Source organism: Barbus barbus (genome assembly GCF_936440315.1).
Source record: "Barbus barbus genome assembly, chromosome: 8".
In the NCBI taxonomy this organism is placed as follows: Eukaryota; Metazoa; Chordata; class Actinopteri; order Cypriniformes; family Cyprinidae; genus Barbus; species Barbus barbus.
This window is the reverse complement of record NC_136736.1, coordinates 18,313,684-18,439,897: the sequence shown is the minus strand read 5'-3', so window position 1 is coordinate 18,439,897 and position 126,214 is coordinate 18,313,684. Positions and strand designations below refer to the sequence as shown.

The 126,214-nt window shown below is 41.2% G+C and overlaps 1 protein-coding gene across 2 annotated transcripts; it reads left to right on the top strand.

Annotated features, from left to right (window-relative positions):
• The first annotated feature begins 16,332 nt into the window (after positions 1–16,332).
• Positions 16,333–114,638, top strand: dnajb14 (DnaJ heat shock protein family (Hsp40) member B14). Of its 2 annotated transcripts, XM_079423488.1 has the most exons (8): positions 16,333–16,514; positions 25,850–26,030; positions 76,832–76,977; positions 77,073–77,261; positions 94,045–94,130; positions 98,422–98,531; positions 106,159–106,331; positions 114,073–114,638. In XM_079423488.1, the coding sequence occupies exons 1-8, from the start codon at positions 16,379–16,381 to the stop codon at positions 114,195–114,197; spliced, it is 1,146 nt and encodes a 381-aa protein (XP_079279614.1). In that variant the 5' UTR covers positions 16,333–16,378; the 3' UTR covers positions 114,198–114,638. The 2 variants fall into 2 exon arrangements, with proteins under 2 accessions (XP_079279614.1, XP_079279615.1); XM_079423489.1 differs by lacking the exons at positions 76,832–76,977; positions 77,073–77,261; positions 94,045–94,130; ... (1 more) ...; positions 106,159–106,331; positions 114,073–114,638 and adding exons at positions 27,329–30,431; positions 36,741–38,884 and having other exon boundaries at positions 16,343–16,514.
• The last annotated feature ends 11,576 nt before the right edge of the window (positions 114,639–126,214 follow it).

Here is a 126,214-nt window from a genome sequence, read left to right as displayed (position 1 = left end):
TGTTTCCTGTCCTTGTCTGATGTAATTAGTTAATTCTTGTCCAGCCATGTTCGTCTTGTTATCTATGATTTACCTGTGTATTTATAGTTCTGTCTGTTCAGTTGGATTTCGTCTGGTCTACTCGTTAACCCCGGTGTGTGATGTCATTGTCTGCCTTGCCTTGTCCTGCCATGTCCTGATGTTAAGTAAAGTATATTGTTTGAAGTTATATCCTCGTCTGCGTGTTCCTGGTTCCTCCCTTGTGTGTGCACCGTGACAGAAGACCAGACCGAAACAGTAAGCGGCGCCCCTTCGCCTCATTTTATTTTTCGTTTTCAAAAAGTCTTTTGTTTGTTCCTGTTTTGTCTGTTCCTCGCGGCATGGAAGTCACCGCTCGGCATCCCGCCTTAGCCCACTGCAAGTCCGCGTGGGAGTTCGGCGTGATCACCGCGAGTGCCGCGAGTCCGCAGGCCGCGAGCCCTCCAGCCTGCCGATCACGGGAGATATCCGCCGCCGTCCGCGGCTCCCAACCTCGCCGCTCACACCGAGCCCGCCGTTCGCGGGAGACCAAGTCCGCCGTCCGTGGGGAAAGCCAACCCACCTTCGGCGGCTCCCCCTATTCACGCCACTACCTGCGGCACACCGAGCCCGCCGTTCGCGGGAGATCACGCCGCTACCCGCGGCACACCGAGCCCGCCGTTTGCGGGAGATCACGCCGCCGTCCGTGGGGAAAGCCAACCCGTCGTCGGCGGCTCCCTCTATTCACGCCACCGTCCGCGGCTTCCCTGTGCACGCCGCCAATCCGCCTCTGACTCAATGCCCGCCGGCCAGCCTCTGACTCAAGCCCCACTGGATTGCCGCTGACTCAAGGCCCACTGGATTGCCGCTGACTCAAGCCCGCCGGATTGCCGCTGACTCATGCCCATCGGCCGCCGATACCCTCTCCAGTGGATCAAGTCCACACGTCACGGTATATTGTTTGAAGTTATATCCTCGTCTGCGTGTTCCTGGTTCCTCCCTCGTGTGTGCACCGTGACACTCTCTTGGGCCGGTCTCCCCCCATACAAGACAAAGAACCAGACTGAAATTCCTTTGTACACAGAGACTGTCGTTTCCATATGCACCTAAAATCATCTTAAAAGACTTTCATTTTCATTTTAATGAAACTAATCATTTTTATGCATCACTCCATATTATGTATGTAACCCACACATTAGACTATCATGCTTTAATCAAATATTATGTATGTCTTTTTAATCATTATTGAATAGCTGAAGGATTCGTATTCGTGTTTGGTATGTTTGAGTTTGACAATTCTAGCTTGAAACGTTTCTTCCAATTGATTCTTTGACAAATGTATCATATTCTGGTTATAGAAATCACATCCAAAAGTATACTTTGCAAGAGTGTGTAAAATTCGGACCATGTGACTGATAACATGCTGATTTATGATGGAAGGAACACCCCTAGCTAAGATAATAGCCTATCTAATTGGTCAAGACACCATCAAACTCTCTCTCGGTTTTCCTTTTTTGCTTCAACTTTTGCCACCGCGTTTTGACGCTGCCTTTTAGCTGCTCTTTGAGCGTGCTCTGGCCTACATGCCAGGGGCTACTTAACACCACGATGAGAAGAAAACCCACCTAGTCTCTTTACATCCCTTTATTCTTTTACTTTATTTTCATTTCCGTTGCGAGTTTCGTGTACTCGGTTAAGTTTTGTCGCCATGCCTCGTCTCCGAGTTCAACTCGAGTCTGTGACCGCCTCAAAACTTCTACTAGCCACAACTCTGCATCCTCAGTCAACGCACAACGATTGGCTTCCCATGAGAAACTCAATGCGAGAGTTAAATAAGTGATTGATGGTTGTTCAGGTCTATGCAATTGCACATATTGCTGTAAACTTGGGATATCACATTTTCATTCTCTTAAACTCATCCTTTCCTTACTTGCTCTCTTTCTGCAACGTGTGAATGCTTGTGTCCATGTGTTAGATTAGTTTATATGTCTTAGATTTATCAAATAAAGCCTTGTTTATATTGAAAAGAGAAGTATCTTGTGTTTTGTGCTTACCAGTTAATGCCGTAATCTGCTGATCTTGTTACTGTGCTATTAAATAGTGTTTTCACTATATTTTGGATTTTAATATCCAGTGCAGAGTTTATGTTATGGCTCGTACACTGAATCGCTGCTGACTCAGTGATCAGCCGTAAAACAGTGATTCTGTTCAAATTCCCTATAAAATCATAAATGATACCCTTTGAGCTTAATTAAAAAGTTTCCCTTTAAATTACATATTACGTTTTACGTTACACTTATAGCTATAGGAAACTAAAACAAAAGGTGTAAAAACACATTGATTCAATTAAATATCAAATTTAATTAAATTCCACTAGGCTGAATAGGGATATTCAGGCTAAATAAATATATACAAATGAAATGAGATAAAATAGAGACAGACTAAAATCGAATTCTAGCCAACACAGATAAAACCCGAGTATATGGGTTTTGACGGAGAGTGAAACTAAGAGTGAGAGGGTAGAGAGAGAGAGGAAGAGAGGGGAAGAAATTGTTTAAACTAGTGATGGGGGTCTTTGACACATGCTTTGTGGCGTTTCGGAAACTCTGTCAATTTTTACTCTTTTCGAATCCATGATTCGGAGCGTGCATCAAACTGCTAAAGTCATGTGATTTCAGTAAGCAAGGCTTCTTTACACATCATAGCGTCAGTCCTGTCTTCCTGTGTCTTGTGTTTTACCTCCTCTTGTGCCCTTATTTAGTTAGTTCCTGTTCCTGTCCCCGTTTAGGTTTATCAGTTTATTAGTCCCCAGCCGTGTGTCATTAATTATCTAGTTTTTCCTCGTTCAGTCTCCCCTACTTAAGCCCTGTGTTTCCTGTCTATGGTGTCCGGTCCAATCGTCATTCTGTGAATGTCTGAATGTCTGCATGTCTTTCCGTGTCTCTAGCATTCCCTGTGTTTAGATTAATAAAGTCAATGTTTTGAAGAGTTCCTCGCCTCCTCGTTCCCTGGTTCTGACATGTTGTGACAGAAGACCGGACCATAACCGTTACCTCTGCGCGGTGTTCCCCCGTTTATTTTGTCCCGTTTTTGGAAAGTTTTTTGTTCCCAGTTTTCTCCCGCGGCACGGAAGCCACCATTCATTTCGCCGCCCTAGCCCATCTGGATCTCCCCTTTTATGAGTACGCCAGGGAGTTCTGCAAGCTTGCCGCGGTGACGGCATGGGATGACACCACTCTTAATCATCTGTTCTGGGTAGGGGCCAATTACCATCGCCCTGTGGACCTCCCAGACACCACTGGACTGAGTTAGAGAGAAGAGATCTTCCGGTGTCTGGGAAGTGTCCGGGCCCGAGCCAGAACCAGCGTTGTCCTCACCCGCCGCTGTTCATGGCCCACGTAAGCCCGCCGCCGTCCACGGCCAGCGCAATTCAGCCGCCCGTGGCCAATGCAAGCCTGTCCGCCATCCGTGGCCAACGCAAGTCAGCCACCCATGGCCAACGCAAGCCCGCCGCCGTCCGTGACCAACGCAAGTCAGCCGCCAGTGGCCAACGCAAGCCTGCCGTCGTCCGCGGCCAACGCAAGTCAGCCGTCTGTGGCCTACGCAAGCCCATCGCCGGGAAATTAACGCTGCCGTCCACGGCTGTCCCAAGCCCGCCGTCTGCAGGGAAAGTAACGCCACCGTCCGTGGCTCTCCCAAGCCTGCTGTCCGCGGGGAAAGTAACGCCGTCGTCCGCGGCTCTCCCAAGCCCGACGGCAGTGAGTATGGCAAGTCCAAGCCCAGTGCCAGTCAGTCCCTCGAAAGCACTATGCCGTGCTTGTGCCTCAAGAGCGCCCTCCAGTGTCAGCCCCTTGAAAGCGCTATGCCGTGCCTGCACCCCCAGAGCGTCCTCCAGTGCCAGCCCCTCAAAAGCACTATGCCATGCCTGTGCCCCCAGAGCTCCCTCCTGTGCCAGCTCCTCGCAAGCGCTCTCCAGTGCTGCCTCTCCAGGGCCAGTCCCTCCTGTGCCCGCCTCTCCAGGGCCAGTTCCTCTAGAGTCCACGCTTCCAGAGTGCCCCCGAGCGCCCGCTCCTCCAGAGCGCCAGCCAGATCAAGCCCCTACTTCCCCTAAGGCATTTTTTTGGGGGGTACTAGGGCTCCTGCCATAGAGGCGGGGGCTGGGGCCGCGACCTCAGAGGCGGTCCCGTCATGGCCTCCCGAATCCTCTGCTCCGTCATGGCCTCCCAAGTCCCCTGACCTGCCATGGCCGCCCAAGCTCCTAGATCCGCCATGGCCTCCCGAGTCCCCTGATCCGCCATGGCTTCCAGAGTCCCCTGACCCACCATGGCCTCCCGAGTCCCCTGACCCGCCATGGGTCCCGGAGTGGCCGCTGCCCTGGAGGCCGTCTGTTATGTCTTCTGGTCCCTGGAGGCCTCCAGAGCGCCCACCCCCCCCTCGCTGTTGGATGTTGCATCCTGGTCCCTGGAGGCCTCCAGAGCGCCCACCCCCCCCCCGCTGTTGGATGTTGCAAGGCACGGGGCGCGCCTTCCGGGAGGGGGAGTAAGAGTTTGGCCGAAGTTGCAATCTCTTGAAACTCCGAGGTTGTTCTTGGCTCTATGTTGGGGCCTGCCAGGCGTGCCCGCACCGGCTCAGGTGCTCCGTGAGTCGAACCACACAGGCTGCAATATACCTGCGGGTTGGACAACCATATGGCGCTTTTCCACTGCATGGTACGGCACGGTACAGTTCAGTACAGCTCACTTTTGGGGGGTTTTCCACTGGGTACAGTACCTGGTACTTTTTTAGTACCACCTCGGTCAAGGTTACAAGAGAGCTGTACCATTACTAAAACGTGCCGTGTAAACCCTGCTGATCACTGATTGGCCGGAGAATACTGCCTGCATCACTTTAACTTTTTTTTTTTTTGCGTCATTTGAACTTGCGGCACGAGACACAACAGACCCGCTAGATTTAAATCAGCACAGCCAGCGAAGGACCGAACGCAACTGTTTTGAATGAGCGCACCTTTCTTTTAACAACCAAACAATGGCTGTTTCATTGTCTGTTGAGGAAGTTATTACTATTTAAGTCAACGTTTATTACTATTTAAGTCAACAACATACTGACCTGCACATTTATATTTATATTTTTTATCTTTTATTTTATTTTATTCTTTTATTTTTTCTACTTTTCTTTTTCTTAATATTTGTATTCTATATAATTGCACTGTCCTTGTAGCGGACCTGACCTACATTTCACTGCTGGTTATACTCTGTATAATTGTGTATGTGACAAATAAAAATCTTGAATCTTGAATCCTGAAGTACAGACTGTCCTCTCGTGATAGCTGAGGAGCGGATCCAGTGAGAGCGTGATGGGGGCGGATTATGGGTTGTGTGGGCCCCTGGGCAAAACGTTCGCGAGGGCCCCCCCCTTAAAAAAAAAAAAAAAAACGCCAGCATTGTCTGGGATGGCTATTTGTTACGTCATCATGCCACTTGTGGGTCCAAACTAGTGCGGCGTACGCGTACCGTGTTGTAAAAGCAGAATGATGTTGACAAAACTATCTTTTGCCGCTTTTTACCTCGGAAAAAGTGAAAAGAAGGTGGCTTAAGTTGATACAGTAAGTTGGATCTCAAATTATAATCAGTACAGCCTAATGCCATTACCTCACGTTAATGTTAGCACCAGGTTACCCATCTCTGTTTATAGAGACAGGTAGCAACGTAGCACAACCAGATCGTACCATAACAAACATTATTTGTTTGAATTATCCAGAATGTGCTAGTTCGAAATAGAAATGGAAATGTCTATAAAAGTGAACTAAAATGCTAACGGTACCTGTTATAATCTGCAATTGTTGCTTTGCAGCTTTCCCAAAGAAGACAATCACATCCTCGTAGCTAGGGGGCAGTCATATCATGCGCAGGGCCAGGAACAAATAAATTCAAGGACACCAACAGAATGAAATGGTAAAGTAAGCGAAATCACAAATACTACCCACCCGTGTCATATTTAATAAACCAATAACTTAGATAAACAGCAGGTTTACACGTGGGTTGTCAGAATGTTGTGGAGAAGTGCGCTCATGTAGTTGAGAGGTGGCCGGGCGTTAGCTTGCCAGATGCAAGTTGACATGTATAAATCTGACGATGGTATAAGGTGCAACAAATAGACCCAACAAGAAATATGATGCGCTCAAAATAATATATGTGCTGTGAATTTCTTGCCAACTAGAGCCACGGCTGGCAAATGATAAATGAAACCTGTTGTCCTACCTTAAAACTTCGTAGCTACAGTTAATGTTGTCGTTAGCTGTGTGATCCTTTTGTCTTCTTGCCGGCTCATGGAAGTCGTTATCAGTTTAAATTTGCGATTGTAGATCTACTTTTATTACATTACTTTTCGTTCTTTTACTTTATGCCATATAGATTTAGGAGGGCAAGCATACTATAATACAGATTGAAACCAAAAAAAAACACGTTGCGCCACGACAAGAAAAACATATCCATGATTTCAACTTGGGAATGCCCACTAGAAACGTCTACCGCACGCCCATATAATTATTTTCTTTTCTTCATTTAAATTCACTTAATTTTCTGTCAAATCCGTGTGCATTTGCTATTACTGACCAACTGGGCTGAAATTAACGATACCCTTGTTTAAAAGCATGGCTTTTCTTCCCTTAGCAACCGTTGGCATGGGTAAACAAAATCAACTAAGCAATATGATCTAGCTTATTTTGCTGATAAAATCGGCAATGTATTTGGTACAATAACGTGGATTAAAATAGCATTAAAACAATGTATTGTATGCAGAACTTCTTCCTAGAGTAGAATAACACCCTAGAATCTTTGATCCGAATATTAGCAACATTCCATAACCTGTGCGAAGCAGCCATAGACTGTGTATTGGCAGCAGCCGGTGGGCTGGGCTCTACACTGGCAGCCAGCATGTGTCACGTTCTTAAGGGGGAGGGAGGGAGATTTTGATACATTTGGAAACTAATTCACCATGAACCAGTTGTGAAACTTTGGGGACTTTTTATGCAGCTAAAGGGAGAAATAACATTTAATTTTACTGTTCCTACTCCAAGTCACCATTTTGTATAATATGGATAACGTTTAGGTCTAATTATAGATATTTTGTGAAAAAGTAAAAAAAAATGAAAATGTTAAACCACCTGTCAAATACTAACCCTAACCCATCTGTCAATAGCCTACCTTACATAACTTTCTTTCTACTCTTCCTTCTTGCAAAGTCATCCACTAATTCATCAAAGTTAAGCTGTCTAACCAACTCTGATTCGATGGCCAGAAGTGACAGTGAATTCAGGCGGTTTTGGCACATCCTAATCCTGAGTTCATTTTTAATGCGAGTGAGTTTGGAAAATGAGCGCTCCCCTTCACAGTTTGTAATAGGCAGGGTCAAAAAAAGTCGAAGTGCTATGTACACATTTGGAAAGGTTGATTGCAAATCTAAATCCATCATTGTTCTGAGCATTTTACTTGGGCATGTCTCTTTTTCTGACATGAATGACTTGTACTGCATCAGTTCATCTGCCAGGCTCATGTTCAGATCTGAAGGATATGTTGCAACGAGTGAGTTAGCCTTTAAAGTGAGCTCACTGTTGGACATATTGTAAAGAGCACCAAATAGCTCAGTTACGTGTGTGTATGCACTCAAACGATGGTTAAGACAAGACACAAGTTTGTCGATAACAACGTTGAATGTTTCAGTCCGAAAGTGGTCCCTACCATTAAGTGTAACACCTGGCTCTGCGCTTTCATCAAACATTCGTGGGCGCTTCTTTGTGCACTGGAGGTCATGCCTATAGTCCTGGGAGACAGTAGTAGTGATATTTAAAGCGGCTGCTTCAAATACCTCAAAATTGTCTCTTTGTGCTGCCACAAAGTCTCGTAAAGATGACAGTAGACATTTAGCTGTACATATGTTAATGTCTGGCTTCTGCAACTGCAGGCTGGTGGCTTGGAACCTCTGTAATATTGTATTCCAGAAGTGTGCCATGAAAGCCATCTCCAGTGTATCCAATTTCCCACAAAGTGCAGAGGCTTCACTGCGAGTTTCTCGCTTCTCCTCCTTATCTTTGGAAATAATATTCAATGCCTCTCTCAGTTGTGCATAATACCTCCACAGAGCCTGAGTTGAGTCAGCCCGTGCACTCCACCGAGTACCTGACAGCGATTTCAGTGTGAGTTTGACACCAGTGTTATGGAAGACCTTCCCCCACCTGTGCGTAGATGATGCACAAAAAGTGTACATTGTCTGTAGCAGGTCAAAGAAATGTCCAGCCTCTGAGCTGCTGTCTACAGCATTGACACCAACTAAATTCAATGAATGTGCTGCACAAGGGACATAACAAATCAGTGGGTTTCGTCGTTTAAGATGAGCTTGGACTCCATTGTACTTTCCCGACATGTTACTTGCATTATGAGCCATGTTGGGGCACGGTAGTGATCACACTACATGTGTACCGTGTCCAGCTGAACCATGCCAGAATCCACCTGTGTACCATATCCCCGTACAGAACGGAGTGATCAGGGGTGTAGTGGTAAAATAAGAGGTGGGTGAACTACGAATTCTGTGATCACATTTTGTGCATAAACTATACTATGATGTGCATTTAGATCAATTGAGAAGTGGGTAAACTCTAATTCTGAAATTTCAGAGGTGGGTAAACCGTGTTTACTTGCGTTTAGCCTCCACTACAGCCCTGGGAGTGATTACACTGGTCAAACTCTTACACTGCTACACTGGTCTGGGGGCCACTCAGCGGGCAGGTTAACCGCCTCCATCCCACCATGCTACCGCTCCCCCCTCCCCTCCCCCCAGAAGCCAGGGGCCCCATGGTAGGGGCCCTTGTAATCAGATGGCCCTCTAAAGGTACACTACACCCTCCTCCCTAGGACCCCCTGGTAGCCAGAAGCCAGGACTATAATAGGAGGGCCTAAGAGGGCCTTCTAAAAGTAGGCTCCCATGCACCCATTTCCCTTTAAAGTTCCTATAGCAGGGCCGGGGGCCCCCTGAAAGCACCGACCCCCCCACCAGCACCACCACCACAACCACCACAATTCGAGGGCCCTTGGCAGCCAAACGCCCTCCCTATAGGGTCAGGGGCCCTTGTAGGCAGAGGATCAAAGAATGTAGGCCCTCTAAAATAGACAAACGAAAATACATTGTTGATAAGCGTTGCAAATTGTTTTGGGCTAGGGGCCCCACGGGCCCCCTGCACCCCTAGGGCCCCTGGGCAGCGGCCCCGCTGGCCCAGTTCGTAATCCGTCCCGACGCGGAATTAAAAAGTTTTTCAGGAGTCACGGCAGTAGAGGCGGCGCAACTATAACGGCAAGTGAATAATCTAAACTGCAGTGGAAATGCAAACCGAACTGAACTGAGCCGTTCCGTGCCGTTCTGAACTGTGCCGAGTCGTACCACACAGTGGAAAAGCGCCAGTAGTGGCCGAGGGGAAGGCCACTATAGTTCCCTGGCCCAGCATGCCAGAAGAAATATGGCCACCGGAGTCCCCTGATCCGCCATGACCTCCAGAGTCTCCAGTCCTGCCATGGCTCCTGGAATCTCCTGATATGCCATGGCTCCTGGAATCCCTAGACCCGCCCTGGAGGCTTCCCCAGTGTCCCTGCCCTTCACCAGCCTCCAGGGCGCCCACCGGGAGGGGGAGGTAATGTTACGAGTCTGTCTGTCCCTCTCCCTCTCTAATCACAACGCACGCCCTCACCTGAAATCACCTGATTAGTAATTCAAGCCACCTGCACCTCATCAGCACCTAATCACCCCAGCACTACTTAAACGCACCCCATTGCAGTCAGTTGTCGGATCTCCTTTACACAATGTGGACTCTCATAGCTCTTCGCTGTGACTTACCAAAGACTTACCTGTTAGACTACTTACCTCTTGCTCCTCTCCATCGTTGGTTCCCCGTATCTCCATCGTCTGTCTTCCTCCATCCGTCATCGTCCTTCGTCTCCTCCATCATCCTGGGGTGTGTGCTCCTTCCACGAGTTCCTGGCAAGATATTACATCTCTCAGTATATCCTTTCTGCATCTGATTCAAGTATCAAGTCACCTTCATCTGCCTTATTACCTCTGTTTTATCAATAAACATTCTGCATTGTGCACTAATCCTCTGTGTCCAGTCTACTATCATAACACTTTGGCACTCCAGTCTATTATATTGGACTAGTCTCAGCCTCAGATGTGATGCCCACGGACCGCTGGCTGAACATCTGATGCATACGGCACACTTCAGGGGGCAGTTGCATAAACTTAGACACCATGTTACAGTTTTTTTTTTCAACTGCTTACACACAAAATCTTTACTTGTCACACAATTTCTGAAACCTGACACTCAAACACCAGAACCACACACCAAATCTGTAAAACCATACACTAATTCTCGGCCTTTGACTCAGGTTTCAATTTCATAAAACACTTTTTGCAAAACACAACACACAGTTCTCTATGTAACACAAAAATCTAACAGGAAGTAACGATTTTCTTTTTCAAACACAACCATTTAAAATGCCACACTAATTCATCAGTGCTTCATACTAACTCCTCACATGTGAAAACACTCATTGGTTTACTTAACACCAACCAATCATGGCTTTAGAATAGTCCTATAAATAGGCCACAGGTCAAGTTATACAGTTTTTCTCAGTCGCTAAGGTGCATTTCTCAGATCAAAATTGAAATTCTCAAAACTACTTGTTCATCCTCCACATCATCTAGTCACTTGTGCACATAAAAGCAGTTTCTCATTCTTTTGAACAAGTTGCGATTCATGCAAATGATTGTTCAATTGTCTGTGGTTACCTACATTATCAGTTGCTAATGTCATGTTGCTCAAAATGTATTATATATTGTATATATATACAATATATAGTTCTCTGTGCAATAGTCAGGCCACTAGTACAAGTGTAACTGTGAATCCTATCTAGTCTCTTTCAATCAATATCCCACATACAGTAGAGTGTAAATTTGTACTTTTGAAATGGATATATGGCATACATAAGAAGTGCCGTCTTCTGTATTCCAATATTGTCATCCAAACTGTTGCCATTCTTTACATCAGGTAATACAGAGAGCACTGTTATATTGACAACATGACTAAGCATTTTGACTATCTTGTTTGTGAACAATTACACAAGCACTTTTCATTCTGATGGCACTGATTAGTTCATTTACATAAATACTTACTTTTGAGAGATGAATAGATTTTGAGTAATTTACAGGCTTTTGCAGGAAATCCATTGTGGTGCTGTTTGTACAAATTGTTTTGAGAAATGCACATACTTCTTTGCCAGTATTACAGTAAGGATGATTCAAGAAATGGGTAGACTGAGTACATTTGAGACATGTGTACAGTTGAAACACCCTAAATAACTTGCGTACACAAGAACCCCAAGCCATGATTTTTGCTCCACAGATGTGTTTTAGTGTTCTCTTTGATTGTGGGAAATTTGAAATGTGTGGGTCTTCCCACTCGGAAGATATCGGCAAAAGTTTTTTTTCAAAAAAAGGTGAGATTTTCATTTCACCATGTCCCCTCCACAATGAATAGCTTATTATTAATTTATGATTGTTAAACTTAACATATATCATTGCAAATGTTACTCTGTTTTCTAAAAATAGACATTTTATCACATTGTGCCATGTAAGGTCTTTTCATAATCTAGAGAAACGTGCGAGCATGTCAGTGGGGTACGGTTGAGACACAGTGTATCAACGGTACCCGAATTGGTGTCCTATTGCTTCACATGCTGTTTAGTTGTACAGTGTTATGATAATAGAACAAAAGTCACATTTACATATATGCTACGCAAATTCTGTTAAAAAAATGATATTTGTGATATTTCAACGGTCTATTATTAATGGACATAATTTCTAACATGAATGTTAAAAGGATTACATAGCATTTTAAGCAATATTCAAGGTGGTAAAGTGGGTACAGTTGAGACACCCTTTATAGGTTGCTATGTACTGTATACAGTAACAGTTCAATCATAGAAAATAAAATGCATGTGTGTGTTTGTGTACTGGTATTACCAATGGGGACCAAATGTCCCCACAAGTATAGTAATCAGTATATTCTAACCTTATGGGAATATTTTTTAGGTCCCATGATAAAAACAAGCTTATAAATCATACAGAATGATTGAAAATGTAAAAATGCAGAAAGATTTGAGTGATGCGTAGGTTTAGGGGTAGGATTATAGAATATACAGGTATGTATATTGTTATTTTTACTGTTATGGTTACATTTGTACTGTTTGCCATATATTTTCTAGTGTTAAATATTTGTTCCTATTTTGTTTAACTGAATCTGAATTAAATAAAGCAAATAAATAAATTTATTTTTTAACTGTAATTATTTAAAACTGTAATTTTGTAATTTATTACATTTGCCATAAATGGTTAGCCAGCTTTAGGGCATTAAGAATGGGTGTCTCAACTGTACCATGCTACTGTTTCAACTGTACACCATATGGGTACAGTTGAGACAAAAATGCACCTCATGTTTATGAGCTAATTGTGGAAAATATAAACTACTGATGGCTATTATCAATTTATGATATTATAGTAAATAAATATCATGTGAAAAATCACTTAATTTCAGCATTTAGTTTTTGTGTAGTGATGAAAAAAGCAGAAAGTATCTCTAGGTTTTGAACAATGGATGCAAACAACATATTTCCTCTTTCTTACTGTGTAATATTCACAACCACAAATGCTTAAAGTAAAAAATAATTTGTTTTTAATCTTGCGTTCATATTTAGGCTACCATGAATTTTTCATAAAATTGCTTATCTCTCTGCTAATTGCTTTCAATCTTGTACAGAAATGTACATAGGAGCTCATGAAAGAAGAGCTTTAGGTTTTGAATAACTATGTGCATATGATAGGCTATATCCGAAAATATAATATAAAGGTGTTTGCAACATAAGGCAAATGTTTACTTTCGAGATATGTTTGTGATATTTTGAATGCAGTGCTTCATTTTACAAGAGGTGTGAGGCATTTTGCATTTTGTGTGTGCAATTCTTGGATTTTTTTTATTTTTATTTCTCTTTCAAAATCAAATATACAGAAATACTTAACGTCAAATAGAACACACACATACACACACACACACAAAAGTGGGGGATATATGTAACAAATATACATCATGTAAAGCATTAAATTTTACAAATAACATTTTTTAATATGAGAGATGTTTTTATACATTTCTTGTTTCTAGTAATTGAAATCAATGAGTCATAAAATATATTAAGTTCTTTACAAAAAAAAAAAAAACTTAAAAGAGGGAATAATAGACGCAATGCGTAATAAAATAGACGTAATAAAACGTTTTGCTTTATGTATACATGAAACTTCCCAAGAAAAATTATCACATTTAAAGTGTTATCATCTGATCCAGTATTACAGTAAAAAAAGGATAATTAGATTCATCTATTTTAATTATTTTATAAAATATATCACGTATAACCAACATAGATACCTGCTTTCAAAAGGCAATTCTTGGATTTGTGTGTAAAGTTAAAATAAAAAAGATTTCCGGGAGACGTTTTCAAAGAAGAAAGCCGTCGTGTTTACAACTGTGACGACGAGCGCTTATCAGGATCAACTAACGCTGGATTGTCAAAAGCTATGTGAAAAAATTTAAAGTTCGCAGCATAGAATCTTTCAAATACACCGGTCCGTTATTTTGACGACACTTCCTCGCCCCTAAACATGACACATCACAAAACGAAACGTGATTGGTTGCTTTACCTGTCAGTCGTATGGCCTCTTGGGCGGGCCTTGGCCATTCAAAGCGGCCAAAGTTCCTAGACCTTCTGCCATCGGTCTGAAGGTCTGGCTACGCGAGACTTATATTGAACAGGCACAACTTCACAACAGGCATACAAGATATTTAATGTATATTTAAAAAAAAAAAAAAAAACTTGAATAAAGTGAGAAGAAGCCAGTTTTCCTAGGTCGGACAACACTTCTGACCACTATTATAAAATCACATCACAGCCTTCTGAGGCAGCTGACATCATTTATGCATTCTGAGGTTATTTATGCATTCAGGCCTACATTCAACATTTTAAGTTGAATGCTGATTAATCTTGTGATTTTTGTACTTAGTAATGACAAATCGTTCAGTTAATGTGTTATTTATTTATTTGAAAATAGAATAGTAGCAGTGACGGAGCCAGAGGGGTGTCCAGGGTGGCACCCAAAAATTTATATGCTACGATTTAATTTTCTTTGTTTAATTGTACTGAAATAAGCGTTTATTTTAGCCTCGAACTCAAGGATGTGATGCGTTTGGTGTTCGGCATCGCGCTTCGTCTCGTCCATTTCCAGCCTCTCACGCGCACGCTCTAGCGCCAAAAAGTGAAAAACATCGCAGAGAGGACATAGACAACGAGCTAACGGACACGACAGAACAGGTCACTTCTAATAACATGAAACAAAGTCTCGGCGTTCAAATTCTGTTAGTTTTATTGAGAATTTCAAGCAATAAAAACAGTTTTGGGGCTGTTCAGTGGCTGGTGTGGCGGATCATGCGCGCTCCCGCTTTTTAAGTTCAAGTAAAGCATGAGTGCATTCTTATCAGCATGAAGTCAACATTTAATGAACATCCGATCCATGCTGAAAGATACACTACAACTTACTGAATGTATAGTGTCTCATGTAATCACTCAATGAGTGTTTCAACCGCGGAAAGACAGCAGCTAGAAAACATTGTCACATAAAAGAAAATCCACACAGTGTCCATAAACTTGAGAAAAATAGAGAGAATTTTGTAAAAATTACATTTAAATATTTACTCAATTGCTCTTTTTTTTACTATAATTAATAAAAATGAATAGAAATAACGTTATTATAAAAATAGTCTAATATGAACTTGTATACAAACCAATTGTTACTTTAACCTTAACAATAGTTTAGTTTAGAAAAAAATAAAGTGTACATTTAACAGTCAAAAGTTTTTGAACAATAAGATTTTTAATGTTTTTAAAGAGTTCTCTTCTGCTCACCAAGCCTACATTTATTTGATCCAAAATGCAGCAAAAGCAGTAATATTGTGAAATATGTTTACTGTTTAAAATAACTGCTTTATTTGAATATATTTTAAAATGTAATTTGTTCCTGTGAATCAAAGCTGTATTTCCAGCATCATTACTCCAGTCTTCAGTGTCACATGATCCTTCAGAAATCATTCTAATATACTGATTTGCTGCTCAAGAAACATTTTTTAATCATTATTATTATAAATATTTAAAACAGTTGAGTTGAGTCAATAAAGTTAATTATTTTATTTAATACAAAGATCAAAAGATTAGCATTTATCTGAAATAAGTTTTTTTTAGCTTGGAGTCAGTATAATTATTATATTTTTTTTATTTTTTGGGGGGGGGTATTATAGAAATTAATACTTTTATTTAGCAATGATGATAGAGACATTTATAATGTTACAAAAGATTTATATTTCAGATAAATGCTGTTCTTCTGAGCTTTCTATTCATCAAAGAAACCTGAAAAATTCTACTCGACTGTTTTCAATAATAATAATAATAATACATGTTTTTTGAGCTAAAAATTCAGCTTTGAAATCACAGGAATAAATTACATTTTAAAATATATTAAAATAGAAAGCAGTTATTTAAATAGTAAAAAATATTTCACAATATTACTGCTTTTGCTGTATTTTGGATCAAATAAATGCAGGCTTGGTGAGCAGAAGAGAATTAAAAAACATAAATCTTACTGTTGTAAAATTATTCATGAATAATTCTCACTCCAGGCTGCTCCAGCCACTGGTTAATGAGGTGATAGAATTAAGAGAAATAAGTTTCAATAGACTAACATTTGAAGTTACGGTAGGAATGTATAGCTAATGTGTGGTAATGTGAAGTAATTAGCAATTGTAGGATTTATTCATGCTATTTTTATGCCAGGTTGGAGTTATAAACTGGACCACCCCCTGGCCACCCCACGTATAAAACTCTAGCTCCGCCACTGAATAGTAGTTAGAATAATACTTGTTACAACTGGGATGAAATGATATCTCCATATGTTTTGCTTTAACAGAGCAATAAAAGAAAGGCATGTCTTACACATGAAAACGGGAAGTCCATATGAAATTAAATGGCGTTATACCCCCCCCCCCCCCCCCCCCCCCCTTCAAATATTTTATAGAATAATAATAATAACAATAACAACAACAATTTAATAATAAAGCAGCTGAGGCAAACCCGTATTTACCTTATACTTTGAAACAAGTCAAACAATGCTATTTGTATTTATTTATTGGAAAGCGAAAGTGTTGTTCTGAATCGGCAATTTGGTGTTAGTCAGCTCAGCTGATAAAATGATGGAAGGAAACCGGGACGAAGCTGAAAAGTGTTTGAAAATCGCTAACAAGGCCCTCGAGGATGGCAATAAAGACAGGGCTTTGAAATTCCTCAACAAAGCAGAAAAACTCTATCCAACCGAGGACGCAAAAGGTATTATACGTTTCTCTTTTACAAATGGTACACGGGCTAGTCCAGCACAAAAGCTAGCTGCAGAATTGTTTATCTGTTTTAAAGGTTATTTTAAAAAGCAGGAAAAACACCTAAACGCTATTATTACACAACACAGAGAGCATAAACACATACACATTATAAATAGACTAGCAATTAACGAACTTATATACTTCATTAAACCGACATAGGCTAGCAGAGGAATACATATATTTTGCTCCTATTGTGTTTAATGATCATCAAGAAAAAAAAGCAGGTATATTGTGTTGATCTAGTGTGCCTTTTCCAAAAACATCTTTAGCCGGTGCGGTAAAATTAGATGCTGTATATTTGTTAGACATTTGCCGAGCAAATTAAGGGACAGTCTCAAAAGTGCATAAAAATAATAAAAAAGATATGCATTTCAAGATTCGAAAACATGTAAAGCATCATACAAATAAAATTTAAAAATGTGAAAAAACATTAATACATAATTTTAAACTATGAATGGGAGGGATATTCACTATGAATTGTTACAGTAACTTTGTACTCCAACCATTTCTTTTAATTTATAGAAACAGGTATTTTTATGGTACCTGTAATATATTCAGTAACACATCATACACGACTTGGATTTTGGAAATGTAATTTAGTCTATTTTTAGTGTATTTTTAAAATATACAAATCTATATAACTTCCTATGAGCCGATGATGTCACACCAGTTGTGATGTATTCAAACACACCTGCTGTCAAACATCATACATGACTTTGATTAATGCATTTTGTCTATTTTGAATAGACATTTTTCAAATATACAAATCTATATAACTTCCTGGTCATGTGACCTGATGATGTCACGCCACTTGTGATATGTTCACACAAACCTGCTACACATCATACACAACTTTTGGAAATTTAATTCTGTGTATTTTTAATGAATTTCAAAAATTTTCAAATACGTATAACTTCCTGCTCATGTGACCCAGTTCAAGATTCAAGATTCAAGAGTTTTATTTGTCACATACACAATTATACAGAGTATAACCAGCAGTGAAATGTAGGGTGACCTACACCCTACATTTCACTGCTTTATTGCCATCCTCGAGACCCAGTGATGTCACACTGCCTGTAATATATTTACTAGCACTCGTAACATTGTTTTGACATTAACAACACTTTTAAACTTAATTGGTTAAGAAATTGTCTAAAAAATGATAATTCTATGTGGTTCTTTATCCCACAACGTATCTTTCAGAAACATGGAGGGTTATTTTTTCTTCTGAGATGTAATTTTCTTCCAGGAAAGTTACCTATTAAATTATCTAAATTTCACCAGCAAATATTATTGGCTTGGATTTGTTTCCATCACAATTTTCTCCACATAAAATGCTTTTATGGAACAATTGTCTCATTACGTCTAGGAATAAATCTTTATTTTTGCACAGGTTGTTTGAAAAAATTTTTTTTTAAATAAATATATATATATATATACTTTTTTTTGTTATGGATTTGTTCTATGATAGTGGAAACATTCTTTCTTATGAATTCTTTATGCGTTTTTACAACTTAAAATTCTTATGGACTGCACAAAATTCCCAATTCGGACAAATTTTGTATTTTTAACAAAGTTAAAGAGGTGCATTTCAAAATATTTATCACAGTTTACTCATGTAAAGTAGCTCTTTCTAAATTCATGGACATTGACAATACTTGCATTTTCTGTAATGCATACGAGGAAGACTTGTCTCATTTGTTTTATAATTGTGATTTGTTTCTTAGTTTTTGGCCTGATGTTAGTGCCTTTTTATTTGTGTAAAGAAATGTTAATTAGCCTACATGCTATCTTTAAAAATATTTGTACTTATTCACTCAAAAGTAAAATGGTTTTGTTGTTAACTTTTACATTTTGCAAGGTAAATATTATATTCATAAACAGAAATTTGCAAAATGCATCTATTATTTAAAAAGTTCACAAAAATCTAACCTTTCATTGGAGAATAAGAATTTATAATGGGGGGGGGGGGTATTATGAAATAAATGTTTTTCTCTAATACACATTGGACACAATTAACAGTACCCTTTTATTCAATACTTTTTGAAACCTCCATTTGCCAAAATAGTACAGGAGTTTTCTCCTATAATGCCTGATGAGGTTAGAGAACACCTGACAAGAGATCAGAGACCATTCCTTCATCCAGAATCACTCCAGATCCTTCAGATTCTCAGCTCCATGACGTTGCTTCTCCTCTTCAGTTCACCCCACTCATTTTCTATAGGGTGCAGGTCAGGGAACAGAAATAGCCATAGGCCATAGCAGAACCATTTTTGTGTTGTTTTTAAGGTTTGTTTTTGGATTATTGTCTGGTTGGAAGATCCAAACATGGCCCATTATAAGAGTCAGTCACTTTTTGATTTTTTATCTGTTGGTATTTGATAGAATCCATGATGCCATGTGTCTAAACAAGGTGTCCAGGGCCTTCAGCAGCATAGGCCCACAACTTCAAAAATACAGCACTATATTTCATTGTACACATGAAGTACTTTTTATCCCTGTGTTCACCAAACCCATCTTGAGTGTTTGCTGCTAAAAAACAATTTTTTAGTTACATCTGACCATAGAAGCCAGTCCCATTTGAAGTTCCAGTCATGTCTGACAACTGAATATGCTGGAGATTATTTTTTTTGGTGAAAGCATTTTTTTTTTCTTTCTTGAAGACCTTCCAAAAAACATGTGGTGATGTAGGTGCTGTTTGATAATTTTTTTTAAAGGTTTTCTGACGCCAAAACTCAACCTTTTTCTGCAATTCTCCAGCTGTGATCCTTGAAGAGTCTTTGGCCACTCAAACTCTCCTTCTCACCGTGCATTAGGACGATATAGACACACGTGCTCTTCCAGGCAGATTCATAACATTTTCTGTTGATTGGAACTTCTTAATTATTACCCTGATGGTGGAAATGGGAATGTTCACTGCTCTAGCTCTTTTCTTAAAGCCACTTTCTAATTTGTTAAGCTCAATTATCATTTGCTGCACATTAGAAATATATTCTTTGGTTTTTCTCATTGTGATGGGTGATTAATTTCCATATCACCCTGTAGCCCAAGACTGGTTGTCCACTGAAGCTAAGCAGGGTTGAGCCTGGTCAGTACCTGGATGGGAGACCTCCTGGGAAAACTAGGTTGCTGTTGGAAGAGTTGTTAGTGAGGCCAGCAGGGGGTACTCACCCTGTGGTCTGTGTGGGTCCTAACGCCCCAGTATAGTGACGGGGACACTATACTGTCAAAAAGCACCGTCTTTCGGATGAGACGTTAAACCGAGGTCCTGACTCTCTGTGGTCATTAAAAATCCCAGGATGTCTTTCGAAAAGATTAGAGGTGTGACTTCGGCATCCTGACCAAATTTCCCCATTGGTCTCTGACCATCATGGCCTCCTAATCATCCCCTTACACTGATTGGCTTCATCACTCTGTCGCCTCTCCACCAGTAAGCTGGTGTGGTGGGAATATATTTTGAATATATTGTACTCATAAGAATTTCTAGGGGTACCAATAATTGTGTACATGTATTTGAGAAAAATCATTTATTTCTTAATGATATTTCCCCCCATTTTAAATTCTTATTCTCCAATGAAAGCTTAGATTTTTGTGATTTAAAAAAATCACAAAATTTAGTTTTTTAGAGACAGAGAGAGAAAAGTCACGTATAAGTCGCATTTCATTATTTCATTCAGAAATAGGCCTAATGCCGACGCGAAATGTTTACAAACATTATAATAAACACTGTAAACATAGCTAGGCTATTTTAGTTCCCCTCACTCCACAACAAATTCTTTCAATTAACAGTATTTAGAAAAGAACAAGAATTAAAAATATAAGAAGCTAGCTATAAACGACAAGCCAAAACGAATGAATTTAGGCTAAAATGAAACTGAAACCAACGCTAGGTCTCTCATTCGACGCAAAATCAAATGTTTCCGTATTCGCGATGTATTTGAATGCCAAAATATTATTTATTATGCACAGGACAGGTGCATCTCAATAAATTAGAGTGTTGTGAAAAAGTTAATTTTTTTTCTTTTAAGTTATTTCAAAAAGTGAAACTTTCATATATTTTAGATTCATTGCCTGACCTGAACCCCATAGAGAATCACCAGACCCAACAATGCAGATGACCTGAAGGCCGCTATCAAAGCAACCTGGGCTTCCATTACAGTGCCACAAACTGATCAACTCCATGCCACGCTGCATTGAGGCAGTAATTAAAGCAAAAGGAGCCCCTACCAAGTATTGAGTACATATACAGTAAATTAACATACTTTCCAGAAGGCCAACAATTCACTAAAAATGTTTTTTTTTATTGGTCTTATGAAGTATTCTAATTTGTTGAGAGAGTGAATTCGTGGGTTTTTGTTAAATGTGAGCCTAAATCATCACAATTAAAAGAACCAAAGACTTAAACTACTTCAGTCTGTGTGCACTGAATTTATTTCATACACGAGTTTCACAAGTTGAGTTGAATTACTGAAATAAATGAACTTTTCCACGACATTCTAATTTATTGAGAAACACCTGTATTTCACAGAATTACTGAATTTCACAGAAAAGATTTGTTTATTTTTTTATAAATAAAGAACTGTATTTCTTTAGTCAATTATTAAAGTATTACATGTTACACGGGCTGATTTATTCATTTTTAAGTATTTGGGATTTTAAGAACAAGTGGAAAATGTGCTGAATGTTTCATTTCATCCAAGTGAAATTAGCAAACAGTTAAAGACTTAATTTACATTCGTTTCAAACGCGGAGCCAGGCGCGATCGAGTGGACACAGTGACGCGTGCTTCAGGCCTCGTCCATATTGCCAGATGCGCTCGTGAGAGACTTGCGGAGCAGAACCGTATGCGAGACCGCGAGTATAAAAGAGCATTCTGAGACAGGCTATGTGTAAACGGCTCGTCCGTGAGACGCGGGAGACGCGCAGCGTGGGGCAGAGCGGAGCAAGTATGAGAAGCATTCAGAGACACGGGCTGTGTGTGCGGTCTTCTGAATTAGCGAACATGCAGTATATAGATATATATGTTTTCTTTAGTTTTAATTTGAATTGTTTAAAATACTTTCAAATTGACCCTTTTTAAATGGTGGGTGTTTACTAAGTTGGCTAGAGCAGTGCTGATCGGGGAGAAGGTGCGCTCACTCTGTTGGTTAGTAAGACTGTCACTCAAGGCTGGCAATCGTGCATATGCTTTGGAACAGAGTAATATCGCGTCCACATTGCAGGCTTTGCAAAATAGCAAATCGCAACGTCTCAAATCGTGATTTCAATTCGATTTCGATTAATTGCACAGCCCTACCAGGTAGTTCTCTCTTCAAAAAGTTAGCAGGCAGAGGGGGACATCACAGTGGAATGGCAATCTGCTTGCCGCAGGAGGCAGCATCACGTTGCTTGCAGACGCGCCTGTATATTAATCGGCCTAATTTGCAGCACAAAAAAATGCCAAAAATCGGCCGATCAATCGGCCGGCCGATCAATCGGTCGACCTCTAATATTTACCAAGGGTACCAACAATTCTGACCACTTGTGTATCTTTTACAAAGGAGATTTAAAGGCTCAGTTATCTTCCAAAGAGAAAAATAAACAAACACAGCACAGAGGGATACAGAATGCAAAAAATGAAACTGTACAACTCTACACTTGATTTTTTTTTCTATGACAATGCAGAGGTTTATTTTTCTTTTTTTTTATCAAGTGTACAGTCATACAGTTTAAGTTGCATCTTGAAAAAAATATTTCTGTGTTCTGTATTCCTCTGTGTTGTGTTTGGAAGATAACTGAGCCTTTAAATCTCCATAGTAAATGCTTTCCAAGGTATAAATAGTCCTCACTTTAGATGATCTCACAAAAATAGATGAATGGCAACTACTAAATGTTTTATAACTACCTGACTTAATCATGAATCACAGCAGGTTTTACTATTATCGTGTGTCTAAATAATAAGATTTATAAATGTACATTTAAATAGTTTATTTATCATTTACTTACACTTTCTAAATGATCTTATGAACCACTGACAACTCCTAAATAACTGGTTTGTAAATAACATAATACTTAATTTAGAAATGATAAACTGGTCGTTAATAAAGTACTAAAATACAATTATTAAACATTATAGATATGCTCAAGAACAAGGCATTTATATCTGTATTTATAAAGTGCTTACTAATGCCTATTAATGTTGGGAAAATGCTTTATAAAGGATGAATTGACAATATACTAATGCTTAACTAATGATTCATAGCGTGCAGTTATTATTAAGTGTTACCAAAATGATGATAATAATGTTATGGACTAAATCTAACTAAATAGATCTTTTTTTTTTTTTTTTTCTCAGCATCATTGCAGGTCAGATAGGATGCATTCATGCTAATGCACAGATCTGTTTTAACATATCAGATGTTTTGTCCTGTCCTTGAGACATAACTGACTTTTTACAATTATTTTGCATCAAAAAAGCATTTGGACATACAAGTGCATTTAACTACTTACACTGAGTTACGCACAGCTGCATGCCTCGATTATTCTTTATTTCTACGGGAGGAAAACACTTAACGAGAAACTTTGCGCATTGCGTTCATATTCTGCTGTTCTGTAGCCACGGATTTGCGGGTCTTTTCTTTTTCTCCTACAGATAACTTGCAGGACCCTGTTCGTTATTGTACTAAATTAGTTTTAATTGTTTAAGCACCACAGCATCTCGTCTCCATTGGCAACGCAAGTGACGTCGCAGGTAGCGGAGAGTGCAAGTGACATTGTAATTTAGTTTCTTTTTTCTTGTTTTCACCACCTGGCTACTGTTGTAAAATGTTGAGAGATTCAAACAAAAAATAATCAATAAATGGAACAAAATAAAAAAGACTGCAAGTGACGTCACCTGTGGAAGCGCAAGTGTCTGAGAGTGCAAGTGGAAGTCTGCAGTTCATGGCCCCTTTAAAGAGAGTATTTGCAATGCATCAGAGATTGTTCCTTCAGGGAGTCCTCACATGTCTGTGAAAATTGTTCAGTTTCGGTCTCAGTTGAATCTTTTTATTTTCATACAAATATTTACACATGTTAAGAAATTTGCTAAAAGCAGTTGAAAATGAGAGGATGTTTCTTTAGTTTATAATTCTAGGCATATGTAAAGATCGATTTAAGACTGACCATTGCCAAGAACATTCTGATCTAGGGTTGTAACGGTATGAGATTTTCACGGAATGATAATAGTCTCAGAAAATATCACGGTTTCACGATATATATTAAACAATAATTCTTATCAGTAACAATGACTCTTAAAAGAATAAGAATAAGTTATTTGAGTGAACAAATCCTTTATTGCAACAAACTTGAAATCATTTTAATGAAAGTAAGCCTCCCTTCTGAGAAAAAAAAACTAAAACAAAAAAACAATTACAAAATAAAGCCATAAGCCTTATGTACATCTATATCACACTTTAACATTTTAATAAAATTTTTTAAATGTTATGAAATGAAAATTTAACAACAATGCTGCACAACAGAGGTATTCTAAAGCCCGGCTCACACTGTGCGATTTTGGCCACGATTTGGTCGTCTGAGACTAATTAAGGGGCAGGATGTTTAAACAAAATTACCTCAAGTTCGCTCTGTAGAACTGGAAGTCCATAAAGTCCTCTTTTGCCCAGCCATGATTTGCTCCACACACGTCGTCTTTTTAGTTTTTTTTTTTTTTTTTACATCAAGGCATGTAATTAATAAAACTAACGCTACACGTTGCTGTTGTTTGCTAGCTACCATTATAGCGAGAGAACGCGGGTCACGTATTGATGACGTAAAACTCCGGACAAGTCTTCTTCTTGCTTCCATCTGGTAAGCGCTTCCGTAGCCTGATGGCAAAAACTGAAAGACTTAGGAGGAGCTTCTTCCCCCAGGCCATCAGGCTCCTAAACTCTAACTCTGTGTCATAACATCACATGACTCCATGTATATACCACTATATCAATAGCTATTCATAATTTTTCTCTACCTCATATTGCTGCTATTTAAATACCCTGGACAACTTTTTGCACATTCTTTTAGCACATTCCTCTTATTACTATTTAAGTCAACAACATACTGACCTGTACTGACCTGCACATTTATATTTTTTTTATCTTTTATTTCATTTTATTCCTCTTATTTTTTCTACTTTTCTTTTTCTTAATATTTGTATTCTATATAATTGCACTGTCCTTGGAGCGGACCTGACCTACATTTCACTGCTGGTTATACCCTGTATAATTGTGTATGTGACAAATAAAAATCTTGAATCTTGAGTACGTCTGTTTTTGTTGCGTCTTGACTGTCGTACAGTCTGACATTAAGACAACTGAGATCCTACAGTCTGACATGGGGATCATGTTCGTACAGTGTGACAAGCAAAAATCGCAAAAGACTATTAAAAATCGCACAGTGTGAGCCCGGCTTAAGTTAAAACATGGACAAACATGATAATTTATTTCTGTCAGGACTTCAAGTTAAATTGAACTTTTATTATGACGGGTAGCAGTGTAGCAGTGTGCAAATGTGCATTGTAGCAGACCTTTGAGTTTAGTGTATTTGACAATGTTTTTTCTCAAATAAAACTGGTTTTCTCTCAGAGCAGCTCCGCTGATGTTCATGTTTATGTAGACGCTGAAAACACCATAAGTGTCATGCATGCATACTTCAGTATGTAGTACATAAAACGGCGCCACTCATATCTACTTTTCATTTATCCATCCATCAGATTGCACGTTTTAAGTGACAACCTCGTTAACATTTATACTGTAAATCCCATGTTCACGACTGCACCGGCATTCCCTCAGCATCATGGTAATTATACAGCCTTCTAACTTGTTATAAATGCGCCATACCTTTATCTGCACGGAGGGAAGATGTCTGCGAATATGAGCGAACATGTTGGAAGTATTGCCTGCTTTAGCAGCCACTTTGAGTCCACATTTTTAGCAAATTGGATTCGTCCAAAGTATTCCCATAGCTACTGCAAATTTAAACTTTTTTTCAGCGGGGGATGGAGATTAGATACAGTCTCTGTCATTTCAGGAGAGTGAAGCAGCCGAAATAAATTGCATATGCGCGGGTGAGATTATTATGCGTAGATATGCAAATGTTTACGGTATGATAACCATGTACGCTCAAACCGCGATAGACCGTCATACCGGTATATCGTTACAACCCTATTCTGATCTTTTGTGTTAAACATAACAAATTTATGTTCTAAGAACTGGAAAAAGCATGCATTCAAATCTGCTATTTGACAATAAGCTAGTTGTGTTTTGTTGACAGTATTGTTGGAAGCCTTGCTGACGAATGGTACTTCGACAGGGAACAGCAATGCATTTTGCAGGAAGGCATCAAATGGAACTGACCCCGGATCCCAAACCCGGCATGAGACACAGAAACAAGACTCAGCACCTGCAGACTTAACAAAAGGATTTACCAAGGAGGAAGCTGAAGGGGTACAAAGGCAAGTGATCTTGTGTATAAATGATTAGGGCCCAAGCACTGAAAGTTCGATGGCACCTAATATTTACTCAAGGATTGTTATTTATGTATTTTTTTTTTTAAGGTTTTGGAGCATTAGGGGCCTTTTAACATGCTTAAAAAAACTCAGAGTAGGGGGGTTCTACAGCACCCCCTTTTACGCAGTCCCTAAAATAGGAACATATATATATACATGCATGTACATGGGTCAAAGACGAGATGTCCCATTTTGGTGTCTGCATCAAATTAAGAATGAAACTGATGAAATGATATTTATTCTGACCTGTACTTATTAACCTGTTAAACTTCGCCCCCTCATTTGGGGCCTCACAGGTGAAAATAACCTACCTAAATTAAAATGGTAACAGTTCCTGACAAAGTGTGCTACACAAACAAATTAGGTATCTTTGGAAAGAAGACACTCTTGGCTTTACTATCCATCATCCAGAGTTGATAATGCTCAAAAAGATAAAAAGTTATAGATTAGATTAGATTAGATTAGATTCATCTTTATTGTCATTTATGCAGAGTACAAGTACAGAGCTAATGAAATGCAGTTAGCATCTAACCAGAAGTGCAAGAATATAGTGTTTTATATACATATAAGTGCAGAGTAAGTGAAGATATGATTTACAGAATGTACAGTGGAATTGCTATATACAGTATTGAGCAGAGTATATACAGAATATAAATAGGAATGCAATGTAGGGATTGTATGTACATTATGAACAGAGCAATGTAGATTATATAGATTACAGATTATATATACACATTATGAACAGCAGAAACGTGAGAACAGTGGTAATAAATAAATACAGCTGGATGAGTGTGCAAAGTATTGATAGAACAATGTATTCTATGCAAAATAGCAGTAGTGCAATATTTTATAGAAATAGTTTACTGTGCTTGTACAGTAACAACTTTAGACAGTTTATAGTGTAATAACTTTAACAATGTGCAGTCTGTGCAAAATATGAGTAGTGCAAATGCATGTGTGTAAAGTACTGTGACCAGTGCAGTGTCAGAGAACGGCCAGGCTCTCCTCCCAACCAATTGCCACGATCCACTTCACCAGAGTTCTAATCACCCGCACCTGCACCTCATCAGCTAACAATCACCACACTCTTAAAAGCACTCTCCTCAATCACAACAGTGTCCGATCTTGTTGTAAACCACAAGGACCGACGCTCTCAAGACTCACAGCTGAGTATACTACCTGACGATACTTACCTGTTGAAACTTACCTCTTGTTCTGCTCCTCTTCATCTTCCTTATCCTCAGATCCTGACGCCAGACGACGGACACTGTTGTGGTTGCAGATCACTGGACACGCATCACGGTACACTGAGCACTCCCTTGTACGCTGGAGGTTCCCGCTACCCACATACCTATCAAGAAAACATAGACTGAGTTAATCCCTGCTCCCGGGTCTCCTGTATCCCATTGACATTAACTCTCCTATCAAGAAGACGAACCCCGCAGTTCTTCGGATTCGAGTCTTCCCTAATAAACACTTTTGTTATTCTACTAACCTGCTGTGTCTGACCAGTTCATTACAGAAGATCGGACCAGGACAGCAACGTCATGAGTACAGCTGATCCCTTCCAGGAACTCGTCGACACACTCAAGAGGATCCTCACTCATTCCGCCTCTCCTCCCGCACCAGCTCCTGCACCCTCTCCAGCCACTTCCGCATCCAGCTCTTCTTCGCCGATCATGTTCGCCAGTCTCATGGCCCGACCAGCGCCGTTCTCAGGTGATCCCGAGGAGTGCAATGGCTTTCTGTTACAGTGCTCTCTAACTATTGATCTACATCCTCAGATGTTCACCTCCGATCAAGCTAAAATTGCATTTGTGATCACTTCACTCCAGGGACCAGCCCTCAGTTGGGCCGAATCGATCCTGAGCCAAGCCGGTCCCGCAACACATTCCTATGCCCAATTTCTCGCCTACTTCAGGGAAGTATTTAGCAGCTCACCGGGGGATTCCTCAGTAGGCGAAAAGTTATATAGGTTACGTCAAGGCTCATCGACTATCCATCAACACGCTCTGAAATTCCGCACCCTGGCAGCCGCGAGCGGTTGGAATGAGCCTGCACTAATTACCGCTTTCCGACAAGGTTTAAACCCCCGGTTGAACTTACACCTCGCTGCATATGATGATACTTATGGGCTCGAGAAATTTATTCAGCTCGCCATCCGCTGCTCAAACCGTATGAAGGCATGTATTTCTGATACTCCCTCAACATCTGCCATTGCTACTCCTCCAACTTCCCAGCCAGAGGCCAGAAACTCACCTGAACCCATGCAGACAGACATGTTTCGCTTATCCCCTTCTGAACGACAAAGAAGAATCGCTAACAGACTATGTCTGTACTGTGGTGACCCAGACCACCGAATCTCCTCATGCCCACAACGTCCTACTAGACTTGCGGTGAGTGGCATCCAACCTACCTTTCCTAAGATGAAGCCTTTAACTTCCAGTGCACATCTGATAATCGACTCCACTCTACTACCAGTTACCATCCTCCTCGACTCCGGCTCTGCAGGGAACTTCATCTCCGGAGATCTCTGTCGAAGGCTCAACCTCCCGACCTCCTCGACAAAGACCACTTACCAGATCCAGACCATAACCGGTATGCCACTCACTCCCAATCTAGTTGAGAATTGTGTTGGACCGTTGCAGCTTCGCGTAGGGCAACTCCATCAAGAATTCATCCACCTGTTGGTACACCGTTGATGTCATCTTGGGTCTGCCCTGGCTGGTGAGACACAATCCAATATTATCTTGGAAGTCTGGCGAGGTGTTAAAGTGGGGTTCTTCCTGTTTCCCTCAATGTTTCCCGTACCTACCTCGACCTACTCGTCGGGAACCCGTTTCACTAACCCCTACAAGCTACCACTATCGAGAGTCCCGTGGATCAACGATCCGTGGATATCCCTTCTGAGTATTCTTCATACAGTGACGCTTTCTGCCCCAAGAGAGCTGCCAGACTTCCACCTCATCGGCCATGGGACTGTGCTATTGACCTGGTTCCGGGTGAGTCTGTACCACGAGGAAAAATCTACCCCCTCTCACTACCTGAACAGAAGGCCATGGAGGAGTACATCGAGGAAGCCCTCCAGCAAGGCTATATAGTACCATCCACGTCCCTGCTGCTTCCAGCTTTTTCTTTGTGGCAAAGAAAGATGGAGGTCTACGTCCCTGTATCGATTACCGTAAGCTCAACCAGATAACTGTCAAATTTCGCTATCCCCTTCCTCTTGTCCCAGCAGCCTTGGAACAACTCCGCGGTGCCACCATCATCACCAAATTGGACCTCCGCAGCGCGTATAACCTCATTCGTATCAGGGAGGGGGATGAATGGAAAACCGCTTTTGTGACCCCTACTGGCCACTACGAATATCGGGTCATGCCCTATGGCCTTGTCAACGCCCCTTCAGTGTTCCAAGGGTTTATGCATGAGGTGCTCCGGGAGTTCCTTCACCGGTTTGTGTTGGTCTACATTGATGACATATTAATCTACTCCCGGAGCCTGGCCGAACATCGCCAACACGTTGCGGAGGTCCTCCAGCAACTACGTAAGTTCCAGTTGTATCTGAAAGCCGAAAAATGCCAATTTCATCAAACTACTGTTCATTTCCTGGGATACATCATCAGTCATGGTGGCATTCGCATGGACAAGGGGAAGGTGGAAGCCATCACCTCTTGGCCCCAACCAACTACAATCAAGGAACTACAGAGATTTTTAGGGTTTTCTAACTTTTATCGTCGCTTTATCAGTAACTACAGCACAATAACCAGTCCCCTCACTGACCTCCTGAAGGGAGGTAAAAAGTCTCTCCATTGGGACCATCATGCGACCAAAGCCTTCAACCGCCTTAAGGAGGCCTTTACGACCGCACCACTCCTAGTCCATCCCGAGCCAAATTTACCCTTCACAGTAGAGGTGGATGCCTCTACTACTGGAGTAGGTGCGGTCCTCTCACAGCAGCAGGGGACCCCTCCGAAACTCCATCCATGTGCCTTCTTTTCTAAAAAACTCAGCCCAGCGGAGAGGAATTACGACATCGGGAACCGTGAGTTGCTAGCTATCAAATTAGCTTTGGAAGAATGGAGACACTGGTTGGAGGGAGCCAACCACCCCTTCCTAGTTTTAACGGATCACAAAAATCTAGAGTATTTGCGAGATGCCAAGAGGCTCAATCCTCGCCAAGCGCGTTGGGCGCTGTTCTTCACTAGATTTGATTTCAAAATTTCCTACCGTCCAGGTCCTCGTAACATCAAGGCTGATGCCCTGTCCCGGGTTCACTCACAAGAAGAGGTCTCGGATGAGATTTCAAGATTTCAAGAGTTTTATTCGTCACATACACAATTATACAGAGTATAACCAGCAGTGAAATGTAGGTCAGGTCCGCTCCAAGGACAGTGCAATTATAAAGTATACAAATATTAAGAGAAGAAAAGTAGAAAAAAATAAAATAAAATAAAAAGAATAAAATAAAAAGATAGATAAAAAATATAAATATAAATGTGCAGGTCAGTATGTTGTTGACTTAAATAGTACTAAGAGGAATGTGCAAAATAATGTGCAAAAAAGTTGTACAGGGTATATAATAGCAGCAATATGAGGTAGAGAAAAATTATGAATAGCTTATTGATATGGTGATATTTACATGGAGTCAAGTGATGTTATGACACAGAGTTAGAGTTTAGGAGCCTGATGGCCTGGGGGAAGAAGCTCCTCCTAAGTCTCTCAGTTTTTGCCATCAGGCTACGGAAGCGCTTACCAGAAGGAAGCAAAGTGAATAGCTGGTTACCAGGGTGATTTGAGTCCTTGATTATTTTGACAGCTCTATTTTTGCAGCGTTTGAGGTAGATGTCCTGCAGAGAGGGGAGAGCAGACCCTGAGATGCGCTCAGCTAAGCGCACAACTCTCTGTAGTGCTTTGCAGTCCTGATTGGAGCTGTTTCCATACCACACTGAGATGCACTGAGTCAATACACTTTCTATGGTCCCTGAATAGAAAGTTTTCAGGATTGCTGGTGAGACCCTGAATTTCCTCAGCTGTCGCAGATGGTACAGTCTTTGCCTGGCTTTCTTTACCTGAGTTTGGATGTGTGTAGTCCAAGTCAGGTTCTCGGAGATGTTTACACCGAGGTACTTGAAGCTACTCACCCTCTCCACAGGGGTCCCACTGATCATAAGAGGTGTGTAGGGCTGCTGCTGTCTCTTCCTGAAGTCCATGATCAGCTCTTTAGTTTTGCTCACATTCAGAGAGAGACAGTTGTCCTGGCACCATGATGTGAGTCTCTCTACCTCGTCCAAGTATGCGGTCTCATCGTTGTTGGAGATGAGGCCCAGAACCACAGTATCATCAGCGAATTTGACAATAGATGTGGAGCTGTGAGAGGACACGCAGTCATGCGTGTAGAGAGAGTAGAGCAGGGGACTCAGGACACAGCCCTGTGGGGCTCCTATGTTCAGAGTGATGGAGTTTGAGGTGAACTGGCCAACTTTCACCACTTGAGGTCTGCCGGTGAGGAAGTCTTGAATCCAGTCACAGAGTGAGGAGTTTAGGCCGAGGTCTGTGAGTTTAGATGCCAGTTTGATGGGGACTATAGTGTTGAAAGCTGAGCTATAGTCAATGAATAGCAGCCTTACATAATTTCCATTGTTGCTATCCAAGTGTGTGAGGGAAGAGTGGAGAACGTGAGAAATGGCATCGTCCGTGGATCTGTTTGGGCGATAGGCAAACTGAAGAGGGTCCAGAGTATCAGGGATGGAGGAGCAAATGTGGCTCTTTACAAGTCTCTCAAAAACCTTCATGACTATAGATGTGAGGGCAACTGGGCGATAGTCATTCAGGCAAGAGGGTTTATTGTTCTTTGGCACAGGGATAATGATGGATTTTTTGAATGAGGTGGGAACCACGGCGGTAGTAAGGGACTCATTAAAGATAGAAGTGAACAAACCAGCGAGCTGATCGGCGCAGGACCTCAGAACACGGCCGGTTATCCCATCAGGTCCGGCTGTTTTCCTGACGTTCACTCTCTTTAGCGCCCTCCGAACCTCATCCTCCGACACGGTGATTACAGGATCATCGCTGCTCTGCCTGCTGCTTCCAGACGCGCTGGTCGGCAGAAACGCGCCACCGCCGTTGCCATCGAAGCGGCCGTAGAAGATGTTTAACTCGTCGGCCAGCAACGGATCTGCTCTCACCTCCGCGGAGGATTTGAACCTTCTCACATCCCGAGCCCGAGGGGATTCTCCCTACCAACATTATTTCCAGCCCCATTGTGTGGACCTCTCCTCCAGTTGTCTCCGATACTCCTCCTGCCAATCCGCCGGGCTGTCCCCCTAATCGCCAGTATGTACCCCGGACTCAACGCACTCCTCTCATACATCCCTTGGTACAGGCCACCCAGGGGCCAACGCAACTCTCTCGCTGCTAAGCGATCGCTTCTGGTGGCCAAACATGGCAAGGGATGTGAGAAGGTTCGTTCCGGGCTGCCCCGACTGCGCAATATCCAAGAGCTCACACCATCTCCCTGCTGGCAAACTGTTACCACTACCCATTCCAAATCGTCCATGGTCACACCTAGGAGTAGACTTCATTACTGACTTACCACTCTCTGATAAAAATACCTGCATTTTAGTCATCATTGATCGCTTCTCCAAATTCTGTAGACTCCTTCCTCTCCCAGGACTACCCACTGCCATACAAACTGCCGAGTTACTCTTCAACCACGTCTTCCGCTACTTTGGAATCCCGGAAGACATCGTCTCCGACAGAGGACCACAGTTCATATCACGGGTATGGAAAGCATTCTTCTCTCTCCTAGGTGTGACCGTCAGTTTAACCTCTGGATACCATCCTCAATCCAACGGGCAGACTGAACGCAAAATCCAGGAAATAGGGAGATTCCTGAGAACCTTCTGTCACGGTCGCCAGAACTCCTGGAGCCAGTTCCTAGGCTGGGCCGAGTACGCCCAAAACTCCCTTCGACAAGGATCCACTGGTCTCACTCCCTTCCAGTGCGTACTCGGTTACCAGCCTCCCCTGTTCCCATGGTCTGGGGAACCTTCTGACGTACCCTCTGTCGATCACTGGTTCCGGGAGAGCGAGGGAGTCTGGGCCTCTGCTCACCACCATCTTCAGCAGGCAGTGCGCAGGCAAAAGATCTCCGCCGATGCTCGTCGCTCGACTCCACCTGATTACCATCCAGGACAAAAGGTTTGGCTCTCCACACGGGACGTCAGGCTGCGCCTGCCTTGCCGCAAGCTTAGTCCCAGATTCGTTGGCCCCTTTACCATTCTGGAACAGGTCAATCCGGTAACCTTCAAACTGCAACTACCTGCACAATACAAGATCCACCCCACATTCCATGTCTCACTCCTCAAACCATATTTTCCTTCTGTCTACCCAGAGCCTGGTCCGGTCGAGGAACCCCCTCTCCCTCTCATCATTGACGACGGTGCCATCTATAAAGTCCAGGAGATTTTGGATTCCCGGCGTCGTGGTGGACAACTAGAATATCTAGTCGACTGGGAGGGGTACGGCCCCGAGGAACGCGCATGGGTTCCCAGGGATGATATACTTGACCCGGCTCTGTTAGGTGAATTTCACTCCAACCATCCTGATCGCCCTGCTCCTCGAGGACGAGGTAGACCACCACGACGCCGGGGTCGGCCCTCAAGAGCGGGCCGTGGAGAGGGGGGTACTGTCAGAGAACGGCCAGGCTCTCCTCCCAACCAATTGCCACGATCCACTTCACCAGAGTTCTAATCACCCGCACCTGCACCTCATCAGCTAACAATCACCACACTCTTAAAAGCACTCTCCTCAATCACAACAGTGTCCAATCTTGTTGTAAACCACAAGGACCGACGCTCTCAAGACTCACAGCTGAGTATACTACCTGACGATACTTACCTGTTGAAACTTACCTCTTGTTCTGCTCCTCTTCATCTTCCTCATCCTCAGATCCTGACGCCAGACGACGGACACTGTTGTGGTTGCAGATCACTGGACACGCATCACGGTACACTGAGCACTCCCTTGTACGCTGGAGGTTCCCGCTACCCACATACCTATCAAGAAAACATAGACTGAGTTAATCCCTGCTCCCGGGTCTCCTGTATCCCATTGACATTAACTCTCCTATCAAGAAGACGAACCCCGCAGTTCTTCGGATTCGAGTCTTCCCTAATAAACACTTTTGTTATTCTACTAACCTGCTGTGTCTGACCAGTTCATTACATGCAGTAATAAGCAGGTGCAGGTTAGATTGGTGGTGTGGCGTTCAGAAGTGTTACAGCCTCGGGGAAGAAGCTCTTCCTGAGCCTACTAGTGCGAGAGCGTAGGCACCTGTAACGCCTGCCGGATGGAAGGAGGGTGAAAAGTCCATGGTTGGGGTGAGAGGCATCCTTGATGATGTTTCTTGCCCTGCCCAGACAGCGCTTATGATAAATGTTCTCAATGGAAGTTAACTGGGTGCCGGTGATCCGTTGAGCAGTTTTCACCACCCGCTGGAGTGCTTTGCGGTCAGATGCGGAGCAATTGCTGTACCATACTGAGATGCAGTTCGTGAGTATGCTTTCAGTGGTACAGCGGTAGAATTCCACAAGGATCCTGGGATTCAGGTGAACTTTCTTAAGGCTCCTTAAGAAGTAAAGGCGCTGCTGTGCCTTTTTGACCAGAGTGGAGGTGTTATGGGACCAGGTGAGGTCATCAGAGATGTGGATGCCAAGGAACTTGAAACTCGACACACGCTCCACTACAGCTCCGTTGATGTAGATGGGTGTGTGTGCATGACTCCTAGTCCGCCTGAAGTCCACAATGATCTCCTTTGTCTTCTGGGTGTTTAGTTGTAGATTATTGGTGGCACACCACACAGCCAGGTGCTGCACCTCATCCCTGTAGGCTGACTCATCGTCATCCTTGATCAGGCCTACCACCGTGGTGTCATCTGCAAATTTGATGATGGTGTTGGAGCCATAAACAGGAACACAGTCATGGGTGAAGAGGGAGTACAAGAGAGGGCTCAGTACGCAGCCCTGTGGCACGCCGGTGTTCAGGGTGATGATGGAGGAGGAGAGGTTATCTAACTTAACGGACTGAGGTCTGTTAGTCAGAAAATCTAGAATCCAATTGCAGATGGGTGTGCTGATTCCAAGCTGGCTGAGCTTGGAGATCAGCTTGGAGGGGATTACAGTATTGAATGCAGAACTGAAATCTATGAACAGCATTCTCACATGTGTGTTTTGACTGTCCAGGTGGGTGAGGGCAGAGTGAAGCGCTGTTGAGATGGCGTCCTCTGTTGACCTATTGTGGCGATAGGCAAATTGGAATGGGTCCAGTGTAGCAGGGAGACAGGATTTTAGGTGGGATGCAACCAGTTTCTCAAAACACTTGGCAATGATGGAGGTGAGTGCAACAGGACGGAAGTCATTAGGGACCGAGGCAGTGGAGTGTTTCGGTACTGTTACGATGGTGGAGGTTTTGAAGATAGTGGGGACAGTTGTTTGGGCAGTTCTTATAGACACTGACGTGTCTTGAAAAATGTTTTTCCACACTGAATGTTTTTTTTATTTCATATACAAATACATGAAATAAGTCCTGGAGCAATCCAGAAAAGTAATGGGTTGAAAGCCACGTGTCTCATGAGTTTATATTTCAAATTTGAATTGATACCATGAAAAATGAGATTCCAGCAATATTTTTTCTGAAAATATTTATAGTCCCCCCAGCCCCTCTGTTTGAGGAAAAATAACCACCGGAATTGCAGTATTGCAGAATTATACCAACTATTTTAGTCATTATACATATTCATGGCATGGTCATACAGTCAGTAATCGCACGCTGATGTGCTTCCATACAGATGATAATCATACAGATGGGCTATAATATAACTTTAATCAACACGTATCCTGTCCAACTAGAGGACCAAACACACTGGATCATTGCTACACTCAGTTCAAGAATGCCTACAAAGCCCACTCACTACCGGCTTTTGGCAAATCGGACCATGCCGCCATTTTCCTAACACCGGAATACACACAAAGGCTCATTCAGGAACCTCCGGTGCAGAGAGTAGTGACGCGCTGGTCCTCCCACTCAGAGACTATGCTGCAGGTGGCTCTTGATGACGTCGACTGGGACATGTTCCGGGCGAGTTCATCTGACGTCAAAGAGTTGTGCGCTTAGCTGAGTGCATCTCAGGGTCTACTCTTCCCTCTCTGCAGGACATCTACCTCAAACGCTGCAAAAATAGAGCTGTCAAAATAATCAAGGACTCAAATCACCCTGGTAACCGTCTATTCACTTTGCTTCCATCTGGTAAGCGCTTCCGTAGCCTGATGGCAAAAACTGAGAGACTTAGGAGGAGCTTCTTCCCCCAGGCCATCAGGCTCCTAAACTCTTACTCTGTGTCATAACATCAAATGACTCCATGTAAATATCACCATATCAATATCTATTCATAATTTTTCTCTACCTCATATTGCTGCTATTTAAATACACTGGACAACTTTTTGCACATTCCTCTTATTACTATTTAAGTCAACAACATACTGACCTGCACATTTATATTTATATTTATATTTTTTATCTTATTATCTTATTCTCTTATTTTTTCTACTTTTCTTTTTCTTAATATCTGTATACTTTATAATTGCACTGTCCTTGGAGCGGACCTGACCTACATTTCACTGCTGGTTTTACCCTGTATAATTGTGTATGTGACAAATAAAAATCTTGAATCTATAATCAATAATAGCTGATCATTGAATCACAATGATAGCCGTCATAGAGTCGGTAATAAACACGCTGATGTCCGTCCATACATATGATAATCATGCAGATACGGCCACATTCCCCACACACACATATAAAAAATGTAGAAGAAAAAAAAAAAGTTTTTTATGTAAAAAGCAGATCGCTAAGTTACGCCCCGCTCAGATGACAGCTGCGTCACAGCGTGCGTCATGCTTTCAGGAGAGAGCGCCAAATTCAAATAAACTATATTCCGCTTTTCTAGGACTTTTTTTTCTGTGGACGGTCTCATTCTGTTTGTGAAACTGTATGCTACAACACCGTGTTGTTTTTTACCACCAAGACGCTGTTTTTGAGCGTAATTTATTCCATAACGGACGCGAACAATAACTCTCCCGATGAAATGAAATGTAAACAAAGGAATATTCATCCTTATTACAACGTCATTGTTTCGCTGGACTAAAAGTGCTCGCTGGGATGTTGTTCTGTGGACCCTTACCTCTCTAACTAAACCGGGATTTCAGCAGAGGACACGTTTGTGACTCGTTATTACAATGAATCTGGTACGTACTGCTTTTTTATTCTGCATGTTTTGATGTGTACTGCTTACACAAATGTAGCAAATACATTCCTTATAAGCTTTCCATCGGAAAACAGCGATCTGTCGTCAATGCTTGAGGCTTAGACCTTCAGAATGATATATAGTTTGTCAAGATTAATGATATTCTTTCACGTTAAATTCATTCATAAACATTAAACTAGTGGGGGAAAAAATGCTTCAGTGCGCCGTCGCTCTGGCAAACGTTAACAGGTTAAAATACATAAAAGAAAAGGTGGTCATACTAAATATTTTTACATTTTAAATGATTGCAAACAACTTGCTGACAAATGGGTAAAACCTGGGGCCCGTTCTTCGTACCTCGCTTAATACATCTGAGATGATTTGAAAGATGCCAGATCTTCTAATCGTGATAACTCAGTCCCTCCAGGATTTTGCAAGACTTTTTTTCTGATTTTTGCAGCCTAAAATGACTGATTTTGCTGCGGCTTTTCTCATAATTTGCGATATTTGCTGCATTTATTATTGTTTTGCAGTGAAAATATATGGACAACATTCTTCTAACATTGTTATAACTTTTCTGACTTCGAGAACCATCGTAGATCTTTAGCAGACGTCTTACAGATTTACTTGTGCTGTCTGGGTAGTTGAGATGCAGATAAAATTAACTTTTATTACTGTCATTCATAATGGCTAAATATAATTTGATAAATATTATAGGGAGTGGAAATGTCTAATAAGCCTAGGGCCCTGCATCTCGGCCCCCGACTTTTTTATGCCTCTAGCCGGGCTTCGGGCCAATTTTTACATCATAGTTCAGACCCGGGCCGGGCCTCGGGCCTGTTTTGGGTTTCTCCTTATTTTTATATTTTAGACATCCATCGATTAGTGATGAAAAAAATGGAAAACAAATGGAAAAAAATGCCGCGCTGGTGGAAACAACACGAGACCGTGCTGCCGTGACTGAGAGCAGCTCGATGGTGTTTAGTGTCCCACAGCAGCAGCGTGCGCAAGTGACTTCAGCGCAGCTGAATAGTTCTGCGTTGAAATGCACGCAAACATAACCATGAATGTGTCTGCGGGAAATAGTAAGGAGATATTTTAATTATTTACTAATAAACTAATGTTTTCTGAGTCTGTGTCGCAAGGATGAAGTTGCTGATCCTGACTCGCCGTCTCCTCATTAGACGCGCCTTTAGAGAGAAATGCATCTTTATTGATTATGATTAAGATTATAATAAGAGTTTTTGTTTTCGATTTTCTTATTTAGTTAAGTAATAATTTAAAGCTTTCTATAGATATATTTATCATGTCTGTGAGGCATGTATTCGCTCAGCTTCGGTTCATTTTTGTGAAGCGCTCCTGTTCAAGATGGCAGAAAGCACATCATGTTTGTTTTCTTTGTTTTATAAAAGAACTACCTTTTGTTGGTATTGTGAGTGCACACAAATACAAGTTGACCCTTTACATTTCCGAATGATGTATTACTCTTACCTTTATCAAAAAAAAAAAAAAAAAAACTACCGTGTTGTCACAGAATGGCCCGTCTTCCCCGTCACTCATCACTGTCACCTGTTTATCTCCAATCATCACCCGCACCTGCACCTCATCAATCTCCAATCACCACACTCATAAAAGCACTTCCCTCAGCTCACTACTTCGTCCGATCTTGAAGTGACGTTACAGCACTACACTGCCTGTCAGGATTGCTACATGGACCGTCTCTGCTTCCCTAAAAGCTGAGTATAGATACCTGTGAATACTTACCTGTCCTTACTTACCTTCTGCCTTGTCCTCTTCCAGTCATCCTCCTCGTCTGTCCCCGGTGGCTTGGTTGAATCCTCGTGTGTCTCTGCCGCTCTGACGCTGCCAATCTCTATGATCTGTCAAGACAGAGAGACTTATTGTGACTGACATTCCTCTTACTTTAACCTCACGGATTGATACTCACCAAGTCCGAAGAATCTTCACGATTGCTGATTGCTGTTCACCTTGTAAATAAACACCTTGTGATTTCACTTACCTTCTGTGTCCGACCCGATCCGTTACAGAAGATCGGACCTTAACCGAAAATGAGGAGGCGGCTGGTTTTGGTTCCCCGCAACGGAGGGTCGTTGCCGATCCACCTGTTTCCACCACCCACGGCGAAGTATGTTCCGTCAGCGGCGATGAGGAATCCGCCGCACCCGGCGATGAACGTTGCGCCGTTGGGGATGGGGATGATTCCGCCGCCCACAACGGAGAAAATTCCGCCATCCCCGGCGAAGTATGTTCCGTCAGCGGCGATGAGGAATCCGCCGCAACCGGCGATGAACGTTGCGCCGTTGGAGATGGCGATGATTCCACTGCCCACTCACACTCAGGCTCCTCCAACGCAGAACGAGGGGCTAATGGATGAGGCTCTTCCCCCGGAGTTCTCGGCTCCCGTTCTTTCTCCAATGTCTTCTTCTCATCAGTGCCTGCTCCTCGCAAGCGCCCTCCAGTGCCAGCTCCTCGCCAGTGCCTTCCATTGCCTGCTCCTCGTCTGCGCCCACCAATTCCTGCACCTCGCAAGTGCTCCCCTGAGTTCCCGCTGGTCCCGTCCAGCCCACCTGAGTTCCCGCTGGTCCCGTCCAGCCCACCTGAGTTCCCGCTGGAGACCCCTTATGGGGAACATTCCCAAAGAAATTTTGGGGGGGGCGCTATATACTTGTAATCCTAGTAGCCATAGTGGCCTTGCTAGGGACATTTGTCAGGGCCACTATGGCTCATTTCTCATGGCCTCATGAATCCCTTTGGGCTTCCCGAAAAATATGGCCATGGCTGCCCAAGCTCCCTGATCTGCCATGGCTGCCCAAGCCTCCTGTCCCGCCATGGCTCCCGAGTGTCCTGATCCGCCACGGCTGCCCAAGCCTCCTGGTCCGCCATGGCATCCCAAGCCTCCTGATCCGCCATGGCTCCCCGAGTCTCCTGATCCGCCATGGCCCCCCGAGTCTCCTGATCCGCCATGGCCCCCCGAGTCTCCTGATCCGCCATGGCCCCCCGAGTCTCCTGATCCGCCATGGCCCCCCGAGTCTCCTGATCCGCCATGGCCTCCCAAGGCTCCTGATCCACCACGGCCTCCCGAGTCTCCGGATCCGCCATGGTCTCCCGAGCCTCCAGTCCTGCCCTGGCCTCCTAAGGCTCCTGATCCGCCTTCCCTGTCCTGTCCAGGTTCTGCTCCAGCCTCCAGGGCGCCCACCCCCCCTCCCTGGTATTATTGTTGTTACGTCGCGGGAAAAATCCAAGTGTTTGCGCTGGTGTCCTGCAGAGCGCGCTTTAGCTTCCACTCTCCGCACAAACTTAGATATAGGCTAGTGCACATTATTATTATAGCGCAGGTTTAATGTTTAAACATTGTTATATATTTTAGCTGTTTTAGTATATCTATAGATTTTATTTTAGGCAAGTCGTGATGATATGAAAAGGCTAAATTTATCAAACATAGGCTATGATCAGCTCATGCCACTGGCCGCTTGGTCGTTACTTTAAAAAAACAAAAACTTATAGGCTATTTAACGAACAAAAATGCTCCAAACGTTTTTCTAAATTAGCTTGATAAAAAAACTAAACGAAATTGATTGATTGATTGATCTTTTATTTGACATGGACATACAATGACATAGGACAAACCATATGTATTAGTATGAGTGTTATAGCACACATGCTAATTGTCAACACCTGTCCACGGGAGGCTTTTAACAACAAAAAAATACAATATCAAATATACAATACAAGAAAAAGAAAGAAGAAGAGAAAAAAAAAAAAAAACATCAGAATCAAAGACTATTAATAGTAGGCAATTCATGTGAGCACTGTTGCTTTACTTTTAGCCATTGTTTAAGTCCTCTTTTAAAAACATTTCCGTTGGTCTCTAGTTTTAAATCAGTGGGTAAAGCATTCCAGAGATTTGGCCCCTTTACTGAGAAAGCAGACTGACCAAACGAGGTCTTACACTTCGGGACTAGACAGTCACCTCTAACAGTGGCTCGTGTGTTCGCCCGATAAGTGCTTTGACGCCTACTTACTAGTTTAGAAAATGATGGTGAGACATGATTATTTAAACATTTATAAACCATTGTAATGTAATTAAAATCAATAAAACTTTCAAAGCCCAAAAGCTTATGCTTTCTCAGAACATCACAATGATGCCATCTCATGGGTTTCTTGTCCATAATTTTTATTACCTGTTTGTAAATTGAGAAAATTGGTTTTAATTTAGATGGAGATGCTTGTGACCATGATGTAATACAGTATGATAGATGTGAGAATATCATTGAATGCATATATAGTTTAGCAGTGTGACAAGACTGTCACGTTCCCTCTCGGGAAACAAGGAGCGAGGAGACGTAGGAGTTCCAATAAGCACATTTATTATCAACCAGCCGACAAACAGGGATCATGGGGAGAGACGAACACATCTGACGTGATGACCGGACACAGGGGCTAGGAAACACAGGGCTATTAAACACTAGGAAAACAAGGAACAGGTGTGGACTAATCAAACACAGGGCTAGGGACTAATTAAACTAATGAGGAAAGGAACGAGGATGGCCAAATAGGGACACGAGAGGAGGGGAAACACAAGACAAGGACTGACATGTAACATATCGCCCCCCTCCCGGAAGGTGCGTCCCGCACCGTAACATACACCTCACGGGCGGGGGGGGGCGGGCGCTCTGGAGGCTGGAGCAGGGCCCGGACAGGGAGGAGACCAGGGAAGCCTCCAGGGCGGATCAGGGGCCTTGGGAGGCCATGGCAGGACTGGAGATTCGGGAGGCCATGGCGGATCTGGAGCCTTGGGAGGCCATGGCAGGACTGGAGATTCGGGAGGCCATGGCGGATCTGGAGCCTTGGGAGGCCATGGCGGATCTGGAGCCTTGGGAGGCCATGGCAGGACTGGAGCCTTGGGAGGCCATGGCAGGACTGGAGATTCGGGAGGCCATGACGGATCTGGAGCCTTGGGAGGCCATGGCAGGACTGGAGATTCGGGAGGCCATGGCGGATCTGGAGCCTTGGGAGGCCATGGCAGGACTGGAGATTCGGGAGGCCTTGGTGGATCGGGGTCCTTTGTGGCCTTGGCCTTTGGCCTGGCCACACAGACTGGGACTATATGGCCCCCCCCCAAAATTTCTTTGGGAAAGTTCCCCTCTGGGGCCCACATTGGAGGAGAGGGCTCTTGGGGGCGCTCGGGAGGAGCGGGCACTAGAGGGCGCTCTGGAGGAGCGGGCACTAGAGGGCGCTCTGGAGGAGCGGGCACTAGAGGGCGCTCTGGAGGAGCGGGCACTAGAGGGCGCTCTGGAGGAGCGGGCACTGGGGGGCGCTCTGGAGGAGCGGGCACTGGGGGGCGCTCTGGAGGAGCGGGCACTGGGGGGCGCACGGGAGGCGCGGAGCTGGACGGAACCAGCGGAGACGAAGGAGAGCTGGACGGGACCAGCGTAGATGCAGGAGGGCGCTCTTGCAGCGCGGACTCCTGAGGGCGCTCTTGCAGCGCAGACACTTGAGGGCGCACGGGAGGCGCGAAGCTGGATAGAACCAGCGGAGACGAAGGAGCGCTGGACGGGACCAGCGGAGACGCAGGAGGGCGCTCTTGCGGCGCGGACCCTTGAGGGCGCTCTTGCGGCGCGGACCCTTGAGGGCGCTCTTGCGGCGCGGACCCTTGAGGGCGCTCTTGCGGCGCGGACCCTTGAGGGCGCTCTTGCGGCGCGGACATTAGAGGGCGCACGGGAGGCGCTGGGCTGGACGGGACCAGCGGGAACTCAGGTGGGCTGGACGGGACCAGCGGGAACTCAGGTGGGCTGGACGGGACCAGCGGGAACTCAGGTGGGCTGGACGGGACCAGCGGGAACTCAGGTGGGCTGGACGGGACCAGCGGGAACTCCGGTGGGCTGGACGGGACCAGCGGGAACTCAGGTGGGCTGGACGGGACCAGCGGGAACTCAGGAGGGCTGGACGGGACCAGCGGGAACTCAGGAGGGCTGGACGGAACCAGCGGGAACTCAGGAGGGCTGGACGGAACCAGCGGGAACTCAGGAGGGCTGGACGGAACCAGCGGGAACTCAGGAGGGCTGGACGGAACCAGCGGGAACTCAGGAGGGCTGGACGGAACCAGCGGGAACTCAGGAGGGCACGTGCGTGGAGCCGGCACTGGAGGGCACGTGCGTGGAGCCGGCACTGGAGGGCACGTGCGTGGAGCCGGCACTGGAGGGCACGTGCGTGGGGCCGGCACTGGAGGGCACGTGCGTGGGGCCGGCACTGGAGGGCACGTGCGTGGAGCCGGCACTGGAGGGCACGTGCGTGGGGCCGGCACTGGAGGGCACGTGCGTGGGGCCGGCACTGGAGGGCACGTGCGTGGGGCCGGCACTGGAGGGCACGTGCGTGGAGCCGGCGCGGGGGGGGCGCTCGGGAAGCGCGTGTTCGCGGGGGCGCTCTGGAAGCGCGAGTTCGCGGGGGCGCTCTGGAAGCGCGAGTTCGCGGGGGCGCTCTGGAAGCGCGAGTTCGCGGGGGCGCTCTGGAAGCGCGAGTTCGCGGGGGCGCTCTGGAAGCGCGAGTTCGCGGGGGCGCTCTGGAAGCGCGAGCGGCGGCGGGCTCGGGGGAGCCGCTGACGACGGCGGGCTAGCTTCGACTCGGGCCCGGAAGTCTCCCAGACACCGGTATATCCCCAGCCTCCAGGTCAATCCCGTGGTGTCTGGGAGGTTCATGGGGCGGTGGTGACAGGCCCCGAGCCGGAAGAGCTGGAGGATGACCGCGTCGTGCAGCTCCGCCTTCCCGGCCAGCTCGCAGAACTCCTCCGTGTACTCCACGAAGGGGAGATCGCGGAGTATCAGGGCGCGGAGGCGGGCGGCGAACTCCATCGCCATGGAGGGAGCGGGAAAAAAGGAGCAAACAAAAAAACTTTCAAAAAACGGAAAACAAAATGGGGGAAAAGGAGCGCCGCTTACTTTGTAGGTCCGGTCATCTGTCACGTTCCCTCTCGGGAAACAAGGAGCGAGGAGACGTAGGAGTTCCAATAAGCACATTTATTATCAACCAGCCGACAAACAGGGATCATGGGGAGAGACGAACACATCTGACGTGATGACCGGACACAGGGGCTAGGAAACACAGGGCTATTAAACACTAGGAAAACAAGGAACAGGTGTGGACTAATCAAACACAGGGCTAGGGACTAATTAAACTAATGAGGAAAGGAACGAGGATGGCCAAATAGGGACACGAGAGGAGGGGAAACACAAGACAAGGACTGACATGTAACAAAGACAAATCCCTTCTAATAAAACGGAAGCAATTTATAGTTGGTTTGACCTTCTTACAGATATACTTAACGTAATTATCAAAATTAAAATTTTTGTCCAGAATAATTCCAAGATACTTGACTTCATTTACTACTTCTATTACCTCATTTTTTATCTGTACCTCAAATATATTACTTATAGGCCTATTTCGTATAGAGAAACACATGGAAACGTTTTTTTTAACATTAAGGGATAAATGAGATAACTCCAGCCATGTCGAGATATTCTGTAATGCCTTTGTCAGGTGCCCACCTGCCAGACTTGGTGTTTTAGCAGAGACATAAACCACTGTGTCGTCCGCATACATCTGACAATTTACCCCCGGACAGCATTTTGGTAGGTCATTTATATACATTGTAAACAGCAATGGGCCAAGTACAGACCCTTGCGGTACTCCCATGTTGTTAGCATGTAAATGTGACTTAACCCCATTAACCCTAACACATTGCTGTCTCCCACCCAAATAAGACCTAAACCACTGTAAGGCTTCAGAGGATATTTTAAATTGATTTAATTTATGTAGTAAGATACTATGATTTACAGTGTCAAATGCTTTTTTAGGTCCAGAAACACTGCCCCGACAACATTTCCTTTATCCAGTGTTTCTTTAATTTTGTCAAGCAGATAACAGTTAGCTGTTTCTGTTGAATATTTGTCTCTAAATCCAAACTGCAATGGATAAAGCAGCTGGTTAGACTCTAAATGTTCCGATAGTTGCTCTGCCACAATTTTCTCCAGAATTTTAGAAACTACCGGAAGGATAGCAATAGGCCTATAATTACCTGCTACTTCCTTATCGCCTGATTTATAGACTGGTACAATTATTGCTGTTTTCCAGCTCTCTGGGAAAATTTTTGTTTGTATAGATAAATTTACTAAATAAGTAATTGGCTCTAAGAGACAGCTTTCATATCTCTTAATTAATGCAGCATGCATGTTGTAAATGTCTTTAGACCTGGAGTTACTCATATTTACAATCACCTTTTTGACTTTATCACAAGATACCTCTTTAATACAGAATAAGCCTATATGGACATTGTCAGCTTTTTCAAGAGATGGCTCGATACACTTAAAATTACTTGCTAAGTCTTGTACAGATTAGATAAAAAAAAGTATTAAAAGTATTTGCAATAGCCTCGTCACCATGAATCAAATCATGACAAACTTTAAGACCACTTATTTGTGAGTGTTTTTTTCTACTTGAATTGGATAGTCTATTTATATGTTGCCACAATTTAGAACTATTTCCACTAGCTTCTTCTATTAGTTTAGAAAAATAATTAGTCTTGGCCTTTCGCAACTCTGCTACTACTTTATTCCTCAAGCCTGTTTAAATAAGGTGGTCAGTAATAGTTTTTGTTAACAGAGACTTTTTAAGAGCAATATCTCTCTTTTTAGTGATCTGAAGGATGTCACTATTAAACCATGGTAAAGAGTATTTCTTAGGTAATTTTTTCCAAGTTTTTGTATGATTACTTATTAGATCATGTAACACAGAATTAAAATTGCTTATACTATTATTCAAGTCTGTTTCTTGAAATACCTTTTCCCAATTAACTTCCTTTAAATCATGTTCAAAATTTATTTCTCTAGATTTGGGAATTCCTGTTGTTATAATTGGATTTTCTGATTTAATATGGTGAATTAAACGTTTTTTGGTTAACTTTCTCACTATCAGTGTCATGTTATGATCTGAAAGGCCAGTAATGAGATTATATATTTTTGTTACTCTCTCTGGCCTGTTGGTGAAAATCAGGTCTATAAGAGTTTCACTCTTTCTAGTAATTCGAGTGGGTCTATCAATCAGCTGTTTGAATTTAAATTTATCCATGGATGCCTTTAGTTGTAATTTACCACTTTTAACAATCCAGTTAATATTAAAATCCCCAAATATCATACATTCACAGCGATTGTCAACAAGAACAAGAAAATTTCTCAAATCGTTATAAAATTTCACATCATAACATGGAGGATTATAAAGCACAACTATATTAAATTTCATGTTTGAAGAAAGAATTACATTTAATCCCAAACACTCCATGTTTACTTTCAAATCAAGTTCCAAAATTTTAAAATGCTCCCTAATATAAATTAAAACACCCCCTCCCCTTCCTTTGACCCTATCTCACCTATAACAAGTATATTCTGGTATATTAATCAGATCAGTAGGAAAATTTCGATTTAACCAAGTCTCAGATATACACAAGAAATCCAAATTAGAATCAATAAGTAAATGATGTATCTGGTCTATTTACTTTACTTTACTTTACTTTATTTTCGGCAATATGTTTCTTATATTTATATGTCCTCCCAATTTTTTTCAATTTTGTTTTGTTTCAAAGTTCCAGATGATTTTAGCATGATTAACAGTTTGAAAAAGTCTTGACTTACTCTGTTTCAGCATTGCATGATTTGTTCCACATGTTTTGACCCTCACGGGACTCGGTCTTTGTTGACTTTTCTCCACCGTCATTGACGGGCCGTCACGAAATCGATCGTTTGTAGCTGGTGTACGTAGATCAGTGTGAGGTTCATAACTCACCCCAATGTCCGTGATAGTAGTCCCAGACTGATCAAACGCTGCCGCCGCTCCTGCCCCTCCCGTCAGACACTCCGAGCCCGGAGTTTGTAACTTTAGCCACTGCTTGAGTCCATCCTGCTCCTCCAGAGCACCTGTTGATTCACTACCACCCGGCTCCGCATCTCCATCAGAGACGGCCGGACCCGCCCGTCCACTCAACAATGCATCCCCCGGCGAACCACGTCCACGAGAACCCCTTCCGACCAACCGACACCCAGGGGCGGCGCATGCAGCCCCACCGGAAGAAACACTCTCCAGCATCGGAGCCAGGGTGAGTAACGAAGATGTTTTAGATGTTATAACGGACTGGAGTGTCACTGCAGGTGATGCTGACTGCGTCTGAATGATATCATGCACTGTTGAGGTAGGCTCTGAGTGAGAAAGTGGTCCAGGATTAGGGATGGGCGATATGGCCTATAAAATGTATCACGATAATTTCAGGTATTTATTGCGATAACGATACAAATGACGATTTTATATATATATATATATATATATATATATATATATATATATATATATATATATATATATATATATACATTTATACATATATATATATATATATATATATATATTTATACATAATCTATATATATATATATATATATATATATATATAAGTTTTAAAGATTAAGTTTATTTCATATAGTATTATTAATGCAATTAACTTGAAACTTTCTGTACACAGCCAACTTATGGCCATGCTAATTATGATCAACAGCTCATCTCCATTAATTGCTCTTATCAACCATAATAATGCGTTACGCACGCTTCATATTAAATCATATGCATAGGCTACTGGCACACGTTTACCACGTTGCTGATGACTGAAAGCCTGTGTATGGCTATACTGCTGTGATCTGTTTCAGGCTTTCCATATCATAACATTTTAGAAATTAATCGCCAAAACTATTTTAAATGTCATATAATGTTCATTGTTAATATTATTATCTTATCTAAACTTTTTATGTGTTTCAAACAAACTTATGTCGCCATCTGCGTTGCATTCATGCAGAGAGCAAGATTTTGCCTGTTCACGCGCATGCTGTGTGAGACGCTCAAGAGATGTGGGCTACATCATTCTTATTTGTCTACATTTTTTTTTCTTCATTACATTTGATTTTATTTTGTATCATTGCATGCTAAAAATAATTCACTATGTTATGCAGATGCAAACTTTTTTTCCTGATAATGAAACAACTTAAAATAATAATAATTAAAAAAAGAAAACTTAAAATTGGGGCTCGTCACATACATGAGAAATATTTCTCAGGGCTCTACGCTTACTTTCCTTTTTAGGAGCGCTTGTGCTTCTAATTTAAAATATTTAGGAGCACGGTCAAAAATTTAGCAGCACCTTCAAATCAATAATCAACAATTCTGATCAAAAATGAACCTTCCCATTACGAGGTGATATTTGACTCCTTAAAGTGATTTACAGGGAATTTTGTTTTTACCTTTGTAATGGCATTTTTCTAACTTTATTAAAAGTATGGCATCTTTTATGTCAAATTCAAATTGGACGTGTTTCCACTCTTTGTAACCACCATTTTTCTGTACACTTTGCATATTACGGTAGTTTGCTCCTCATCTGATTTTCTGTAACCAAACCAGTTGCAAATTGTGGAGTAACGTTAGCTCCTCGCGTAACAACAAGCTCCTCCTCATGGAGCGTTCCCACCAGACGCGAATGAAGCGTTAAGCGCGAGTGATTTACATGTTAAGTCAATGCAAAGACGCGAATAGACATCCTGCCGCGCAATTCGCGCGAATGACGCAGCGCGAATTGAGCATTTAGAGCGAAATTCTATACATATGCTCTCTGTGGCAGTCATACATGTGCGCCTGGCAGAAGCCCCGCCCATGACGCGAATTTGCGTCTGTTGTGCAGTGAATTTCACACGCGAATGAAGCGAGTAAACCCAAAATGTTCACGCGTCCAACTACGCGCGAATAGCGCGATTTATTCGCGCAAGTCGCGTCCGGTGTGAACGCACTGCCTCACGTCCGCCTTCCGCCATGCTTGTTTTCACTCCGCACGTGAACAGTGAATCGGGCGCGCACAAAACTACGTCATCAACTAGACTTATCGTTATTATCGTGAGGAGACAAATTTTTATCGTGAGGAGAATTTTCAACGGTATATCGCAAACGATAAGATATCGCCCATCCCTATCCAGGATTCAAATGAACATCTCCCGATAGTAGCATCAGTAGCAGCAATATTTTGGCTGAAGACAAGCTATTTGTACGCCGCCTTGTGATTTTGAACGCTGGCTTAAAAACCAGGGCTCTGCCATTATTCAAAATCCGTGTAAAGGCTGCGACATAACCAAATCCAAAGAAATATAGTTGTGGTTTTTCTGATAAAATGCCCAGTGGATCAATAATAAAAGGATGATTAAAATGAGTCTTTGGTGAATTGCCCGTGAATAAAACAGGCAGCAAAACTAAAATGCCACAGATGATCAAATACATGCCGGCATTGCTTTGCTCGTGTTTGCCTTTACTATTACAGCTCTGTTTCACACTACCTTGCTGCGAATTGTTTAAAGGCCAAACAATTACCTTAAAAAGTAGGCTGAAAAAATATCTGATGGCAATTTTAAAAGATTTATAAAATCCTAGCACATGAGTGGAGCCTTCCAAACCTTCCAAATATAATAATTTTGAGTGTGAGTGTGTCACAGATCGGCCAGGCTCCCCCATCAGACAATCACAACGATCTGTATCACCTGAATACTAATCACGAGCACCTGCACCTCATCACCACAGTCATCAAACCACCTATTTAAGCAGACTCCACATTCACTCCAGCGTCCGATCTCGTACCGACTACGTGGACCCTACTCTGGCAAGACTCTAGCTGAGTATACTCAAGAATTCTACTTACCTGTTATCCTTACCTCCTATCAGAGGTGGGTAGAGTACCCAAAAACTGTACTCAAGTAAAAGTAAAAGTACTTCTAGAAATATTTACTCAAGTAAAAGTAATCGTCTGAATAGTTACTTGAGTAAGAGTAAAAAAGTATCGGATAAAAAAACTACTCAAGTAGTTAGTTACTAGTTACTTTGGATCATATAGGTACTGAATATAGTCTATTTTTATTTAGATATATAGATTACATTTATGTAATGTGTATGTGTATACACACACACACACACTGCCGTTCAAAAAAAAAATATATATATATATATATATTTTAATGTAATTTATTTCAGTGATGCAAATCAGAATTTTCATCAGCCTCTACCCCAGTCTTCAGAGTCACATAATCCTTCAGAAATCATGTTGATTTATTATCAGTGCTGCTCTTTTTAGCTTTCTATTCATCAAAGAATACTGAACAAAATATCACAGGTTCCAAAAAATATTAAGCAGCAAAACTGTTTCCAACACTGGTAATAAATCGATATATTATAATGATTTCTGAAGGATCATATGACTCCGAAAACTGGAGTAACAGCTGATGAAAATTCAGATTTGCATCACTGAATTAAATGATATTTTAAAGTAAATTAATTATGTATTATCCTATAACCTCTGACACTGAAACCTCTGAAAACGCCTCACATTACTGCTCTGAACATAACGAAACAAATGCATATTGACGGATCTGTTCTGCAAAATGTAAACAAATGTAGCCTATATTTTTGCAAGCTAAATATTGTAAAAATATGAATATTAATTGTGTCTAGAACAGGCCGCGCGCCGCTGCGCAGAGCTAACGCGGGTTCCGCGAGTGTTCATTTCATACTCTGTGACAGCTTATTTAATGTATAAATTATACATTGTATTTAATGTAAGGTACATGTACAACAAACTGGTAATGTCAAAGTGGTATCGTGGCCTATACCTGTGGAACAGTAGACAGCACACGTGGTGTTCATCTAATAACAGATCTTCATATAGCTCTAGCAAACAAGCCTTTGCAGATTTGCTTTCAACTGACTGTAGATCCAAAGCCACGTCTTCAGCGCTCTTGATGTTCTTAAACTCTCTGTTATCTGAGTGAGAACCGCTTCAGAGACTCAGCGCGTGCGGCAGGGAACTGAACGAATCATTCAAACTGATTCGCGAACCGATTCACTGGTTTGCCAACTGGTTTGATTAAGCCTTTAAACAGAATCGACTCAAAAGAATGAGTCATTCGCGAATGGGCATCGTTCATTGCCCAGAGAAAAGTAGACGGCGCGTTTGGAATAAACTGAAGCATTTTTAAGTTGTATTGCATTAAGATACAGTAACGAGAGGAGAGTCTCCCACAGTAACGAAGTAAAAGTACCGTTTTTTCTCTAAAAATATACTTGAGTAAGAGTAAAAGTACCCATTTTAAAATATACTCTAAAAGTATTAGTTACCCAAAAAATGTACTCAAGTAAATGTAACGAAGTAAATGTAACTCGTTACTACCCACCTCTGCCTCCTATTTCTGCTCCTTGTGTTCTCCTCCTCCTTCAGATCGTCCTTCTCTGTGGTCAGTGTGCTCCAGAAGATCTCCTTGTCTGCGTCTATCCCCGTATCTGTGAATTGAGGAAATAATATCAGTGATCATCATTACCATCCTTTGAATCTTCCATATACCAAGAAACTCACCCGCTATCACTCCTGCACTGCACTCCCGATCCAACCTGTTCAATAAACCGTTATATGATTTTACTTACCTCAGTCTCCCGTCTGCATATATTACAGAGTGAGGGGTGAGTGAGAGAGAGAGAGAGAGAGAGAGAGAGAGAGGGTAACACTTCATCATAACTGCACGCTATGAATCATTAGGTAAGCAATAGTAATAAGCATTAGCATAATAGTTAGTTTATCCTTTATAAAGCATTGTCCCAACATTAATAGTCATTAGTAAGTTGTTTATAAATAGACCTATAAATGCCTTGTTCTTTATTTATAAGGCATATCTATTGCAAAGGAGATTTAAAGGCTCAGTTATCTCCCTAACAGAAAAAATAAACAACACAGAGGGATACAAAACAGAAATATGTTTTCAAGATGCAAAAAATGAAACTGTACACTTGAAATTTTTATTTTATTTTGTACAATGAAATTGCAGAGGTTTATTTTTAATTTATCAAGTGTACAGTTGTACAGTTTTATTTTTTGCATCTTGAAAAAATATTTATGTGATCTGTATCCCTCTGTGTTGTGTTTGTTTAACTTTTCTGTTTGGAAGATAAATGAGCCTTTATATCTGCTTTGTAAATGCTTTATAAGGTATAAATAATCCTCACTTTAGATGAGCTCACACAAATAGATGGCTGGCAACTGCTAAATATTTTATATTTAATCATGAATTACATCAGGAATGTGTTAATAAAGCATTTATTAACACACTGAGCAATTATTATCATTTGTCTGAATAATAAGACTGGTAACAATTTAGAATAGGGAACACTTATTCACTATTAACTATGACTTTTCCCTCAATAAATTCCTAATTTGCTGCTTATTAATAGTTAGTAAGGTAGTTGTTACTTTTAGGTATTGGGTAGGATTACGGATGTAGAATATGGTCATGTAGAAAAAGGCATTAATATGTGCTTAATTTCTACTAATAAATGGCTAATATTCTAGTAATATGCATGCTAATAAGCAACTAGTTAAGAGACCCTATAGTGTTACCATAAGATTTATAAACGTACATTTAAAACGTTTACTAATCATTTACTTAGACTTTCTAAATTATCTTATTAACCACTGATAACTCCTAAATAACTGGTTTGTAAATAACGTAATAATTTAGAAATGTTAAATTGATCATTAATAAAGTATGAAAATACAATTATTAAGCATTATATATATATATATATATATATCTATATATATGCATGCTCAAGAACAAAACATTTATAGCTGTATTTATAAAATGCTTACTAATGCCTATTAATGCTGGAACAATGCTTTATAAAGGATGGATTGGCTATTTACTAACACTTAAGTAATGATTCATAGTGTGCAGTTATTATAAAGTGTTACCATGTTAGTTAATCAAAATGTTCATGTTAATTCACAGTGCATTAATGTTAACAGATAAAACTTTGAATTTTAATAATGTCTAAGTTTTGAATATTAACTAACATTAATAAATTCTATATACAGTTGAATGCGAAAGTTTGGCAACCACTTGCAGAATCTGTGAAAATGTGAATAATTTTATCAAAATAAGAGAGATCATACAAAATGCATGTTATTTTTTATTTAGTACTGTCCTGAGTAAAATATTTTCCATAAATATGTTTACATATAGTCCACAAGACAAAAAAAATTGCTGAAATTATTCAAATAACCCCATTCAAAAGGGTGGGTGACTGTGTGAGTTGAGTGTGGGTTGAGGGGGTGGGTGATGGAAAGAGAGAGAGAGAGAGAGGCTCTGTTTAAACTTTTGATGCTTTAATAGTGGTTTAAAAGTAACAGTAAAACAGTTTAGCTGACAGATGCAGACTAAGCTGCAATGCAGGCAAAAATATTTCACGAATGCTTAGATCAATAAAATTGTTAAAAAATGCTTATAAATCATTAAAGGTTTTGATAACACTGTATAATAAGGTATCATTTGTTAACATTAGGGAATGCATTAACTAACATGAACTAACAAAGAAAAATATATATATGTTTTAAAGCATTTATTAATCTTTTTAATGTTAGAAAAATAGTCATGTTCAAAAGATACAACTTTAAATTTTAATAATACATTAATACATTTTGGACTTAATGTTATTTGTAAATTAACCAATGTTAAAAAACTATATTATTTAACTGTTGTTAGTTAACATCAACAATAATTATATACCATTTATTAATGTTAATTAATATTAAGTATGAACAATATATTTTTTAATTTATTTGTGTTAGTAAAAATTATTCATGTTAGTTTATGGAAAACGAAATAGTTAAAAATTGCTTAAATCATTAAAAGCTTTGGTAACTATAATAATGTCTCATTTGTTAACATTAGTAAATGCATCATCTGCCGAAACTCCAGGCTGAAGTGCGAGAACCCCTGCCACTCCAGCCAGACAGTTCACCTAGACAGACTGTCAGGTCACCGAGGTCACGGGGAAATCTCACAGCCAGCCATGAGGACATGTCCTGAAGCCTCACACGCTTCAAAGCATTCACCGAGCACACACCAGACCTGCCTTTGCAAGCAAGTGCACAAGTTTCCTCAACCACACACCTTCAAGGGAAGGGAGGGAACCTGGCCCCACTCTGAGCCACACCCCCTTTTTCTAAGAGACATCATCCACCTGCCGACAACTGCCAGTGCCAAAGCTGCTCTTCACAAGAGGCAATGATGCAGAGCTAATGTCAACCATGTGGACTCACTCAATACCACATTACATCATCAAACTCAAATGGCGTCTGCACTCTACACCATGCCTGATTTACTCTCATCCCGAGGAGTTTCACCTGACAGCTGGATTCACCAACTACCGCCTTAGTCCTGTTCTACACCAACAACATGTCCAGAACTAAAGGGGGGTTGCCCACTTCAGCAGAACACTGCTCCCACCGGAGCACTAACTAGTCAGATGACAAAAGAGTCCTGCTCTGCACTTCACGAACCATCCAGCGATTTTTCCAGTTGCAATGGAACATGGAAAGTGATCACAGAGATGTGCTGCAAACCTGTAAGGGCCCTCAACAGCCAAAGCATCAATACAGGGGACCAACACACCCAAAGCCACATGGTCAGTGGCCTTTTAACCCTTTGGGGTCGCTGTATCGCCGGCGATACGAACTCGGTTTTTTTACGATAAGTGCAAAAGACACTAAAAATGCTCTGTTGATTTTGGTCACACAAATAAGTGTTATACATCAATCGAAACTGTTAAGTGTCTACTTTTTTTTCAGTACACTCACGATTACAACAAAACTTTGTGGTTTTGGGGAAAAAAGAAAACAAACAGGATGCGCTCTGTCTTCTCCTTCTCCGCGATATGTTTATAGTAACGCGTCACTAAAATGAAGTGTAACTCAGCAAATACTCAACACAGAAACATGAGTTATATCTATAGAAAGCCTAAAGTGTCTGCTTTCAACTGAAGTAAGTGTTGCCGAAAACAAATGTTCTGTGATAAAGTAATCCGTATGAAACCGACACGATGTTCAGTCTGTCCAGTCTAACTCATTATTTCTAATGTGATCCCGCCCCCTCGTGTTCACATGTAAATAACCACGTGACGCGCGCGCGCTTGGAGACGCCCAACAACAAACAAACAGTCACGAGACTCCTTCATCTCTGCTGCTGATAGTTTCTGGAAGAAGACGCGCTGAGTAAAGGCTGGATTTACCTCAGAATGAGAGGAGAGTTACAGAGTCCAGAATACATCGATCGATCTGATAAGTAAGTAAATGCTTCTTTTTTGCATTAGTTAGCTGTTATTGTGACAAACCTGAACGCGTTTAGTTGGGTTTTCCCCAAACGACAACATGATGAATGCTACGCATCTAAGAATGTTTAATGTTCACAAATATATTTAATATCGTCCTAAACAATAACAATTAGTTTCTCAGATATAAAATATCCTTTTTTAATGGTACAAAGTACATCCTTTTGTAGTTCACAGCATACGTGAGTCTATGGCTGCAGAATCATAACAGCTTCTATAAAATCATGCATACTAGACTATATGACTGCAAAATCATAGTTGTTTTTCCCAAACTGTAATTCCAGACTACAGTGTTTGAATATGATGGACAATTCATTGTATTTAAATTTCTTACGGCACGATGATGTTTTCATGCCCTATATAAAACAATAATATGAGAGTATATTGAGTGTGCACTTGGATGGGTTAAACGCAGAGCACCAATTTCGAGTATGGGTCACCATACTTGACAATACGTCACGACGACGACGACGACGACGACGATATTGTAACATGATGAATGCTACAATTCTAAGTATGTTTACAACATGTTTATTATTAATAGTCTTCTCTGTTAAAAAAATTGATTTAAATAAAGTGCTAAACAATAATAAATAGTTTCTCAGATATAAAATATTTTTTATAGTACAAAGTACATCCTTTTGTAGTTCACAGCATACATGAGTCTATGGCTGCAGAATCATAACAGCTTCTATAAAATCATACATACTAGACTATATGACTACAAAATCAAAGTGTTTTTTTTTGGGGGGGGGGTTGTTTTCATGCTCTATATAAAACAATAAAAGTAATATGAGAGTACATTGTAATGTTGAATGCTACGAGTCTAAGTATGTTTACAACATGTTTATTATTTAGCCTACTCTGTTCAAAAATAGATTTTAATAACGTACTAAACAATAATAATTAGTTTCTCAGATATAAAATGTCTTTTTTTTGTGTACGATAGTACAAAGCATGCATGAGTCTATGCTCACAAATGTTTTTTTTTTTGGTTGTTTGTATTTTATTGAATCAGGTACCTGAACCACAGATGAATCCTGATGACTTTCTTCAAGATGTTTTCCTCTGAGATCGCTGTACCAACATCAGATGGTCAACTACACTGATATTCTATGGTAAAACAAGATCCTTGACTACTGATTATGTTTTTTTCTTTTTGAATCCATGGAAATAAGTAAATGTTGTTGAACAGAATCTGTTGCAGGAATGACTCAAAGTCTGTTCACATCTCTGTGGTTAGATCAGTGTGCACAATAATGTGTCTTTGACCTTCATTATGTATGCTTTGATTATACTGTGTTGTAAATAAAATACAAATAATTTAAAAAACCCATTTTTTCAGTCTCCTCACACTCTCTGTCTTACCTGCCTCAGTCACAGTCACACTGATGGCCCATTAGCAGCTTTAGGGGAGGGCCCTTTGTCTCTCAGGTGAGAATCACTTAATATTCAAGGCTATTACCACTCCCTCGCATATACGCTTTCTATCACAAAACATGTCTTTAAAAATTTAAATCAATATATTGTTTTCTGTGAATGAGTAAGCTGAATGATTTTCACATAATTGTGAAGTAAATATTCGAGCCTAGAAGACTGATTACACAAAAGTCTTATTAAGGACGATTTAGTGTGGCTTTTATGCCTTATTTCAGCTACATTTTTTTCCCCAAAACGTACTGACCACGCATAATATTTTTTTTATAACAAATGCAAACATGTACATCCACCTTGGTCACATATTATTGTAGCATAGTTTGTGCTGAATACAAAAAAAATACATGTTAGTCAATAGTATATTATAAGTAGCTGAAATAAGCACAAATATCAGGGCATGTCAACACATCTCAAGGGCCCCAAAATTACCTCAGACCCCAGAGGGTTAAGGATGCAATGTTGAGGTACGGTGTGCCCAGAGCGGGTGTGTTGTGGGGTTAATAGCAAACCCCTCCCACAGCAACACTTCAAGCTGGACTCCCAGTCATCACAGTACAAGTGACAGCCATCCTGATCACCCTTTAAATCACATCGGCTCACAAAACTACATCAGAGAACTCCTCAGTTACACCGACTCAAATTATGCCAAGCTCAGCTTCACACGCCATCTCCTTGGCTAGGAAAAAGATGAGTTTGCGACAATGAACAAGAAGCCAGTCAAGCACCAACACCTGTCCCAGGCATGCAACAACATCACAAGTGCATTGCATGGTGAGCTATGGTCTTAACCTAGACCAACCCACCCACCCATGACATGGCAGCAGTAACCAACAGGAGACCAACTTTTACTTCCATAGTACCCACCTCACAGCCCTGGCATTAAACTAATAACTATCCATAGATGGCATTTCCTAAATGCACACCTCTGACTGATCAATGACACTTATTTTTTGCCACCTCCCTGACCCCTCCTACCACCCTATCACATTGGCTAAACTGGCTGCTGCTCCAGCCCTCAAACTGCTGCATGACATCAAACCATGCTGCGTGTGCTAAACAACATTCTATAATATGTCCCCGATGACCACACTGCGCCAAAGCTTGTGGTGCCACAGTGACAAAGGGGGTCAGGTTAATGTATGCCCACAACACACCATGTGCTGGACACCACAGTACCACAGACACTTATGAGACACTAAAACAAGTGGCATACAGGGCTGGCATACTGCAAGATGTGGCAGAATATGTCAGGTTGCTGTCAATTCCGAACAGCAAATTGGAACCACAAAGCCCACTACAACACACTTCACTTTGGGTTTGCAATCACTGAAATGACACTTGGCTGTTTCACCACATAGGGGCCTATAACACCATACAGATCTGTGTCAGCCCTCACTTTCCAGTCTGCCAGCATGTCACAGACTGCAAACCCCATTGCCCAAGGAGGAGATGTGAACAACTGGCTAAGAGACATTACAGATAGTCTCACCCACAAGACCACTGAACTTGTAATATTCTGAGTAATAGTCACGATTCAGAAGAGACTCCTGACACATGACTCAAGCCAGAATCACCACCACAGGGAGCTAAACAAAGCCATCAGTTCCCTAAGCTACGCCTTCACAGCCCAGCTGACACTAAGCGATGAGCACAGCACCCATCGTCAGAAGGAGCTGACACATGCCTAAAGCTGTGGAAAGTCCAGGATGATTTCCGGCATCAGACCACTGAGGTCCTGAGAGAGCTATTGCACATCTCACACTGCACAGACAAGCTCTAAGTGAAAACCCAGGATAAACTCAAGGTACTAGACGGAGTGAAGCAGGAAACAAAGAAAAAATTGAACAGCTCCAAGAACATTTACATTTATGCATTTAGCAGACGCTTTTATCCAAAGTGACTTACATTTTGCATTCAAGTTACAGTTTTTAAAAAAAAATTTATCAGCTCTTGCTTTGCCTGGGAATCGAACCCATGACCTTTGGCGTTGCTAGCGCCATGCTCTACTATTTGAGCTACAGGAAAGCTGTAAGAAGCCCTTGCAGTTGCTAAACGTGACCGACAAGAACTAAAGGCTTCCCATAAAGACATGAGAAGACATCTACAGTCTGCACAATAGCTACTAGAGAAAGCCAAAACTGACTTTAAAACAAAGACTCTAAAATAAATGCTCTGGAAGACCACCTGAAAAGGAATTGGAGCCAAGAAAAATAGAGTCCCCCATCCAAGAATTGCTTCACAATGGAAGAAGTGACTGGCCGCAAACCAAAGCATCGCCAGCCTTCACCACAGAACACTTCCCTTCTAACAAAAGAAGAAAGCCGTCCATGCAGATCCCGCACATGAGACTACTCTTAAAGACCTTGACAAACTGACTAAAATATCACCCAGTTTGACCGAACGCGACAGAAGGCCAAGATGTCCAGAATTGGAAGCTCACGCGACTGACAGAAACAGGTTACACCTCCTCAGACCCACATCCAGTCCTGGAGTCAATGTGGCGCAAAGGTCCATGAACAGGTGTACGGCTGCACTTCCTCGGACCTTCAAACGGAACCACCGGAGAAGAGGCACCCAGGCAGCGACAATGCTGAACCTGACCAAGGTTAACACATGAAAATTAGAAACCACCTGCCATCCGTTCTGTCTGATCCACCTGCCATCTGACCTTCATGATCCACTGTTGTCTGAAGATGTCTCCAGGTGAACATCTTCAGCCAAAAGGGGGGGATTCTGTAACATCTGCTTATGATCCTTGATGGTCATTGGGATTTCATGTCCTAAGAGACCCTTTTAGCCTTTTGACATTTGCATATAATTCACAGCCTGGCCCCACATTCTACCTTTATATGGGTGCTAAATTGCCAGTGGTTGCCCCCCCCCCCCCCACTGTCAAAAAGATGCTAAAAAGAATTGACTATCTGTTCTCTCCATCGGACTTCAAACACATTCCAGAGAACTAAATGACCCTCGGTACTAGGGCTGGCTGACCAGTGGACTACCCCCCCACGATTACAAGATACGTAACACACACATAGAGACATTGTCTTTATTTAGACCATAATTAATCAGTTACAAATGTATCTGGTATATGCATGTGTTGTTTGTATGTTTCCTTATTATATTAGCCTAGGTACCACTCGTTATTTGTATTAGTAAGCTGTAAACACTCATTTTCAAGTGTATGAATGGATCTCCGGTTTAATATATGTTAGATGTCTCTTTCTTGATATCAAAATGATCTGCTCTTTATTTCTCAAACAATGTATACTATGTGAACATGAAATACATCATACGATTTTTACTGTGCTGCGGGAAGAATTACACCGATTGAGCAGAACAGTCATAAAACATGCAAATGAGGTGTCAAGTGAGACAAAGAAACACTTTCCAGCTGAAACTATGTATACCTTGTTATTGGTCAAACTAACGAAAAATGGGTGTTACAGGATCCAGATAAAACTTCTCCCACACCCAAAAGGCAAGTTCTTCTCTTTACCTTCGATGCCCTAGCACATCACCGTGGAAACCTTGCGACTCCCCTTTCGGGGGAGTCTGAGCTTCTGGCAGTTTTGAGCTCAGTAACTTTGGCGATTTAACTTCGGACCAATCAACCCGTGGCTGGAATGACAAAGCTTTCACTCCTAAAGGAATTCATCAGGAATCGACGCATTATACATGCAGCAGGACACTTTTGGCCATCGGATGTATTAGTAAGGAAATAATTTTCCTTGGAGTCAATAGACGATTAAAACTGTCCGTACTGCGGACGAACAAATCATTTTATTGTACTATTAATGCTACAGTTAATTCCTGAAGATGAATATATAATTGATAACAACCCGTTACGATTATGCTCATCTCACTTTGAGCTAATTTGCTGCATTTGTCTCGCCAGCTGCATTTTTCAGCGTCGTCTGCCCTCTCTGAGAGGGACAGTACGTTTTTGTTTTTTTGTGGTTTTGTAGTTGTAGTTTCTGTTTGTGAATGACAAATTTGTGAATGACAGTGCTCTAATCAAGTATCAATTGCAACACAGTTCAGAACCACCAATAAACTCTAGCAAAATGCAGTCCTTCACTGTAAAACCCGATAAGTTCAGAGTACTCAAAACTTTTGTGGAAACTGATTACCTAAGATTTTTTAAGTAAACATACTTAAAAATTACAATTACACTAAAACTATACATATTTGAGTTCAAAATACTAAAAAGAAGCACACACAGAACTGTTGACATTATAATTAAAGGGTTTTTATTTACTATTAAATTCTTTGTCTATTTTGTACAACTGTTTATATAAATCTCTGTAAAAAATTAGAAACTGTTAAAACATTGATTATAATTTTTTACACCCATGGCCATTATTTTGCAACATGGCAAATCAAAATAAATAAAATAAATAAAGCTCCTCCAAAAAGAAATGTTAAAAAATTATAAATTATAGGAAATAAAAACAATAAATTAAGTCAAAACACAAACAATAATACATACCTGATTGCATTAAATATGCAACAGAGATAGATTGTACAAAACGTAAATGTAAACATTTAAATGCTTTAAACTACATGTTCCATTGTGTAAAGTGCAACTGAGGTAGATCTAACAACTTACCAAATGTTTAAACTACATGTTAAACAATATACACTTGTAAACAACCTTAAAATAAACTAAATCTGATAACAAAAATCAAGTTTCTGTTGTAAGAGTGCAACTGGTACAGAAAACAACCTACCAAATGTAAAAATGCTGTAAACTACATGTTTAGCTTATAAAACAAATTGAGATAAACAAAGGAAGTGACAATATTAAAGTAACAACCTACCAAATGTTTAAACTACATGTTTAACAATATACACTTGTAAAACACCTTAGAATAAAAAAATACAATCTGATTGCAAAAAGTTTTTGTTGTAGAAGTGCAACTGAGGTGGATTTGGTGCAGAAGACAACATACCAAATGTAAAAATGCTTTAAACTACATTTTCTACAACATACGCTTACAAAACTACTTAGCAGGAACTAACAAACCCAGAGTGCAATCAAGATAGATTTGGTGGCCAGGACACAACCTACCCAATGAAAACATCCAAGCATTTAAAACAGCACTTGTAGACAAGATGGAATTTGCCTACAAAGTAAGTAATAGTTCATTTTTTAGATTGAGTAAGCAGGCTTTCAGAGGTTTACATCATCAAGCCCCATCAGCATTTTCTGGATGAATGTGAAGGTGTGAATCAATTTTCTTGGGTAATCCAAATGCAATGCATACATTAACCCAAAGAGTAACACAAAGGCCTCAGGAAACGTGGGGATGTCGCTCAGCACAAACTCATCTTCCACCACAACAGCGGTCCTTGCCGGATTGAAACAGACAGGACCAGTGTTCTCAGTGACTTCCATCACAAGGGCAAGAGGGGTACCAGTGATGTCTGGCTCATCCGACTCCTCCACCTGGAATTCACAAAGAGGGTCCAACTGTAAACATGTCTAGTAATGAATTACATCATCAGGTATATCATAAGAATTTTTTGGTTAACTATCACTTTAATATAGTATCATACTTAACCAGGCAGGCCTTTTCAGTTTACACAGAATTGGCCCAAATTTAAAAACTAGACAAGAACATACATAGAGAATTTGCAAAAGTAGAGTGAAATAAAGTTGAATATATATTAAGGCAATTTGTTAATGAAGACTAAAAAACCCTGGTAAGCACAAAAACTGATCCTGTTTGGTGAGTGCACTGAATGCTTACATTCCATGTCTTAAAAAACTGTGGGTCATCTTCACATAAGTATACTGCTAGGGCACGAAGAGCTACAGTGCGCTTTATGTTGATATCATGCACATCCTTGAAAGACAAGCAAAAATAACAATGAACAAGCAAGCAAAGTTATTCTGGGTTCGATACTAGAGTTGTACAGTCTTTGTCTTTAACTCACCTCACGATCATAAATCCTGAGGATGTCACGCAGCACCTCCGAGACCTTGCCAGTATGTGATGCTTTTTGCCTGTACAAGGCAAATAGTTGTGGCGTATGCCTGTCCAATTCGGCATAGAACTGGTTTCGAAGATTGGTGTTTGTGATGCGATGAAACTCTGCGCAAACCTACGAAATCATTAATACACAAAATGTATAAATGACATCAAAACAGCCTTAGAGAAACATACAATGCAATCATCTGGATAGAAGTTAAGCATTATTCTCCAAAAAAGTTTTTGCTATCTTTCAAAGATTAAGTAGTGGCCAATTCACACATATTCAACAAATGCTAATAAGCAGCAACAAACCCCAATAGTTCAAAAGTCTCATTGACAAACTAGTTTGTTAGTGTTTGCTGGAGCCATCTGCAACAGCAGAAGATTGAATCTCTTCTCGTGTAGCTTTGCAGAACCTACAAACATATCCAGCTCTGAAAGACTGCACAAAGCCTGCTAAGGAATGGGCTGCTAAATTATCAGCCACAACAACTGAAACAGTACCCCGAACTGACTGACCAAGGGACTCGATAAAAACCCCATCATGTTCAAGGCAGCCAAGGTCTTGCAACAAAGGAGAAAGTGCTCTTTGATAGCCACAGCTGTGAAGATCTGGTACCTTACATAGGACTGCGAGCTGAATCACATGCAGTGCAGATCGATATTTAGATGGCAGATCACCAAACATCCAATAGACTGAACAGAGTTTGTGGATCTTACGTGAAGTCCCAAGTGGATTAGCGATTTCTAGATGATCTATGTATAAAATCAATGGCAGTGACAGTTCTGAAGATGACAACAAAGTATTCTCCTGGAAATACTTGCCATCTTTATGGCTCATATAATGACCTTCTTGTGATGCCTTGGTTTCCTTTATTCGGTCAAGGATGTCAGTATGTTTGAATATTTCCTGGATCATCTGAAGTATTGGGACATAAACGACTGTGCGCCCAGACTCCAACACGTACTGCACTGGCTTTACCACAGGAAATGTTTTTTCGAAATATGTTTTTCTTCGTTTATTTGAAGACAAGTCCTCACCTTCAGCTGTGGCACTGACAAAAATGTTTGTGTCATTAACAGCATTTACCAAATCATTCAAGACAGCTTCAGCAGGAGATACATGATGCTGTTGTAGTATCTCTTTTATAGTATCTTTGATAAGAGGTTGCGATAAGGAAAATATCTCTAACAGATGATCAACTATTTCCTGACATGCCATGTCAGAAACATGGAGAACAGTTTGGATCTTCAGAAACAGGGAAGACAAATTATGGTGTAACTGGGCCCTTAACTCTCCGATGTTGACATTTTCAGCCTCAGGAACAGAATTTGAAGTGTCCGCAATCCAACAAGGAACTGGATCATCTGCATTAAGGTCTGCAGTGCTTGTGACTGGGGAACTGTCATTTTCCATTGATACAATATGATCACAAAAGTCTAAACTTCCCGAATGCTTCCTACTTTTGTGAGCATTAAATGATGAATATACATTGGTGTGGTAGGTACAGTTCTTAAACGGGCATGTCACATTTTCATGGTTCTTTAAGTGGCTCCTTAAATGGCAGAACATGTTCGATTCTGAGAAGGGCTCTTTGAGGCCACACAAGGGACAGGTAAAAAATGAACATCCTGTTTTTGATCCTTCACTATCAAGAGTTCTCTGTGTGTCTTTGTGAATCCGTGACAAATGAATTTTCAGTGCATTAAATGACTGAAATGTGCAAATGCAAGAGTCATAGAGGCATGGCAAAGGGCTAAATCGTGAGTAATGACTGTGCTTTAAACGGTAGTGCCGAAATAACTGTGCCCAGGTGTCTGAGGAGACAGCACACAACTTGCACTTCCACTCCATTGATTTTTTTATCCCTACAATTGGAGTGAATACTTTTTTAAAACCAAGAAATTTAGCCTTAACTTTACATTGTGTTATGTAACTTACCACTGGAATTGAATCAGATCTTCACAATAACAGGGACTATACATCTATACAGGAAAACAAAAAATAGCAGCATTTTAGTTTTCATGATTATAATAGATTAGATCTGGCAAATGCTACAAAGTCGACCAATGAGGCCAAAGCATGTTGCAGACTTTCAGTCATTGTTTTGTACAATTTGTACATTGCTTTGTAAACTCTGAACACGTTATTCTACTTCACTCACTTGCTAACTTGATCTGTACAAAATTAGATAAATATTCAATGCAGGTTTATGTGTGAAGCTGCTAAAAATATCTGAAGTAAACGAAAAAAGGATACTTACCAAGTTCACAGACTCTGCATCCACTTTAGCCTACAAGGCAAAAAATATGTAACTGTTAATACGAGCTTGCCGGTGTCTCTACCATACCTAGTTTTCACAACTCTTATTATTAACTATTTTTCCAATATATAACTTTGCGTCATTAGCTTTAACGTAATGGATAAAAGTTACAGCTAGCCGCAAGCACATTAACAGCTGAAGGCAAGCATAAATAAGCATTTTCCAGAACAGATCGCTTAACAAAAACAGAATAAAAAATTATGACTTCCCAGACAGCAAGCAGCGTTGGCCCAGATCCGGCTCACATTTGGCCCGCATGGATTTCACTCAGGCCAGATATAGACCGGATCTGGGCCAAAACTATGTTGCTGACTTGGTTCCGCTGACTAACTGGTTACAATATTAACGTACATAATAAATTAAATATGGCAATGGGGTTAATGGTTAAAAAATGTGCGCGAAGCAGAGCACTGCAGAAACGCTTGTCGAGCTTTCTACGTTAACGTTACCGGTAAAAAAGACAACAAAGCCAAACATGAAACATGTTTAAAAGATATACTTGTAGTTATTATGATAAAATAAAAAGCAGATTAAAAAACATTTACTTACAAATCTCCCCACGTGCGTCCACACTCACACGAGTGTCCGCCATCTTGGTTATGTTTTCTTGTAGCGTCAGTCAGAACGATGGGGTACGTCCTGACGTAGATGACGTCATTGAACGTCACTCCGTATACTTAAAAAATATCACTTCAGTAACAATGTATACTCAAAAATGATGAGCAACGCAAAATTAAAATTAAGTAATTTGTTCAAAAAATGCTATAGTTTTAAGTTCAATAAACTATGTAATTGATTATAATTATGGTGTTCTCATTTTTTATAAGTTAGTAGTACTGTTCGGGTTTACAGTGTTTCAGACAAAAGCATAGAACTTTGTTCAGATTATGCATAACAAGGGATTAAGTTTATTCCATCTTTTCCTTAAATTAATCTATCAGATGTCTTCAGAAAACCTAGAATATAGAGCACAAAATGCTAATGAGGCCTTTACAGCAGTTTCTTGGCCTTTTTGGAGTTTTTCAGTAACAGCTGTAATGCACAGTATCGGATTTGGATCTATATGACCAAATGTTAAATCTCTCTGAATGCTGAGCTTAAAAATGTTTGTTTGTTCGTTCTGAAGGATTTGAGGATCCTCTAATGCAACCTGTGTGTTTTGCTTCAAGAGAGCAACCATACATTTGTGTTTGATATTCATTCATCTATTCTTCATTCATTTATTCATTTATAATCATTATTTAATCATTTTTATTATTCCATTTAATCATATAATCACGTAGAATAATCATTATAGCTATTTATATACCCATTTCATTGATTCGTTTATTGATTAGTCATTTATATTATATTATTGTTTTTTATAAAAAAAATTCCATTGTTTAGTCTTATGACTATGTGTTTCAAGGGCTGATTGTCTTCATGAATAAGAGATATGACAAAATGTTTATGGGAACTCAAGGTTTATGGGATGTTGTTTTGAAGCAGGTTTGGTATAACAGTACATGTTGAATTTGTGCTGGTCATACGAAGTCTGAGCATTGAGACATATGCAATTAAGACTATTCAATAAACTCTGCTCCTTTTTATCACCACTTTGTCTCCTGCTTCTGCTCTTTACTGGCTTTTTCCTCCTCAGTCAATTTCTTGGCTGATAGAAGACTGTTGATAAAGTTTTAAGTATTTTGGGTAACAAACAAGACCTCCTGTTAACAGGTTTGGGTATTAGACTACTTTACTGACGAGTTGTTCTGGTACCAGTCAAAACAGATATTTTCTGACGGGATCTGGCGTCCGGGGCTGGATCTTAATTGTCTGGCATAGAGACAGTTAGTTAGTTAGTTAGTCAGTCCGTTCGTGTCCGTACGTCATCAAACAAACAACAGTAGGTTATAGTGTAGAGCATTACACTAGCAACACCAAGGTCATGTTCGATTACCAGGAATAGCAGAAACGGATAAAATGTTTACCTTGAATGCAATTTAAGTGGCTTTGAATAATACTGTATGCGATACTTTTTTAAGGATTATTTGATTAATAAAAAAGTTAAAAGAACAGCATTTATTTAAAATAGAAATCTTTTGTAACAATACTCTAATAAAAAGTAATATATTTAAAAAACACTTATTTCATACGAAGTATAGTTCAAATCTATTAACATATTTACTGATATATCGCTTAAGACTTATTCAAATCATCAATACTTAAAAACTTATTATTAAACTTCATTTGGAGTACTACTTGTGCACAGTGCACATTTCATAATATTAAGGCTAAAATTTGTTTTAATTGTTTTAAGATTGAATGATCTTTGAATAATACAGTTGGGCAAAAAAGTATTTAGTCAGCCACCAATTGTGCAAGTTCTCCCACTTAAAAAGATGAGAGAGGCCTGTAATTTTCATCATAGGTACACTTCAACTATGAGAGACAGAATGGGGGGAAAGAATCCAGGAAATCACATTGTAGGATTTTTTATGAATTAATTGTTATATTCCTCTGTAAAATAATATTTGGTCACCTACAAACAAGCAAGATTTCTGGCTCTCACAGACCTGTAACTTCTTCTTTAAGAGGCTCCTCTGTCCTCCACTCGTTACCTGTATTAATGGCACCTGTTTGAACTCGTTATCAGTATAAAAGACACCTGTCCACAACCTCAAACAGTCACACTCCAAACTCCACTATGGCCAAGACCAAAGAGCTGTCGAAGGACACCAGAAACAAAATTGTAGACCTGCACCAGGCTGGGAAGACTGAATCTGCAATAGGCAAGCAGCTTGGTGTGAAGAAATCAACTGTGGGAGCAATTAGAAAATGGAAGACATACAAGACCACTTTGTTACGAACGCAGCCAGACAACAAGGGTAAGTAAAAACACTGTGACTTTTATTTATAGGTGCCGGACTTTTATTTATAGGTGTTTTAAGTATAGGTGTACTATACTAGGTGTATAGTATTTATCGTGGAAAGAGGTGAGTGGCTTCCAAGTGGACTGTTTGGATGTGTCCGATAGTTGTTCTGACTTCGGCTTCCTGCTTTACAGGTTCGAGGTTCAGGGCAGAGGATGAGGACCGGAGTCCGAGGGCGCCGTTCTCAGAGGAGGCAGGTCTGGAGATAGAGGAGACAACGAGGCGGAGAACAGGAGGTAAGTCTAAGAGGTAAATGTATATAGGGTATACTCATCGATCCGTGGGATGCGGGAGTAGAGTCCACGTTGTACAAACGAGATCGGACACTGGCGTGAAGGTGGTGAGTGGTTTTATAGTGCTCTTGATGCGGGTGGTGACGAGGTGCAGGTGCGTGTGATTAGTAATCAGGTGAGGTTGATCGAGGGAGCTGACTGGCGGGAGAGCCTGGCCGTGCTGTTACAGTACCCCCCTCTCCACGGCCTGCTCCTGAGGGCCGACCCCGGCGTCGTGGTGGTCTGCCCCGACCCCGTGGGGCTGGAAGTTCCGGATGACTAGCGTGGAAGTCCTCTAAGAGCATCGGGTCAAGAACATCCTCTCTGGGGACCCAGGAGCGTTCCTCGGGGCCATACCCCTCCCAGTCGACGAGGTACTCCAATTTACCACCATGGCGTCGGGAATGTACGATCTCCCGGACCCTGTAGACGGCACCTTCGTCAATGATGAGCGGGAGAGGGGGTTCCTCGACCGGACCAGGCTCTGGGGAAACAGAAGGGAGATATGGTTTAAGTAGTGACACGTGAAAGGTGGGATGAATTCGGTATTGTGGGGGTAGTTGGAGTTTGTAGGTGACAGGATTGATCTGCTCGAGGATGGTAAAGGGGGCAACGAATCTGGGACTTAGCTTACGGCTGGGCAGGCACAGACGAATGTCCCGGGTGGACAGCCACACCTTCTGTCCGGGCAGGTAGGTGGGAGCGACAGAACGACGGACATCGGCAGAGATCTTTTGTCTGCGCACTGCCTGCTGTAATTGATGGTGGGCAGCGTCCCAGACTCTCTCGCTCTCCCGGAACCAGTAATCCACTGCGGGGACTTCGGAAGGTACTCCCGACCAAGGGAAGCGCGGGGGCTGGTAGCCGAGTACGCATTGAAAGGGCGTGAGTCCAGTAGCGGCTTGGCGCAGGGAATTCTGCGCGTACTCGGCCCAGCCCAGGAACTGGTTCCAGGAGTTCTGGCGGCTATGGCAGAAGGTTCGCAGGAAACGGCTGATGTCTTGAATCTTGCGTTCTGTTTGTCCGTTGGATTGAGGGTGGTAGCCGGAGGTTAGGCTTACGGTCACACCTAGGAGGGAGAGGAAAGCCTTCCAAACCCGTGAGATGAACTGGGGTCCTCTATCAGATACTATGTCCTCCGGGATGCCATAGTACCTGAAGATGTGGTTGAAGAGTAATTCGGCTGTTTGTAATGCTGTAGGTAGACCGGTGAGGGGGATTAGGCGGCAGAATTTGGAGAAACGGTCTACTATGACAAGGATGCAGGTGAATTTGTCGGAAGCAGGCAGGTCAGTGATGAAGTCCACCCCTAGATGTGACCAAGGACGATTGGGTATGGGTAATGGGAGGAGTTTACCAGCCGGGAGATGACGGGAGCTTTTTGAAACGGCACAATCTGGACAACCCTGAACGAACCTTCGCACGTCCCTGGCCATGTTGGGCCACCAGAAGCGTTCGTGTAGCAGCGAGAGAGTCGCGTTGGCCCCTGGGTGGCCAGTACCGAGGGATGTATGAGTGGAGAATATGAGCGGAGTCCGTTGGGTTCTGGGTACGTATTGCCGATCTGGGGGACAGCCCGGCGGATTGGCTGGGGGATTATCAGAGGCAATGGATGGAGAGGACCATTGGATGGGACTTGCGATAACCTTCGTGGATAAAATACCCTCTGGTTCTTCCAAACCTTCCTCTGGGGCATGGACCCGAGACAGGGCATCAGCCTTCAGGTTGCGCGGTCCAGGGCGATAGGAGATCTGGAAGTCAAAACGGGTGAAGAATAAAGCCCATCTGGCCTGGCGTGGGTTAAGACGTTTAGCGTCCCGTAGGTACTGGAGGTTCTTATGATCGGTAAGAACCACGAAGGGATGGGCTGCCCCCTCCAACCAATGCCTCCATTCCTCTACTGCGAGCTTGATGGCCAGAAGTTCTCGATTGCCGATGTCATAGTTCCTTTCCGCCGGGCTGAGTTTACGGGAATAGAAGGCGCATGGATGGAGTTTGGGAGGCGTCCCCTGCTGCTGAGATAGCACTGCTCCTACGCCAGTGGTAGAGGCGTCAACTTCCACGACAAAAGGCAAATCTGGGTCTGGGTGGACTAGAAGAGGTGCGGTGGTGAAAGCTTGTTTCAGTTGGTGGAAGGCAGTGGAGGCTTGGTCGTTCCACTTCAAGGTTTTAGAGCCGCCCTTTAATAGATCTGTGAGTGGACTGGAGATTGTGCTGTAGTGGGCGATGAATCGGCGATAAAAATTGGCGAACCCAAGGAAGCGTTGAAGCTCCTTGATGGTGCTGGGCTGTGGCCAAGAGGCGATCGCCTCCACCTTCCTCCTGTCCATGCGGACACCACCACTGTCGATGACATATCCGAGAAAGTGAACGCTGTGTTGATGGAATGTACATTTTTCTGCCTTGAGGAAGAGATGGTATTTCCGAAGTTGTTGGAGGACCTCCGCAACGTGCTGGCGATGTTCGGCCAGGCACCTCATTCATGAAACCTTGAAAGACTGAGGGGGCGTTGACTAGCCCATAGGGCATAACCCTATATTCATAATGGCCTGTGGGCGTGATGAAGGCAGTCTTCCATTCGTCTCCCTTTCAGATTCGAATGAGATTATAGGCGCTGCGGAGGTCCAGTTTAGTGAATATGGTGGCGCCGCGTAGTTGTTCTAAGGCTGCAGGGACAAGAGGAAGGGGATATCTATATTTGACAGTGATGTCATTGAGCTTACGATAATCGATGCAAGGACGGAGGCCACCGTCCTTCTTGGCCACGAAGAAAAAGCTGGAAGCAGCAGGGGAGGTGGATGGTGTGATATATCCTTGATTGAGTGCTTCCTCAATGTACTCCTCCATGGCCTTCTGTTCAGGGAGAGAGAGAGGATAAATCCTACCCCTTGGCACTGACTCACCCGGGAGCAGATCAATGGCACAGTCCCATGGTCGGTGTGGTGGTAATTGAGAGGCCCTCCTGGGGCAGAAAACGTCGCTGAGGTGGTGATACTCAGAGGGGATATCGATTGACTGTAGGGCGGCAGGGCTCTCGATAGTGGTGGCACACAGTGGAAGGGAGTATTGGGCTTTAGGCACGGGCTGTGGTAATTGTGGGAAGCAGCGCGGGAAGCAGCAGTTACCCCATTTTATAACCTCGCCGGTGCTCCAAGACAGGTTTGGGTTATGCTGCACGAGCCAGGGGAGACCCAGAATGATGTCAACACCAGATTCTTCCAATATCAAAAGGTGAATTTCCTCTTGGTGGAGCAAGCCTATGCGTAATTGCAGGGGACCCACACAGCGATTGATATGGCGGCGTGAGAGGGATTTACCTGTTATGGATTGGATTTGAAAAGTGGTTTCTGTGGCGGTGGTCTGGAGCCGGAGTTGTTTGCAAAGGTACCCCACGATGAAGTTCCCCGCTGAGCCGGAGTCGATGAGGATGGTAACTGGCAGAGAACGGATACCAATGATCAGTTGAGCTTTAGTGGTGAAGGGTTTCATTTTAGGAAAAGTGGGTCTCAGCCCGCTTACCGTCAGACGGGTAGGACGGATGGGACAGTCTTGGATCAGATGCGCTCTGTCTCCGCAATACAGGCATAAGCCCCGCTGCAAACGGACTGAACACCTCACGAAAGTGGGTAATAAATTGGGCGTATGAGTGAGTCGCGGGACCTGCTTGGGTCATAATGGTTTCTGCCCACTTCAATGCGGGACCCGTGAGGGAGGTGATTACAAATGTGATCTTTGCCTGCATCTTTGTGAACATCTGGGGGTGTAGATCAATGGTGAGCGAACACTGCATAATGAAACCGTTGCACTCCCCTGGTTCGCCAGAGTAGGGCGCTGGTCGGGCCATGGGACTGGCGAAAAGCACAGGTGAAGAAGAACTGACGGTAGTTGGGTTAGGCGGAGCCGGTGGTGGTGTGGAAGGCATCGAACGGGCTAGGAGCCTCTTCAAGGTGTCCACTAGTTCCTGGAAAGGATCCGGTGTGCTCATGGTGCTTACAGTCTTGTGGTCCGATCTTCTGTTACGAACGCAGCCAGACAACAAGGGTAAGTAAAAACACTGTGACTTTTATTTATAGGTGCGGGTGCTGGAGATCGTGGAAAGAGGTGAGTGGCTTCCAAGTGGACTGTTTGGATGTGTCCGATAGTTGTTCTGACTTCGGCTTCCTGCTTTACAGGTTCGAGGTTCAGGGCAGAGGATGAGGACCGGAGTCCGAGGGCGCCGTTCTCAGAGGAGGCAGGTCTGGAGATAGAGGAGACAACGAGGCGGAGAACAGGAGGTAAGTCTAAGAGGTAAATGTATATAGGGTATACTCATCGATCCGTGGGATGCGGGAGTAGAGTCCACGTTGTACAAACGAGATCGGACACTGGCGTGAAGGTGGTGAGTGGTTTTATAGTGCTCTTGATGCGGGTGGTGACGAGGTGCAGGTGCGTGTGATTAGTAATCAGGTGAGGTTGATCGAGGGAGCTGACTGGCGGGAGAGCCTGGCCGTGCTGTTACACACTTAAGCTATTCATAATTTTTCTCCATGTAAATATCATATATCAATAAGCTATTCATAATTTTTCTCTACCTCATATTGCTGCTATTCAAACACCCTGTACAACTTTTTGCACATAATTTTTGCACATTCCTCTTATTACTATTTAAGTCAACCACATACTGACCTGCACATTTATATTTTTTATCTTATCTTATTTTATTCTTTTATTTTATTTTATGTTTTGTACTTCTCCTTCTTAATATTTGTATTCTATATAATTGCACTGTCCTTGGAGCGGACCTGACCTACATTTCACTGCTGGTTATACCCTGTATAATTGTGTATGTGACAAATAAAAACTCTTGAATCTTGAATCTTGATAATCTCCTTCGATCTGGGGCTCCACGCAAGATCTCACCCCGTGGGTTCAAAATGATCACAAGAACAGTGAGCAAAAATCCCAGAACCACACGGGGGGACATAGTGAATGACCTGCAGAGAGCTGGGACCAAAGTAACAAAGGCTACCATCAGTAACACACTACACACAGTGCCAGACGTGTCACCCTGCTTAAGCCAGTACATGTCCGGGCCCGTCTGAAGCTTGCTAGAGAGCATTTGGATGATCCAGAAGAGGATTGGGAGAATGTCATATGGTCAGATGAAACCAAAATATAACTTTTTGGTAAAAACTCAACTCATCGTGTTTGGAGGAGAAAGAATGCTGAGTTGCATCCAAAGAACACCATACCTACTGTGAAGCATGGGGGTGGAAACATCATGCTTTGGGGCTGTTTTTCTGCAAAGGGACCAGGACGACTGATCCGTGTAAAGGAAAGAATGAATGGGGCCATGTATCGTGAGATTTTGAGTGAAAACCTCCTTCCATCAGCAAGGGCATTGAAGATGAAACGTGGCTGGGTCTTTCAGCATGACAATGGTCCCAAACACACCGCCCGGGCAATGAAGGAGTGGCTTCGTAAGAAGCATTTCAAGGTCCTGGAGTGGCCTAGCCAGTCTACAGATGTCAACCCCATAGAAAATCTTTGGAGGGAGTTGAAAGTCCGTGTTGCCCAGCGACAGCCCCAAAACATCACTGCTCTTGAGGAGATCTGCATGGAGGAATGGACCAAAATACCAGCAACAGTGTGTGAAAACCTTGTGAAGACTTACAGAAAACGTTTGACCTCTGTCATTGCCAACAAAGGGTATATAACAAAGTATTGAGATGAACTTTTGTTATTGACCAAATACTTATTTTCCACCATAATTTGCAAATAAATTCTTTAAAAATCAGACAGTGTGATTTCCTGGATTCTTTCCCCCCATTCTGTCTCTCATAGTTGAAGTGTACCTATGATGAAAATTACAGGCCTCTCTCATCTTTTTAAGTGGGAGAACTTGCACAATTGGTGGCTGACTAAATACTTTTTTGCCCAACTGTATCTGCAATATATTTAAAGTGTACCTAAAGTATACTTGCAAAAATTCCACTTTAACACAATCAAATATACTTCAGTATATGTTTAGTTGGACTTCAGCACTACTTTCACACAATTAAAGTGCATTAAGTGTGTGGCGACGCCCTGGTGAGGAGTACCAAGAAAATTGTGTCTTGCCTACAGTCAAACATGGTGGTGGTAGGATCATGGTCTGGGGCTGCATGAGTGCTGCTGGTACTGGGGAGCTGAGGTTCATTGAGGGAAACATGGATTCCAACATGTATTGAGACATTCTGAAGCAGAACATAATGCCCTCCCTTCAGAAACTGGGCCGAACGGTGAATTCCATGCCCAAGAGGATCAAGGCAGTACTAGATAACAATGGTGCCCCTACAAAATATTGACACTTTGGACACAGTTTTGGCATGTTCACTTAGGGTGTACTCATTTTTGTTGCCAGTTATTTGGACAATAATGCTATATGTTGAATTATTTTTAGAGAACAGTATATTTGTACTTCTATACAAGTTGAACATTGCCTACTCTAAAATGTATCCAAGTTTCATTTGTGTAGTATAGTCCCTTGAGAAGATATACTAAAATTGTTGCTGAAATGTGAGGGGTGTACTCGCTTTTGTGAGATACTGTATATTGCTGCACACAATACACATATAGAAACTGGACAACTGATAAAAATTTTGGATTATTACCTCTACCATGGTTACACATGTGATGTTGCAGCGATATGTTGTCATAAATATGTTGCATTTGGATGATCCAGAAGAGGATTGGGAGAATGTCATATGGTCAGATGAAACCAAAATATAACTTTTTGGTAAAAACTCAACTCATCGTGTTTGAAGGAGAAAGAATGCTGAGTTGCATCCAAAGAACACCATACCTACTGTGAAGCATGGGGGTGGAAACATCATGCTTTGGGGCTGTTTTTCTGCAAAGGGACCAGGACGACTGATCCGTGTAAAGGAAAGAATGAATGGGGCCATGTATCGTGAGATTTTGAGTGAAAACCTCCTTCCATCAGCAAGGGCATTGAAGATGAAACGTGGCTGGGTCTTTCAGCATGACAATGGTCCCAAACACACCGCCCGGGCAACGAAGGAGTGGCTTCGTAAGAAGCATTTCAAGGTCCTGGAGTGGCCTAGCCAGTCTACAGATGTCAACCCCATAGAAAATCTTTGGAGGGAGTTGAAAGTCCGTGTTGCCCAGCGACAGCCCCAAAACATCACTGCTCTTGAGGAGATCTGCATGGAGGAATGGACCAAAATACCAGCAACAGTGTGTGAAAACTTTGTGAAGACTTACAGAAAACGTTTGACCTCTGTCATTGCCAACAAAGGGTATATAACAAAGTATTGAGATGAACTTTTGTTATTGACCAAATACTTATTTTCCACCATAATTTGCAAATAAATTCTTTAAAAATCAGACAGTGTGATTTCCTGGATTCTTTCCCCCCATTCTGTCTCTCATAGTTGAAGTGTACCTATGATGAAAATTACAGGCCTCTCTCATCTTTTTAAGTGGGAGAACTTGCACAATTGGTGGCTGACTAAATACTTTTTTGCCCAACTGTATCTGCAATATATTTAAAGTGTACCTAAAGTATACTTGCAAAAATTCCACTTTAACACAATCAAATATACTTCAGTATATGTTTAGTTGGACTTCAGCACTACTTTCACACAATTAAAGTGCATTAAGTATAACAGTTGTTCCAATTTGACAGACTTTAAGTATACTAAAAGTACAATTGCAGGGTGTTTTTATTAAGCACATAAATATGTAAATATATATATATATATTAACATGAAATAAATGCATTTCAAATACTTTTTGGTATATTTATTTTTCACTAGGGTGGTATACACTACTGTTCAAAAGTTTGGGATCAGTACATTCTTTTTTTTAAATAAATTAGTACTTTTATTTAGCAAGGATGTGAAATTGATTAAAAAAAGTGTTAGTAAAGACTTGTATTATTAGATAAGATTGCTATTTTGAATAAATGCTATTCTTTAAACTTCTAGTATAAGATGATTGCACAGTACTGTATATCATGGCCATTGTATCATAAATGTGTAATAAATACTGTTATAATAATAAAATATTTATTTCTAAAGCTATGTTTTGTTGTGTTTGTGTGTGTGTATGGTTGTGTTACAACTAGGCAAAGCTGCACTTGATAGATTAGTACAGCCACAGCTGTAATAAAAATAAATTTATGATAAAATAGTTTGCCCATTAACCATCTAAACACTGTTGCTTTTTGTTGTCTGTAGGATAAAGAAGTGTAAGAATTACTATGAGGTACTGGGTATCAGAAAAGATGCCAACGATGAGGAACTGAAAAAGGCCTACAGAAAACTGGCTTTGAAATTCCACCCTGACAAAAATCGTGCACCAGGAGCAACTGAGGCTTTTAAAAGTAAATCTGTCTCTGAATCACCATATCCAATACATTTTAAAAAGTTGATGTACATAAAATATAAAACAATGAATGCTGTGTTTGTTCTTCTACAGAGATTGGAAATGCTTATGCAGTGCTCAGTAACCCAGACAAGAAGAGGAAGTATGATGTAAGTGGAGGAGAGGATCCCAACAGCCCAAGTAACAATGCTCATGGAGGATTTGATTTCCACAGAGACTTTGAGTCTGATATTACACCTGAAGATCTCTTTAACATGTTCTTTGGAGGAGGCTTCCCCTCATGTAAGCCATTTTGTATAGATCAAATATACACATATAAAGCGCTTTTTTCCACATAGACAAATCTTCACAAAATTCACTTTATAAATTCTGGTTGGTACGCTGTAAAAAGTGGTAAGTTGACTTAACTTAAAAAAATTGAGGAAACCTTTGCCTTAAATTTTTTAAAGTAAATAATAATAATAAAAAAAAAATTAAGTGAACTTGACAATTCACTTAACGTATTTTTTTAATTATCATTTACCTAATAGTTTTAAGGCAACGGGTTTCCTCAATTTTTTTAAGTCAACTTATCACTTTTTGGATTAAGTTAAGTCAACTTATCACTTTTTACAGTGTAGGGGGGATTGTATAGGGTTTTAAGAGGGCTGGGTGTTATACAGTATCTCACAAAAGTGAGTACACCCCTCACATTTTGGCAACCATTTTAGTATATCTTCTCAAGGGACAATACTATAGAAATGAAACTTGGGTATATTTTAGAGTAGTCAATGTGCAACTTGCCTAGCAATGAAGATTTACTGTCCTCTGAAAGTAGCTCAACATAGAGCCAGTATTGTCAAAAAAGCTGGCAACAAATGTGAGTACACCCTAAGTGTTAACAGCTATACGTCGTTTAACTATGCAAAGCCACATGTCCTATTCATCATGTTCATGTTTTTGTCTGCTTTACAGGACCATGCAAATTTGTGTATCGTGTATTAGAGCAGTTAAAATTTGGTGCTTTGAGAACAATTCTCTCATACTGACCACTGGATGTTCAACATGGCACCTCATGGCAAAGAACTCTCTGAGGATTTGAGAATTAGAATTGTTGCTCTCCAGAAAGATGGCCTAGGCTATAAGAAGTTCGGTAACAGCCTGGAACTGAGTTACAGTACAATGGCCAGGGTCATACAGAGGTTTTCCAAGACGGGTTTCACTCGGAACAGGCCTCGCAAGGGTGGATCAAAGAAGTTAGGTCCTCGTGCTGTGCTTCAGGTGCAGAAGCTGGCTTCAAAAAACAGATGCATGAGTGCTGCCAGCATTGCTTTAGAGGTTGCAGAAGCAGAAGGTCAGCTTGTCAGTGCTCAGACCATACGCCACACACTGCAACAAGTCGGCTTGCATGGCCATCATTCCAGAAGGAAGCCTGTTCTGAAGCTGGCTCACAAGAAAGCCTGCAAACTATTTGCTGAAGGCAACCTCTCTAAGAGCATGAATTACTGGAATCATGTCCTGTGGTCTGATGAAACTAAGATAAACTTGGCTCAGATGGTGTCCAGCATGTGTGGCGACGCCCTGGTGAGGAGTACCAAGAAAATTGTGTCTTGCCTACAGTCAAACATGGTGGTGGTAGGATCATGGTCTGGGGCTGCATGAGTGCTGCTGGTACTGGGGAGCTGAGGTTCATTGAGGGAAACATGGATTCCAACATGTATTGAGACATTCTGAAGCAGAACATAATGCCCTCCCTTCAGAAACTGGGCCGAACGGTGAATTCCATGCCCAAGAGGATCAAGGCAGTACTAGATAACAATGGTGCCCCTACAAAATATTGACACTTTGGACACAGTTTTGGCATGTTCACTTAGGGTGTACTCATTTTTGTTGCCAGTTATTTGGACAATAATGCTATATGTTGAATTATTTTTAGAGAACAGTATATTTGTACTTCTATACAAGTTGAACATTGCCTACTCTAAAATGTATCCAAGTTTCATTTGTGTAGTATAGTCCCTTGAGAAGATATACTAAAATTGTTGCTGAAATGTGAGGGGTGTACTCGCTTTTGTGAGATACTGTATATTGCTGCACACAATACACATATAGAAACTGGACAACTGATAAAAATTTTGGATTATTACCTCTACCATGGTTACACATGTGATGTTGCAGCGATATGTTGTCATAAAGGCTTATTTAAAAAAATTTTAAGCCTTGCCAGTTTAACAATATTAAACTGGAAGAGGTAGACTGAACTGGGCCATCAGACCATCAGAGCAGAGCAGGCTCTCAGAAAGGAGGGGTTTAGAGACACCGGATCCTTAAACCATTACAGACAATGTGAGAAAATTGGTGATGCTGCAATGTACACTGCCTCTCAAAAGTTTGGGATCAATAAGATTTTTTATGTTTTTAAGGGAGTCTCTTCTGCTCATCAAGGCTGTATTTATCAAAAATACAGAAAAAAACTGTAATATTGTGAAATCTTATTGCAATTTCTAATATTGGTTTCCTATTTTAATATACTTTAAAATAGAATTTATTTCTGTGACGCAGCGCAGAATTTTCAGCATCATTACTCCAGTCTTCAGTGTCACATGATCCTTCAGAAGTCATTGTAATATTCTGATTTATTATGAGTGTTGAAACTGTTGTGCTGCTTCATATTGTTTTTTGGAACATGTGATACTTTTTTTCTTTGATTCTTTGATGAATACAAAGTTAAAAAGAGCAGAATTTGTTAAAAATAGAAATCTTTTCTAACAATATAAGTCTTTACTATGACTTTTATTAATTTAAAGGGGTCCTATTTAGGGATGTGCGAAAACAAAACAAAGCTCGTTTTACTTACTCGGACCATGCGCATTTGTTCAGTGAATTTAACATGTTAATGTGGTCTGGCGAAAGATGGGACTAGAGGCGATTTTGCACTTGAAAAAAAAAAAAAAACGCGCTCAGCAGGAACTGAAGTCACAGGCACGCAAAGAGATAACTACAAGCAAGCAGACCGTTTCGAAAAGAGCCTGAAAATCCCGCACCACTACCGAAGTGGGTCTTCGTTTAGAGCAGTGCTTCCCAAACCAGGGGGGTCGTCAGGTGATACACAGCAGCCAACTGTGTATCACCTGACGAATAAATATGTTTTATTTATTTTTTCCTTTTTATTCAAAACATTCCCAAACGCATTAACTATATCATGAAATATCTTGATTCTCACCTTTATAGATTGTTAATCTATAGTGGGTGATGGTCTAATAATGTAATCTATTAACTAGGCTATGCATAAAAATTTATGGGTGTCATGCCATAACATATTTTTAAAATAATGTTATGGCATATTTTCCGTTGGCGGGATTTATTTTAATGATATTCTAATGGGCCGCTTTGTGATATCACAAACACCGGAAAACAACGCTGTAGCCCAAACAAGTCGTTCGTTGTTGTTCTTGAAAAGGGATTTTTTTTTTTTAACTAAATATCTCCCTTTGGAGTGGACTTTGAGATTTGTAACTTTATAGATCTTTTTATGCCCAAACATACACACTACACACTGACTAAAATTCAAAAAGTGAAAAAGCTTAATAGGACCCCTTTAAAATAACAGTTTTCTATCTTAATATACTTAATATACTACAAGTGTTTGTGTGGAGTATGGAAGCTAAATATTAGTGCGCTCACTGCATGACTTAACTTGGAGGTGTAGGTGAAATCATTTGCATTCAACTTAAAATACTCATAAATTAAAATAACTTAAAATACTTAAATGTTTTTGGTCATACAGATAATAGTAACAAATCTTACAAGAGTAACACATTTTTCATTCATTGTATATTCATTTGTGTGCACTCACAATAACAACAAAATGTTGTGCTTTTGTAAAATAATGAAAGCAAACAGGGTGCGCTCTCTGCCGTCTAGGTCTTTGTGAATGTGAAACTCCATGCTTGCCTCACAGACATGAAAATTATGTCTACAGAAAGTGAAATGTATACTTTTAAATGAACCAAATTCAAATGGAAAACAAATATGTTTAGATTATGTAATCCCTATGAAATGTACATGTCCACTGTGGAGATGATGAGTCAGTGTCGTCAACTTTGTCGCAGTTGCCAAAAATATGGAAAACTGCCAGACATCTCTAGCAGGACAGAAAGGGAGACCTTCTGCACCCTCAACCACCTAAGAGAGGACTTATCATTGGACTAAGGGTTGACCCTCACCATCACAAAAAAGTGTAGGAAATGACTGCCATAAAAATTCCTTCAGATCTCTGGATGTAACAGCAGTGGCTGAAATAAAGAAAGGCCACAAAGATTTGAATTTATTAAGGGCAAGCCCCTTGAGATGCTACATCTCATTTTCAAGATATATCCAAATCCATTGATACATAGGTTTGGAGACATATAAAAGATGTAAACTACAACGTATTCATGTCACCCTCAGATAAAGTACAGTTGACGTTGATGGCCATTGACTGTTACTATAACAGTTGCAATATGCAATACTATATGCAATATATGCAGATGATTTATCAGCAGCAACAGAAACAACCCGTTCTGAGTCTCCGGTACATCCAGAGAGACAGTAACAGATACAGTGTTCTGAGTTTCTGGCCTGATGAGGAAAGGGATTTCAAGAAAGCTAAGGTTCAACTCAGCTCTTGAGTAAACCTTCTATATCGCACTTGGCTGCCCTTCAGTTGCAAAGGACCCAGCAGTGACGGAAAGCAGCGCAGCCCAGTCCACATAGGACCTCTGCCTTGGCAGACACTGCCTGAAACACATGGCTCCTTAACGACGCAGCCAGGCTGTAAAGAACCCTTTGAAGACCCATCTGACCCAGCTGCCTGGTCCGTGCTCTAAGGACCCATTCGGCACAACAGAAGTTCAGCATCGTCCAGGTTCGTGCATCAGTGGCTACCGGAACGCAACTCTGTGCCCTCCCCACTGCACGCCTTTTATTTCGGCCTGCCTAAGGCACACCTGTGCAATTATCATGCTGTCTAATCAGCATCTTGATATGCCACACCTGTGAGGTGGATGGATTATCTCGGCAAAGGAGAAGTGCTCACTAACACAGATTTTGACAGATTTGTGAACAATATTTGAGAGAAATAGGCCTTTTGTGTACATAGAAAAAGTCTTAGATCTTTGAGTTCAGCTCATGAAAAATTGGGGCAAAAACAAAAGTGTTGCGTTTATAATTTTGTTCAGTGTAGTTTAATGTTACACCTTCTTATTTACAATAAAACAAAGCAAAGAACAAGTGTCTTATCATTTATTATACTACATAGCATTATACATCAGTAGTTGTTGACTCCTTTTTGTAGTTTTAAATAATGATTTATTGATTTGATATTTATTTGCCGCCATCACGGCTATGCTTCTCCGTGCCGCTTCTTCTTCGGCTTTTGCTGTGGTGCTGCGGGTTACACAAGCAACATGCCCGTGGACACTGCAGCTAGCGGTCCACATGTGTACTGCACGTCGACGTTATATTATAATATACATTATATTAAAGTATAAATGAAAATCGGCGCACAGCTTACGGCGTAGAGGCTACGGCGTAGGTCAGACGCAGAAGTATAAATTGGGCTTTATGCCTGTTTCACACCGCAAGCATGAGTGGCGCAGAAGCGGTGTGTATGCAGAGCCCATTGTGCTTTCATACTGTTGCAGCTGAACTGCGGCTTGTACTGCAATACGGACGAGTAGTCATTTCTGTCATATTTTCCAGCGTTCTCCTCCGAACACTGTGTGCCATGTGCCCTGTGTTTATGTATAATGTTGTTTTTTGTATTAAGGTGCGTCTATTGTATTGTTTGTTTAGTAATTATCGATGTGAATTGATTTGAGACACGCTGTGAGATCCAAGACAAATTTTGGAAAGAATTCCAACAATAAAGTGTAATCGGATTTAATAATTGAATTGAAAAAGTAATATTAAAGCTAACAAATACCTAGTTTTATTCATTTAACAGACCTTTGAAGTTTAGACAAAAATTTGTGGAAGTGATGTTTTTGTGCTTTTTATTTTTTCATATGGTGATTGTGAAACATGAAACACATCACTTACATGATTTTATGGTGAAATTTGTTATTTTTAATGTTAATCGGATCAATTTTGATCAAGAACAATGCACTGTTACTTTAATTCAGCGTAAGCGTCGCAGCAAAAATAGACTCGGCGCCGAAACGATCGTGAATGCTGCTCACGCGACGCTCCTGCTTGACGCTCACGCGCTGCTCCCGGTGTGAATGCACGCATTTGTTAATCTGTACAGCAAAGAAAATATGCGCTGCTCACGCTTGCGGTGTGAAACGGGTGTTAAACTGAAAAAATTAATCGCCTGCGTTAACGCGCTAATTTTGATAGCGCTTATATACAGGTCCTTCTCAAAAAAATTTGCATATTGTGATAAAGTTCATTATTTTCTGTAATGTACTGATGAACATTAGACTTTCATATATTTTAGATTCATTACAACACAACTGAAGTAGTTCAAGCCTTTTATTGTTTTAATATTGATGATTTTGGCATACAGCTCATGAAAACCCAAAATTCCTATCTCAAAAAATTTGCATATTTCATCCGACCAATAAAAGAAATGTGTTTTTAATACAAAAAAAGTCAACCTTCAAATAATAATTATGTTCAGTTATGCACTCAATACTTGGTCGGGAATCCTTTTGCAGAAATGACTGCTTCAATGCGGCGTGGCATGGAGGCAATCAGCCTGTGGCACTGCTGAGGTGTTATGGAGGCCCAGGATGCTTCGATAGCGGCCTTAAGCTCACCCAGAGTGTTGGGTCTTGCGTCTCTCAACTTTCTCTTCACAATATCCCACAGATTCTCTATGGGGTTCAGGTCAGGAGAGTTGGCAGGCCAATTGAGCACAGTAATACCATGGTCAGTAAACCATTTACCAGTGGTTTTGGCACTGTGAGCAGGTGCCAGGTCGTGATGAAAAATGAAATCTTCATCTCCATAAAGCTTTTCAGCAGATGGAAGCATGAAGTGCTCCAAAATCTCCTGATAGCTAGCTGCATTGACCCTGCCCTTGATAAAACACAGTGGACCAACACCAGCATCACTGACTGTGGGTACTTGACACTGGACTTCAGGCATTTTGGCATTTCCCTCTCCCCAGTCTTCCTCCAGACTCTGGCACCTTGATTTCCGAATGACATGCAAAATTTGCTTTCATCCGAAAAAAGTACTTTAGACCACTGAGCAACAGTCCAGTGCTGCTTCTCTGTAGCCCATTTCCTGCACACGCCTGTACACGGTGACTCTGGATGTTTCTACTCCAGACTCAGTCCACTGCTTCCGCAGGTCCCCCAAGGTCTGGAATCGGTCCTTCTCCACAATCTTCCTCAGGGTCCGGTCACCTCTTCTCGTTGTGCTGCGTTTTCTGCCACACTTTTTCCTTCCCACAGACTTCCCACTGAGGTGCCTTGATACAGCACTCTGGGAACAGCCTATTCGTTCAGAAATTTCTTTCTGTGTCTTACCCTCTTGCTTGAGGGTGTCAATGATGGCCTTCTGGACAGCAGTCAGGTCGGCAGTCTTACCCATGATTGCGGTTTTGAGTAATGAAACAGGCTACGAGTTTTTAAAAGCCTCAGGAATCTTTTGCAGGTGTTTAGAGTTAATTAGTTGATTCAGATGATTAGGTTAATAGCTCGTTTAGAGAACCTTTTCATGATATGCTAATTTTTTGAGATAGGAATTTTGGGTTTTCATGAGCTGTATGCCAAAATCATCAATATTAAAACAATAAAAGGCTTGAACTACTTCAGTTGTGTTGTAATGAATCTAAAATATATGAAAGTCTAATGTTTATCAGTACATTACAGAAAATAATGAACTTTATCACAATATGCTAATTTTTTGAGAAGGACCTGTATATATGGGTGTGTGAGAGAGGAGGGGCCTCGGCATTTAAACAGCGGCGGTGATGAGGCATTCTGATCAGGTGCGCATCATCACACGCTGCCAGCCCTGGCTGTTTCAGCGCCCCTCCTCTCTCACACACCCACTCCCATCAGTATATATATATATATATATATATATATATATATATATATTATATGTGTGTGTGTGTGTATATATAAATATATATATATATATATGTATGTATATACACTCACCGGCCACTTTATTTGGTAAACCTGTTCAATTGCTTGGTAACACAAATTGCTAATCAGCCAATCATATGGCAGCAACTCAATGCATTTAGGCATCTAGATGTGGTGAAGACGACTTGCTGAAGTTCAAACCAAGATTCAAGATTTTTATTCATCACATACACAATTATACAGAGTATAACCAGCAGTGAAATGTAAGCCAGGTCCGCTCCAAGGACAGTGCAATTATATAGTATACAAATATTAAGAAAAAGAAAAGTAGAAAAAATAAAAGAATAAAATAAAATAAGAGATAAAAAAATATAAATATAAATGTGCAGGTCAGTATGTTGTTGACATAAATAATAATATAACAGGAATGTGCAAAAAAAAGTTGTACAGGGTATTTAAATAGCAGCAATATGAGGTAGAGAAAAATTATGAATAGCTTATTGATATAGTGATATTTACATGGAGTCAGGTGATGTTATGACACAGAGTTAGAGTTTAGGAGCCTGATGGCCTGGGGGAAGAAGCTCCTCCTAAGTCTCTCGGTTTTTGCCATCAGGCTACGGAAGCGTTTACCAGATGGAAGCAAAGTGAATAGTCGGTTACCAGGATGATTTGAGTCCTTGATGATTTTGACAGCTCTATTTTTGCAGCGTTTGAGGTATGTCCTGCAGAGAGGGGAGAGCAGACCCTGAGATGCGCTCAGCTAAGCACACAGCTCTCTCCGAGCATCAGAATGGGGAAGAAAGGAGATTTAAGTAACTTTGAATGTGGAATGGTTGTTAGTGCTAGACAGGCTGGTCTGAGTATTTCAAAAATGGCTGATCTACTGGGATTTTCATGTCAGAGGTCAGAGGAGAATGGGCAGACTGTTTAGAGATGATAGAAAGGCAACAGTGACTCAAATAATCACTCGTTACAACCAAGGTATGCAGAATACCATCTCTGAACGCACAACACGGCAGCCAACAAATCTGCAGCAACTGCGTGATGCTATCATGTCAATATGGACCAAAATCTCTGAGGAATGTTTCCAACACCTTGTTGAATCTATGCCACGAAGAATTAAAGCAGTTCTGAAGGCAAAAGGGGGTCCAACCCGGTACTAGCAAGGTGTACCTAATAAAGTGGCCAGTGAGTGTATGTATGTATGTGTGTATGTACTGTATATATATATATATACAGTGGGGCAAATAAGTATTTGATACACTGACGATTTTTCAAGTTTTCCCACTTACAAAGAATGGAGAGATCTGTCATTTTCATCATAGGTACATCTCAACTGTGAGATTTTTGAATAATTCATTTCCATTTTATTGCATGAAATAAGTATTTGATACAATAGACAAATAGAACTTAATATTTGGTACAGAAACAAATTGCAATTACAGAGGTCAGACGTTTCCTGTAGTTCTTGACCAGGTTTGCACACACTGCAGCAGGGATTTTGGCCCACTCCTCCATACAGGTCTTCTCCAGATCTTTCAGGTTTTGGGGCTGTCGCTGGGCAACACGGAGTTTCAGCTCCCTCCATAGATTTTCTATTAGGTTCAGGTCTGGAGACTGGCTAGACCACTTCAGAACCTTGAAATGCTTCTTACGGAGCCACTCCTTAGTTGCCCTTGCTGTGTGTTTGGGGTCATTGTCATGCTGGAAGACCCAGCCATGACCCATCTTCAATGCTCTTACTGAGGGAAGGAGGTTGTTGCCTAAAATCTTGCGATACATGGCCCCATCCATCCTCCCCTCAATACGGTGCAGTCGTCCTGTCCCCTTTGCAGAAAAGCACCCCCAAAGCATGATGTTTCCACCCCCATGCTTCACGGTTGGGGTGGTGTTCTTGGGATTGTACTCATCCTTCTTCTTCCTCCAAACACGGCGAGTAGAGTTTAAACCAAAAAGTTATATTTTGGTCTCATCTGACCACATGACCTTCTCCCATGCCTCCTCTGGATCATCCAGATGGTCTTTGGCAAACTTCAGACGGGCCTGGACATGTGCTGGCTTGAGCAGGTGGACCTGTTAGTGTGTTACTAATGGTAACCGTTGAGACTGTGGTCCCAGCTCTCTTCAGGTCATTGACCAGGCTGATCCCTCACCTTTCTCAGGATCATTGATACTCCACGAGGCGAGATCTTGCATGGAGCCCCAGTCCGAGGGAGATTGACAGTCATCTTGAATTTATTCCATTTTCTAATAATTGCACCAACAGTTGTTGCCTTCTCACCAAGCTGTTTGCCTATTGTCCTGTAGCCCGTCCCAGCCTTGTGCAGGTCTACAATTTTGTCCCTAGTGTCCTTAGACAGCTCTTTGGTCTTGCCCATAGTGGAGAAGTTGGAGTCTGATTGATTGAGTGTGTGAACAGGTGTCTTTTATACAGGTAACGAGTTCAAACAGGTGCAATTAATACAGGTAATGAGTGGAGGATAGGAGGACTTAAAGACAAACTAGCAGGTCTGTAAGAGCCAGAATTTTTGCTGGTTGGTAGGTGATCAAATACTTATTTCATGCAATAAAATGGAAGTTAATTATTTTAAAATCATACCATGTGATTTTCTGATTTTTTTTTTTAGATTCTGTCTCACAGTTGAGGTGTACCTACGGTGAAATTTACAGATCTCTCCATTCTTTGTAAGTGGGAAAACTTGAAATATAGGCAGTGTATCAAATACTTGTTTTCCCCACTGTATATATATATATATATATATATGTATATACAGTGGGGAAAACTGTATATATATATATTTAGATGCACCTGTATATATATATATATATATATATATATATATATATATATATATATATATATAGGTGCATCTAAAAAATTATTAGAATATGGTGAAATATGTTTTTTTTGTAACTTATTTCAAAAAGTGAAACTTTCATATATTTCGTAAACGATTCATTACATGTAAAGTAAAACATTTCAGAAGTTTTTTTTTTTGTTGTTTGTTTTAATTTTGGGTGGCTGTTTACAGAGTGCTGAATCAAAGCATATTAAATGCAAAGTTGACTGGAAGGAAGAAATTGGGTAGGAAAAGGTGCACAAGCAACAGGGATGACTTGAGACTTGTCATTTTGTCATTTTCGCAAACTTGAGAATACTGTCAAGCAAAGCCGATTGAAACACTTAGGAGAGCTTCACAAGGAGTGGACTGAAGCTGGAGTCAGTGCATCAAGAGTCACCATGCTCAGACGTCTTCAGGAAAAGGGCAACCAAGCCACTTCTGAAACAGAAACAACGTCAGAAGCATCTTACCTGGGCTAAGGAGAAAAAGAACTGGATTGTTCCTCAGTGGTCCAAAGTCCTCTTTTCAGATAAAAGTAAATTTTGCATTTCATTTGGAAATCAAGGTCTGGAGTCTGGAGGAAGACTAGAGAGGCACAGAATCCAAGCTGCGTGAAGTCCAGTGTGTAGTTTCCGAAGTCAGTGATGATTTGGGGTGCTGTGACGTCTGCTGGATTTGGTCCAATGTGTTTTATCAAGTCCAAAGTCAATGCAGCTGTCTACCAGGAGATTTTGGATCACTTTATGCTTCCATCTGCTGACAAGCTTTACGGAGATGCTGATTTCCTTTTCCAGCAGGATTCTGGCACCTGCCCACAGTACCAAAACTACTTCCAAGTGATTTGCTGACCATGATATTACTGTGCTTGACTGGCCAACCAACATGCCTGACCTGAACCCCATATGGAATCTATGGGATATTTTCAAGAGAAAGATTAGAAACAGTCAATCCAATAATACAGATGAGCTGAAGGCTCAATAGTGCCTCAGCAGTGCTACAGGTTGATCGCACACCTAACTGATGCTGTAATTTGTGCTAAAGGAGCCCCGACCAAGTATTGAGTGCATAAATTAACATACTTTAAAGGTAGGGTAAGCGATTTCTGGAAGCCAATGTTGATATTTGAAATCACCAAAACAAACATGCCCCTACCCCAAAAGGTTCTTGCCCCTATTTTGATAGCTCCACCCCACACATACACATACACCCCACTATAGAAGTCATTATAATCAGTGATACTGTCTACACTGGATGCTGCGGGGCGCGACAAATCCCGACAGAAAACTGCTGCCGCATTCTATTTATGACGTGCTGACACAACTTTCAAATTATTTTCAACGGTCAATTTATTGCGTCCAGTGTAGGCAGACTTTAGCTGTTGCGGCTCGGCACGTCCGGTGTAGACACAATGTTACTCACCTATTGAGAAGAAACAAAGCAACCTCGGTGTCCGATCGGAGGCCGTCTGCTCTTTGAGTTCTCTCCAGCACTGGAAAGCTGATCCAATATTTACACGGGTCCTACTTCTTGCCTTATCATTCCGCAGATGTTTTCCTCTTTTGTTTTTTTTTATCCGCCATCTCTATCTTTCTGATGCTTGGCTCGGCTGTTCACTGAACGCTCTCTCCTCTGCATCATGATGATTGAACGCTCCTTACTGATGATTGGCTACAAGTTTGTTTTGGTACTCAGCCTTTCTGTTTTGCAAATCCTTTTTTTGATTGATCTTAGGAAATATATTTTGAGATACTGGATTTTTTACTTTCATGAGCTGTAAGCTCTAATCATCAAAATTAGAACAAAAAAACATTTGTAATATTTTACTTTTCATGTAAATATCATATCTAGAATATATGAAAGTTTCACTTTTTGAAATAAGTTACAAAAAATGAACTTTTTCATGATATTCTAATTTTTTTTTGATGCACCTGTATATATAGTCATGGTCAGAAATATCGGCACCCTTGATAAATATGATCAAAGAAGGCTGTGAAAATTAATCTGCATTGTTAATCCTTTTGATATTTTATTTAAAAAAATCACAAAAATCTTGCTTTTCATTGGATAATAAGAATTTAAAATGGGGGGAAATATCATTATGAAATAAATGTTTTTCTCAAATACAAGTTGGACACAATTATTGGTACCCCTAAAAATTCTTATGATTAAAATATCTCTGAAGTATATTCCCATTCATATTCACAATTTTGAGAACTCCAGGGTGATTATGAACATGAATTTATTCAGCCATGGCTTCCTGTTTCACAGAAATATAAATAGGAGGGAAAACAAAGCCCAAATTCCCATTCATATTCACAATTTTGAGAACTCCAGGGTGATTATGAACATGAATTTATTCAGCCATGGCTTCCTGTTTCACAGAAATATAAATAGGAGGGCAAACAAAGCCCAAATTCCCTTAATCATCCATCACAATGATAAAAACCATAGAATATATTTCTGATGTGCAGTAAAAGATAATTGACCTTCACAAATTAGTGAAGTGGCTTTAAGAAAAGAGCTAGAGCAGTGAAAATTCCCATTTCCACCATCAGGGCAATAATTAAGAATTTCCAATCAACATTATATGTTACGAAACTGCCTGGAAGAGGATGTGTGTCTATATCGTCCTAATGCATGGTGAGAAGGAGAGTTTGAGTGGCTAAAGACTCTCCAAGGACCACAGCTGGAGAATTTCAGAAAATAGTTGAGTCTCAGGGTCAGAAAACCTTGTCAAACAGCACCTACATCACCATATGTTGTTTGGGAGGGTTTCAATAAAAATTCTCCTAGCTCATCCAAATACAAACTCCAGCATATTCAGTTATCAGACACGACTGGAACTTCAAATGGGACTGGCTTCTATGGTCAGATGAAACTAAAAAAATAGCTTTTTAGCAGCAAACACTCAAGATGGGTTTGGTGAACACAGGGATAAAAAGTACCCCATGTGTACAATGAAATATACTGCTGTATTTGTGATGTTGTAGGCCTATATTTCTGCTGGAGGTCCTCCTGGACATCTTGTTTAGACACATGGCATCATGGATTCTATCAAATACCAACAGATAAAAAATCAATAAGTGACTGACTCTGATTGTTGGAAATCTTATAATGGCCATGTTTGGATCTTCCAACCGTACAATAGTCCAAACACAAACCTCAAAAACAACACAAAAATGGGTCACTGAGCACAAAACCAAGCTTCTGCTATGGCCATTCCAGTCTTCTGACCTGAACCTTATAGAAAATGAGTGGGGTGAACTGAAGAGAAGAAGCACCAAAGTGGAGCTGGGAATCTAAAGGGTCTGGAGTGATTCTGGATGAAGGAATGGTCTCTGATCTCTTGTCAGGTGTTCTCTAACCTCATCAGGCATTATAGGAGAAAATTTTGAGTTGTTAAACTGGCAAATGGAGGTTTTAAAAAGTATTGAATAAAAGGGTGCCGTTAATTGTGGCCAATGTGTATTAGAGAAGAACATTTATTTCATAATGATATTGCCCCCCATTTTACATTTATATCCAATGAAGGGTTACATTTTTGTGAATTTTTTAATATATATATATATATATATATATATATATATATATATATATATATATATATATATATAATATTATTTTTATTTTTATTTTTTATTTCATTTTTGAAGAAAAGTAAAGCAATAACAGCATTCGAATGGTACAACGCTTCAAATGGTATAATGTCCAATGCACTCTCAGTCCATTGTGTCTGTGTTTGTGGTTTTTCAGAAATCCATTGCAGTAGTATGCAGCGCCTGGCAGTAAATAATAAAATTTTGACCAACTGAATCTTAGAAGAGCCCTAGGTGTTGTATGAAAGAATCCCCAAAATACAGACCAATTGGTCAAGGTCCAAATAGATTCCCAATATGCTATCAATCTCTTGAAGAACATCTGAACAGAATTTCTATATATGAAAACATAACTTTATTTTAATATTAATTGAATTGGACCCAGGATGATTCTGAAAGAAAGCTACTGTTCCTGTAGTAACGTATCGGTTACATACGTAACCCTCGTTCCCTGATGGAGAGAACAGAGACATTATGTAGTAACGACATTAGGGGTTAACTCAGGAGCCCCAATCATTTCTGATTTTAAGAGAAAACTCCAATGAAATTTGGCTAGTGGATTTTGCATGCTGAGCCACTCCCTGTGCATATGTGAAGTGAAGTGACATTCAGCCAAGTATGGTGACCCATACTCGGAATTCGTGCTCTGCATTTAACCCATCCAACGTGCGCACACACACAGCAGTGAACACACACACACCGTGAACATACACCCAGAGCAGTGGGCAGCCATTTTATGCTGCAGAGCCCGGGGAGCAGTTGGGGGTTCGGTGCCTTGCTGAAGGGCACCTCAATCGTGGTATTGAGGGTGGAGAGAGCGCTGGACATTCACTCCCCCCACCTACAATTCCTGCCGGCAGGAGACTCGAACCCGCAACCTTCGGATTACAAGTCCGACTCTCTAACCATTAGGCCACGACTTCCCAGGCAACTATGAAGAGGTATGAAGAGGTGACATGTGCATCCACTCATTCAGGTTTTACGCTGAGGAGGCGAGAACATGTCCCTTGCAACCTGCGATGGTTCGAGGTTGTGGCATGGGGACATAACGTCTCCGTCCCCTACATCACGGAACAAGAGTTATGTATGTAACCAAGATGTTCCCTATCTGTCGGTCACTACGAGTTATGCTGTGACAACATTAGGGGTCCATGGAAAGCGCCACAACCTGAACACGTCACAACCCTGTGGCGCTACAAATCTTGACAAGCAGCCGTGTGTCAGACAAATGCTACATAAGGGTTGTAACCTTCCCAATGCCCCAACGCAAATTCGTTGACCTTGTCACCTGCAGGGACCAAAAAGGAGAGTACATCGCTGCTGGGGATAGCCATGCTGCTGTTCCTACCACAGAAAATATTTTCTCAAGAGAAGGGATTTCAACCTTCATGAAAGGTGCTTCAAGTCTTTCCGGTTTGTTGTTTACAGCTTGGCGATAACGATGAGGAAGCGAGCCTTCCAAGGGAAGGATGCTACGGAAGCCAAACCTTACCCGTAGGGAGGTATCATGTGGAGACATATGGAATGGTACTCTGAGGCAGATCCTACCTGCAATCAGGAAGGAACGACTGCCAGCAGAGGCTGACGGAATGGTCAGTCAAAGGGAAGACACGGGTTCACCAAGAGGGAAACCTTACCGTGGAAGAATACACATATGGGATCGCACAAAGGGAGTCAAGCCATATGGACACCTAGCCCAGTACAGGGACACTGGGCCTGGAATCAGAATGCTCTGCCCAGTCTGACTGCCAGGGTAGCTGGAGGATACTCAACCAGGGTTCGCCGTCTGGGGAACTCTACTGGAGGAGGAAAAAGGCGATCACATCCCCAGGTGAGGGGGAATGGCACAGCAAGCGTGACACCGACTGGTCCTTCTTGCTAATTACCTATTATCCAACACATGGGAAGAAACCGGCTCGACGCGGAGAAGGTAGAATGTCGCAAAAGTGTTCAGTGTCGCCCAGCCCGCAGCTCTACAGATGTCTGCCAGAGAGGCGCCGTGTGCCAGCACATAAGGAGGAGACGACACTCCATGTGGAATGAGCCCTTACCCCCAGGGGGCACGGTTTGCCTTGGGAAATGGTACGTCAACGTGACGGCATCCACTATCCAGGTCCAAACACAAGGCACTCTACACTCACCCAAAAATGCTTGGAGGTCCCCGACCCTCTTGATGGAAGTGAAGCGCGGTCAGGAGCTCTGTCTTAGCAGACAGGAATTTAAGCTTGACTGAACTCAAAAATTAGGTATGACGCAACACAATCAACCACAAATAGCAGCATAATGGGTTTGATTTGATTCGTGCAATATCTGATTTTGAACCTTAAAAAAGGTTCCTGTTTTGTTTCAGGTGTAATTTCCACATGGAATTATTTTGTGTGGTGGAAAGCTAATGTTTACCCCAAACTAATACTAGAAACTAGGAAATTTCCAGTAGTGGAAAAGGACAAAAACTCTGATAAACATGGAAAAGATGTCTCTTATCAATTGTAATGTTAATGTGTCACATCTGGTTAGGTGTGTGGGGAACTGAATATGTGATTTTGTGTTTCTTCAGCGAACACACATGAATTCACTAATGGCAGAACATACAGTCACCATATGGATGAAACCAGAAGAGAGAGAGCGGAGGAGAGGGGAGATGTATGAACATGTATATTTTTTCTCGCTCGATCTTCATGAAAACATGGTCCTCAAATTTTGTTTGAGCAGTATTGCCAAAAGTGCTGATATTTTTTGTATTGGTATGAGTGTCTTGTGTTGGCAGAAATGTATTTGTTTATTTCTGAATACAGCGTGGTGCAAAGATTCTTGTGTTGTCAAGAATCACAAAGAGAGTGTTGTCTCTTTACTAGTGAGAAAATGGGAAGTCCTGAGAAAGCTTTTGGTCTGTGTATTGCTTGGTGACATGCGAACCTAATAAATCTTAAGCTATTATTTGCAATAATTTTGTTGCTGTAAAATAAAAATATGAACTGGCCAATTTATGTCATTTTGTTGGCACTATTCCAGTCAGAATGGAAGTTATTTTATAGTAATTACTTATTTATAGAACTATTGCATAAAAACAATATCACAGTCGAATACTGAATTGGCACAGCTGTGAAGACTTGCAGCACAAGGCCATTCCAATATTCAGTATTGCTTGTGTGTGTAATTGTGAGATATAAACACGTTATATAGTGCTTTTTTCCCAAATATCAGAACAATTGTGAATGTGATATCACGAATGTGATACAGCTCAATAGAAAAGTTAATATTAACAAAGTACATTTTAGACACAATTTTGCCAATTTGTCTGTTTTTGCTTTGCCAAACGAAAATAGCTCCAGACAACACCACTGCAGAATTAACACGGTTGTGTTTTGTTCCTGAATGTACCATATTTGTCCATTGTACCATCCATAATTAGTCCCTTGTTTTGTTCAGAATAATATTTTGAACAAATCTGTTAAAAAAAATATGGTCACACTTTATATTAGGTGGCCTTAACTACCATGTACATACATCATAAAATAAGTACAATGTACTTATTGTGGTCATATTGTATTGTAAAATGCTTTTGCTGCTATTGAGGTGGGATACGGGTAAGTTTAGGGACAGGTTCGGTGGTATAGGTAGGTTTAAAGGTGGGTTGAGGTATAAGAGATAGGTCAACAGTGTAATTATAAATTCATTTCAATGTAAGTACATAGTAGTTTAGGCCACCTAATATAAAGTGGGACCAAAAATATTTAATGGCTTACTTAATGGCAATCACTTATCTACAGAAAGAGCAACAGAAACATCCCCACTACTGGAACACACAAATATAGTTTGTGTGCTACAAACGGTAAAAAAGTCCCAATGCTGTTGGACTAGTACTGTAAATCAGCACTCTTGGAACGCTACTTAACCAATCAGATTTGAGGACTGTGGCTAACTCTAATTACAGACTAGGTGCTTTTCACACATAAGATAGTAAACCCTGGGTCATTCTACACCCCAGGTAAAAGGAATCATGTGTTATCATGCTTCACATTTCACACTGCTCATAAAATACTTTGGGTTAACTGAGTATTTATAAGCTGACATTTCACTGTACATTTCTAAACCCTGGGTTAACATTTTTATATATGCATATGTGTGGTGTCAGAATCACTGATTGGATAAACGTAGCACTCAACCTTTTTGCATAATGGCTCTAGCATTGCACATCATTAAATGATATATTTCAGACTGTACTATCACATATTTTTCTGAATGGACTTTTGACATATTTCAAATGTTTCACGCTGTAGATGTTTGGCACCTCAATGCAGTGATAGCACAGAAAACTAACTGCTCCAGAGCAGGGTTTCAAAAGCCTTGGTGAAAAGCGGAGCTAACCCCACTTCTAAATTACAAGTTTAAAAAAAGTACTTTTACTTAAGGTTAAAAGCAGGGTTTAGAATGACAGTAAAGTGCAGTGTGAAAAACCCTTTTGTTAACCCCAGGGGCCTGTACCATGATGGTAGTTGAACAAATTCAGAGTTACAGGATTAGTTTCAAGTTGACAAAACCAAACCACTCCAATCGGGCTTTGTTAGTATCATGATACTAATCATCAACTTTATTTGTTAACTCAGGCTTTGATCCTGAGTTTATGGATCATGTGCACAAGAATGTGTGACATCAGAGGCAAACAGCCAATCATATGCCTTGCAACACAGAGCAAGTATGATCCACTTCTCATGAGAGACCCAGCGAGATTCAAAACTAAAGGTTAAAGGTTTTGCTAAAGGTTAAGAGATTGAAGAATATGACAAATTGAAATGCATTTACACTGAAAAAAAGTACTTGTTCATGAAAAAGGACAAATACAAGAAATTATCTTGCTATATCAGTGCAGTCACAAGTGAAACTTGTTAAGTTAGTTTATATAGTTGAAAATATATAGCGATAGAGAATCGACCATGCAAGGTCACGTAGTCATTTTTAAAGTGTCTATTGATTATACAAAATTAAAGTGATTATTGATTCTACAGCTTATTTATATTACATATGATCTGTATATATTAATATTCATTTAAAATAAATGATTTATATTTATAACTGTTAAACAAAAATTGCTTGATTGTAATGGATTAATAAAAATATAAATCATATAATAATTATACAAATCATATAAAATAACATTAAATAGTTTTTTGTTTTGTTTTTTTAGTACTAGTGACCTTTAATTTGCAGCAAGATAAACTGGGTGAGTGACTTTTTTGCATCAGACACGTGTCACTTTGCTCACATCTCATTGGTCCAATTTCAGTTTGAGATCTCTAACCCACAACATAACCTGCAGGTTTGCCATGGAGTGTAAGTTACTATGGAAAAGAACGCAGCTAAAAGCCAAGCCACTTTAATGGTATCTAAAACCCAGGATTGGTGCAAACTAAACTGAAACTTACCTGGCTAGCCAGCTAATCCAGCTTCATAGTACAGGCCCCAGATCATTCTAAAACTTGGGTTAACAGAAATCATGGGTTGTCTTCTACTATGTTTGATGCTGTTCAATATTCCTGAATGAAATTAAGTGTAAAGCTAAAAAAAGAGTATCTTCAATTCAACTGACACATTTTCCACCACCACCATTTGAGAGTTCTTCTTTAGTGTTGAAACTACTGTTTATACAACATACAAGGTTTTTGTGACTAGTGACACAAATGAGGCACCCACTCTTCAGTATCTATTGTTAAGCATCTAGCTGCATTGTTTTACACTGCAAATGTTTTGTCAGCTGGGTTTCATAACCCTTGTTAAAGGTTTTGCCAAAAAACATTCTAAATTACAAGTATGCAACTTTCCTCAACCCAGGGTTAAAAGCAATCAAAAAGTTAAAAGTTTAGAACAGCAATCACTTGCGCTTATGCAGTGTGAAAATCTCTACTTAGAATAATTTCATTTTTCTTACTGAAAGCTATGTGTCATGCTAGGCTTTGTTTGAGTTGTTTCAATAAAGGGCTGGGTATCAATACACATTTCCCAATTCAATTTAATTCCATTTCAAAAGTGTTGTATATATTTCAGTGTCCAATTTGATTACATATGAAGAAATTCCCTTTCTGCTTACACGGTAAATATCACAGGGCAGTGTTAAAGACTAATTCAAACCAGTAACTCTTTTTAGTATTCATTAAGCAACGTACAAGCGTAATTTGTTCAAGAAATAGTACTACACGGTTGCATTGCATGCTTAGTTTTTTGTACAAAATTAACAGCAGGGTCTACGCACAAGTGAGTTATCCTGTAAGCAGGGTGAAGTGATATCTGCAGGACATAAAAGTGTTGTAGAAAAATATTTTCATGCAGCCACTGATACTAGCCATAAAGTTGATTTGAAGATTCAGCATCAGGATTGTTTAAATAAAGATCACAATTAATCTGAAAGTCTGTATTTTTACCCAGTCCTATTTTAATGTTTCATTATGTTATTCATGTTTTAAAGTAACACACAAATGTGACCCTGGACTACAAAATCAGTCATAAGTAGCATGGGTATATTTGTAGCAATAGCCATCAATACATTTTATGAGTCAAAATTATAGGATTTTTTTAATGCCAAAACTCATTAGGATATTAAGTAAAGATCATGTTCCATGAAGATATTTTGTAAGTTTCCTACCGTAAATTTATCAATTATAATAGTAATATATGCATTGGACAATTGGACAACTTTAAAAGGCGATTTTCTCAATGTTTTGATTTATTTATTTTTTTTGCATCCTCAGATTCCAGATTTTCAAATAGTTGTATCTATTTCAAATAGTTGTATCTAAGTATTATCCTATCCTAACAAACCATGCATCAATGGAAAGCTTATTTATTCAGTATAAATCTCAGTTTTAAAAATTTTACCCTTATGACTGTTTTTTTAGTTCAGGGTGACATATAATGACTGATGCTGGTGTCTATTCTTCAGGGTGGGTTCTCCATGTTTATTCAGCTGGTGCCGATTGTTGTGCTGATCTTGGTCTCAATCCTCAGCCAGCTGCTGGTGTCCACACCACCTTATAGCCTGTACTCCAGACCGTATGTGAAAATACCTTATAATTCATGCCTCACACTTACGTACAGTCTACACTTTAGATCATGTGTAATAATGCCATGTTATATGCTTGCATGAATGTTTATAACAATAACTTATAATGTAAGTCAGTAATGTTTATGGCCTCCACTTGCCTGTATGCACTCCTGACAATGTATAGAAATGCTCCTGATGAGATGGCAGCTGGTGTCCTGGGGATCTCCTGCCAGACCTGAATCAGGGCATAACTGAGATCTTGGACAGTCTGTGGTGCTACTTGGTGGCTTCAGATACTCTGATACATAATGTCCCAAGAGTTCTCAGTTGGATCCAGGTTTGGGGAACGTGAGGGCCAGTCAATGGCATCAATGCCTTCATCATCCGGAAACTGTCTACACACTCTGGCCACATGAGGCTGGGCATTGTCATGTACAAGGAGGAACCCAGGGCCCGCTGCACCAGCATAAGGTCTGATAGTGGCTCTGAAGACTTTATACCAGTGCCTAACAGCAGTAAGGGTGCTGTTGGCTAGCATGTGGAGGTCTGTGTGACCCTCCAAGGACATCAGTAGCCCACTGCTGAACGGGTCATACTAAATGATGTTGCAGGCAGCTAAATGTTCCCCATGGCATCTCCAGAGAGTTTTACATCTGTCACATGCTCAGTGTGAACCTGCTCTCATTTGTGAAAAGAATGGGGCACCAATGGTGGACCTGCCAATTCAGGTCTTTTCTGGCAATGCTAATTGAGCTGCACAGTCCTGGGCTGTGAGCACAGGTCCCACTAGAGCAGGGGGGCTTTTTAATGGGGACATTTCAGGGGGTTCGTGAGTTGAATGAAAAGCTATTATTTAAATATAATTAAATCATACATTTAAATAAATAAATAATTGTAAAATAAAAAATAAATAAAAATCTAGGTTGAAATGTGTATTTAAGAAGTACTTATAAATGCAGCACTGCTTTGTTTACAAAGGTTACAGAGGAAACAGCTTTATTTCTGCTGTTCCATAAGCACTACCTATCCAGTTCATTTTAACAATATATAACAAAAACTGTGATCATTTTGGTCACTTTAATCGCAATATGAAATTTAGCCAAGGCTATAGCATCCATTATCCAGTGAGATCTCTGTGAGGTCTCTGCTTCATAACCAGCAGCCCTTTACAGCGACCTCCAAAGCACACATAGAGCTGAGTGTCTGAACAGGCCAGAGCGCTCAACATACACTCTAAGGGCCCGTACTGGGCAGAGTGGATTGGGACCCTGCTCACTGTCTTCAATGGGGAGTGCTAGAAGGGTAATAGCTTGAGCTCTGAAAGTGGAGAGCACTTTCGGGCACGTTTTAATGATTTGCAGCAATGGCTGCCAAATAGTCTTTGAGCGTGGAATGGGTGCAACCCTTATCCAAAAGCTCTTGTAGAAAGTTTAGCACATGGGGCATGTCACAAGAGGATGAGTCCAGGCTCCATGCTGTACACCAGTCAGTGAAGACTAACTATTAAATGACATAAAGGCATTTTGTAGACATGTGGCTAGCCTCTACAATGGTATATTTGTCACACTCACAGGGAGCTGCGAAGGCTCCTGTTGAGGGGCCAAACATGAAGGCTCCACAGCTCTGGCTGAGGATGCCAAATCATGCCCTTTGCTTGCGAGAGGAGGTCCTGTCTCAACGGTGTTGGCCAAGGAGCTGCCGATAGCAGCTGAATCAACTCTGGGAACCACATCAGGTTCCTCCAGAGTGGGGCCACCAGAAGGACTGAGCATCCAACTTCCCTGATCCGTAGGTTTGAGTATCGTTTGAATTTGATCGATTCCAATTCCGATTCAGATTCTGCTTATTGATTCCAATTCTTATCGATTCCTAGTTTAGATTCCAATAAGATAAAAGTCCAATAAAAAAATTAAGTCAAACATTTAGATGTCAAACATCTTTATTCTGTCTTTTTACAAAGTGTTCTGTTGCAGCTGAATAACATGAGCAAGCATACTACAGAACACTTAGGCCCTTTACACTTAGGAACTTTTGCCTATGGTTTTACCAAAAAAAAAAAAAACAGCACAACAAAAACAACTAGACTAATATTAATTTTAAACATTAAATTGTTAAAGACAAGTAAACAATCAGTAATAAAATTGGAACAAACAAATCAATTAGAAATAGCATAAATAAATACAACTGAACACATTTCAGGTACAGAAATTGAAATCAAAAGTTTAAAAACAATTGTTTTCTTTTCATAAATAAAATATAGATTAATCCTCATTAAAGTTAGGAAAGCTATTCAGTCAAGATCAGTGATTGATTGATCCCCTAAGGATTTCTTTTTTCTTCTGACTATCCGGGGCTTTTTGGGGACTTTAACGTGCTCAAAAACACTTGAAAATTGGCACACAAGTTAGAATCTGCTGTCATTAGGATGCCGTAGAGGCTGGGACCTGGGCGTGGTACAGGGGCTCTATGGCACCCCCAGGAACACAGTCAGAAAACTTGATGTATATCTCACACATACTTGCACGTATTCATATGAAACTCGGTACACATATAGATCTCATTGAGCCGAACAACTTTCTTACTGCATGTCATAGGCTCTGCCCAACAGGAAGTTGGCTATTCAGGGCTGTGTAAAAAGTGCATGCTCTGGAATTTGATATACTCCTCCTATCATTTCCAACCGATGGGCACCAATCTCGGTCAGCATGACCTCAAGACATTAGGGATGCTAAATTGCGAAGGGATTTTTGATATCTCAAACGGTTTGGCTGTGGCGAGGCAACAAATGTATGGCGAGAAATGAGAAACAGGATGTGTCTAATAACTGTTGCACATATTGTCTGATTTTGATGAAACTTCAGTAGTTTGTTTGCTGTATGAGGCCGATCACATACATCTGACTATTGTGACTATAAAGTTATAGCGCCACCAACTGGCAGCAGGAAGTGTGTCATTTTCACACACACACCGTGAACACACACCCAGAGCAGCGGGCAGCCATTAATGCTGCGGCGCCCGGGGAGCAGTTGGGGGTTCGGTGCCTTGCTCAAGGGCTCCTCAGTCGTGGTATTGAGGGTGGAGAGAGCACTGGACATTCACTCCCCCCACCTACAATCCCTGCTGGCCCGAGACTCGAACCCGCAACCTTTGGATTACGAGTCCGACTCTCTAACCATTAGGCCACGACTTCCCCCAATGCACTTATTGTATGTACACAATAAGTGCATTTTATCAAATGATTGATTTCAATGTAAGTACATAGTCGTTAAGGCCACCTAATATATAGTGGGACCGTTTTCCCTAAAGTCACCAAACTCAGTACACACATTGTTCTCATCAAGCCGGACAACTTTTTAATATACAGTAATTAGCTACGACCAACAAGAAGTTGGCTTATCTGATTTAATTGTGGATTTTTGGAAAATATGACTATGAATTAATGCATACTAGTCCTCTGAAAATCATGGAATTCACACCAAACTCAACATGATTGCAAAACATTGAGGAACTTAAATTGTGAATGGATTTTAGACATCTTGAACAGTGTTGCCATGGCGATTTATTAAAATAAAAAAGGAAACAGTAATTGTCTTATATTTTTAAAGTGCATTATCCAATCTCTTCAAAACTTTTAGTATATAAAGAACCATTCATTCTGAGGAATCTATATATATATGTGTGTGTGTGTGTGTGTGTGTGTGTGTGTGTGTGTGTGTGTGTGTGTCTTTAGTGTGGGGGTGGGTGGGCGGGTGAGAGGGAGAAAGAGAGAGAGGGTCTATTTAAACTCTTTATGGTTTAAAGGTCTATTCATTTATATCTATGTGATTTTGTCTGAATACAGCTTAAGAAATCTCTTAGGCCTTATCCTTTTCTGTCAGTTTTAGGGACAAAAAAGTCATAGAACAAATTAAATTGTAGGGCACTGACAGCATAATTCTATATAATTAGGTTAATAATTGTTTATTACAACATAAAAAGAATTAAAGATACATACAAGTGGACTTTTTGTGCTGCAAATAATAATTTGACACTCATTTGATACTGACCTATGACATCCTGTGACATGACATTCATCTGAATTTACGTCATCTCATAGATGTGACTGACTTATATCTTTAAAGTGCATTATCCAAACTCTTCAAAACTTTTTACATATGGATAACAAGTCATTCTTAGGAAAACATACTTAGTTTCATAATTTAAAATGCTCAGGGGAGTTACAGACATTAACATTATACATTATACAGACATTATACATTAACTATACATTTTAATTAATAATGTAATAGTGAATATAGAACATAATATTAACTGAGATTCATAAATGCTATATAAATATTGTTCACGTTAAAGGTGGGGTATGTAATTTTTCTAAAACGCTTTAGAAAACTGAGTCGGGGCCAAGTACCAAAACAAACATGTAGCCAATCAGCAGTAAGGGGCATGTCTACTCATGATATGGAGGAGAGAGCGTTCAGTGAACAGTCGGGCCGAGCGACAGAACGATAGAGATGGTGAATAAAAAACAAAAGAGGAAAACGTCTGCGGAACGATAAGGCAAGAAGTAGGACCCGTGTAAATATCGAATCAGCTTTCCAGGGCTGGAGAGAACTCCAGGAGTGGAAGGCCTGCAATCGGACCCCAAGGTTGCTTTGTTTCTTCCCGATAGGTGAGTAACACCGTGTCTACACAACACCGCAACAAAGCGACCGTTGAAAATCATTTGAAATTTGTGTCAGCATGTCATAAATAGAACACGGCAGCAGGTTTCTGTCTGAGATTTGTCGCGCTGCACAGCATCCATTGTAGACAGCATCACTGATTATAATGACTTCTATAGTATTTTGTCGCGTCGCTCGCGTCCGGTGTAGACATGCGGTGTAACATTGGTTTTGCTTTGTTATACAGAACTAATTGTTGCCTGTGTTGCGTAGGCTACGTATGTGTGGGGCGGAGCTATCAAAATAGGGGCGAGACCCTTTTGGGGTAGGGACGTGTCTGTTTTGGTCATTTTAAATATCAACATTGGCTTCCAGAAATCGCTTACCCCACCCATAAGTAACATCGTTATTTAATGTTAACAACTAAAACCATATTGTAAAGTGTTACAAAAGTTTGATATATTATTCTCTTTGTGTGTGTGTGTGTGTGTGTGTGTGTGTGTGTGTGAGAGAGAGAGAGTGAGGGAGAGAGAGTCTATTTTACAATTTCGGTTTAAAGTCTCTTCATTTATATCTGTGATTTTGTCTGTATTACTAAGGTATAATGCAAGAAAAATTATTTCACAAATGCTTATAGATCCTTAAAATCGTTTAAAAAATGCTTATAGATAATTAAAGCTTATGGTAACACAAGGTCACATTTGTTAACATAAGTTAAAGCATTAACTAACATGAGCTAACAATGAACAATATATTTAAAAAAAAAAAATGTTTTATCTGTGAGTGTGTTTCTCAGTCTTAAAGTTATGGAGTAACCTTTCATTGCTGTATCCCTTAAAACCAGAGTGACAGAGGGTTAATGTAAATGCATTTGCCTGCTGTGCACAGTTTTCCTGATGCCACCAGGGTGGCTTTTGCACTGATGGCTTGGTCCCGCCGTCGTTGCTTGCAGCTATATTTTTCTTTTGTTCTTTGATTAACTTCAGTGACAGGCAGCACATTTATTCGGCTGCTGTCTCTTTAACAACGAACGCATGCGGATCTATAAATACTGCCACACATGCTTTTCTTTCTCATCTATTTACGTTCACTTAAGACAAAAAACGGCTGTGTTTATGATGATATACTGACATAATTTTGTGCATACTGGTCGGCAAATGTGAAAGAGAAGTCCGTTCCGGCTAGGAACAACCTTTTCTGCAGGTAAATAATTTAAAATCGCATTCAAACGTGAACTCAGGAATCGTTAAGTGGAATCAAAATGCATGTGTCTTATCGAATACCCGGTTCTTGTAAATTTGGAACCGGTTCTTGATACCCAACCCTACTGATCCGTTGGTGATTGATGTAGGCTACCACTGTCATGTTGTCAGAGTGGACCAGGACAGGGTGCCCCTTTAATGCTGGCAGGAAGGTTTTTAGGGCCAGAAATAACGCTATCGTCTCGAGGCAGCTGATGTGTAAGCATTTCTCCCGGTTTTACCAGGAGCCGACCGCTGGTCTGCCCTAGTACAGAGCTGAGTAGAGGTGTGCAGCAACCGCCTCTCTTGAGGGGGTAGCTTGCCATACCTTCTTACTTCAGCAGCGTCAACAGAGATGAGGATGTCAGAATTATAAAAGTGAACATGTAGGAGTGTGTCACGCCTGTGTAAGTACATCATGAACTTCTGGGAGAAAATGGCACCGGTCTCTAGCAGGAGATTCATTGATGACAGCCCAGCAGGCATCATTCGTCTAAACGGCAGTGGGCAGGCTCTTAAATCCACCTGAAAAGATCATACCGCTCATTAGACGAGGGGCGCTGATCCTTACATGTGAACACACCAGCAGATCAAAGTGCTGTGCGCATTCTCCTCTGATCCATCTAAAACTATCAAACCGCTTATTGCAGACGAGGGGCACTAATCCTCATGTGTAAATCACACTGGTGGATCAAAGTGCTGCAGGGAGAGTGAAGCATACGAGACCTGTGCCGGCATGAGATCACTCAAGCCCGATTGCTCGGCGCACACTTCACTGTTTCATCCTCCGAGGCAGCTGGGAGGGGAGAAACATGAGAGCAGGAGGGGCTGTGCCCGGCCCAGGTGAGTGGCGCACACGAATCTGAAGCTGTCAGCAATACAGAATCATTGGTGACAGCATTCTACTCTGATCCGCCTAGAAGGATCAAACCACTCGATGTAAACGAGGACCGCTGAACTATTTGGAGGCATACACTCAAGTAATTATGAATATGAGCTAGCAAATCTTTAAGTATCCACTAGGGGGCAATCTGATTAGTCCCACAGCTAATCAAGTGACCATTAGAGCAGAGTTGGTGTGATCGAGTGAAATTAGACAAACCGGGGGTGGGGGGGTGCATATCCTAAAAGGTTGAAAACCCCTGCTCTAGAGGATGTCGGGCCCCTATGCCACCCTCATGGAGTCTGTTTCTGACAGTTTGGTCAGAAACATGCACACCAGTAGTTTGCCTGGAGGTCATTTTGGAGGGCTCTGGCAGTGCTCCTCCTGATCCTCCTCGCAGTCTAGCTGCTGGTTTGTTGCCCTTCTACAGCCGTCTCCCAGTATCTCTATGCTCTTGAAACAGTGATGGGAGACAATACAAACCACCTTGCATGGGCACATATTGGAACCCCCTTTGGGGGCTTGTCTGGCTGTTGTGTTTCCAGTGCACCTGTTGTCACTTTCATTTGCACTAAAGCAGGTGAAACTGATACACTATCACTTATGCTTCCTAACTGAATGATATCCCTGGTGTTTAACTGACTTTGTCTTATACTGTGCCTTTTAAGTGTTCCTTTCTTCTTCATCATCTTCTTATTGTTATTATTATTATTATTTAAGCTTGAGCCACAAATAATAATATAAAAAAATTAATTCTTACTAATAAAATAGGGTTCTTATAATAGGGAGCTTTTAAATGCTGTGCTTAAAAACTGTGTAATAGATGTTATCTTTGCTCCTTCACATCCAGGTCCACAGGACAGACTGTGAAAAGACAAACAGAGAACCTGCATGTGGACTACTTTGTCACCAGAGATTTCAAATCAGAATACAAGGGCTCAGCTTTGCTAAAAATTGAGAAGAGTGTAGAAGAGGATTATGTTTCTAATGTGCGAAACAACTGCTGGAAGGAAAGACAGACAAGTATGTACCATTATGTAATTTAATCTTTATCTTCACCATCTTAGTGTTCTATTATTGTTCTATTAGGGGTTTATTTACATACATTAACAGGATATGCTTGAGTATGCTCTAAGGTCCTAATAAAAAATGAGTTTAAAACCATGTTTCATATAAACATATAAATCCAAATAAGCTTTACAGATCTTTATTGGAATGGGTTTAAAGAATATTATATATATATATATATATATATATATATATATATATATATATATATATATATATATATATATATATATATATATATATATATATATGTACAGTATACACTAACCGGCCACTTCATTAGGTACAACCTGTTCAATTGCTTGGTAGCACAAATTGCTAATCAGCCAATCACATGGCAGCAACTATGCATTTAGGCATCAGAATGGGGAAGAAAGGGGATTTAAGTGACTTTGAACGTGGAATGGTTGTTGGTGCCAGACGGGCTGGTCGGAGTATTTCAAAAACTGCTGATCTACTGGGATTTTCACGCACAACCATCTCTAGGGTTTACAGGGAATGGTTCGAAAAAGAGAAAATATCCAATGAGCGGCAGTTGTGTGGACGAAAATGCCTTGTTGATGTCAGAGGTCAGAGGAGAATGGGCAGACTGGTTAGAGATGATAGAAAGGCAACAGTAACTCAAATAACCACTCGTTGCAACCAAGGTATGCAGAATACTATCTCTGAATGCACAACACATCAAACCCTGAAGCAGATGGGCTACAGCAGCAGACAACCACACCGGGTGCCGCTCCTGTCAGCTAAGAACAGAAAACGGAGACTACAATTCGCACAGGCTCACCAAAATTGGACAATAGAAGATTGGAAAAACATTGCCTGATCTGATGAGTTTCAACTTCTGCTGCGACATTCAGATGGTAGGGTCAGAATTTGGAGTAAAGAACATGAAAGCATGGATCCATCCTGCCTTGTCTCAACGGTTCAGGCTGCTGGTGGTGGTGTAATGGTGTGGGGGATATTTTCTTGGCACATTTTGGGCCCCTTAGTACCAATTGAGCATTGTTTAAACGCCACAGCCTACCTGAGTATTATTGCTGACCATGTCCATCCCTTTATGACTACAGTGTACCCATCTTCTGATGCTACTTCCATTAGGATAATGCACCATGTCACAAAGCTCAAATCATCTCAGACTGGTTTCTTGAACATGATAATGAGTTCACTTTACTCAAATGGCCTCCACAGTCACCAGATCTCAATCCTATAGAGCACCTTTGGGATGTGGTGGAACGGGAGATTCGCATTATGGATGTGCAGCCGACAAATCTGCAGCAACTGCGTGATGCTATCATGTCAATATGGACCAAAATCTCTGAGGAATGTTTCCAACACCTTGTTGAATCTATGCCACAAAGAATTAAGGCAGTTCTGAAGGCAAAAGAACCAGGTACCCAGTACTAGCAAGGTGTACCTAATAAAGTGGCCGTTGAGTGTATATACAGTGCCCTCCAAAAGTATTGGAACAGTAAGGCCAATTCATTTATTTTTGCTGTAGACTTTAAACATTTGGGTTTGACATCAAAAGATGAATATGAGATGAGAGATTAACATTTCATCTTTTATTCACAGGCATTTTCATCTGGGTCTGATACACAACCTGGAAGATAGCACCTTTTGTTTGAACCCACCCATTTTTCGTGTTACCAAAAGTATTGGAACATGTAACTGACAGGTGTGTTTTGTTGCCCTGGTGTGTCCTATTAATTGATTATTCAAACAGTAAATAGCACTGAATGTCTGCGCTCAGTTTCAGATCTGTGCAGACTGCATTTATAGTTAGTTAGACGTGTAACCAACATGAAAACCAGAGAGCTGTCTATGGGTGAAAACAAGGTTTTATGGACTGATTTTATGGACCAAAGTGATGCAAACGTTTGGAGAAAGAAAGGATCTGCTCATGATCCCAAACATGCAAGCTCATCTGAAACACAGTGTACACAGGTGTACATTATAGTACACATTACACAAGTAATGTAATGGCTTGGGCTTTCATCGCTTCTTCTGGGACAGGCTCATTAATCTTCATTAATGATGTAACACATGATGGAAGCAGCTAAATTAACTCTACAGAAAAGTCTACAGAAATATTTTGTCTGACAATTTACAGAAAGATGCAACCAAACTGATTGGGAGATCCTTCATCATGCAGCAAGATAATGACCCAAAACAACAAAGGAGTTCATCAGGGGCAAGAAGTGGAAGGTTTTAGACTGGCCAAGTCAATCTCCAAACGTAAACCCTGTAGAGTGTGCATTTTACCTGCTAAAGAAAAGACTGAAGGGAGTAACCCCCCCCCCACAAAAACTGAAAGAGTCTGCGGTGAAAGCCTGTAAAAGCATCACAAAAGAAGAATGCAAAAGTTTGGTGATGTCAGTGGGTCACAGGCTTGATGCAGTTATTGAAAGCAAAGGATTTGCAACTAAATATTAAGTCGTTTTCACTTCAATATATGTTAATTCTATCTGTTCCGATACTGTTCCAATCTCTCATCTCATATTCATCTTTTGATGTCAAACCCAAATGTTCTCAGTCTACAGCAAAAATAAAGGAATTGGCCTTACTGTTCCAATACTTTTGGAGGGCACTGTATATATATATATCAATATATATAATAATATTATATATATATATATATACACTCACCTAAAGGATTATTAGGAACACCTGTTCAATTTCTCATTAATGCAATTATCTAATCAACCAATCACATGGCAGTTGCTTCAATGCATTTAGGGGTGTGGTCCTGGTCAAGACAATCTCCTGAACTCCAAACTGAATGTCAGAATGGGAAAGAAAGGTGATTTAAGCAATTTTGACCGTGACATGGTTGTTGGTGCCAGACGGGCCGGTCTGAGTATTTCACAATCTGCTCAGTTACTGGGATTTTCACGCACAACCATTTCTAGGGTTTACAAAGAATGGTGTGAAAAGGGAAAAACATCCAGTATGCGGCAGTCCTGTGGGCGAAAATGCCTTGTTGATGCTAGAGGTCAGAGGAGAATGGGCCGACTGATTCAAGCTGATAGAAGAGCAACTTTGACTGAAATAACCACTCGTTACAACCGAGGTATGCAGCAAAGCATTTGTGAAGCCACAACACGCACAACCTTGAGGCGGATGGGCTACAACAGCAGAAGACCCCACCGGGTACCACTCATCTCCACTACAAATAGGAAAAAGAGGCTACAATTTGCACGAGCTCACCAAAATTGGACGGTTGAAGACTGGAAAAATGTTGCCTGGTCTGATGAGTCTCGATTTCTGTTGAGATATTCAGATGGTAGAGTCAGAATTTGGCGTAAACAGAATGAGAACATGGATCCATCATGCCTTGTTACCACTGTGCAGGCTGGTGGTGGTGGTGTAATGGTGTGGGGGATGTTTTCTTGGCACACTTTAGGCCCCTTAGTGCCAATTGGGCATCGTTTAAATGCCATGGCCTACCTGAGCATTGTTTCTGACCATGTCCATCCCTTTATGACCACCATGTACCCATCCTCTGATGGCTACTTCCAGCAGGATAATGCACAAAGCTCGAATCATTTCAAATTGGTTTCTTGAACATGACAATGAGTTCACTGTACTAAAATGGCCCCCACAGTCACCAGATCTCAACCCAATAGAGCATCTTTGGGATGTGGTGGAACGGGAGCTTCGTGCCCTGGATGTGCATCCCACAAATCTCCATCAACTGCAAGATGCTATCCTATCAATATGGGCCAACATTTCTAAAGAATGCTTTCAGCACCTTGTTGAATCAATGCCACGTAGAATTAAGGCAGTTCTGAAGGCGAAAGGGGGTCAAACACAGTATTAGTATGGTGTGGCGATTAAGAAAAAAAGGAGCTTTACGCCACATCATTGTTTTGTTTACTTTTATTTTTTACTTTCACTTTGCGTGTTGGGGTGGAGCATTTCAATTAACGGCAGAAGGAAGGAGCATATAAAAATGGTTCGTACCTGAGAAAGTGGGCGTCATCAGTAAGGTTTGCATTTATGAGAGCGATTGGATCATCGAAGGAAATGGAAAGACGGTGCTTGTCGAACTGTTGCTTCCTGTGAGCGATGTCTGGTGCGTCGTGGAGTTTCATTCAACTTTTTAAGGGTGCACTTCAAGATCATCTGTTTTTAATGAAGCTGTTCAGAGGACAAGTGATGGCCGCTTAATCCACCTATCCTGGTGCCTGATGACAACACTCTTTAGTTTCCCTTCATGATTGCAAACTTGGTCAGTACCTGTGCGCCGCCATTACACACACTCATTCATTCAAGCACGCACTTGCAAAACATTCAAAACATTCACACACGCACTTTTTGATATGCTTATGGTATTACTGTGGTTGTTTATTGATTATTGTGCCTTTTTGTTAGTTGATGTTATTAACTTTGAAGTAATTAACCATATTTATTCTTTTTTTTCTTTTTCTATGGAAAATTTATGAATGGTCATGGACACGAATCTGCCTATCGGAAACGTGACATAGGTGACGCGATTTCTACAGGGATTTTTCCTTTTCTTTTCAACCTTGACCTTCATTGCTGAACATTTGTTTTTTCTGTGTTTTTGATTTTTGGTCATTGTAAAATAAAACTTCTTTTGTTAATAGTTTTTCTGACATCTATTTTTTTTATATATATATTGTAACAGGTGGTTTTTTGCTATCCTGGGTAAAATAACATTCTTGTCAGGAAATTCCTGGCTGGCGCCCGAACAGACAAATATATTATTTCTTTAAAATACTTTTGTGCTTAGTATGGCCACCACCGTTACAATGGTGTTCCTAATAATCCTTTAGGTGAGTGTATATATAATATTATAATACATATTGATATTTTATATATATATATATATATATATATAATATATATTGATTTAAAATATATATATATATATATATATATATATATACACACACACAGGTGCATCTCAATAAATTTGAATGTCGTGAAAAAGTTAATTTTTTCTTGTGAGTTATTTCAAAAAGTGAAACTTTCATATATTTTAGATTCATTGCATGTAAAGTAAAACATTTCAAAAGTTTTTTTTGTTTTAATTTTGATGATTAGAGCTTACAGCTGATGAAAGTCAAAAATCAGTATCTCAAAATATTAGAATATTTACATTTGGGTTTCAATTAATGACCATCCCTACAGTATAAATTCCGGGTATCTCTTGTTCTTTGAAACCACAATAATGGAGAAGACTGCTGACTTGGCAATGATCCAGAAGACGAACATTGACACCCTCCACAAAGAGGGTAAGTCACAGAGGGTCATTACTGAAAGCTGTGGCTGTTTACAGAGTGCTGTATTAAAGCATATTAAATGCAAAGTTGACTGGAAGGAAGAATTTGGGTAGGAAAAGGTGCACAAGCAACAGGAATGACTGCAAGCTGACTGCTGACAAGCTTTATGGAGATGCTGATTTCACTTTCCAGCAGGACTTGGCACCTGCCCACACTGCCAAAGGTACCAATGACCATGGTGTTACTGTGCTTGATTGGCCAGCAAACTCGCCTGACCTGAACCCCCATAGAGAATCTATGGGGTACTGTCAAGAGGAAGATGAGAGACACCAGACCCAACCATGCAGATGACCTGAAGGCCTCTATCAAAGCAACCTGGGCTTCCATACCACCTCAGCAGTGCCACAAACTGATCAACTCCATGTCACGCCCCATTGATGCAGTAATTAAAGCAAAAGGAGCCCCTACCAAGTATTGAGTACATATACAGTAAATTAACATACTTTCCAGAAGGCCAACAATACACTAAAAATGTTTTTTTAAATGGTCTTATGAAGTATTGTAATTTTTTGAGATTTGGTGGATTTTTGTTAAATGTGCGCCTAAATCATCACAATTAAAAGAACCAAAGACTGAAATTAATGAACTTTTCCACGACATTCTAATTTATTGAGATGCACCTGTATATATATATATAATATATATATATATATAATTATTGCACATGCACCTATGGAGCAGTCCTTAAGACACTAAGGGTGATGATACATGGGGCAACGTTTTGAGCAATTTTGCCAGGCAACTTATTTTGAGCAATGTTGCTTGGGCACATTCCCATTGAGAATTGGTAACAAATTTCTATCTGGATATTTTAGATCGGTCATGGGCCCTGTGTCTCACCTGGTTGCTCATTGACAGCAACATTTCCCAAAGTTGCCCAGCAACATTGTTCAAAAAGTTGACCAGTGTATCATCAGCCAAACAGTTTACAGGCAGTAAGCAATAAAGGTCACATTTGTGATGCGACCTAGGAGAACCCTACACATGGTGAAATTTTATCTTTTTTAGATTTTGATATTATATGAAAGCTGTGCTTCAAGCCCTTTCCATAAGTGTTTTTATTTTGTCCATAACTTGACCATAACGAAAGATATGGCCATCTGAATGGCTGATAGCTATGATTTTCAGGAAAGGAATTTTGAGAAAAACGGGTTTAAAGTGAGACGGGTTTCACTTTCACTTCATGGGTTTAACGAGAGCTGTCTGTAAGTAGCGCTATACAGACTATACAAACAGACTAACGTTACCCTGAAGAGGACAGTTTTCCGTTGTTTATCATAGCCATAGTCTCTGAACTTTTTATCACCCCTTGTTTGTTTAGATAGCACGAATAGTGTACCTCAGAAAAGCGAGCGCAGCGCAACTGTTCGCACAACTGTGTATGACTGTCATCGGACTCCTCTTTAGTAAATTCATCATCCGATTGATCCTTCATCTCTGGATGTGAAATAGTCCATTATAACATTGTTTTAGGATTGTGCAGACTGAGATGAGCAAGATCGTTTAATTGAGCAGCTACTTTAGACTGTGTTGTTTTCTTGCGCTCCACCATCTCACAATATTAAAATTAATAAATAAATAAACTTTGCGTGCCGTAGTTTACACAGGACTGGCGGGAAATGTGCATTGATACACCTTTATTATATATGTTACGTGGTTTATTTTGATAGGATGGGTTAACTGTTTTTGTGGTGCTAAAAGAAAGCAGCACATTCATAAGAGAAAGACAGTCTTTTCTGCTTGCTGCTATAAATCGCTATTTTTCTGCACTAAACAAGTGAATTTTGCCAAGATATTTTCAGAGATGATAGACAAGATGTTATAGAATAATAATTTAATGAAAACCTAATTTTGACAAAAAAAAAATGACATTCAACCTATTTTTTTTAATTCCCTGAAAACGTCCCAGCACGACATCTGACGGGTTTTCCCAGATCGCATCACATTTATAATAACTTGGGACAATAAAGAAACCTTACTTACTCTAAAAAACACAAGAAGAAAGATGCCCAGGGTCCCTGATCACCTGTGTGAACATGCCATATTCCTCCTGCTGGGAGGCATGAGGATTGCAGATGTGGCCAGAGCAATAGACAGTGCTACAGGAAGACAAAAAAGACAGCTGATCATCCTTGCAGTGTCAAACCACTTGTAACCATGTGTCTCAGATATGTTTGATAAATTGTGTCTCGGTGGAATAGGGGGGTAACATTTCACCACAAGAACTGGCTAATCTATTTTACACATGCTTGTACACATGCAGTTGAAAGTGAGGGGCACCTTTATAGTTTATATGGGAAACTATGTTTTAAAAGAGTAAATTGTACATAAAGTACACTTATGTACATGGAAAAGTAATATTTTGTACATCATGTCATCCCCTTCAGAAACAGACCTACTGTATGCTGCTAAGGTCTACCGAGATGAAAGACTACAGCGAAAGGCTGAGCTCATGACCATGGAGAACTGCAAAGAGCTGGATAGATTAAACGATCTGTTTCGTGGAGGATAAACCTTAAACTAAAACTAATGGACATTTATGAAAATAAGATACCATACGTATAAATGTAAATATTTATTGTTTGTTGTTTTTTGTAACACTCTTATAGAAATACAACATTTAACTAAAGAGAGAATTCATTAAAAACCCCTTATCTTCCACTGGAATATACTTTGCTTCATAGTCTAGAAAATCAACTGAGAAAAAGATTATTTTTCCTTGTTTAATGTTTTTCTCTTTTATGCCTAAATTGACAGTGAGAAATGGGCTTAGATGTTTTACACTTGAATCACAACTTTCTTTCTTTCTTTCTGACTTATTGAACCCAAACTTTGCTTCTATTGATGCCATGTCTTTTTTGCTCTCTTTAAGTGCTACTAACTTAAGGAGACCACTATTTTGAATGTTAATGAAACTTAAATGGTACAAATAAAATAAAAGCTTTTAAACCAGACTGGTCTCGTTGTTTATACGTAGGTATTAATATGTAACATTTACAAGCACAAAATGTAAATTTTTGTATGTTTTTATTGATGCTGAAATTTACAATTTAGATGTATTTCAACGTTTAAAATGTACAAATTGCTATGTATTTTTAGCTAAAAAACATTAAATATTTACGCATCTTTTATGTCATCAAGATATTTGTATCAATGCATTTTTATCATTTTATCAATAAGCAATTTACATTTTTAAACCCCTTAACCTACCCCCAAACCTAAACCTACCCATTTTATAGCAAATATGCATTTTTATCATTTTATCAATGAGCGATTTACATTTTTTGACCCCTTAACTTACCCCCAAATCTAAACCCACCTATTTTACATATAAAAGGATATAAATGAATGAATGATGCATTTATATAGCGCTTTTATTGTGTATTGCCATACACCCAAAGCGCTTTACAATCATGTGGGGGTCTCTCCTCAACCACCACCAGTGTGCAGCATCCACTTGGATGATGCGACAGCAGCCACAGTACAACGGCGACAGTGCGCTCACCACACACCAGTTACAGGTGGCGAGGAGAGAGTGATAGAGCCAATCAAGTGGATGGGGATTACTAGGAGGCCATGATTGATAAGGGCCAGTGGAGGGAATTTGGCCAGGACACCGGGGTTACACCCCTACTCTTTACGAGAAGTGCCATGGGATTTTTAGTAAACACAGAGAGTCAGGACCTCGGTTTAACGTCTCATCTGAAAGACGGTGCTTTTTACAGTATAGTGTCCCCGTCACTATACTGGGGTGTTAGGACCCACACAGACCATAGGGTGAGCACCCCCTGCTGGCCTCATTAACACCTCATCCAACAGCAACCTAGTTTTCCCAGGAGGTCTCCCATCCAGGTACTGACCAGGCTCAACCCTGCTTAGCTTCAGTGGGCAACCAGTCTTGGGCTGCAGGGTGATATGGCTGTGATAAACTTAAAACTTAATTGGTTGAAATATGTTGGAAAATAACCATTTTAGTAACAATATAGCATCAAAAATATTTTTATAGTTGCTAATCCCACTCTTACCTCTAAACCTAACCATAACTATTTCTGTACAGTATAAGGAAAACATGACAGGCAGATAAGTGCAATCAAAATAATTTATTTATTGCAAAAATGTCAAAAGCAGTACCAAAAGTAATCCAAATGATGATGCATTGCAGTCCTCTCTGGCGGAATGCAGTATGTTTGTGTGAGGTGCAGAGCAAAATTTAAGTTGTTAATCGCAGTGGTGTATTGAAACAAAGTAATAATACTTTGTTACAGTACTTAAGTATTTTTTGGGAGTATCTGTACTTTACTTGAGTTTTAAGTAAAAACGTTTGTCAGAAAGGCCCAGCAGAGGTTGCACTTTCTTCGCCAGCTGAGGAAGTTCAACCTGCCACAGGAGCTGCTGAAACAGTTCTACTCCGCCATCATTGAATCCATCCTCTGCACTTCAATAACTGTCTGGTTCAGCTCAGCTACCAAATCTGACCTCAGAAGACTATGGAGGGTAGTCCGTTCTGCTGAGCGAATCATTGGTACAACCCTCCCCCCACTCTCCAAGAGCTGTATTTATCCAGAGTGAGCAAAAGGGCTGGTAAAATCACTCTGGACCCCTCACATCCAGCACACTCCCTCTTTGAAGTGTTACCGTCTGGTCGACGCTACAGAGCTCTGGGCACCAGAATGACCAGACACAGAATCAGTTTCTTCCCTCAGGCAATCCATCTCATGAACACTCAACAATAAACGTCGAACAAACAACTATAATACATTATCCATTCGCCACACTCACTTATTTTTATTTACTCATTTCTAATTTGCACATACTTGACCTGTACATGCATCGTTGTCTATATTATATATTGTGTTTTTGCTGCTTTGTACATTGCCTATTTGGATATTTGTATATTATTCTTATTATCATCTGTGTCCTGTCCTGTTGCTGTCTTTCTGTTGCACTGTGGAGCTTCTGTCACTACAACAAATTTCTTGTATATGTAAACCTACTTGGCCAATAAAGCTCATTCTGATTCTGAAGTAACTTTTACTTTTACTCCACTACATTTCATAATTAAAATGTATACTTTTACTCTGATACATTTCCCCGAAGCATATTCGTTAATTACTACAAAATAGTCAAAAAGAACACGGACTGCAGGAAAGCAGGTTTGACGAACCAGTGGTCTGGCACTTGCAAGTTAGACTCCTAAAAACACCTTTGCTCATGTGCAAACAAGTGCGCGCACAACCGTGGATGATTCATTTTCCCCTCAAGTCGAGTCTGGGGTGCGCGACATACAGTATATATTCTGCGATAATATGGTAAGTGTTGTTGTAATAGGGTGACCATACGTAACATTTGCCAGGATTTTTATATTGCCTAAAATATCTATAGTATTTGGCTTTGCTTGTGCAGACTGATCGGTGTATGACATCGGTTCCTTATGTTTTCGAAACGCTCTCGAGGTACTTTCAATCAAAGCAATATAGAAATCCTGGCCATGACGCGTCCGGGAATAAAGCAGATATAAGCATGATAACACATTAAATAATCATTTTATACAAGTTCAATAAAGCAATGTGACTTACATTTTAGAGATAATATTGCTGATTTTTGATAAATTTTGCCAACGAAAATAGCTCCAACCAAAGATCACAGCACTGTTTTGCATCTCTGAGCAATGGACGGCGTTTACTCATTGAATGAATCAGCTTTTTGAACGAATCGGTTGATAAAAATGATTCAGTATTCACTCATTAACACAGTCAAATGCTTTGTTTCTGAATGAATCAGCCATTTGAATGAATCAGTTGAATCTCAATGACTCACTCATTAACAGTCACTTGCTGTCACCTACTGGCGGTTTTCATTTCACATTTCGACTATTTTGTTTTCATGTCTAAATACTTCAAATCTCAGTATTCAGCGTTTTATGTTAAAAACAAAACATTAGGTCTTTTTATGCATCTGTAACTGCACTTTAAAGGGGGGGGGGGGCAAGTATGGTGACCCATACTCAGAAATTGTTCTCTGCATTTAACCCATCCAAGTGTACACACAGAACATACACCCGGAGCATAAATTAATCTATGTCCCCTCTGAGCTACACTAAACTGTGTAAATGCTATTTCAGATGCAGATTTCAGAAATTATTTCTTACATTGGAATGAAAGACACTAAGTACCAGGTGAAGTGCTTCTTATTCATACCCAAAAATACAAAATGGAAGAAAGAGCTCAAACTGAACACATTCTTGCTACTCAAGCTGTGTATGAACATTTTTATAAATATTTATTTGCTTCTTTTCCAAAAAATGTTACTTTTACTTGCAATGCTTAAGTATGTTTAAGGTTTAAAAGATACTTTTCGTACTTAAGTACAATAAATATCACATACTTTAAGACTTTTACTGAAGTAATATTCTAAACGGGGACTTCAACTTCTACCAAAGTCATTTTCTGGTAAGGTATCTGTACTTTTACTTGAGTATGGCTTTCAGGTACTTTATACATCACTGGTTAATCGCTGAAAATATTATCCAGATTATTATCCCGATCCACTCCATGAATGTGCTCATTTCTCATTCAAACACACCTCACAAGAAACACAACATGTTGTAATCTGTGACGAAGCAGGCGAGAGCCAATTAGCGTTCAATTGTCTTTCTTGAAGCGCCAACATTTGAATTTGTAACAAGCGCGTTAGCACGGGTTTTGATTGTGCTTTTTTGGAAACGCGGCATTTATGTCATGTCTATTACATGCAGCGCTGGGATTTGCGCAGTTTATTGCGTGTGATTTAAATGGATTGCTGTGAAAATTGCATGTGCCGCTGAGGTTGTTTAATGAGAGAAAATGAATGAATGAATGAATGATGCATTTATATAGCGCCTTATTGTGTATTGCTGTACACCCAAAGCGCTTTACAATCATGTGGGGGGTCTCTCCTCAACCACCACCAGTGTGCAGCATCCACTTGGATGATGCGACAGCAGCCACAGCACAACGGCGCCAGTGCGCTCACCACACACCAGCTACAGGTGGAGAGGAGAGAGTGAAAGAGCCAATCAAGTGGATGGGGATTATTAGGATGAAGACGAGGCTGATGCGGTTGTGGAGAGTACAAGGGAGCGTAAGCTTACAGCAAAGGCGTGGCAGTTAAAAGCTGAATCGTTACAAAGGGACCGCAAATCCAAAGTGAATAAAATAAAAAAATGTGATTGGTTGAAATATCTGATGCAAAATGATGGAAATGCTTTTAAGGTTCATTCTTTATTTGAGACTTTTGAGAGATGATGCCACTTTTCATTGAAGATGTGGGAAAATGGCTGCTTGATCTGGAATTCTTTAAGAAAACTGGCTGCTCCAAACATAGCAGCAGTGTCCGAACAAATGAACGGATGTCTTGTGCCACCTCAGTCTGCTATAAATGCAACACAATTAAAAAATCATGCCTGCTTTAAATAATCAATTGCCTGCTGCTACAGCCTCTGATTGGTCAAATCCACAAAGGACTCTGACTCATAGTGAGGAGTGTAATGCATTGCCTTGTGATCACTTCATGGATGACATCAACCCAACTGATAGTATTTCAAACACATTCAGTAAAAAATCTGGTAAAAGGAGCTCTTCTTCAGGTTCTCGAACTAGTAGATCATCTACATCATCTGCTCGTCTCCAAGTTGAAGCTGAAATGGCAGCTTTGCTAGCCTGTCGGCAAATGCTGCAACAAAAGCATGCGGTGGAAGCAGAAGAGGAGCATTTAAGAAAGAAAAAATAACAAATTGACCTTCAAACTAAAATAGCAGTGTCGATGGCTAAAGTTAACGTGTACAGGGCTGTATCAAGTGTGCATCTGGAAATAAGAAAATCAAGAAAGAAAGGTGATGAAATAAGTTCCTCCAATGTGATGGCAATAGCATCAGTTCAAGATAACGCATCTGTTGAGTCTCTGTCTGTTAATAATTTGACAAGAGAGATAAGAAATACTCAGCCTCACTCTGTGCAACAATCAAGTTCCATAACACCATTGCAGCTAAGTGCATCAATCAATGGGCAGCAATTCTGTCATAATAGTGGTGATGTACCTGCTCTGAGGCAATTATTATCGGATGGTGAACAAGGGAAATATATAGCATCTTGTTCATTCATTATACTCTGCAGTTCCAGACTCTAGCGGCCTCGTGCGGATGGAACGAGACAGCGCTACTCACTGCTTACCATTCAAGGCTTGGATCCACAGATCAGAGCCCAGATGGCGATCTATGATGACACTGTTGGTCTGGAGAGCTTTATGCAGAAGGCCGTTAAGATCTCCCAACGTCTCACGGCTTGTCAGCCGGACATAACCGCTCATTCTCCGTCCTCACCAGCTGCCTGTCCTCCGGTACCAGAACCGGGAGTTCCTCCACCGGTTTGTCATCGCGTACACAGACGATATCCTGATCTACTCCAGGAACCTGGCCGAACATCGCCATCACGTGACGCAGGTCCTACACCAACTCCACCTCTACCTGAAGCTCGAGAAGTGTGAGTTCCACTGCCCCACGGTCCAGTTCCTCGGCTACATCCTCAGTGCGGATGGGATCCATATGGACCAGGGGAAGCCATCCGGGACTGGCCCCAGCCTCAGTCAGTAAAGGAACTGCAACGATTCCTCGGCTTCGCAAATTTCTACTGGAGATTCATTCTGAACTTCAGTCTCCACTTAGCCCCCCTCACTTCCATGCTCCATCAGAAACCCAAGTCTCTGTCCTGGAACTCCGAAACTCGAGCCGCCTACAAGAAGCTCCAGGAGGCCTTCTGCACTGCTCCCATCCTCTCACATCCCAAATCCCATTCATAGTGGATCCCATTCATGCCTCGACGACAGGCGTGGGAGCAGTGCTGTCTCAATCCCACGGAGAGCCTCCAGGAAGCTTTCCCCAGCGGAGCGAAACTACGATATTGGAAATCGGGAGCTGCTTGCCATTAAACTGGCACTGGAGGAATGGAGACACTGGCTGGAGGGAGCTCAACACCCCTTTAAGTCATCATTGACCACAAAAACCAGGAATATCTCCGAAGTGCTAAGAGGTTAAACCCCCGGCAGGCTCGCTGGGCCCTCTTCTTCACCTGGTTCCAGTTTTCCATAACGTATCGACCCGGAGATAAGAATGTCAAGGCAGATTCCCTCTCACATATCCATGCCCCCGATGAACTCTCCACACCTGAACCCATACTCCCTCCAGCCGTCCTTGTGAGCCCCATCCGGTGGGCCCTGGATGAACAGATCCGCATCTCCTCCATCACCGAACCCACTCGCTGGGAGGCCCAGAGAGCAAAACCTACATGCCCTCCTTCTTGAGGACTTCCCTTCTGCGCTCCCTGCATGCTTCCCCGGGCTCTGGACACCCAGGCAGCCAGCGTACTCTCTCGCTCCTCCAAGCTCGGTACTGTTGGCCCAGTATAGGCGTGGATGCTCAGTCTACGCCATCTCCAAGACTCCACATCACTTAACCCCCAGAAAATTAGTTCTATTACCCACTCCACGTCGCCCATGGTCCCACGTCGGAGTCGACTTCATCACAGATCTCCCCAAGTCAGAAGGTTATACCTGCATACTCGTTGCAGTTGACAGATTCTCCAAAGCCTGCAAGTTAACACCCTTCCGGGGTTTACTCACAGCCCTCGAAACAGCAGAGGCCGCTTCCATAATCTCTTCCACACCTTCAGCATCCTGGAAGATGTTGTCTCCGACCGTGGGCCACAGTTTGTCTCCCGTGTCTGGAAGGCATTCTTCAAACTCCTCGATGTCACCGTCTCTCCTCAGGGGGTATCATCCCCAGACTAACGGCCAGACCGAGCGGAAGATTCAGGAGATTGGGAGATATCTCCGGGCCTACTGTCTTGACCACCAGCACAGCTGGAAGCGCTTCCTCCTGTGGGCCGAGTATGCACAAAATTCCCTCAAGCAAACCACCACCGGCCTCACCCCTTTCCAGTACATACTCGGCTACCAACCCCCTCTGTTTCCCTGGACAGAAGAGCCCTCCGACATTCCAGCTGTCAATCACTGGTTCCGAGCGAGCGAGAGAGATTGGGACTCAGCTCATGTCCAACTACAGCAGGCAGTGCGGAGACACAAGACCTATGCAGATGCCCGTCGGTCTGCCACCCCCGTCTATTGTCCTGGAGATAAGATCTGGCTCTCCACCCAGGATCTGCATCTCCGCCTGCCCTGCCGGAAGCTGAGTCCCTGCTATATTGGTCCCTTTACCATCGAGAGACAGATAAATGAGGTCACCTTCCATCTCCAACTCCCTGCACGGTATCGTATCCATCCAGCATTCCATGTCTCACTCCTCAAGCCTGTCTCTCCCTCTGTCACAGAACCCAACGAGCCTGCAGTACCTCCTCCTCCCGACATCATCGAGGAGCCCCTAGTCTACAGGGTGCAGGACATCTTGGACTCTCGGCGACGGGGTGGTCGCCTGGAATATCTTATTGACTGGGAGGGATACGGGCCAGAGGAAAGATCCTGGGTGGCCCGGGACGATGTGCTGGATCCCTCAGGCTGTGGCCAACCCCGTCGCCATAATAGGCCGTCAGGAACCACCTCTGGAGGAGCAGGTACTGTCAGAGAGTTACCAGAGTCACCGCAGTCTCCACCAACGACACTCACCAGATCCCAATCCCCTGATTTCTGATCACCGCCACCTGTCAGCATTAATCAGCAGCACTATATCCCTGCACTCCTCCCGTTCACTCACTGTCTGGTCTCAAACTTTCCATGTTAACTAACCTGACCCACTTACCTTTTGTCTACTTACCAGTTGCTCCAGTGTTCCTATCCCCGTTCTCCACTGCTCCAGTTCTCCACCGTCTTCATGCTCCACTGTTACCTCCGGATCCCCTGGAAAAGGAAAAAGGACATTCACACTCAGATAAGCCCCTAGAGACATTCCCATTCCCCGCCTGCTTACCTGGACATTCTGCTCATCTCATTCCCCTCTGCTACTACTCAATAAACTTGTTGATTGTATTGCACTTACCTCTGTGTCCGGTATCTATCTGCTGACAATTACGTCTACATAATTACAAACTGTAATTACAGGCTGTTCCATATCTTAGTTACATGGTAAGTACATTTTATTTCATGTAACTACAACGGCTACAACTAAGTACTTAATTAGATAATTACTCTGTATTATGGACACCTTAAAATAAAGTGTTACCGAAATAAAAAAATACTAATAACATTTGACTAAATTGGCCTATTGTAATGAAAGTGATCTTGACATGACCCAAGGAATATATTGAGAACCTCAATACCAATTATGCCAAAATTGACCGAACTTTTGATTAATGTTGAAAACATAATTTTTTGAACTCCTCGTAGATCGTTGGTCCGATTTTCACCAAATTTAACTCGGATGATCTTCAGACTATGCTGGCAAAAAGTTTGATTTCTTTAATAATTATTAATTAATATATATACAGTGGGTATAGAAGTATTCAGACCCCCTTAAATTTTTCACTTTTTGTTATATTGCAGCCATTTGCTAAAATCATTTAAGTTCATTTTTTTCCTCATTAATGTACACACAGCACCCCATATTGACAGAAAAACACAGAATTGTTGACATTTTTGCAGATTTATTAAAAAAGAAAAACTGAAATATCACATGGTCATAAGTATTCAGACCCTTTGCTGTGACACTCATATATTTAACTCAGGTCCTTTCCATTTCTTCAGATCATCCTTGAGATGGTTCTACACCTTCATTTGAGTCCAGTTGTGTTTGATTATACTGACTGGTATTAGGAAAGCCACACACCTGTCTATATAAGACCTTACAGCTCACAGTGCATGTCAGAGCAAATGAGAATCATGAGGTCAAAGGAACTGCCTGAAGAGCTCAGAGACAGAATTGTGGCAAGGCACAGATCTGGCCAAGGTTACAAAAAAAATTCTGCTGCACTTAAGGTTCCTAAGAGCACAGTGGCCTCCATAATCCTTAAATGGATGACGTTTGGGACGACAACTCCACCAGTCGGGGCTTTATGGCAGAGTGGTCCGACGGAAGCCTCTCCTCAGTGCAAGACACATGAAAGCCCGCATGGAGTTTGCTAAAAAACACCTGAAGATTCTCTGGTTTGATGAGACCAAGATAGAACTTTTTGGCCTTAATTCTAAGCGGTATGTGTGGAGAAAACCAGGCACTGCTCATCACCTGTCCAATACAGTCCCAACAGTGAAGCATGGTGGTGGCAGCATCATGCTGTGGGGGTGTTTTTCAGCTGCAGCGACAGGATGACTGGTTGCAATCGAGGGAAAGATGAATGCGGCCAAGTACAGGGATATCCTGGACGAAAACCTTCTCCAGAGTGCTCAGGACCTCAGACTGGGCCTGAAGGTTTACCTTCCAACAAGACAATGACCCTAAGCACACAGCTAATATAACGAAGGAGTGGCTTCACAACAACTCTGTGACTGTTCTTGAATGGCCCAGCCAGAGCCCTGACTTAAACCCAATTGAGCATCTCTGGAGAGACCTAAAAATGGCTGTCCACCAACGTTTACCATCCAACCTGACAGAACTGGAGAGGATCTGCAAAGAGGAATGGCAGAAGATCCCCAAATCCAGGTGTGAAAAACTTGTTGCATCTTTCCCAAAAAGACTCATGGCTGTATTAGATCAAAAGGGTGCTTCTACTAAATACTGAGCAAAGGGTCTGAATACTTAGGACCATGTGATATTTCAGTTTTTCTTTTTTAATAAATCTGCAAAAAATGTCAACAATTCTGTGTTTTTCTGTCAATATGGGGTGCTGGGTGTACATTAATGAGGGAAAAAAATGAACTTAATTGATTTTAGCAAATGGCTGCAATATAACAAAGAGTGAAAAATTGAAGGGGTCTGAATACTTTCCGTACCCACTGTATATTTTTATATTTGTAATAATCATAATATTGTTTACAGAAATAAATCATTATTTTTTTGAGAGATGGTATTTAAATAACTACTTTGTTAATCAGTTCATAGATGACAATGGTCAACTATATTCCTTTTCAGAATTTTCCAGATAATTTGATTTTGGGACTTCGTTAAAAGTATATAACACTGTATTTAATGCCATTCCTAGTGGTATAAAATCTCTTTTGAAAGGAGAGCAAACCTTTAATCCTATTTCTATATACACACGTGGTCAGAATTTTTGATACCCTTGGTAAATATGAAAGAAGGCTGTGAAAAATAAACCTGCATTATTAATCCATTTGATGCTTTATTTTATTTTTTTAAATCACAAAAAAACTAACCTTTCATTGAACTAAAATAATTGAAAATCTCATTATGAAATAAATGTTTTTCCCAAATACACATTGGACACAATTATTGGTACCCCTAAAGATTCTAATGAGTAAAATATCTGCAAAGTATATTCCCATTCATATTTACAATTTTGAGCACACCAGGGTGATTATGAACATTAAATTATCCAGCCATGGCTTCCTCTTTCACAGGAATATAAATAGGAGAGAAAACAAAGGCCAAATTCCCTTATCCATCACAATGAGAAAAACAAAAGAATATATTTCTGATGTGCAGCAAAAGATAATTGAGCTTCACAAATTAGAAAGTGACTTTAAGAAAAAAGGCTAGAGCAGTGAAAATTCCCATTTCCACCACTAGTGCAATAATTAAGAATTTCCAATCAACAGAAAATGTTACAAATTTGCCTGGAAGAGGAAGTGTCTCAATATTGTCCTAATACACGCTGAAGAGGAGAGTTTGAGTGGCTAAAGACTCTCCAAGGATCACAGCTGGAGAATTGCTGAAAATAGTTGAGTCTCGGAGTCAGAAAACCTTAAAAAAAAAAAAAAAAAATTCAAACTGCACCTACACCACATGTTGTTTGGGAGGGTTTCAACAACAACATAAAAAAATATAAAGAAAAGAAAATGCTCTCATCCAAACACAATCCTCAGCATATTCAGTTGTCAGACACGACTGGAACTTCAAATGGGACTGGCTTCTATGGTCAGATGTAACTGAAAAATTAGCTTTTTAGCAGCAAACACTCAACATGGGTTTGGTGAACACAGAGATAAAAAGTACCCCATGTGTACAATGAAATCTACTGCTGTATTTTTAATGTTGTGGGCCCTTATTTCTTCTGGAGGTGCTGGACATCTTGTTTAGATAGAATCAAAGATGCCATGTATCAAATACCGACAGATAAATAAAATCTAAAAGTGACTGACTGTAAGAAATCTTATAATGGGCCATGTTTGGATCTTCCAACCAGATAGTAATCCAAAAACAAACCTTAAAAACAACACAAAAATGGGTCACTGGGCACAAAAACGCCTGCTATGGCCATTCCAGTCCTCTGACCTGAACCCTATAGAAAATGAGTGGGGTGAACTGAAGAGGAGAAGCACCAACATGGAGCTGGGAATCTAGGATTTGGAGTGATTCTGGATGAAGGAATGGTCTCTGATCTCTTGTCAGGTTTTCTCTAACCTCATCAGGTATTATAGGAGAAAACTCAGAGC

Bases quoted from the DNA above. Each gene is read 5' to 3' on its own strand.
- dnajb14 (XM_079423488.1), top strand. From the start codon at position 16,379: ATGATGGAAGGAAACCGGGACGAAGCTGAAAAGTGTTTGAAAATCGCT. The intron at 77,262-94,044 runs GTAAGCCATTTT...GTGTTTCTTCAG, and splicing joins TGGAGGAGGCTTCCCCTCAT to CGAACACACATGAATTCACT. The intron at 98,532-106,158 runs GTATGTGAAAAT...CTTCACATCCAG, and splicing joins TATAGCCTGTACTCCAGACC to GTCCACAGGACAGACTGTGA.